The sequence below is a fragment of the Grus americana genome, chromosome 6 (assembly GCF_028858705.1).
Source record: "Grus americana isolate bGruAme1 chromosome 6, bGruAme1.mat, whole genome shotgun sequence".
Lineage (NCBI taxonomy): Eukaryota > Metazoa > Chordata > Aves > Gruiformes > Gruidae > Grus > Grus americana.
In genome coordinates, this window is record NC_072857.1 from 12,648,077 (window position 1) to 12,758,093 (window position 110,017).

General features: G+C 42.7%; 1 protein-coding gene across 1 annotated transcript; it reads right to left on the bottom strand.

The window, feature by feature from the left end:
- Nucleotides 1-566: 566 nt before the first annotated feature.
- PDIA5 (protein disulfide isomerase family A member 5) lies at nt 567-103,428 on the bottom strand. The gene is made up of 17 exons (XM_054829584.1): nt 103,292-103,428; nt 91,521-91,647; nt 88,253-88,340; nt 73,847-73,930; nt 73,065-73,110; nt 66,821-66,913; nt 65,477-65,537; nt 61,598-61,665; nt 56,909-57,000; nt 56,733-56,804; nt 52,121-52,257; nt 34,194-34,264; nt 32,975-33,138; nt 30,283-30,413; nt 14,146-14,216; nt 4,828-4,962; nt 567-1,801 (listed from the first exon to the last, which is right to left on the bottom strand). The coding sequence occupies exons 1-17, from the start codon at nt 103,364-103,366 to the stop codon at nt 1,721-1,723; spliced, it is 1,596 nt and encodes a 531-aa protein (XP_054685559.1). The 5' UTR covers nt 103,367-103,428; the 3' UTR covers nt 567-1,720.
- Nucleotides 103,429-110,017: the final 6,589 nt, after the last annotated feature.

Genomic DNA, 110,017 nt, shown 5'->3' on the forward strand with positions numbered 1-110,017 from the left:
AGAGAAGATACTCGGCACAGCTCCATCGCCGTTCAAATTGATGTCATGGTTAACAAGCTGGCTACCATACAAGGCCAATCAGGCTACCGGTATTCCAGATTACTCACTAATGGGTTCAGCAGCTTAACGAGTGCCAAACATACAGTGCCATTAATTGGGCGAGAGAGAGGAGGAAAAAATACCCAGGGAGGAGGGAAGATGCCACCGGCCTCCCGAGCAGCACAGCACCAAGTTGTCCATTGGCACGGCCTTCACCAAGGAACCGAACTAGCAAAAGAAAATGAGGTGGGCAGGCTGAGGAGCCAGAGGAAAATCTCAGACCCAAGACACCGTTCTTCACTGTAAAAAGCTGTTTTGTCCACCTGCTGAGTGCCGAGGCAGATGGAGGCTGACCCTTGCACCGCCGAACACCCCACTGTACCGCCAGCACAGCTGGACACCTGGCTGAGCCCAGCAAAGGGGTGGTGGGCACCCGTTCTGTGTGCGCTGGCTCTTCCTAAAGCACCGACGGCTTTGGGCGCATGCCCAGCGGGGAAGAAGCTGAACATGATTAATAATAAAAATTCTTGTCTTTTTTAAAATTTATTTTTAGTTCAAAGTGAATCACAACTTCCTGCCCCTCCCTCTCCCCTCCTGTGAAGACATAAGTACCTCCAGATCAACGTCTTGTCTTTTTTTTTTTTTTAAGCATCAAGAGTGTAACATGTTTCAACTGCTGCTAATACAGGTTTTACAGTGATGATTTTGTCAGAGATTGTTTACGCAGCTCCTTAAAGAGCAAAAAGGAAAACTCCCACATACAAATGCAGATAAACTTTTGGAATGTGAACACGTAATATACATAATTACTGCATTATCAAAAGTATCACGCATTTATCAAAACAGTTGAACATGACACTTTCCAAGACATATCTGATAAGGCCCAATCATAATTTGAAGGGAGACTGTACACCCCATAAGGGTAACTGTATACCCCTATTAAGATAATCACTCCTGCCATAACTTACAGATGCGTTTGACAATATTGATGCCAAAAAAAAGGGGTTTGTTTAATTTTACCCATGCTCTGCTGATTTTTGATACTTGGCTTAATTCACTCAATACATTCTATAAAGGTATGTAAACAGTCCTGATTTAAATGAAATCAACAGATCCGGACTGGTCAATGTTAATGTCTTCATTAACTCAGATACCGTATTTATCCCTGAGCACCTTAAAATCGTTCCCCCAAATCTCACTGAAGAACATGTAACTATTTCACAAGAACGTAAAACTGCATTTGGATAAGTCTGTGTCTTACAAGTCCCATTTTCCTTCACTGGTTTAAAATAAAAAAACACCAAACGAAAAAATATGTCCCCTCCCCTTTGTTTTTTACATGTACTGCAATACCTTAAAAAAAAAAAAAATCACCCTATCAAACAACATCACCTACAGATACACTACAGACTACAAAAATATTGCATAGGAGTGTCAGTGAGCATAGTCTCACAACATGAGAGAAAATGCTAAGTTTTTTTTTTAAAACATTATGGCAACATTCTAATTTATTTTCCTTTTAAAAATCAAGTGGTTTCACTTTATTTCAAAATTGTACAAAATGGCCATGGCTGTTTATAAAAAAAAGTCTCTGTCTTGAGAATATGTGAAGTCTCAGGTGCATTAACAAAAGACCTGGAACCATTCACAGTGCAGCGGAAAGCTTCTTTTGAGGCAGAAACTACAATTCATCCTTCTTCTTTCCTACTCTTTCATGGTCTCTTTCTCTCAGGGTTCGCATGAAAGTGGTGAATCCAGACTCCTGGTTTTGAAGAAAGAAAAAATATGGGTCATATCTTTGTAAACAAACTAAAACAATGCTCAAGAACACTTTTAGCTTCTGTATCCTATGGTAGAATATAAACTAAGGAACAGTTACTGCTTCTGCATTGCCCTGTCATGCAGTGCTCTGGTCCAGTGCTGCTCCACTGCCATGCAAGGGGAAAATACCCACACAGATGCCACGTGTCAAACTTTGAGGAGATGGGACATAGAGAAAAAGGCCCTAAAACTCACAGGACAAAGTAAAATCTGTTCCAAGAATTTTTTTGTCAAAAAAGCTCAAGGACATTTTCATGCCACATTTGTACGCTACGTGTGTCATTCTGAAAGGAGTTAGTGGATCATTTGTTGGCTATGCACACATTTGCCACCGTTCCTCATCCCTTAACAGTTTTTCTCATCATCTTCCTCCTTTTCCACATATTCAGATGATAGGAATTACATTTTTTTCAAGTTACTATCAAAATTATTGTCAATTTAAAACCTGGATGCCTAGATGCCAACCTCTGTATTTCAGCAACTTAGGATTTCTGATTATCTAAGGCTGTTGGATGCCAGCGCTTTCCTTTTCCAAGGAAAACTCTGAACACAACTCGCAGGCATTTCAGAAGGCTCAGAGAGGTGGAGGTGTGAGCACCCTGCCTACTGGTACACCAACACTACAGTTGTCTGAGCAAGTAACACTGATCCCACGCAATGTGACCGTTTTTACTTTTAAGCAACCCTGAAACATACCAGTCAAAACTGGTGATAAAGAGGGCAAATACAAAGAGGTAGAGAACAACAAATAGAAGTCAAAGTTTGACTTAAAAAAACCAAACCGAAACAAAGAAAATAAAATAAAACAAAACCAAACCCCAAAGCTGGGAAGCTTTTGAAAAGGCTGAACAACAAAACTCTTCTAAAACTATTCCCTATTCTTCCACTGAAAAAAAAATAAAGTGAAAAGTTTTGGCCATACGTCATCTGGAGACATCTGGCAATCAATAGTCCCCATGAAAAAAAGCCCCCAGTTACCAATGCTGTCTACCTGATTTAAAGTACAGTTGGGTCAGAGGGTGTCCCGACTCTTCCTTGTTCAAGTTGCTTGGGGTGAAATGCCCTAAAATCTCTACTCTGGAACTGCAACTGCCTTGGAGGTATGGAGGACCCCTGACAGGCTACTGCTGAGGGACATGCTCTTCCCCACAGCCAGTGCGCCAGTGTGGCGTGGCAAGGGGCTCAGAGCTCCTGCTCTACTGGCCACGGCTCCTGCTGCAGCATGCCATGTTGCTCCCAGGGCAGCTGACATTGCCTCTCTTCTTCCCTGCCCACATGAAATGATGATATACCAGCTGGACCACACTGAACTAAATGCTCAGGGACATCTACTGATTTAGTGCCAGAATTGGGAACAGAAAACAGGTCTCCTGGCTCCCACTGCTCTCTCATGAGATTTCTTTTGCAAAGTAGGAGGTGGCTGGCCAAGATGGTTCAAAAAGATGTTGTCATGCTGATGAGAAGTCCTTTAACAATGCAATCCCTTGTTACAGATTTGTGAACAGACCTGGAAGGCACTGTGCTAAGCACTGCCTCCAGCACTACCATGATAGGAGATAACAAAACCTACTTTGATGCTGCACAAGCAGAAGACCATTCTTGGTCCCAGAAGAGGTGGAGGGGGAACACAGTTGCCAGCAACAGAGAGATTGCAATGTTCCTGTTGAGTAATTTAATTCTACCCAAGAAAGGGTTGACTGCACATAGGGAATTATTCAGTCCACTTTCCAGCACAGGGATAATCATCTCCCAACTGCTGTGGCCTCAGAGCACTCCTGTCTTGCTAAATTCTTTTTATCAGCCACCACAGATACTTCCTTTCATATATCATTTCTGTAAGTATGGGTTAGAAACACAAAAATTGCGGCTGAAATTTTACTTAATTGTTGGCTACTGTACCCATCTTTACTTTTAAGAAAAAATCCACAATCAGAACTAAACACAGTATCCATAACAACGCCTGGATCAGCACCATAAAACAGTAATTACTGGGGTCCTAATGCTGGAGAAAACTGGGAGGTGAAGCTCCATGAAGACTCCCCTAAGATCCTGACTGACAAAGAACCTCAGAATTTGGGTTTATTTCTTCATGCTTCTCTATAATTTGGTGAGCTGTAATAGCAGCAATAACGTCCAGGCAAGGCTCTTTTTTCAAAATCACTGGATGGTTTGAAGACCCCAAGTTTTTCTTGCAGACCCTAGCTTCTCCAGGCAATCAATCACTGCTGAGGAGTAACCTCCATCTAGGAGGTTATGACAAAGACCACACACAAATAATTGGATTGCTCTCTTACTTTCAGGCACTTTACAACCACGGAAGGCATTATGCCATTTCTGCCCCTTGTACTCATAGCATAGAATTAGCTGTCCACAGCAGGACAAAAGCATGAAACTTTAGCCCATGGGCTAGATGGCACAATCGGTCTTTCTATCCGGAGCTCCAGGAGAGAATCTGATTGAGAATGAGATATTTAGTTTCCCCCAGTCTCCAAAGGACAGCTTTGTCCCTGCTATAAAACCAATGGTCTATCACCATTTGGCAGCCTGGTGGACCCGTAACATGTTTGCAGTATATGTGTGATCCAGATCCAGAACTGACAGGAGTAAGATCTGTATTTTCTGGCATTTCTGCACCTAGCGGCAGCCCATGCAATAAACCCTTCACTTTCACCCAGTCCAAATTCACTCGCAGGCTTCAGCTTAAAGAATAAAATATACAACAAAGCATTACCAAATCTACCCATTTTTTCCTCTTCTCACATTCCTAAAATAGACCAAGTATGTTCCTAAAGCAGAGATGTACAGGGGTGTGGTACACAATGATTCACCCATGTAAGACAGTAACTGCAGCAGCTAAATGTCCTATCAGCACGGTAAAAATTTACTCCGCAGTTTTCATTTGCCAGGCAGTACAGGCAGAGGAGACATTCCTCCCTCTATCAGGTGATGACTCTTGCTTTCACTTACCCCTCTTTCTCCAGTATATTTCTCCACAAATTTCCCGTAGTTGTAATAGTTGAAGGTGGGGTAACCATCAACCCCCTCCTGCTTACACAGGTCATGATTCTGTTCTTTGGCACAGTCCACTGCAGCATAGGCGATCTGAAACGCAAGAGATCAGCATGAGACAGGAGAAGACAAAGCAAGGCTCCACTTCATGGTTATGCTGCTGCAGCTTAGACTTAACACTAGGAGAGACCCAAGTCTTCTGCCAAAACTGCAACGGCTTTTGTAACAGCTCAGCTGCGGAGGAAGACGAGAGGGTGGTCATCAGGTCAAGCCACGCGAATGGAAGAGCAGAAGCCTGCTCCCTCCCGATGAAACGCTGCACTGCTCGCACAGCACCTGGCCTGTGCAGCTGCAATGCGTGTTCAGCTCACGGAGCAGAAAATCACCTCCCTAGCCTCCCTGTTGAGCACTGCGTTAGACTCCAAATGGGAGATCCAGAGGCTGTATTAGTAAAACCAAATCCAAGCACGGCAGTCACAGCACTTTCCTGTACTTTGGTTTTAAGTGATGAACAGTGTCAGGGTGAATTTGGTAATGGTAACGACCCACCCAACCCAACCTCCTTCCTGTGGCATGGCTAATGCTTGGAAAAGTTACCTTTTCTGTTCTTGGACAAATGTGGCTGGTAACTTATGCAGGCTATTAACAGATTAATGATTTCTACCCCAAGGAGCTTTTGTAAACTCCATTCAGTTCTCCCAAGGTCAAACAGGGAGGGGTGAGAGGACAAAGCACTATCTACCAAGTAACGCACATAGAGAAAAAAGTTGCTTGCTTGCAATCTCAGCCTAGGTTTATGTTTCCTTTCCTGTCTTTTTTCAGTCTATCCTTTAAGGTAGGGACTGTATGTTATGTGCAGCCATTAGCAAAGTGGACTTTAATTCCTTTCAAAACCTCTAGATGCTACTGTCACACAAACAAACCCAGAGTAGGAAACAGCCCGCCATGCTCTCAGCCTGTTGGCAGCACAGCAACACCCTCCGTCCCTGCCTGTTCAGCACAGGCAGAGCGAGGAAGCGCAACCTCGCAGCCTCAGAGCATCAGCTCAGGCTAACCCCAGTTTAGAGCATTTGACATTTGAAACCTGAATCTGTAAAGTACTGAGGAGGGGCTGCACTTAACATTTCTGATATTGCAACAAAATGCATTTCATAGGCTTCTACTTAAAGCAGCTGAGCCCTCTGCTGTGATTTCACACTGAGCATTCCCGCGAGCGGCAGTGCTGGCTCTGGGCGCACACTGCTGCTCACGCAGGCTTGCCTTCGCAGCCCCGTTACATGCTCTGCTGAAGAGCAAGCAGGGTGAAGTACAAGCTACATAAAAAATCCAAACAAATTAGAGGAACGATTTTTGCAATTGTGGGTTACAGTGTATCAAGTGCTAATTTCACAGCAGACACATTGTAACTTGAAATTTCCGTTCCAGGAGGCTCCTTTAAACAATCTGATCAAAATACCTCTTGCTTGCGTGACTTTAGGGTTGCAGTTGAACTGTTCTTCCATAATTAAAAGATCACTTAATATTCCACAATGCCCTCCAGTTTCATGGTGACACTGTCAAAACGAGAAAACCCGATCTCATTATCCTAGCAGTAATCAAAGGGATTGGCAAAGCCAACTTCAGTTAATTTGCTTGTTTTGTTTTGGCTTTGAAAGCCTGACAAGACAATACTCAGTGAGATCTCACTTGGGTCTATCTTCAGATGGAAAGCACAGTATGAAGTGAGCAGTGTTCTTACCTTAAATATTTGGTTTCTGTTTTCCCATTTTAAACATTAATAAGGCTATTACAGAAACAGGACTCTTGGGAGCTGTTAAAAACATGTATGATTACACTTTTTTTTTTTCCCTTTTCATAAACAGAAAGACTCCTACTCATTCAGGGCCAGTTAAAACGAAAAGTTAGGAATAATACACTGCAGAAGAATTTCATCTAAGTATTTATGCCTTCCTGACCTTAGCAGTCAGCCAAAATTTAGAGCTTTGTTGGCTACCTCTGTGTAAAGGAAAGCTTACAATGGAGACAAACATTTATTTCATGTCACAGTATTAATGTAGAAAGAATACTGGAAGTCCTGGTTCTCTGAAAACAGGAAGAATAAATAAAACTCTTTTTTTCTCACTGCTCTAAATATCACAGAGGGAGAGATTACAGCCAGAAAAAAGGGGAAGGTATATGTGCACTCATCCAGATCTTAGTAGCTGGTCTGAGGCATGAAACTGTTGTGACTGATTACCCATCTGTTCTTAGATAGTGTCTTGGAGATTAAGAAAATTAGGTTTTAGTACACTGAAAGGGAGAGAAACCCTCTTTATCTGTACCTCTCTGGAAACATCTAGACTGGCTTTGGTTGGAGCAAAGAGCCCAATTTCCTTTACAAAAGGCTTTTGTGAGAATAGCGTGAGTGAGGAGAGGGTGCAGTGGAGAAATGCAATGCTGTAAGTCACTGTTAACCTTGTTCAGCACATCTTTACTTGTTGCCTCAAAATAGGTAACTGATGGACTATAAGAAGGTGGCTTCTGGAAGAAATGCTTAGTAGTCTGCTTGAGATACAGCTCTCCTCTACAGCACATGGAAATCTAAGCTGGTCCATCTGTCCATTTGTTGTGCACTGAAATAATGCACAAAGATCCCAGTCTAAGTCTGGCCACAACAGTCACATTAGCCTAATGCTATGCCTTATCTAACAGGTCTAATGGTGACGGACACGTACATCTGGAGTAGCGTTTGGAGGACATGTCCATGGTCTGTCATTCTCTGAAATACTTCTGATGCAAGCTCCCACACAGCCCCACGGACTCTCTGCTGCTCCTGCAAATGTCATTTTGAGCCCAGCTCTTCTGAACATACGTTCCCGTTCAGTTATTTTTACATCCAGTGAGAGAAGAGAATTTTCAAGGCAATTTTCAAAAGCCTTGTAACTCATACAGACCTGAGCAAAATTTCATAGACACACATCTAATTCCCAAGACTGTATCCGAGGCTGCATTTCAAATGCCTGCTGCCAACAGTAGCTGAGTAAGAGTACTTAGGAGAGCCTGAGTGATTACTTTAGAGTGGAAATGTTAAGGCAGCCTAAATATAGAGGTTGCTACCATCTCTATGCACTCATTACCATAGCATCACAGTCCTAATTGTCTTGCCTGTCTCACAGCAGAAAATCAAATACAGTGCACTGCAAGAAGAGAAAAGTAATGCTGAAAAACACTTGTAGCAAAACACACTTCTGGACTGAGGACCAATTCCAATCTCAATTCTATCAACTTCAGACAGCTGAACTCCGAGACATACCAGAATTTCAGCAAACAGCACCGATGCCCTTTGCTTCGTTCTGTTTGTGTTTTCATGGACCGTGAATATTAAACTGCATTTCTGGTAGAGGAGTCTCCTACAGCAGCTTTCAGTTAGGGTGAATTACTTCACGACTATACCGAAAGGCTGCACAGAAAAAGATGCAGCCCACAAAAGAAAGGCTTTGCTTGAGTCCTGCCTCAAGTGAGCAGTGATACATTGCAGGGAGGTTTTCCTCTCATTGTCAATCTTTTAGCAACTAGCAGTTTTTCTGCATCACTAAAGAAGGAAATTGATTCAGGAAAAATAACAACAACAACAACAACCCCTCTACTAAAATGTGGTTAAAGACTTCTGGAGAATATTACTCTCAGAAATGATCTCCACATTCAACTACCAGCAACAAGTTACATGGAAGTTCAAGTTAGCAAAGCCTGTATGCTTTGCCTTGTAAAAACATTAACTTTATTCAAGCAGAAAATTCAGACAGATTAAGCATAAGACATCCCTGCTATGTATCAAGGAGCCAAGACACTTGGCATCACCTCTCATGAATTCCCTCTCATCAAGAGGGAAAAAACCCTCTACAAATCTGTGAAAGCAAGAAACTCTCCTAACACTGGTGTAAGACTTAGGGGTATGTGTGTGTATATATATATGTCCATTATGGAAAAACCCAGCGTAACAGCTTTCAGAAGACAAGACTGATTTTATGGAGATTCTGATTGTTAGGGCTAAAATTTAGTTTCTTGAGCTTTACTAAGTTTTATTTAACCAGAGGGAAAAATCCACTGAAAAAAACCCTAAGTACCATATCTGCAACATGCACAAAACTCCATAGGGTTATGGATTCTCCAAAGCTGCGTTGCCTTAGATATTGACAATACATCATTATATACAAGTTCTCTCTCCAGAGGCAATGCTGTTCAGGTTTATCACCATCCTGTTCAGTAGCTGTAGCAGGAATAGAATAGTTATCAAATGAAAAGATAGTCAATCAGAGACTGCGGACCCAGAGGAAGTTCCTTGGAGTACATCCAGCTTTCTTAATGTTATTGGTAGTTCCTCACAACTGGTATGCAGCTTATAATAATTAATAATACCAGGTTAGCCTGCATAATACTGCATAATAATTATGCATAATAATAAAAATTTAAAAATAATACCAGATTAGTATGCATTTCTCCTTTATTCCATAGTCCATATAGTTTAACATGACTCTAGCAACATCTGGGACTGGAAATTATCTTTATCGGAAAAAGGAAGTCCCACAGCAACATTTCATGGTCTTACTAAAGAAGTGGGAGCTTAACTACAAAGTTGCAAACTTAACTCCACACAGTATTAGAATGTGAGCAATCTATGACCAGCTCTGAAGAGCTCTTAAAAAAGGAAATAGAGCATGGCATATTGTTCAGATGAAGTGGTCTGATCACAAACGCCGACCTATTGCAAAAATCGGAACTTTTCATTTAGGTGCTTAAACAGAAGTGGAGCTACGCTGAAAATGTGACCACTGATCTCCGTGTGCCTCAACTGTAACAGAAGGATGATGCCTTATTTTTTTTACTGCGTAAGTGTTAGAAGGAAAAAGAAGTCCTTGCAGTATCATCTAATCATACATCAGGAATCACAGTTCCCTTCCAACAGAATTACGAAACAACTTTTTGCTCTAGAGGGATCTTGCAGGTAAGGAAGACAATTACCTTCAGCAGTTCAAATAGATGTGTAGAAAATTGAAAGTGGGATCCCTTGACCTTCCAGGTAACTCCTCCTTTCTATTCTTAAACCTCTTTCATTTTAACAGTTTGTCTCCCAGTTACCATATGATGATATAGTAAAAATACCCCCTGCAATCCTAGTTGCTTTCCTGTTAAAATATGTACTGCCACACACTGATTTATTGATTCAAGGAAATAAATCTCTGCTGGAGCTAATATTGACTTTTGTTATGAAAATGGAAGTGAATAACTAACTGAATATTGATTTGAGAGAGGAATGATATATGATAAGCTTAAAAAAAATTAAAAGTAAAACTGCAGCATGGAAAAGAATGCTTCCAAGCAACATTTTCAAAGTATACTAAATTCCAGACAACAATTACCTGTTTATTAGAAAAAAAAGTCTCTTGTTGCCAAATGTCTTAAAAGCACCTATGAAGAAGACAGATGCGTATTCTTCTCTATGATTACTCCATAGGTTTCTATTTATATTACCTGTTCTGGATTCTAATGGCAGTTACAAGCTGGCCTGCTAAAGCTTCTTGCAATTCAGCTATTGTTCCCAGTGTGACAGGCCTTGCAAATGGAAGATTCATTATTAGCTGCCCTGATGTGCCATAGGGGCATTACCATAGCTGCAATTCATCAGCTCTTCTCAAAGCAGGCCTGTTTGCAAAGGGAAGATCCATTAGTAGGTACCATGATGTACAGTGCTAACGTCACCATATTTAATGAGTCTAATTAAAAAGAAATTCAACACGTGTTTTTTTAAGCAAACAGGGATCAAATTCTTGGCCAAACTAAAATATTAATTAATTTCGATAACTCTGTACAGTGATTTGTTTGGTACAATGATTTTAAACCATGGTTCACAATACACATTGGGGACTCACCAGTTTCACTGCTGTCTTGCAGCCCCCCGTCAGCACCCCAACTCACCCCATTAGCTGCACCCTTCCCAGCAGTCTCTGCCACAACTATTTCTGTACAAATTCACTAGAACCCAGCTGCAGTGCTCAATTTAGGTCAGTGCCTTTGTACAGGAACAGTCTTCAGTGAAAATGGAGAAGACTGGTCAAAGAGCAGCCCCTTTGGGGGAGTTCCAGACATTTGTTACTGAGAGGCCTTGAGGAGTCAAGAGCTTTCCTTCAGCAAATCCAAGCTGGAGCATCACAAATCAGTTCCTTCAAGCTGAACTTTAGGATCAGCCAAAAGGCAGAATGCAGATTTTTTTGAAGATTTAGCTGGTGCCCTTTCAAGAGTCTCAGGAGTAGTTAGTGAACATGCCTTCCTGCTCTTCAATCTGTTCAGCAAAGTGACAATCCTCGCATTTGCATTTTCTGACGTACACTGGTCATTGCCAAAACTTGAGCTGTGGAGCACAGGCCAAAGGCTTTCCCCTGGCAGCTGTATGCAAAGGCCACAGCGCCTCAAGGCACGAATGCTTCAGATGGCTTTTTTTTTTTCCTTTTTCTTTTTTTCCTTTAAAATAACTGAAAGCAATATGCTAACTGCTTCACTAGACTAACCTCTCCACTGATCTGGACTTACTGGCACTGAATTTCTCCAGGTACATGGAAAGATGCGGAGGCTCTGATTTAGGGGCTACACCCGGAGCCATGTTTTGCAATAGCCACAGCACTGCCTTAGGCAAGCACGCAGGCTCGGGATTTCTGCTAAAACCACCAGCAGTGATGTGGCCAACAAGAACTGACGTTTGGGGCCAATGTTCTGAGCATTGTGTTTTTAAACTCCAACTCTAGCAGTGCAAATGATGAAAAAGTACACGACATTACACACAGCCCCGGGAGGGGGGGATTCTGTGCCAAAACCACCCCGTTACAGCGAATCTGCAGAGCCAGCTTCAAGCTCTGCTCATCTTCAAAATTCCAATGTAAAGACTCAAAGTCTCCCAAAGGATGTCTTTTAAGATACCATTTATAACCAATTCAAGACTGAAATGTTTTTGATTGTTCTTTAGTTTCTGCAGAATTAAATGTTTAATTAAAGGACCACCCTTATTGAAAAGAACGTGCAGTTTAAATGCTACCATACTGTTGAAGTGAAAAAAACCTTTCTCCAGGGGGAAAAAAAAAAGACACTACTACAGATTAAAAATGAAAATTAGCAATCTTTCCCTGGTTTTGAAAGAAGAAATATTTCCTCCCTCTTAAGCAGTAATTTTACAGAAGTTTGAAACCCTACAGAACTACAAATTAACCAAGGTTTGAAGGCTCAGCCCAGTTTGAAACATGGGAATATGCCCAGTGCTGCTTGTGGGAACAGCCACCATGCCCTTCTGAAGTCTTAAACAGGTTTATTTTGTTTTCCACAAGGGCACAAACTGGCAGCAAGAAGCACCTTGGCAGGTTATGGCTGTACACAATTAAATAGGGGTCCCCAGATAATCCAGCCCTGGCACTTTCATAAGTCACTGGGGTGGAATAACGTCGTTTTCCCTAACTGCACGCACCTCTCTGAAACTGTACCAGCCTTAATATTCCCTATTGGCTCTCCTGTTCCAACTCATTACATTTTATACCTCCTCACTTCAGCCTTAAACTGAAGTCAAGAGATGCAATCGTCAATCACTGCTCTGCTCTTGGAGTCCTGCAAGATTCAACCTTCATAAGCTGCCGTCTGAACTGACAGCTTCACAAGCCTGCATTTACCACCACCACCACGTCCAATAAACACCGCCATGATTCAGATTCCTTGTTAACACATCCTCTAATAAGCAAGTTTCACATTGTTTGGCACATTTGCTTCATCTCCTCTGACTGAAATTTTAACGAGTTTAGGAACGAGAGGCTTCGTTGGGAACTACCAGAAAAGTGGGAAAACAAGGATACTTTCTCAGAGATCTTGGAAACAAGTAACCAAAAGGCATCTGAGCACACAAATTTACAGCAGTAAGCGAACTAAAAGCTGCATGCCTCTAAATCATCTGTGCACCAGAGGGCATAAGTGATGGACTTCTAATTTTATGCAGTCAGTGATACAAGAATGATTTGTTTCTTGTCAATCTGATGCATCTTCTGTGAGTTACAGAAAAGATGAGAGGAAAAGAAAAAAAACCCCACGACAAATTCCTCTGTTACAGTAGCAGGCAGATTAATAGGGGTACAACTGTTACAAAATTACCTCTTCGTTTAGAACAGAATAGAGACTAGACTAGAACAGAATATTTCAGTTGGAAGGGACCTACCACGATCATCTAGTCCCCCTGCCTGACCACTTCAGGGCTGACCAAAAGTTAAAGCGTGTTGTTAAGGGCATTGTCCAAATGTCTCTTAGACACTGACAGGCTTGGGGCATCGACCACCTCTGTAGGAAGCCTGTTGCAGTGTTTGACCACCCTCTCGGTAAAGAAATGCTTCCTAAGGTCCAGTCTGAACCTCCCTGGCGCAGCTTTGAACCATTCCCACATGTCCTGTCACTGGATCCCAGGGAGAAGAGCTCAGCACCTCCCTCTCCACGTCCCCTCCTCAGGAAGCCGCAGAGACCAATTTCCCTACTAAATTGCCAAATCTTTTCCATGCCACACCTAAACACAAAGCAATCATGAAGTTGGAACAAATTCGGAGATCAGAATGAAATACAGTTCGCTCAAATATAATAAGCAGGTTTCTAACTAGTTATCTGGTTAAATCCAGTGGCTCAGGTATTTGAGGGGTTTTTTTAATCCCAGATATGCACACATTCAGTTAAAATGGCTCAGCTGATGCAAAGGAATTAACTGGTGTGCTTCAGCCATTAGATGTATTTTCAAGGCAGAAGCACAAGGGTCCTAGAAGGGCCTGACATCCTGGATTCAAGTCAGCCAACTTACAGAAATATATTACATTTATGCTATGCAAGCAAAGATTAGTTATACGATTGAGGTCTTCAGGACTGTCACACAACTTGTGGTTTCTCCACATGCACTCCACTTACAGCTGACAAAAGCTGAAGGGGAATGGAGATGATGTAAATTATCTTCTATTAATCTTTCAATGAGAAAGAATGTGTTTCGCTTCATAGAAAAGAACTCTTACACAAAGAATTAAACAGAAAACACAACAAATTAAGGAAAACAGAATAGGTTAAAAGTGTAACTCAGTTTGACCAAAAAAGATACAACCCCTAAGACGCAATACATTTCTATTAGTGTAACAGCAATTTTATTTACAACCCTACAGCCTTATCAATAATCAAAGCCTATAAAATACAAATGGTGGAAAACCTTCTTAAAGATCTCAGAAATAATTAACAGCAAGTTACCTTTCGATCGTCTTTAAAGACTTCGGCAGCAGTTGTAAAATGCGGAATGGCATTTTTACAGTGGGGACACCCTGTTTGACACAGGAAGAAAAAAACAACATAAACATTAGTTGTAAATAAGATACTGGGACAAACTCAAGACACATGGTGAATCAGTGGAAAATTTGTATTAAAAATAATTCTAGACAAGAGTTCTCCAGTTCTGGGAAGAGCAGGACAAGGCCTCTGTAGACCATGCGTCAGCGATATGAACTTAAGCACGGGCTCAAAAATCCCTCTGCCTTCAAGCAGTTTAAGTGTATACTTACAGTTACATGACATCCCATATAGGGACCACGATGCCAGGGGGCTTTTCTCTATCACCAGTCCCTTAAGAGCATTTTAAGATCACTAGCCACAAACAGACGAACCATTTCCCTGCTGCTGTACCTTCTCTTGGGTATTACCACATAGGTTACTATGCTGTTGCCACAGACACCAGCTACGTTTGGACACGGGAATAAAGACAGCGCAGTTGTGAACAGGAGGTTGGAAGGTGGAAAGGAAGTCGTTGGGAGCATTTAGAAGTGTTTGGGAATTGCCTGTGTTGGACCCAAGCCATCGGGAACAGAAGGGAGGGGAAAAGAAGCAAGTCCAACAGGCCAGGCATCTTTCGCTTAGCAGAGGTTCAGTCCCAGGTTAGGATGACTGCTGCTGCCCTTCCTGGAGACTTTCCTCCCATTCACCACAAGTGAGCAAGCCCAGAAGAGTTTTACAGACACACAAGAACGCCACAGCTTTGTGTGGGAGATGGGCTGATACTTGTTTGTACCAATGCAAACATTTCAGAAGAAGCCACAGAAGGGGAACGAGAACTGCTCTCTTGATTGAAGATTCAGATGTGAGTGCTCTTAATTCAGAAGCAATGTTTATTGTTCTACGATTAATCCAAACTAGTCTCAAAATATCAATACTAAGTAAAGCTTTGCAAAGGAAAGTACCTGCATATGTGTAACAAATTACTTTGTTTCAAATACAGCATAAAGAAGTTGTTCCCAAGCAAAGACACTGAACACTATTTTTTGCTAAGATGCAAGGAAAAAAGGAATGGACACACTTCTGTCAAGCCTGCGTAACGACAGCAAAGGCAAAAGAATTCATCCTGCTATTTTTTCTGGATAGGAACAGAACACAGATGAGTTGCTCACAAGCTCCAATTACAGCTTATGCTACTGTTGTTTACCAGTATTTTGCAATGATGAACAAGTGGCTGTGTTACTTTCAAGTCACTACTAAGAAATGCCCTCTGAGGAGGCTTGCTGCCACCCTCTCATGAACTGCACTCGTTCCTTTAGCTGACAAGAAAAACAGTATCTGTGCATAAACACTGCACGCGCCTCTCCACAAAGGAAAGGCTGCACACCCCTTTCATCTCCACCAAAAGGCAATTTCACTGCTTACATGTGCTGCTTTGATTCTTAGAGCATTTTTTTCTTCAGAATAGGATTTTGAAAGCACTGCAATGACACACGTGTATTAATACACTGAAAGTCTATACAGTAACTAAGAATATGGAAAAGTCAAGGGGACATTTCCTGGGAAAATGAGGCACTTCTGCAAATCCATCTTAATGACTTCAAACTCTTTATGCAGCACAATGGCAGCTGTGTTTCAGTGGGAGATAGTGCAGGTCCTCTACAGCTTGCAAACTATTAACTTTGTTTAGAAGTTTGGCATTGCCTGGGAGAAAATGGCCAAGAAGAGGAGGAGGTGGTGGTGGAGCCTAAGGCTCTAGGCTGCTCCCGTGTCCATCAGCCCACCTTGGTGACCCATTTTCTCTCTTGCCACTTGCCTGTCCTGTCTGCCCGATACTGAAAGGCCTTCGGGTCAGGCCTGTCTCTTGACATATTCTGGATAATGTCCTGTACTGTGGGGTGACTGCCTCCTAAAACAAGAACACTTGTTCTAGTCTACATGCCTACATGCTGTAGTTTACTCGAAAGCACTTCCAACTGTTACACTAAAACATAAAGGCTCCTAAAAACTTAAACCTTTCAGGTTCCCTTTCCACTTATGATTCTTGAGCTTAAAATTTAGATTTCACCAAACAGCAACTTTCAAACCCTCAATAAAAAGATATTTCAAGAGAAATACATGACTTCATGTCGTCTTATTCCCCTCTAACACCTTTATGATACATCAGTCAATGTGTTTCCCACCTCACGGGCGCTGGATCTGCAGAGGACGGGGCATTTGGTAAAGCCTCTCCCTAAGCCCCCACTAAAGTTGCAGCACATAAGAGCTCTCCATGAGCTACACTCTTCAAGAAAAGCAGAACACGATTCAACAAATAACAAGCATATTCTTTCAGACACAGAAAAGTCCAATGGTTATTAATAATGCAAGCTACCATTTTACAGGGGCCAACAGATGGCTGGTAAGAAAACAGACCAAGTGGCTGTTTAGCTGGTGACTGCTCAGGGAAGCATCAGTAGCTGCTTGATGTCCCTTCCACCCTAGCAAGTCACCACTGTGCGTGCTGCTGCACAGTGTGCAATAGGTGGCATTGAGAAGAGCTTTGAGCCTGGTTCTCAGAAAAGATGCACATCTTGTAAGGCCAAAAGGGAGCATCCAATTATTGAGACTGGTGTGGCATTTTGGAAAAGGTAGGCAAAATCAAACGTGCTTTGAGGTTACGGTCAACACCGCCACACAGAGGAGAGGAGCACCATGTCATTCAAAACAACTGACAAAGGAACCTATGCTCACAGCTTTTATTTCCTTTTCTCTGTGACCTTCTCGTCTTCCCACCCTAATACCAAATGACAAAAAGTTACCTTCATTTACCAATCTGAAGTGCCATCTCTTCTCCTCTCACTTCTCTCTTGGCCCAATCTCCTTTCTTTACTGCACTGTGCTTGCAAAACTAAAACACAACCATATGGCTTTTGGCAGAGCTGACTCCAAGTCCAGTAGGCATTTTGGACATCCATCCATGGAACAGATGTTAACGCTGCGATGAATTCCCAAGGAGTTTCAGGAGTCACCGAAAAAGGGGGAAGGAGCACATCAGATGGAATAGCAGAACTTCATCTGTTACAACTTAGAAGGATTGCCAAATGCAGCAAACACTTGGAAGTCACCCAACCCAGTCATTCTATTTAAAGCACACATGCCAAAAAAAATAAAAGCAGAGGTTGATGTCTTCATTTTGACAGACGGAAAACTTGTTCTCCCCATTCCCTCTTCACACCCACTATCACACGTTTATTTTAAGTGTTAACACTATCTTCCAGATTTGAAAGTGCAAAGAAAGGAAGTGTACTGAGCACTGTACATGAGGATAGGAAGTGTGCAGGCTCCTTACAAAGGATTTTCCAGATGGGCTGCAATGGAAAGAGATTAAACTGGTGGCATCTGAAGGTGTGTGCAAGGTGTCAAGAATCAAAAGGTCCTGCCCCTTTCTCAGTAATATTTATAGGACAGTAAGTCACTATGGACTAAAGAAGTGGGAAGATTCATCCCATTTCATTTTAGTTGAATAATGTGGGTACTATAGTAGGCACACAGGCTTCCTACAAGGCAAGTGGACTTTCAATTGAGCAGTGTTGGAAGTAGCACTTCTAGGAGCAGAGCCTTCTAATGTAGGTGCACGGCTTTGCTTTACCGATTTTCCTTCTTTGTTTTTACATCATTGTCAAATTTGACCTTAACAGGGTTAACAGCAGATGTGAACTGAACAGTAATTTCCTGTGCCTGACTTGAGAAATCTGAAAGAAATCTGCTCTTGGAACATCCAGCCTTTCCACACAATCCCAGCACTGGCGCTCAAAACCTCTAATCACTTCTGCAAATCTCGAGCTAACTTCATTTCCTAATGCAGAAACACACTTGCATCACCTGGCAGGAAAGCAAGCAAGCTTGATGTTTAATGCACAGGCAGTAGCATGTGTTAAGGCCATTCTCCATTCCCAACCAGCAAGTGATACAGCTTTATTACAGCTCTGGCCGGATGTTCTCACCTCTCTGTGCTCAAAATTTTCCACTCTAGAGGCCCCCCCATGCAGCCTGTGGTGGTATCTGCTCCGCCTGGCAACTGAAGCCGGCAAGGACACAAGGGCTGCCTGCTCAAACCACAGGGTGGATCCATATGAGAACACACCTGTGATAGAGGGGTTCTAACTTCTCTTTGCCTTTGCACTACAAATTTTAAATTTTACACAAACCCTGTATTTTCTGCAGGGTTTTTTTCCCCACCATTCATGCTGCAAAGTTGGTAAGGGCTGGGAAGGCACGCAGCAGTACAGTCACAGTGGGCACCGTCACATTCCTCACCTTGAAAACCAAGTAGTTCTCAACTGATCCAGTACATGAAAAATATGGCTTCTGTGGGTAAAAATTCAAGAGGCATGGCTGACGAATGGCAGACGAGGGAAATCAAGCAAGCAGGCTTCATTTAGACCCGTTAGCACTGAGGGGCTGGAGAGGGAGTCAGATTAAATCTCGTCTAATTAGGAAGGCATTTAAAGGAAAGATAGTAGGCCTTTTGGGAGATGAAGTGATGGAAAATATATAGCCCAGCTTATTTTCCATGGACTGAATTTACTGATAGCAGAACAACTGCATGATACAGCATCTTCTCTGGGTGTCTTTGAGGAACGGACCAATAAGCTGGCTTTGGTCTGGGCACAGAAAGGGGTTGAAGAGGCCAGCACAGAAGCTGGATTCGTCCTCATGGAAACACAGGTTTGAGGACTCTGAAGAAATAAAGAAGAAATAAAAGTCAAGCAGGATGTGGTTTCCAATGGAATGCCACAAAAAGTTTGTATATATGATGTAAAATGAAGATATCACGTGGGGAAATAGAAAAACTTACTAGTGCTCACATCACCTTGCAAACTACTTTTTTTTTCCCAAACAAAAAACAGACCGAAGAAAAAACAATACAAACCCATTTTTCAGGTAAGGTATGAAAGACACAAACCTGTTGTTAAAAACCAAGTACACGTTGCCCCAAACGTAAGAGTAATCAAGCATATGCTGTGGTAGCAATTCAATAAATCCACATAAATAATATCCTGTATTCAGAATTCTAAACATTTCCCATAATTGTAGGGCCCCATGGGATATAGAAGGGATGTAAAGAGGATTTCAAAGCAATGGAACAATCAAGTGAAACCTATATGTCTTTATTACATTCAAATGGCAAATTTTTCATTGGATGGAGTTTCTTTTTTTAACTAAGTGGATTGTTTAGAGATGATAGCGAGTCAAAAGGAGAACTTAGAGATTCTTAAACTTCAATGTACAAAAGTATTAGGACCAGATGGATATTATAAAGATGTCTCTAGAGTAGTGCATTAAACAGATGCACCCTGTTGGGCAATAAAATTATTACATTTAAAATAAAATTGTGTGAAATTTTCAGAATTACCTGAAGGAATCAAGTTCTCTTTCCAAAAAAACCCCACAGGTTTCTACTTGCTTAAATATGAAAAAAGTCCTTTAAGTTACTTCATGCTTTGTTTAATTTGAAACTACAAAGCCCAGTGATATAATATAACCTCTCTACAGCTGAACAGTACAAGGTTAATTCAGTTTCCTTAGAAGAGTGGAAGCTGTATTAGCATAGCACATAGAAGAAAGGTGAAGCTGTTTTTAATGAATATAAATCAAAAGCTAACAATTTGTACAAAACAGATAAAGGAAGCAAACGGACATCAAAGCAGTATCTACAGTCAGCAGAGGTAATAAAGATGTTTTAAGTGTATAAGGGTTTTTAAATGTATTAGAAGCAAAAGAGGCCCAAACAATACTAGCAATATAGCTTTGAAAGAAAATGATGGACTTGTCAAAAGGAACTTCACTGAATATATAAATGACAATATTAAGTAGGTGCGGAGGGGGCCTCTATGCCTGGCACCTCCAAAATGCCATTTGCAGTTCTGGGTCCACAAATCAAGAATGAGTTCAAACTGGAAGGGGTTCAGAAGACCCATAAGAAAAATAACAGGACCGGAAGGTGCATTTCATGGCAGAGGAAGTCAGGAAGCTCAGTGTGTCAATAGCTTAAATCCAAAGATTAAGAAGTGATAGAAATCAAGAAAAGTCAGTGTAGTTTTCATTACAATGAGCTATTCAAGCTGGGTGCCAAAGGTTATGTAACCTCCAGAGCTGGTGTGTGCTGAAGCCAGTCAAATTCAGACAGGAAATTCACATTCCCCATCACTAGTGATTTTCAGTCTGAAAGGAAATGGTTTTCTAAAAAAGATGTTTTCATGCAGTGGTTCTCCACCTGATCAGACTGCAGGCTGTCCTTGACTCACATTGCTGAGCTGAAACTGCTACAGAGGTGATATGGTTTTGCTGTCCTTGTATCACCGCCTCCCGAGCGGCCGGGAGCCGCAGCGTGCCAGCACCACTCCACGGGTCAGGCGAGGACACAGCCCCTGCTGACCCTAACCTGAGCATCCCCACTAACGCGGCTCTACACCAGTGCAGATCAGGCATTGTCACTTCAGAAAGCTCTGCCTTAGACTTTTTGCCCACCATGAATACATAATGATGTATAACCCCACCCATGGTGTTTCTGTGTGTGCTTTTAGCATCTTGTACATAATAAATTCTGGTAAGTAAAGTAACAAAAGCAGCGTGCATGTATTTTACGTGAGATTTTTCAAAAAGATAGTTTAAACGTGCACACATTTTAATGTTGTGGACTGTTTCCATATCGAATATACTAACTTAAACTGTCAGTATTTTCATAGTGAAGTCCTGGCCAATGCCTTAGAGGAGATCTGAAAGCCCAGTGATTTGCAAGACCGTGGCATTTGTGCTGCCTGTGCTCTATCCTCAGCATGAAGAAGGGCTCTGCTCCCCCTTCAGCCTCCAGCTTCCTTTAGTACCTCTCAATGGGTGATCTCAAATGCTTTACTAATATCAATTAATTACGCTTCAAATTGCCCCTAAGAGAGACAGATGTGATTATCCCCCTCTGTCATTACACCCAAGGTTAAATGGAGTCAGGAAGAGGTTAAGTGACTCTCAGGGTTCACAGTCTTGCTTGAAGGGGAGCGGGGCTGCAAGGTGCTGACTCCATTCATTCAACTGCAAAGCCATCAGGGCCCGGAGGGCTCAGCACGTGGCAGGATGGAGCCCTCAGCATGCAAAGTGCAGAGCAGGGAATGACTTTCCGATTCCCCATCTCTGCTTGAAATCATCACCATCTAAATAACAGGGGTAGATGCTGCCCCCTGTTATTGGTTTTTAAATGACTGCAGTTCTAAGCAAGTGAAAGCAGCACACTGCACAGCTATCAAAGCAAACCCGGGAGCTTGTAGCCTGCAGAGTAAAGCAAAGCCTGTTTCCACTTCAAGAGTTCCAAGTGATTAACTAGAATTAAAACAAGAATATTACTTGGTCAATCAAGGAAAGACAGGCCACAGACAGTAATTGCACAGATAAGAGCTGAAAATGGGTATACTGCTTAAACCAGCACAATTCGTGTAGCTACAGAAGTTATTGAATCCACAGGCAGATTTGAGAAAGGCATTGGGAGATGTTACTGAAAGGTTAATTTGCTTTTGTTCTACCAGCAGAAAACCAGAGGGCCTTTTAATTGAATATCTGGAACCAAAGCTCATTTTATGACATGACCTGACACATAGCATAATCATATTTCCAAGACACGAGATATTGGTAATTGAAAGGAGGGGGATTTGTCCTTTGATTTGAAAAAGGTCATGAGGTTTTCAGTTAAGCATCAGGTCAACCAGGGCTTGCTTCGCTACTCTTAACAACAACAGGCAACCTACTACCAATTTCACAGCCTGCTGGTGGGTTTTGTTGTGGTTTTTTCCAAGCTATCTGAACCCATTTTGTAGCACTTTGGAGGTATACAGAGGAGACAGGGATATAAAACCCTAATCTTTGGAAACCACAGCCTTAGACATAAACAATCGCAATAGCAGCAACAAAGTCATCAGAACAGGCCAAACTGTAAACGTGAGAAGAGGAGAAAGACTCACACAAAACTCCTGGGCTGTTTTATCCACTACAAAAGGCAAGGATATGACCAACTGCAGTGAATTACAAATGACAGGACAGCACTTGGCATTTGGCAACAAGCGATCCTTTAAGATGGAAAGCTGTACAGCAAGCCGTCTCTGGATAGAAAGGGTTAAAGAGAAATACTTACATCCAGAACAAAACCAGACCTGGATTTTCCAGATAAACTCTGTCACTGGCCCACGTGGCACAAAGAAAGCTGGTAACAGCAGTTAACCAAGTCAGCATCAGCCTTGGTTAACTGCAAACATATTTAAAGATCAAACTAAATCATTTTGCCATTTAACATGCCAGTGGATAGAATTGGGAATCGGAAGATAAACTGCTCTGAGTTAGCAGCGGTCCAGCAGTGCACTGGGGGAGGCACCGTTGAATTACACCTGCACTAAGCGAGGTTCAAAAGCAGCCCGTTAGGATAACGGAGCATTACCTGAAAAAGTATGTCTTATTGGAAATGGGTTTGATGACAGTGCATAAGATGGGTGACACATTCATAGTTAAACGTCTCGATGTACCCCACACAGACTTTACATGACATTGCACCAACATAGCTGTGTGTCAGTGAGGAGAGAATTTCACAGGGCAAAGGCATGCACCTCCCTCCTCTTCCCCTTGTCACAAGCCTGAACTGTTTATATACAGGTAATATTCTTCACACCAATTCAAGCAGCTGTAACATTTTAGGGTTACAACAGATTTAAAGCATTAATGCTGTTTTACAAAACAAGAGGAGCTGGATCACCTCAACAAATTTTAGTTTAATGCCACAGCTCCACGACAGCCGCCTCCGAGCACTTCCATAACAGCTACACGCGGTCCCGTGAAATGCCGCAACTTCTGAGTTGAAAGCAGTTAAAACTGTTCTCTTGGTGCTAATTAATATCCTCGACACAAACACTGGGGCAAAGAGCAGTTCTGCCTGATTGCAGAGACCGCTCTATAAATTCATCCTTTATGAAAACCAGCCTGTGAACGTGCTCTGTGGCATCAGCACTATTTACACCGACAGGAATGTACCTCGGTAACGCAAGCCTGTAGCAAGAGCACCACTAATGCAAGAGAAAAACCAGTTAGTGGCAGAGCTAACATATCAAAATTCTGCAGTGCCAGCCCACGCAGGATTTAAAGCCTCATTATCAGAGGGTCCAGACCTCGCTTCTGCTTCAGTCAACAACCAGAAAATCCTTCCTGCAAGGGGTTTTGCCTTGAAACGGATTCTTTCTGTTCAGCACGTTTTTAATAATTTTTTGATAGCTTAAGCTTCATTTACAAACACGCATATTTTGTTTGGGCTCTTTGATACAGCCTCCTAATGAAAACTTAACAAGATGTGCTTGCAAGCAACGGGAATACCTCTTGGTGGGAGCCAATCTGAGGCTATCACGGGACACTGAATTCATCTGTGCTGCTGCTTTGCTCGGTGCATCTGGAACCATTAACTCAACGGTTGAGTATTTTAGCCCCCTCTGTGCATCCTTCATACAGAACTATGCCACCCAGATCTGCTCAGCACTGAGACCCCGATCAGGCATCTCAGGCCCAGCAGCCACTGGCTGAAGCCTCACGGTCAGTCAGAATTGCCATGTTTTGTCACAGCAGTCCAGCTTAGCCAGAACGCAGCATTATCTCACCAAACCTTCCTGTGCAAAGGCTGAGATAAAGGTGTGACCAGCTTTGTCCCAGCTTACTTCAAAAAATGGGAGGGATGAAAAGGAAACATTACCGCTTTCTTAAAAACAGCTTTTTGATGACAGCAAGCTAGGAGGCTGGAGGAGCACACTGGCCCTGGCTGTTAGCCAAAGCACGGTCTGCACCCACTGCACACCATGCAACCCACTCTGGCAAGGACTCTCAGCTAAATGCTTTTCTGTAATTGTATATTCCTCGATGCATAACTTGAACAGAAGCAATTGGGCAGTTTTTATTGTGAAAGGACAGAGATACGGAACGATCAATATCTTGAACAAAGCCTGTGAGTAAAATTAATGCAAGTTTGCTTTAGCTCTCAGTATTTTATGCACTGCTCATGAAACACTCAGGGATGGGCAGGACTGAATTAGTCAGTTCCCTTTCTGATTTCTTTCTTTCTTCTTACTGATGGCCAGGAGATGACCCATCAGACAGTGATGACTTCAAGATTCCTGCTTGACTTGGAAGCCAAAGAACTTTTTTTGTTTAAGATCACAACTATATCCAGGTACCCTCTCCTACAAACAGCTTAGAACAACACCCAGCCTTTTAATAGCTCAAATATCATCTCAAAGTCTTCTGTGATTTTATCAGGCACAACACAGATTAAGCACCCTCATTCGCTTCTTCCAGCCCTGAAAGAAAAACCCTACAAAAAAATTTAAGTGAAGAGCCAAGGAGACTGATGTCTCTTAATTGCACATCCTCTTGTCACAGCACAGCCACTTACTCAATACAAAAATACCTCATTAAAATCATCCTCAGTACGGTTTATTTCTGGGTGTTCTTTGGGTAACCCCTGTGGGTCAGGCTTCACCAGAAAATAACCTTTTCCAGCTGACAAAAATAATTTCCAATGAAGTGAAAGTTTTACTGCTGAACACAGAACCGGAAATCAGCTCCCAGCAAAGTATTTATTAAAAATACCCATTCTGTGAACCCTGTTGAGTCCCACAAATTGAGGCCATTTGGCAAGTTAATAACATTGGCAACTGCTGCCCTTACAAACCATTAAAAGGCAGCATTTTCCCCCTATTATTTCTCATTGCTGCTGAAAGTCTTTATTTTTTAAGAACGCGTATTACCATGTGTTTTCACAAAAGTAGGAACAGAATGATTTGCTCAGTGCCGAGCCCTTCCACTAAAAGTGACTGATCTAAAAAGTAAGCACCCCCCCATCACTTGGACCTGTTAATGACTGTCTATTATATATAATTCCTGTTTCTGACACATTTGATTCATTTGTAGTCTCTTTGGAGGCAGCAATCTTGACCCAAAAAATGATAGGACTGGGTTTTCATGTGTTGGTCTCTCATTCTTATGAGCAAGTGGACAACTTCTGTTTGTGCGCAAGAATTAGTAGGGGGTGTTATAAAGCCTTTTTTATTTAGAGAAAATCAGAACAAAAACAAACTCTAAAACCAAACCCAAAACCAACAAAACAAAAAAACCACTCTATATTTCAAACTCTAGTGTTACTATTCCTAGAAACACATCATTGCTGTGGTTGGAAGGCACTTCTGGAGATCATCTAAGTCCAAGTCCCCTGCTCAAAACAGGGTCAACTACACCAGGTTGCCCAGCAATGTGTCCAGTTGGGTTTTGAGTATCTCCAAGGATGGAGACTCCTCATGGTCTCTGGTCAACCTGTTTAACCACACCCACAGTAAAAAAAAAAACAACAAACCAACAAAACAACCAACAAAAAACCCAACAAAACACCTTCTCTTTCGTTTAAGCAAAATTTCCTGCATTTTAATTTCTGCCCATGGCCTCTTGTCCAATCCCTAAGCACTGCAGAGCAGAGTCTGGCTCTGTCTTCTTTACCCCCCACATTAGGCACTTCTGCATACTGGTAAGATCCTTCTGAGCCTCCTCTTCTCCAGGCTGAACATTCCCAGCTCTGACAGCCTCTCCTCAGATTTCAGATGACCCAGACCCTTCATCACCATCATGGCCCTTCACTCCAGTACATCAATGTCCTTTCTGTACTGGGGAGCCCAGAACTGGATGCAGCAACACAACTGTGTCTCACCAGCACTGAGTAGAGGGGAAGGATCAGCTCCCTGGACCTGCTGGTGATGTTCTGCCTAATGCAATCGAGGATGCCCATCTATGGAGTCTGTGTCCCCAGCTCTGAATTGTTTCTACAAGAGCAGAAAACACCTAGAATAAGTTTGAGGAATAGCTAAAACTTCACAGTCACATCACCAAATTATAACATCAAAAAGGCATATTAAATCCCAGGGATGAACAAGGCAGAAGAGGGAACAATGTGAGTTTTAGTGAGAGAATGTGATGGCCGTTAATTTGGTATGGGTCTTTGCATTGGCTTGACAAGAAATTCCATGGCTCCAAGGGCTTCTCTAGACAGAAGTTTGGGTTAAAACCACAGTACACTCCTGAAGAACTACTGGCATCTCCCTATTGAACTGAAAAATGCTCACCTAACTTCAATCACTTATTTTTTCCCTTAATTCAGTTTGAATAATGCAGCAAAAACATCTCCAATTGAGAAGACATGTTATTTACTGGAACTTTGTTGCCCTTTGTGATTCTGACAACTAATCACAACTAACTGCTGCTATCTTGCACAGTTTTCAGTGATATAGTAGGAGGAGGTTAAAATTTAATGCATTGGCAAAGTCAAATCTCAATTATCTGGGATAATGGAGTGGAGAGAGCACATAAAAGTAAAAATGCAGATAAAACACGTGCAGATAAGCTTTACGAACAAACTGTCAGGAAATAAGAGAAAGAAGACAGAAAAGTCAGTGCGTTGATCCCAGAAGAGGCACTGATGCAAACTGGTTAGTCCAGGATGCAGGCATTTAATGCTGTGAGTCTTGAAACAAGCTCTGGACGCAGACCACAGACATGCAGCTAGTGTACTTCTGGCCATAGCTGGTTGAGGGCTGCAGTCTAACTGGGCTAGGCTGGATCTATTCTTGTCCATTTGGCTCACTTCCTGATTTGGTCCACAGCCTCTCAAATCCTGATCATTCACATACCAAGCTATGTGTGTACACCAAACCATACACAGACTAGTTGTCTCCTCTCCCCATCTCTAGACAAAGCCAAGCAGTTACAAAAGGAAACCCAGCGTAGTTGATGGTATCCAGTACTCTATGGATATAATATAGATACAGATCCAATATACCCTGCCAAAACACCTCTCAAATGCCACTGCAATAGGCCTACTGCTTTCAAATGCACCTCAAACCCCTCATGGGAGTCCCCAGGACACAACACACACCTGTGGCATCATGCTTCACTTCAGCAGACTGCATTATCCTCCTCTTGCTTTAGGCATTTTGAACTCAGATAAGGGAGTGGGATGACAATTGCATCTTAGGGCCACAAGAGCCTCACAAGGGTCCAGAGAAGAGCCGGGCCAGGTGCTGTGCAGCACAGACACCAGCAAGCGCTAGCCCTGAGAAGCACCGACAAGTGGCAGCCTGCACCACAAGCCTGTGTGGCGTGGTGGCCAGAGAGGGTACAGACCTACCCGATGAACACCCAGATGAAGACCAGGTCCAAGGCAGTTATTGGCAGAAGGAGCATTAGCTTTTCTGCAGCTGGCATTTTTGCCCCAAGTCAGTACTGGGGACCTGCCCCTATGGCTGCCTCCTGCCCCAAATCAGTCATTACAGTGCACAGAGATGCCACCGGGGAGGAATGGGAATGTGAAATCAAGAACATCACTGTCTGTGGGTGTCAAGTCCACAGGAGTGAATGTTCTTGCCAGTAATTTCAAGAGTTTTGATTCTGATTCTCAGTCCTTAAAATATTCCACAGGCACTAGGAATAACCTTTACGCTTCACCCACATTCAGGGTGATGGAGTAATGACTTCCCCATCTTTTCCACATGGATGTAGCAGTCTTCTCTTCCGGAGCTAAATCACTGTGAAGCACTGTTCAGAACCATTAAAGCACCGCTCAGCTCAGTCCAGAGTTATTGGCACAGCAGCAGATTGATGGTTCTCCTATACATATTAGGTAATTTCAACTGGAAGCTGCCACAGAAAAGCCAGATCTCATTTTAATTTGCAAGTAAGATATATATCTGTAGCCTTTGCCTAAAGGTTTGTCACTCTAGCTGAAAGCTTTACAAAGGTCAGAACATTCAACTTTCTGCTTTAAATTCTAATGGCAGATGAGAGATACATTTCTTACCATAAATATTTATATATAAACATACTTTATATATGCATGTATACACACACCCCCAATCTTAAAATATCTCAGCATATGTGTAAGTGTAACAAATACTGTCACAGAGTCACAAGTGAATGGAGTAACATACTGTGAGTCTGCACTGACCTAAGATGTGGATCTGAATAGAAAAAGAAAATTACTTGAGATAATGGGGCCCGGCAATTTTAGCAGTGTTTCTTCTGCACTAAAATAAGCAAGTTAAGACTAATTGGCAATGTAAGCTCCAAGAGGTCTCAAGATTGAGAAAATGGTAAACAAAAGCTAATCTATCAAATTTAGCACGAAGCACATTATTACTGCAGAAAGGCAGAAAAATAGAATGATTTGTACCGTTCTATTGCATTAATGATTATTTCACAGAAACCAGAGATTTAAGGCACTCATCTGCTACTTTCCCCTGCACCCAACAAAGGGTAGGCTCGTTGCACTCCCTTTGTGCGCCTGCTTTCTGCTTTGCACACAGACACTTCCACATTTAGAGAGAACAAACCCGATAAATCCGAAACTCTGCGTGACCCACATACTGACAACACAACAGCAATGCTGACTGTCTTAGGAGTCACGGGAAGGCCAGAAGTGGTTCCAGTTAACACCTCTCTGTCCTGTACATAGGTGGTTTCATGCAGCACTGTATCCAAAACAGTGCAAGAAGAACACGTCTGAAGGGCAGCCTCAAAGGACCCAACAGTCTTACATCATGCAAGCCTTGCTTTTACAGCCTGTTCGTACAGACAGGGCCAGTTTGATCATTATTCACCCCTCCTGATGTAAGGGTAGAAGTCAACCTGCAAACAGCAGTATCATAATTAGCCCATCAGGCAAGTTGCCTCATGCTTTCAACCCTGAGAGCTACATCCTCATTGCATGTAGTATCTTTGCTTTAAACAGGGCCTTAAAAAAAGATCAAGAATTTAAGCGCCTTAAAAGATGCAGCTAAAAACCAAAAGGGAAATAAATCTCTCTCTCCCACAGAAAGTCACTCATCGGGTAAACAGAACTCAAGAGACAACGAACTCCTAAATCTTACCATTTCATGTGCAATCATTCGATTTTAAAGTTACAGCTTGCTCTTAACCAGTTGAGATCCATGAATCAGAAATTCCTGGCACATGGGCAATTTTTAGTCAATAGGTGGTGGGAACTGGAGTTGAGAAGGGATTAAGTCCCCTTCCCTTTTCTTTTACAACCTTCCAGAAATCTCCCTTCTGAATTGCACCCCTCCCTCCTCCTACATCCCACATCCAGCAGGGCTTCATGGGAGCCCAAAAGCATTCATGTTTAATTCTCTAACAGAAAAGCAAAATAAGGGGCCGCCTGATTAAACATTAAGGACTGGAGCTTTTTTTCCCTTTCTGGAAAATACCTTCAGGTTAATGGGAACAAGTTAGTAACTGCTTATCTGAAGGTTATCCATTAATTGCAGGGCTGGCCATGTGACAGGGAAGAATTTTTCTTGCATCTGGGGGGGCTGAGTCATGGTGCTATAAAAGAGAGTTAATACTACCTAATATTAAGTGCCAGGATTATCTTCTCCCTTTCACAGATCCCTCAAAAGTTAAGAACCTGTACCGAGTCTGCCTGTCTCTGGGACAACACAGGAAAACAGAAGAGGCCCCTCCCATTCACCTAATTTATAACGGACCTGATTCAAAACTTCTCTAGCAATATACTCAGGAGCCTCAAAAAGAAAGTGTGCGTGTGATGCACGCAAAACAATCTGGAAAGAGGAAGCTATGCCCATATTCCCAGTGGAGATTTAAATGTAGATTTATTACAGACAAAATTTATTCCATCGAAATTTGTTCTCAGCCTCTGGGGACTGATTCCTCCTACACCACTATATCGATTTCACTACTGAAGTGCTGCACTAATGAGTCAGGCTCTCCATGTCCATTGTGCTACTATAAAGGATCACATTTTGTTATACGGACCATGAAATGCAGCAGAGGAAAATAAATCTGTTTTGGTTTTGTACCCCTGCCTGCTTTGGTGTCTGCATTAACACAATAACTCTTTAAATACACACTGTATACTGATTTGTTTCTATTTATAAAGATACAAATGACCGTGCCAATGATGGTCCCATGCAGTTCTACTCAGAATCAGCTCTTTACCTTTAAAAGTCTGGGGACGTAAACTGTAGGGTTTATAAAACCCATGCACATACAGAGGTATTTACTCACATGGCGCATAGAACATGACAAGAGTGTGCTTCTTCTTCTTCAAGGATTCCCTGAAGTCTTCTCCAGCAAGGTGGATAACACTAGTCTGTTTTTCTTCCCATGCAGGCTCAGGTGGTGGTGGTGCTTCAGGACTAGAAAAGAAAGGAAACGAGACTGGTTTGAAAATGTTTCTGGAAGCAGGCAAAAGGGCATCATGTCCTGGTCATAACTACCATGAGGGAACTGAGGTCAAACAATCCATCAGGGTGTCTGTGCAATAGAAAAACATGCTCAATATTTCCAAAGAAAGATGCAAGTTGATTTCTGGAACTCAATATAATTTAAGTGGTAATACTCAGGTATATGAGTAGGAATGCGGAATACAGATCTCCTGTGTTGCATCCAACACCTAGGCAGAAAAAACATTGCTCTTGTATCACTGTGTCATCCATAGGCATGAATTGAGAAGAAGAGCAAGCAAGTGGAATCAAAAGGCAACCGATACAGAACAGCAGCTTCCATTCAAACACCTTTTTTGTACTCTTTATCACTATCATGCAAACTTCTATAAAGAATTTCATGACCTTCTCTTGAATTCAGATATTAAAGCCAGGATGCAATAATCAGCATCGTTCCACTTGGAAGACTGGGGGTGACTGAACTGGAATATTTTACCTTGATAAAGAGAACGTCAGGTTTCAATTATGACTGCACATACTGACTAGATCAGAGCAATCCTGTACATCTACAGCGCCTCTAACAAAACTTCTGCTATTCACCAGCTCAGAGACTTCTCTCAGACTCATTAAATTCATTCCTGCTGTATCTTAAATAGTGATTACTTATATAAAATCATCAGAATGGTGCCACGGTATGAAGACCTTCATATGTCGCCTTGGTAATAAATTAGCTTTTCAGACTTTCCTGTCACTTCAAATGACACCATTTTAAGTTGTATCAGGTACATAAAAACCAAGTGGAGAAAAACTTGATTTTTAAAGTTCTACTCAAGGTCACTTGGTGGACATCCATCATATTTCTATCAATACCGATTTGCCAGTTGTTAACGAAAGAATTAGGGCAGCTGGTCTGAATTTTCACACAAGCACAGTTGGTGTGAGTTATCATCGATTACAGTTACAGTCAGAGGTGTGACTTTATCTCACACAGACCTCCTCATGCTGACCTGAAATAAGCTACCCAGACACTGGTAACAACCTACTGTGGCAGCACAGACTGCAGTCAGCACGGAGGGATGGAGCCAAAACCCACATGGCTGCAACGTGACCCCTCACTGGGATAGGTTTACACAAGCTGTGCATTTATCTCCAGCCTGCAGCCTAGATACATCCTTATTTCCACCAACTTCAGTGCAGCTGTGACAATTTTAGCCCAGGTCAGCAAACAAGGATCTTGCTCTATTACATCTCTAGTTGGGAGAGCATCTAGCAGTCAGAGCAGGAAAGTAGCCTTGGTTCCCCCTGTGTTGCTGACTACCTGAGGCTGCAGACAAAAGTATTCCAGAGACACATCGGGATCCGGAAGAGATTAACACTCCTTCCTTCCTCCTCATTGCTTATTCATCTGCCAATAGGTACAGGCAGCATCAACCTGAGTGTTAAACTCAATACAAATTACACAGCGTTCAAAATATTCAAGCAAACTGGTGAAACCAGGACAGTGACTTAACATCCAGTATTGACACAGCAGCCTGCAGCCTGGAGCCTGAGTATGCAGGGTAGGCCAAGGGAGTACTGTGTCTAAATGTAAAATGTAGATACAACTTCCCAACATGCTACAAAGACCTGCCAGGCCATATCTATTACCTGATTTGAAGTACTCAGAGATGTAATTTAAAATGAAAAAAAGAACCAAAAAAACCCCAAACCAAAACAAAAAACCCAAAATCCCAACCAAAAAACCCCTACACAACCCTCGTCCTCTCTCCCAAATAAGAGGGAAAAAATTAAGATTACATTCCTCATGCCAACTGTACTTAACAGTTAAATGATTTAAAAACTTCACAAAACACTGGCAGTTTTTTCCCATTGAATAATGCAGAAAATACATTAGTTTTACAGTACCTAAAGGAAATGCATATTTTATTCCAGAATACTTAAGAGAGAATTGTACCAGCAATTTACTTCTTTGAAATGAAATTATTTTCATCATACATCAAACCTAATTCTGCATATTGTAGCACACCACCCAAGAAAAGTTGGGAAGTGCAGTCCGAGGTGCTTTTTTTGTTGGTCTCCCTGGCTTTCCTTCAGCCCCACGTAGCTGGTGTTCCAGTCATTGGGTCTGAAATGCTGGAAACAGAGAAGTACAACTGCAGAAATTCAGTTACTAACAGTAAAATCTGCTGCTTAGTGTAAGGAGGGAACAACAAATGTTCTGTTTATTTTTCAGAGCCATTGCTATTCCTTCTCTGCTGAGAGGCTTACGGTATATTTGAAAAATACTTATTTTGGGAAAGAATTACTGGGACAACTATGAAAAACCCTGCAGCAAATAAAGGATTTGGTGTATTAGAGACCATAATTAACATACATGTTTGTATGGCTCTGAATACTGGAATTCAATTTGGTTTTGTTAGCAAGGGATTTAGGCAGTCAATGAAGCTAGGTTTAAGATTTACTTCCTCACCAGAGCAGTCTTCAGCAGCCAGTAACCAGGAACCTGAATACTATCTCGAACCCTCAAAACTTACTTTTGCAGCCAGTCGATGATCTTCTTCTTTGTTCTGAGGTGTGGTAGAGTGTACTTCTCCTCTCCATCCTTAAAATACTTCAAAGTAGGAAACCCCGAGATGTGATATCTTTCTGCCAGCGCTTTGTTGACGGTAGCATCGACTGCTGCAAGGACACCTGGACTCTAAAAGAGAGACCACTAACTGTAAAGCCCAGCAACATACACACATCCCTTTGGCAGGAAGCAGTGGGCTCGGGGGCAATCACTCATGATCTAGGTGCCTTCGCTTTCTCACGTACTCAGCACACACACACACATAGAAAGACACAGAGGACTGATGCAAAACCAGGAAGGGACATCTTATGGACTACATGTAACCAGAGCGTTACCTGTTCTCCCATTTCTGACAGGATTCCCTGTACATAATTCACTTTATAATGCTTAAGAGCTGTTCCCAGGAATGGCATTTCCTCCCACAAATCCAATTTCTCCCAGAACAAATGAGTATTGTTAAAGACAAGTTTACTTCAAGGCAAATTCATCTTTCCCTAATTAGCGGACATCTTTACATGGACCACCCTTAGAGTCACAGGAAGACAGACGCTTGTAGGATGTGATTAATCTGATCTTTGTTTTTCTCATCTCCTCCTTCTTCTCCAACAAAGGGACTCTAGATGTCTCCACTGAAGATGCTTAAAGTATGGCGGAGACTAATCCTACTTCTCTTCTTGCATGGTGTACACAGTGTGAGACTGAATCAATAACACTAATACTTATATTGCTGGATCTCTCTTTTCCAGCCATGCTGATGGAGCACTTAAGATGAAGCTAATGGAGTGATGCAACCATAAAACCAGGGTATTTGAAAGAGGGATCAACCCCTTTTTGTTTTTTTTCCAAATCTAATTCATAAATAAAAGCCTATGTTTCTTCATATTCGATGCTTTTAAGTAAGGGAAAAAAAAATCCACTTTGGATTTGATCATATTATGTATAAGGCCTACAGCAGAATACATAAACATTTTTCGAGTTTGTTTTCGTTCAAGACAGAATGTTCTTTCTAAGACTTTGGCAGGGCTCATGCATTAGCGATGAGACTGTACTTTGGAAGCACATTTTGAAGGGTCCTGTGGGAGGATGAGAACAGCTGAATTTGTTGTAGGGAGAAAAGTCACTTTTATTACTCCAGTTATTTATTACTGATTATTTGAAGGATATAATAAAGGAAATTAGCTTACATCACTGGCTACATGGAGAAACTCTGCAGCCTTCTCATATTCTGGCTTCATTTTCTTACAGTGCCCGCACCCTGCCAAAAAAAAAAAAAAATCCAATTAAGTTGTACATGCCATGGTTATTCACTGACCCATCTAGCCATTATCAAAATCCAAAACCATGTGGTAGAGATTTACTAGAATTTAGTATGCATTTTACTTAATTGATTTGTAAAGCCTTAGTATGATTTAGGATCTTTTCCAAAGTGGTCACTATGGTTTAAACAAAGAATTTAATCTATTAAAAAATAATAATAAACCCCTTGAATTCACATCCACACCTCTTCTCTCCCAGAAAGTACTATAAACACGGTACTTGTCAAGCCCATCGTTTCTAGCATGCTCTTGGGCGAGGCAAATCTCACCCATTTTAGTTTCCAAATCTTTATCTGCTTTAAAAACAAACAACACAGGTCCTCATGTGACTCCCCGACTTTAAACCCAGGCTTATACTAGCACAGCTTAATTGAGTAATGTAATTTGAATTAAACTGCACTGATAATAAGCCCCACTTTACAGTGGTGCAGCATGTCCCTCTAGCAAGGATTTGCACTGATTCAATCACATCAGTGTAATTACACCACCACATATGTTCTCAACATAAGCAGGGCCTGTAAAACCGAGATAATGGTGCTTTCCTGCTTGCGCGAAGTTCTCCAGAGATCTGCCATTACTTCACTGCTAAGTGCTGACATTACAATGAAGTAAAATGAATGCATGAGTGAGAAAAGCAGATTTAAAACAAATTATTTGGGTGTAAATTAAACTGCTTCCAGTGGGTACAATTGCTTCCAGGCAAGCTGAACTTTCAGGACCAGGTGAGGCTCCTGCCACAGCATGGTTACGCTTCAGCACCTGCACGACGCTGGGCCTCGGGGACAGCCTCTTCCTTGCCCCCCGCCCTTGCCCCCCAGGGACCAGCACAACCGCAGCCCCCACAGGGCAAAGGGACGAAGTGGCCGAGATCAACACGCAGGCAGGGCGAGGGCTGGCTCCTGCACGCAGACCGGAGACGCAGAGAGCTGTAGTAAGGCCCGTTGCACGACCCAGACCCACTGCAGTCGCCTGCCCCAGTGCAATGTAATCTCAATGCAATCCCTCGCCACCCTTTCGCCTTGTGTTTGCAGCAGCAGCCGGCTTTTCTTTCTTCAGCTGTTGCTGTTGGAACAGGCACTTGGACGCCCAGATTTTGCTGAGCTTTTGAAAGTTGTATCAGAAAATATGGCTAGAAATCTGTTTCACTGCAGCTTCAGCAAAAGCTGTTTCTGAGGTGTATGGGTAACAGGGTCAGGGCTATTTTTACCACCACTGTCGAAAAGAAAATAAACCCAGGGCTCTGAACCTCAGCGCTGCTTTGATTCCCGCTAACGGGATGACCGCCGAAGCCAGCAGACGCAAACCTAGGCCTGAACTCAACCAGACAACCAGGTTCTGTACAGCACAAGTCAAAGCGTGTTCGCAGCCAAGAAGCGATAGGACATCCAGGTGTAACTTCACCACAGCACGCAGGGACTTCAGCAGAGCTCCAACCACCACAGCACACCAATGAAACACTTTCAGGGCATGTTTCTAGAACAGGGTGGATACATTTGAATAAAGACTGCAAATCCCACCTGAGAATTACAGCAAATACCCAAATGGTTGATCCCAGAACAAACTCCAGTTCAAACACCAGCTAAGGTGCATACCGCTTAGTCATTTGCATAGCGACCACAGCTTTAAGAAGCCCCACATCCTTCTTTTGAGCAAACCCCAATGCTTTAATGTGGTAGGAACAGCAGAACGAGGGGATCTCAGCTGGAGGAGGAAGTTTTGCTTTGGTTTTACCCCATGAAGGGAGCACGTGCCACCAAGCTGGGAACTGGATGCGACAGCTTCAGAGGTGAATTCAGGAAGAAGCTGGAAAAGGCTGAGGAAGAGTTACTGTCTCAGCACTGCTTGTCTTGGTTAAGAGCACGAAAGAGGCTGGCAAAATGATTTATTTGCCACCCACAGAAAACTTGCAGGCATATGGCTTTGCGGAAGGGGCTGACAGTTCCCTTTGACACCTGCCCAAGTTGATTTATTTCTCCTTTTAGGAGCAGGGAACTTTATTCATTTTCTGCTCTTCCTCACTTCTAAATAAAGGGCGTCTTGAGTCCCAGCTGAGATATCTGGGAACCTCTCTGAATTAGCTAGCTCAAATTTGTACAAAAAAATACTTTTTTGCAGGGGTAACTACATGCTTTACACAGCATGTCCTCCAGCCAGAGCAAGCTTCATACTGTGCTCTAGATACGGCATCCACACAATCTACACTATGTTCCACAATCATTAATATTAGATCCAACCAACCAAATGCATCAAACAACCTGAGCTTTCACAAACCTATGCAGAATTAAAAAAAATTAAAAAAAAAAATCAAACCACCCCCCCAAACAAACCAGCTAGGCATACTTTGCCCAGGAAATAAAAAACAATCCAAAGCATCTGAAATTCATGTAAGTAATATTTTGGGGAAAGATATCCAGACTATGAAATGCCACTGTTCAGGCTCTTTCATGAACATCACACAGACACAGCATTACTGACTGCCACAAAGCTAACTCACTCATGCTTAAAATAAAGGGGAAGCAGGATCAGGTCTTTAAAGGCACTTAAATGCAAACTGAAGTTCTCAAATCTTTATCATGCAATGCTTGTTCTACCCCTGACAGAGGACAGCATGATATGCCAGCCTGGAAAAAAAGCCAGCATATTAAACTGAATCTGAAAGAGGGACAACGAATCTTAAGAGCTTCTCCCACGATAAACGATGCTTCTCAGGCCATCTTTATGAGAATTTTGCCATTGCGTGCTACAGACTGCTTCTACCTACCATTGCAGAAAAGGGGAGATATGAATTAGAAGTCAGACCTATGCACTGCAAATCAATTAATCTCTCCTATGATTATTTATCCTAACTTTCAATAATCCTGTAAGAATTGCCATTAAATTCTCAAGGCCAATGAAAAAGTCATTTAAATGAATTCCAAGGTCACTGCTTCTCCTTTGATTGCTACATTAGGTTGTTCAGCAGCAGCTGTATCCCTCTGCACTAAGCTCCTCTAGTTTTAGACGATTTCTGTTCATAAAATGAATGGGAAAATAGCCAGAACCCTACAGGACCTGAGCCCAGATGCTCCAATGTGCTGCGTAAGGTCTGCTGGGACAGTGGAAGGAAGCCCGCAGAGCTGTAGTGGGCATCTGTGATAGATGTGCTCTTAGAAGATGCGCTGTCATGTCAAGTGTATACTGACATTAAAACCAAAAGACTAAGTAAGGGAAGCGATTTGTTCCACCCCAGGTGAGAAGAGAAAGGTCACAGTCAACACAAGGATGCCCTGCAGCCTACTCCAAGCACTGACATCCTCTGAGCCTCTCTGGCTCACAGCTGCTGGAAACACCCAAGGGACTTGTAGGTGTCTACACAAGAGGACTCCTACAGCCTCGGTCTTTTCTTGCAGAAGACAAGTAGCTCCCGTGGAGGTGCAAGTCAGAGTTACAATCCATCTGGCAGCAGAAACCAGTAGGGATTCAGTGCCTGGCTCTGCTGAACAGTTCTGGACAACTACTTTGACCTCTCAACACCTCATCTTCTTCCTCTTGCAGAAAAGGAGCCCGAGGCTGCAAGGACCAAGGCTTGATGGAAAAGAGTACATGGAGTAAGTGTTGCAAGGAGGAGTGTTACAAGACAAGAAAAAGAAGTCAAAGCTTACAAAAATCTGTGCTAGAACATCTGGTACAAGACAGGCCCTTGCTAAAGCCTGTTTGGCACATGGCAAAGACTCACAATACAGAGCACAGTTGCTCCAAACGTCTTCAGAAATGAACAAACGCAAACACTTCTACTGTTAAAACCAAGTTTTGCCTGCAGAAGACAGGCAGAAAACCAGTCAAGCAGTTCCAGCTAAGCTCCTGCATATGCTGTCTTAGAGCTGTCCCCAGAACATAAATCTCTGATTCTCTCTGTCATTCACTGTTTGCTTCTTTCAGGTTATTACCAGCTATATAAATAAACACCATGCTTTTGGTCACGTCCTCTCATTTCAAGACAACGTTGTCTGAGGATCTGAAGCGTACATGACAAGCAAGAGATAAAAGCCAACACTCAGGCGGTTGTGGACGAGGAATTTCTGACATGAAGAACCCTAGAGATAAATTAAATTGCAAATAAAGATTTTAAAGAATCATTACATTTCTGCCATCGACAGACTGCTTGAGTACTGTTATGTGTACCAGCTATTTATTGTATCATTGCTCTACATCTATCTATAACTGCATACCAAAAATACCTCCATTAGCCTGATGAGAAAATGAATTTGAAGCACAAAGCATGTCTTGCTTTCAGCAAGTGTGTCACTGGCAGTTCAGGCTACACTCATGGAAGATTTACAGACAAATTCAAGAAAAGAAAAAAAAATAGTCTCAAAAAATTCAGATGCACCTTTGCTCTGTAAACATTTAACACCTGGGGATACACCTTTGGTTTCTCTAGTCCTATTCCCAGAGAAGCAGTGACCTCTCAACACAGCAGAATAGCCAGCCCTTATGCATGCCCTGCTGTTAACTTTGAACACATACCTGCATATATAAAAGCAATAGTACGTACATGTGGGGGAGACACAATCCTTGCAGCGAGGGCAGGGATACACACAAGTCCCAGCCTTCTTATCACCTATGTGAGAACACAAATGTATTCTCTTCTGCTGTGGAAATCTTTAACACACAAAGATTTCTTATGCATCATGTGAAAGAGTAGCTCTAAGGTTTGACACAAGGCAGCTTACAGTTCCTTCACCAGTGTAGGAGAGCACAAACTGCAACAGCTACAGATTCCTTTGTATAATTCAGCCCTCTGCATTGCAGACATCTGATAGGAAATCATCCACAAATTTGGCAGAGGGAGGATGACAAAAGCAGCTGTTTCTCCCTGTAATCACAGGTGCAAATTTGCAACCATGTTGGTTGCATGGTCGCTTAATAGTCATGATGGTCATAGCCATCAGGCCATGCCCAGATCTCCAGGTTTCTGCTTTAAAAAAAAAAAAAAAATCACTTCATGAAGGATCAGGAGCTCAAGAAACTTTATGCATCCTCTTCCCTCTGGGTACTTACTCCCACTGAACCATCCCTCTCCTCCTCACTAGCAGCACTGCCCACCCAGGTAAAACTCCAGATATTTAAAGATGTTTCAAGGCTTGATGCTTTCTTATAAGATCAGGAGGAACAGCTTCAACATCTTTAATATGACACTGAATTCTAATTTTCAACAGCTAGAAATGTGTGCATGCATACACAAATTCAGACCCCCCACCTCACTACTGTACTTTTAAAGGTAGGTTTGATTTGAGCAAGTATTACATTGCTTAGGGAGCAGTGACAAGCAAACAGTGTTATGGCTTTACAAAAGACAAAGCCTGCGGAAGGTCAGCCTGGAAAAGACTCCGAGGAACTAGAAATACAGAATTAGAAGGAAAATACTTCAGCAGTTTGGATTATTGCAGTCATACTACATTTCTGCAGTTGCAGCCTAACGCCTCAGCTGCGCGGGCTGCAGAGTTCATCCCAGTGACAGGAGAGCAGTAGGGCATCTTGTCCCCACCATTATCACCATCTCACTGGCATTACCGCAAACTCGCAGTGCAGTCAGTGTGTGCAATGATCTGTGCAAATCCCATCCCAGCATGTGCACACAGAAGAAAGTCCCTGCCTGCTTCCAGCAGCAATTCAGTGTGAAGTGGAGGCACCAAATGACTACAAATCGGTCACCCCTTCTCCTATCCATATGACTTGCTGAGGTGGTAGTGACCCCATCCCAGCCATCGTCTCTCGGGAGCACCTCATGCATGTGCTGCAGAGCGCACATGGCAGGCACAGGTGTCCCTGAGGGAAAGAAAAGCCTCAGGGCACCGAGAAGAACAGAGTAGCACAGCCTGGGTCACTACCAAATGATTCAGATGGACACCAACAAACTCCTGATCAGGCCACAGGAGCAGGCCACCACCACAAACTCCCTGACATCTGCCTGGTACGCAGGGATGCACGCTGACTGAGCCAAGCCTCACCTCCCTACTTGATCACCTTTGTTCTAGAGATGAAAGCATCTGAAATCCAGTTCTTGATTGTCTTTTCTATGCTGGCGTAACTCTTTCCCCTCTCCCTGCATCACTGAGTCTGCTCAGCAGAGACAACTCATAACAGCTTTAGACAGTTACAGTACAAGTTCAGATTATTTATTTATTTTTAAAAAAGACAGTCAGATCACTGCATACATAATATAAATCAGATCAAACTGAGAAGAGAGCTTAACCAAATGTATCCTTCGGGAACCCTTCCTGCGTCCATGCCATTCACAGCTCTGGCAGAAGGGTTACCTTCAGCCACCAACAGACCTGGGCAGGGGAAGGCTCAGCGCAGAGCAGGAGTAACACCAAGCAAGTCCTGCAGGCTGCCTCCACGGGATTTAAAAGACGACAGCTCTGATGACCCCCTGCATAACACATGCTTCTGGCTTCATTTCTGGTCACACCGGAGCATATGTTCTTTTGACGTAAAAGCTCAGAGGAAAGCGTGAATATTCTCCAAGGCTAACCTCAGCCACAGGCTGTTACCTCCCAGGGGTCCCTGAGTGTTAAGCATGGAGAGACATTTCTGCTTTATCTTGCCCTCAAGAGTGTGCTTTCTCTGTTTTTCACCCTACAGGCAGCCCTCGCCAAGCTGGGCTCCCAAAATTAGCCTTCGAAAAATATACCCCCATCTTCCACAGCACAGACTCCAACACGTGTCCAGGGAAGAGCTTTAAGCTAATCACCATTTTTATTTAAAATAAACTAACAATAAAAGTTACATGGTTCTTTATTTCCATTCCAAATCTGGCTTCAGCTTCCAGCTGTTGGAAATTACACTGCATGTATATACTCTCTTATTTGAAACTGTATGGTGCAACTGGTGGAAATCAGTGTTGGGAGACGATGGTGCCTCCTACCATCCCTCTTGGGTGGGAAAACAAGTGAAGAAAGGTGGATCAGCTGGCATCGGGAGATACGCATTACACTTCCTACACCAGCTTGGAGGAACATGGCCCTGAGTAGGTGTTGAAAATTAATCTTTCCCTATTGAAATGTGAAAGAGAGAGACAACAGAATGGCTGCCTTAAGGTGAAATTGTTGAAAGATTATGAAAAATACCACCAGAAGGTTTCCTTCTCAATTAAACCATAATTATTCCACATCCAAAAAAGATCCCCCCTTTCTCCACTGCCAGAAGATCAACAAAATTTTGCCTGGGGAAGGGAAGAGAAGTTGCACTGCTTTCCCTCACACTCTTACCCCACTAGGAAAGACTTTATACTTTGGATTTAGCAATGAAAATGCCAGAGAACAGAGACTAGACGAAATAGCTGTGAATGTCCAGCTCAGGAAAACAGTACAGCAAGCAAATGTTTGCCTAGGATGCAATTTGTATAAAACATCAGCAAAATGGATGCAATGACAAAAGATCTTCCTAAGAAAGGTATGTCCCAAAGTGCATCAGCTTAAGGGGCAGGGGTGTAAAAAGCAATGGTACCATTGGCTATTACTGTGAAGATACCAAAAAAAGTCAAGTATCAGGAAGGGATACTATACAGGATGTACACTTTTTGTCCAAAATCAGAGCAAAAGCGGTTACCAGCTGAGATGCATTCACCTACTTAGAACTGTGCTGGGATGCTCACTAATCACAAGTAGTTGGGACCCCAGAAGACACGCCTCCACCATCAGCATAATATCTCAGTATCAAAGCAATGGATTCATTTATTAATAACTCAGAAAGACAGCACCACTTGCCGACTCACCATCTCAAAGGGCACAAGGAGCAGACAGGCAGGCAAGCAATCTTTCACTGTAGGTTCCTCTGTTCGTTGTTTGCCCTTTAAAGTAAATTCTCTACCTTCCACAGGGTAATAAAAATTGAAGCCATAAAGTATTTAGGAAGATAAACTTGATAATGAAAACTCTACTGGTAACGATTGAAGTAGCAGAGATACTGTAAGGCACTTTCCAAATGAGAGCTCTGCACCGTATATTAAGCTTATCCAGGCAAGGAAATTAATTTATTTCAGAAGAAATAAACCCAGTGCTTAATTCCTAAAACTAATTCCTACTGTTAACCCATCATTAGAGGCAAGCGAAGTAAACCTGTAAAAATAAGTTATACTTCACTCCCATCAGAGCTTACGACGAGCGTTAAGGGCTTATACGTACACTGGGGTCAAACCTGTGGGAGGACAGTCAGCCAATTCGCATGCTCAAATGTGGACTTTCACAGCTAAAATTACAGAAGTCCTTTAAAAAAACCCAACTCTAAATAATTTACAACAGATACCCAGATAAGGGGAGAATGGGGCGAACCTCCCTTCAGCTGTCACCTCTCAGCTGCCCCTTGGACCTCTGGCAGCCACAGCTACGCCCTTACAGTAGTCTCAGCTAGTTGGTAAGGAGTTTGTAGGAGAGAGGGAAGGAAACAGTAATGCAAGAAATGAGGCAGCAAATCCCCAAAGAAACTAGTGTTCCCTCCACGCCGCCTGCCACACATTCACAAGAAGATTTTTTTTTTTAATTTGAATACCCTTTGCAAATGTCTTCTTTAATAGAGAAACTAATTGCTCCCTATTGGAGACGAGCATACAGGGATGCACTTTGAACAAATCCCCCAAATTTCACAAAACCCAAGTATCCACATTTCAGCTCCTTTCTTTCCTCCTTTACTACTGTCCTGCATACTGCTCTCAATACCCACAACTGCTAGCAAGTAAGTTATTCAAAGTACACGCCATGTCCCCAGAACAGCACCATGGTACAGAGCAAGTCGAGATCCAGCCCGAAGGCAAAGTACCCACAAACACCCCAAAAGTCTGGTTTTGCTACTCTTTCTGGTATGAAGCCGAAGCAGAACAAGCCAAAGCTCCTCCCTTCACGTCTCGGCGCAGGCTGTAACCAGGCTGCAAGTCATCAGCTCTAGCTGCAATAATCTTGTCTTGAGCTGTCTGCGTGCTTACCCGGTGGCAGAAGGGGTTTCCTAAACTTGGGGGCCAAAGCCTGATTGCCTGCCACAAACCAGGGAACGCCAAAGGCATCGTCCTACTTCCTTTGTGTTAATCAAGCCTTTGCAACGTTCAGTTACAATACGCCTTCCCTATCCCAATTCTTGCAGTACTGGAGCATCGCACAGTCTGGATGTGGCTCGCTGCATAAAACTCCCACGCAAGGTGACATGTTATCTCCACTTCCCAGATTGGAAACTGAGACAAATATTTAGTGACTTGGGTCACACAATTGTACAAATCAAAGCAAGGCAAGGAACAAAACTTTTACATCTCCAGGCCTAGGCTATCGCTTTTATTACGGGATCATCCTTTTTTATAACTTTACTCTGCTCAAAGAGCACAAACTGCTTCAAAAAGACAATCATCTTACACAAACTGTGTGCTCTAGTATCAAAAGACTGACACAAAAGAGGCAATGGACTCTGTCATTACTGTCCTCACCCTTTTCATTAGGTATCCTATCAAGTTTTACTGCACAAGCTAGTTAATAGGTTTTTTTATACTCTCCACACTCCTATTTATATTACGCACCACTAAAAACCCATATTGACTTTTATATTTCTTGAGGGTTTAAAAATAAGTGGGAGGGTCATTAAAGGAAAAATCCATGTCAGGTTCTTAATTTTCCTGGTTTGCTGCATTTTCAAGAACTCCTGTTTTAATGGGTGCCTAAAATCCTCCATTGAAAATCATTGCTGTAATTAGTTTAATGAGGCAGCTCATTGCACTGGCAGGTCATTGCACTGAACTGTTTACACTCCCTAAGATTTTTGGTGATAATCAAACATATGTAATATCAAGCAACATCCTGTTGTAGACTTATATGCTTTTAAATATTGATGAACCTAGTCTGAGTGTGCCAGTCCTCTGAAATCAACAGTCAGAACTTGCTCACTTCAGTGGAAGCAGATTCAGGAGCGAAGAATTTACCTGTTTCTAACTGGTTTATGCAAAGAATATATCTGTTCCAGGAGCCTGCCAGTAACATACAGCTAAAAAGTACATACGTACAATGAACAGAAAGTTGGCACAATTTACACTTGTCCAGGGAAGCATTTTGTTATACATTCCATTAAAAATGCATTAAGGCAACACTAAAGTTAGGCGCCTAAGGGATGCAAGAGTCAGGAAACGTGATGTTGAAACCGAAGCAGATCTCTTCACCTACCTATCCAGACTCTTAAACAGCAACATTGATCATCTGAGTGCCCTAGCACAACAATTCAATCTTTCAGTGATTAGGGCATTGCAACAGCCCATCCTGACATCTGCACTGCTCTACCACGAAACCCAACAGAACTAGGTACTGTCTATGACCTATATAATGGTCCAGAAAGTTTGCCCTGTTCAAAGCTTCTCTAATTACTCTAAAAGCAAGGAGAGCATTTTCACTGGCTCTAGTAGGAACGGGATTGAGCCCACAGCAAGCACCTCGACACGTGCATGTCTCTTTGTGTCTATCATGCCATGGACCAGTAAGCATAGTTATATCAAGCGGATATGGCATCTGCCAAGCTTCCAAACACATGACCTGCCTTACACACTACAAGCTCCCAGTAACCCTTTCAGGCTGCAGCCGATGCACCACAGAATTGCTTGCCTTCATTTTCTTCTCAGACTACAGCATCACTGAGTAACGGGCACAATTGTTTTTAAAGTACGACCCATATGGAAAGTCCAATTTAAAAAGTAGAGTTCATTTGCCAGGTTGGATTGTCAAAACTTATAAAGACCTTTCAGGAAACTCTAAAGCAAACCCTTGACCGAGGGCTACATCCTGCCAAGATTTCGGCTTCCAACTCCCTGCTGTTTCGCACAGCTAACGCGTGTTTTGAAAACATGGCTCTTCTCCGCAACTTCTTCCATTCAGTAAGCTCTTCTCATACAGAGTTATCTTCGACCAAGGACTGATCAACATTATACAACTGGAAACAACAGCACAGAGCGCAGACATGGAGGGACACTGGAGTAGATGCTATTATTGCTGCTATCGATGCTCCTCCTGGGGAGGTACCTGAGACCCCTCCGCGAGGATACCAGCCAGACACATGGCTTTTCTGAAACACTCAATTTGGCTGATGCAAAGGCTAAGGCCAGAAGGCAGAATTTTGGTGATGAAGGAGCATTTTCCACCCAAACTAAACTGATGTCATCAACAGACAGGCTGAAGTTTCTTATGAAGAACTACCACTACAAGATGTTAAATAAATTAAAGGGGCTCCTAGCACAGACCTAACAAGGACAGCTTCCCAGCTACCTACTGTTTGTCATCATCCTAGAGGCCGTACATCTGAAGGCAGATACCAAAAGCTCTCTATTTAGCCACTGAACGCAGCCAATATTTTATTTTAAAAATCACAAATGTCAGGTATGACAAGGACAAGTAAAAATTAAAGGATATTTCCATCCATTCCACATTCAGTGTTGCTTTTTGTTTGGATAACCCACACGCCTTTAACTTCTAGTTAACAGCATTGGTTTACATTTTAAAAAAAATCCTTGATTGAATTATGGAAAAACATAAAGGTTTATTTATTTATTTATCATCAGCTGCCAATGTTAGGCTGCTGCTGACCTGTGCTGGAAATGCTATTTTTTCAGGCTGCACAGTAAATTAATTCTTCAGCCTTTTCAACTCGTGGCCTTTCTGTTGAGGCTGCCAACAGACATAGCAATTAGCGCACACTGCAATGGTAGCTTGCTTTCATAAAGAGCTTTCATAAGGAATCAGTGGGGGTCTGAAAGGGAGACATTTATTTATAGTTGTAAAACCCAGCTTGAAAAAAAAACAGATTTGATTTTGTGCGCACATTTTGGGTTTGCTTTACTTTAACTATAAAGTGAGCAATGGATTCCTACATTCTAATCTCACCACATGCAGCAGTAAGAAACAAAACCAAGACCACCGAAACCAATGATGGCGCACTGGTAGGGAGAGATCCAAGTCCGCTGCTTGGTTAGAAGCTGAAGGCCTTCATCTGTATTGGGCTAATTGGTTGGCATTCTTCATAATGAGTCCATAAAGTGGCTTAAAACCTTGGGTTTTAATGCACTGGAGGAAGGAGGGAAGGGTGTGAAAAGCTGTTTTTCAAAGCTAAATTGATAAAACAGCTCCCTCTGCAATTAAAAACCTGCAAAGCTGAATAGTTGGCTTTGGAAAGCACCAACTGCGTAATTTATCAGGCTGGTTTATAAAGGGAGAGAAAATATCAAAGGACGGGAAAGGAATTTTGCAGACATTTCAACAATGCATCAAAACTATAGTACATTTTATCATCTCAAGATTTATTTTTGCCCTCTCTTCCATTGGGGAGGGGGGGATCAAGAAAAGGTTTATCAGGGCTGCATCTTCATAGCAGTTTCCAAAAACAAATTATGGAGAGAAAAGGGGGGGGAGGGGTGGGGGAGAGGAGAAAGGAAAAAAAAAAAAAAAAGCACACTGCATTTTCCCTGCCTTCCCTCCTTATCATGGGAGGAAAAACGACAGCTCCAATATCCCACTAAGGGTACTGACATTTTTTCTAACCTTAAGTCTAGCAACTACAGCTTATTTAAAGTCTCTGAAGAAGTCCTATGAAGAGGGCTGGGAAGAAGACAGGTTTAACATGAATTGAAGCTTATGGACAAGGACGAAACATTGCAGGAAACATTTTAATAGTTTAATCCCTTAAAAAGCAAATGCACATTCACACTAACAGTAGGGCCAAAGTGCTCTTTTCCCCCGTTACCTCTGGCATCAGCACTGGACCATGAACTTTATTATGGCTGACAGGGTATGGGGAACGCAGCCCCAATCTCTCAGTAGTGGCTGATGACCACCACTAATTAGCAATGGGGACTACTCAGATCTGTGCTTGCTGAATGTACCGGGGGAGGCTACAGCTCCTGGTGGCACCAGGACATTAGTCTGCACAAGGCTGCAGGAACAGGTACGCTTTGACGCAAATGACATTGCTAACATTTTAACAAAACATAATGGAAAGTAACTCCTGTGCATGAAATGCAGACACTTTTAGAATCCCCTTCTGAATTGACTTTCATTTCAATCCTAGACTTTAAATACCCTTCAGTAGCATTTGAATTGACTTATCAGCAACTTGGTTAGGTTTATTTTGTGCAAGACTTGGAGATAAATGCTGTGAAAAATGCAGACAGGAAAATTTGTGGGAGTTTTTTATTCTTTTGACAAAAAAAAAAGTCAGAAAGACAGCAACCTGCACTAATTTGGCAAATATCTTGCACAGAATTATTTTTAAAATTGCATTTGACTCAGGAAACAATTTGATGGGGAAACTGAGAACAAACACAAGGCTTTTTTGTGCCCAAGTGAGGCAGGAGCATTTTAAATCCCAGCAAGTTTCCGTGTTACTAAAGCATTTAACAACATGTGACTAGCAGCAAAACCCATATGTAGAGACATTCAGAACCCAGCTGTTATCTTGGGCATCTAAATACATTGATCAGCTGTAGGCACAGATATCAAGAAGCACATACGGACATGGCATCTTTATTCTCACTGCTACACAAGACTATCACAAGCTGCACAGGTGCCTTTATTTATGTTATGGTAGGGAAATAGCTTTGGTTGGTGCAATACATCTGCTGTTACAGACTCGGAAATAGGCCTGCTAACATAACTGTGCTATCTCGTGTTAGCAAATATGATCAATCCAAGTGAAAACTCCAAATCCTTTGGAGGAAAGGGCCATTTATTTGTTCTTTTGTATAGTGCAGGAGATCTCAGTTCATAACTGAAGTTTCTGGGTACAACAGCAACACATGGAAAAAACACTTTTGCTGTCTGCAAGACTCCAGTCTGGATATATCCGGGATAACACTATGCTTGCCACCAGCAATTACAAAATTTCAGCAAAGTGCTTGAATAAGGAGCACAACGCTCCACGCCCTTCGCAGATGGCTGGGGAGGGAGAGTGCCTTCAGACTCCTGGCTGGCTGAGTTGCTGTTTACCTATGCTAAATATTCAGATATATTGAACATCCTCTTAAGGGCTTTACAAAGGAGTTTCAGAAGGTTAAAAATCCTGCTTCGTGTCCCTACTGACCTGCAAAAGAAAAGCAGGATGAACTCATTCTGCCCACCCACACTCACCCACGTTTCTCAGGGCCGGCAGTAACGACTCGAAGCAGCACATCTTCTGATTAATAGTTGTGCTAAATTATTGCAGAAAAGGTATAAGGTCTCTGATAGCAAGAGGTGTAAGTTGCATGCTGCAGACCTTCCTGATGTGTTTAAATCACATGTAGCTGCTCTACTTGAACCCAGTTATGCTAGGCTGCACTTCACACAAAATGCTGTGATGCCTTTAATTGGGCTACTAAGTGCAACTGATTGTAGATAATTATAGTGTGGTCCTCAGAGATGATCATTAGTAGCCACAGGCATGGAGACACAACTGGCCACATTCATCACAGTGTCTAATTCTGCTGTTCACAGGTATTTAACAGGGATGCATTTGGTTCAGCTGTATCTTCAGCATTTGGGGGTAGGGTACCTAAGGGGCTTCCAATTCCCCACACATCTTTTAATACTACACTCTATTGATGTGTTGGCCATCTGACTATGCAATTAAAGCATCACTGAAAGAATTCTCCCTCTAGTAAAAGAATTTCTCATGAACGCAAGATTGACAATATGTTAGAAAAACTCCAAGTCACGTGTACGCTGCATGGTGACACAGGGTTTTAAGTACTTACTAATTCCAGGCCAGTGGTGAAATCCCCTTGCTTATTCTTAGTTACACAGAAGTATATCCTGAGTTCTGGGCCAATTTTGTACATCTGTTTCAGCGATTTTTTTTAATACATAATTTTTAGAAGTAACTTTCTCATCATAAGATACCGAGGTTAAAATAAGTAAGATGTCCTCCATTTTTACCGCTTCTTTTACTGGAGTAATTTATCTCCTGCTATTCATAAAATTACTCCATTAGCACATTTAAAAAGTGCAAGGAGAAGATCTTCTAATCATGGAAATAACTGTTTATGATAGTTGTCTGTCATTAATCAGTTTGCAAGTCTTACACACTCTGCTGAGGATGCCCAGAGAGGATTTTTACAAACACAGATCTTTTACACATGGACAAGCTGGATTTTGCACGTAGGCATACCACTACCACCTGAATGAAAATAAAATGCCCCAAATATTCAAGTTGCATTTAAAATGGAGTTCTGGTAAGTAACATTCTTTATCCCAATTCCAAGCAGCTGGAACACATTATCAGGAGATTGCAAAACCCAGTTCAGGCATTTGATTTACTTTCAAAACAGCATTTGCCAAAATACTATTGTACCTTAGCACAGAATGCTCCTTACTACAAAACATACCTAGCTGGAAGTGCCCCTCACCAAATGGGTCACGCAATATCATTACGCCAAAAACTGCATTTGTGTTTTAGATGATGTTAAAAAAAACTAAGAACTGAAGAGCCCTGTTCAGATTTATAACTAACTTGAATTTACTGTAAAAAATGGATTGTAGTTGAGTGTATTCATCTATTTTTCATCTGATTTCCTAAAGGAATAAGGTTTGCAGTGCCAGCCATCGATTTCTTCCCTCTCTTCCTCCCAAATACATGACTGGACTCCTTTGCCCATTTATGAACTCCAAGAACAAGAAAGCTTTTAAATACCACTAAAACTCTGTAAATATACAGAGATCCGGGGCTACAGAGAGAGGACACTTATCCCAAGCCATTGTGCATTGTTCAGCCAAACCAACAAGCGTACAGTTCCTGAGGAGCAGCAGCCCGTGCTGTCGCTTGCGCGCCGGGGTGCATGGAAATCTGGGGGAAGGAAGGATTTGAGTAACGAAGTATAACTCCTGAGCAAACCAGGCTTCATCAGTTCTGCTACTTGTGCTATGGTTTTCAGACCAGGCGTTAATATCCGGTCCCACTTTCATTAGTACAAATAATCCAGGGAACACAGTGACAAAACAGCAGCCAGTCACCTGCTTCAGTGGATCAAATCCCTAGACATTTCATTGGGCAAAGGAAATTCATTATGGTATGTTTTTTCAAATGAGTCTTACGAGCAGACCTTCAAAAAAGGCATTTTGGAGCTAACTCCTGCTGGCTTAAAGGGAAGCAGGATTTCAGCCTCTGTGCCAAGACCCTGTGAACACACAGCCTGCCTCCAGAGCCCTAACCTTCAAATCTATGCCCATGAAAATTAACATCTCACCCAAGTGCAACTGCCAGCACAGTAGCAAGAGGAGACAGAAGCTGTGTATCACCCAATCTGTAGGCAGATTTGAGCCTAAACCTTCCATCACAGACACAAAGAATTGTTAGACCCAGCTACATAGCTGAAAAAACTTGCATCCTAGGTGAACAAAGTGGTTAATGCACTCTTCCACCCAACAGCATACAGGAGGACAACGTGAAAGTGACATGGCTGGAACAGCTTTATGAAGGCAATACCCCGGGCAACCCACTGCATTTTATTGCTCAAGCTAAAATGTCAAGTCATGAAAAAAACCCCATCCTAATGCATTCTCAGTCAAACAGTAAGTAGTATTACTACCAGATCTGCATTAGTTTTCAAAAGTTCTGGAGACTTTCTGAACTTAGAGCAGCCATGAGGAGAAAAACTTGGAAGTGTTGCTGGACTAGAAGCTCAACATGATCCAGCAATGCACACTCACAGCTCAAGAAGGCCAACTGTGCCCTGGGGTGCACCAAAAGAAGCACGGCCAGCAGGTCAAGGGAGGGGATTCTCCCCCTCTACTCTGCTCTCATGAGACCCCACCTGAAGTACTGCATCCCACTCTGGGGTCCCCAACATAAAAAGGACATGGAGCTGTCAGAGCAAGTCCAGAGGAGGGCCACGAAGATGATCAGAGGGATGGAGCAGCTCTCCTGTGAAGACAGGCTAAAAGAGTTGGGGTTGTTCAGCCTGGAGAAGAAAAGGCTCCAGGGAGACCTTATAGCAGCTTTCCAGTACCTAAAGGGGGCCTACAGGAAAGATGGTGAGGGACTGTTTATCAGGGAGTGTAGTGACAGGACAAGGGGTAATGGGTTCAAGCTGAAGGAGGGGAGATTTAGATTAGATATTAGGAAGAAATTCCCACCGTGATGGCAGTGAGGCACTGGAACAGGTTGCCCAGAGAAGTTGTGGATGCCCCATCCCTGGAAGTGTTCAAGGCCAGGTTGGATGGGGCTTTGGGCAACCTAATCTAGTGGAGGGTGTCCCTGCCCATGGCAGGGGGGTTGGAACGAGATGGTCTTTAAGGTCCCTTCCAACACAAACCATTTTATGATTCTATGATAGATCAAGTTTTAGGATACTTCAGTACAATACGTAATGACCACCTCATATTGCCAGAGAACAATCTGCAGCAGAGGAGTGAAAATGCTCAGAATGACACATCAGCAGCCATGATCAAGGATTCAGGAGCTCACAGTTCTCAAGTTGAGTTGCTCAATCAACCAGAGCTCTGCTTTGAAAGCAAACAACACAGACAAGCTGGAAATGGAAAATCATGCTGTAAAATGATGAGTCCTCAGACTACTTAAGCATCATTACACTCTTCAGTTATGTTTTGACTCAGCTTACAAAATGTCTCTTCTAGCAGCACATCTCCGTCCTAAACTTGAAGTCAGCAACTTCAAATATTTCATGCCTTGTGTATTTAACAATCATCACAAACAAGGAAAGCCTGGACTTTTGAGTTCATGGCTCTATGAAACCTCCACAGAAAGTCATCACTGGTTTTGTTAGCAAGCATTTGGCTCAGGGTACAGAATAGAAAAAACAAACTCACATGGTGCATGGAACATCACTAGCACAGATGAATGATCTTTTATAAACTTGTCGAAGTCCTCATCAGTCAGGTGATAAACTACATTTTCTTCATCTGCCCAGGGGGTCTCTGGAGCCTGTGGCTGAGGTGCCTGTGGGCTACAAGACAAACAGACACAGCTAAAAAGCAGCTCTCTGGTGCTAAGACGGCATTTTTGGCAAGTGAGACTACAAGCAACCACTTTGTGCAGATGTCTGTATAGGTATGACACACTATCCATACTGAACAGCTTCCACAACTGTACCCACCCAGAACTCATAAGCACTGAAACTCAGATAAAACTGGAGGAGGAATAAAAAAAAATCCACAAGAAACTCATGCGGACAGATCAGTAATGGAAGGGGATGGAGCGAGGAGATAACCAGACTGCTTGGTTATTCCCTTATAGAAATCAGATGCATTTTTCTGTTACTCCTTTACCCTCCTCAGCAGGATGCTCCCTTTCTCACAGCATTCATACTCTGTAGTTCACAGGAGCCATTGCAAATGAAAGAAAAAAGTAGTGAGCAGAAACAATCAATCTAACCAGTCACCTTGAATACTGACACCACGATTAGGGCTGACAGAGAAAGGAGGTGGTGAAGTGTTGGGACCACAGACCATTTCCTCAGGAATATAGTTTTATCCCGAACAACACTGTGACCTGGGGAAGCATCGTTATGTCCTCACTCAGCAGTGGGTTTGTAGGCCTAATTCAGCAAAGCTACTCAACTGCATGCTTAACCTAAAAGGTAAGTGACATGTTCTGCTGACTTCACTATGATTGCACATGAGTTTAACCATCTTTGATGGATCAGAGCTAGAAAGACCACTCAGACATGGTGGCAAATTTGGAAACTGAACCCAAGCTCCTCTGGACCAGTTCAGTGCTCATCATCCTGCTAAACAATTGTTCTTGGCCTTCATTAACATACATTGAAAAGAGAATTTGGCAGCTGTGAACTAAACTATGCTAATTGACATTTTATTTATTAAAGCAATGTTCACATAAAGGACACCCAAACATACGAACATTTGGAGCCAGACTTTGAAGCTATTTTATCCTTGCCAGTTGTAGTAATGAGTTCCAAATACCCCCCAAATTCCCCAAATTCTTTGGCAAAGTAGAGGTCTGAATGTGACCCCATGTCTGGTGAAAGCAGATTTACTATTTTTGATTAAAATGTGTTATTGTGTTAGTTGCCTGGAACAAGGAATGGCAAACGGATGATAACTCATTTATCCTGTCTTGCTTGTTTCTAGGCTGAAAGCCTAGTTTGATAAAAAAAGCAGTAGAGAGATACACAGATTCAGATAGCAAATTCTATTGATGTAAGCAATGGGTATGATCCAAGAATATTAAGCAATCCATGCAAAACTGTGATGCACACCTCTGCTGCTGCTTATATGATAAATGAACCAAGAAACAAATATCAAAGCAAAGATCGGAGCTGCACTCGGCCAAGCAGCCAAGAGAGAAAAAGAGGCAGGTCCCCTTCCACAAGAGTTTACCCTCTAAAAGCTTAACAGATAATCAGTCTGCTTGTTGCCAAGCCTGTAAGAGAGCAATATTCTGCAGGTATCCTGGCAGGGTGAAGGCTTTCCAGAAAACACCGTGACAATGAATTTGGAAGGGGAGTTGGGTTGAGTAGGCAGAGCATGATGAACATGACACAGTGGCTACAAAGCACTGGGAGAACGCTGTGTTTAGCAGGGGCTGGCATGACCTATTTCAGTAAGGAATTAGTAAAGCAGGGCACAGGATGTTTATTCAAATGGCCCAATTTAAAATGCTGTGCATGCTAATAAGCCTGCACAGGAGTTGGTAAGAAGCACCTCAAGGCCTGGAAGAAGCAACAAGCAAAATCTAAAATGTCATTTAAAACTGAGACAAGGCACATCCAATGCCTGAAGACCAAAAATAGGATGACAGAAGTCTGGAAGAGTTATCAAGAGCTAATTCAATTAAGAACAGAGAACAAGTTCTTGATTTAACTGAGTAGCTGGTGCTAAGGAAGGGCCTGAGAGGAGTCTACAAAAACAGCAAGACAAACTAAGCAGCTATTGAAGGCAGCAAGAAGCTGCCTGAGTTGCCTACCATCCAAGCTGATACAGCTGTGTATCAGATTAAAAAAATAAAAAGGAAAAAGAATTGTGGTATGTACAAGATAGCATCTCTCATGCTAATAATGCTTGTGTGCTGGAGTAAAGCTGTATGATGGTTTCTCTGTATCACCTCATGAAAAACATCTGAAGCTCCCTAAGATAGTAGCTAGTGCCTATTAGGGAGATAAGAGAGGTTAAGTATCTGTAAGACTGATGCATTAGCACACTTCAGCATAAGAAAGAAGCACCTTCAATAAGTAGTAAAAGTGTTGGAGCACTCCAAACTAGCAGCTCTTGTTCTGAGAGAAAAGAACATGGAAAACATCCTTTCGATAATTTAAATAATTCTAACCTTTATTAAGTTATAGCACACCCTCCCCAAAAATTAGCACAGATCAACCACTCTCAGCACTTTACCAGTAACATTTAGATGGGAAAAAACAGAGAAGGGGGAGAGGGAAACCAGTTGCTTTACTGCACTGTGTACATAGTGTCCAGAAAAAATAGGTCATTTCATATGGCTCAATGTCTGCTGGATTCTCTTTCAAGAATCTACGATGACAGCACATGCATGCACAGTATAAAAACGCATTGAGTTTCCACGTACGCTCTGGCACTGCTGTGCCCCTGCTCCACAGAGTAATGTCTCGCATCAGAATGACTTCCTGACATGACTTTAATATTATACTATTCTGAAATACAGCCTATACACCCTGCAGCTATCTAATTACACTCTTTGGCTTTCCTAAAGCCCTTGCCATACCATTTGACTACTAGTACTGCAGACTCCTCAGCATAATATAATATTATGCATAGATCAGATTTACCCCGTATACGGTTTTAATTGCAACATCAATTACTGGCAAAATTCAAGTATGCATAATTTCTCAATATCCTTTCCTTAAAAGTTGTACTTATTATACAAAACAGGGGCAAGAAGGCTACTGCTTAGATCATCTTTTGGGAAACTAATCAGCATACACTAAGTGAGGACAAACAGCTGTCTAGCTCTGGACTGCCGGAATATCAGCCAAAGCCCACAGTGGCTTGTTAGCAGAGATTATCATTGGAAAGAGCTTGCAGCTGTTCTGCTTTGCCTCCAGTAGCTGCGTTCACTTGCTGTGACAGCACTGATATAAAGGCACTGCATATTACAGGGATTATCTGGATATTATGTGGGCAGACAGGGGAAAAAACCCAAACATCTAATGTTTCACATGTGGTAGCCATGAGATAACCACTTCCTTGCAAAACTGAAAAGCATAATAAAGTGCAGGTGATGAAGTCATATCCTTGGTCCAAGGGCTGATCATCTCGTCAGTATTGCTGGAATTGCCATCTCGATCATTCATATCTGAAGGTTTAATGGAATAAATGAGGCTTAAAGACTACAGCTAAATTCCTCCTCTTTGATCCACCGGGCAGTACTCGCCTGCAGTGTTTGTACCTCCTGATGCTAACAGGAACGCTGCTGTCACTTTGTTCGTGGGTTCCCAATCCTGAAGCACCTAGCCTACCACTGCTGAAGACCCTGGGCTGCCTGCAACCATATGCATGTCCCCAGCATAGCGCCACTAGTACAGTAAAACATATTTATTCTGAACTAATTTTGCTGAGCCATAGTATCACAATAGTTTGCAACTGTCTGTTCCTTCCCATGCGTTTGTTTCCTTTTATTAGCTTCATTTCAAGATTATTTCTGTGGCTGCAGCAAACAAGGGAGGGTACAGAGATGGCATAATGCCCAAGAGCCAGGGCTAACTGCTAATGGTATTTCTCCATCACCAGACTACCTCAGCACTCTCCAGCTGCTCTACCAGCTTCACTGACAATGTGCTGATTTGCAGCAGCTGAAGAGCAACTATACACACACTCACTTTTCTGTGTGTCTCTCAACTGCTAGTCCCATAGGCTCATTCAGGCCCCAAAACATTAATGACTGCAAATAGCTCTCTTTAGGTAGAACAAGATGCTTTCAACACCACTTCATGTCATGACAGGAAACACAGACTTTGTAAAAATGACTAGCAATCAGGGTGCCTTGATCTCCGATTTTGTCTCTGCAAGATACTCTAAGGGCTCCAGCTAAAGGCAGAAGAACCAATGAGAACTGTGCACTTGGTATATACATTTTTAATAAAACAACCAAAGTCAGACCTTTTGCAAGGTATTAAGTTCAGGCACCCAAGATCACTGGAAGTTTAAGCTGGCATTTTTAATGAAGCCGAGATCTGTGTATCTGCATTATTTTGGTCCACAGCCTCCTACTGCAGACGAAATGCAATTGTAAAATGCAAGGCATGCATGCTAAAAACCAAACATTAGGCAATCTCTCTGTACTCGTTTAGCCAATCTCAGCAGGACAGTTTTGTTTGCTCTTCTGAGCAGAGGGAAGGAAGGAAGGAGTGATGGCTGCTCCTAAACCATTACATTCTGTAAATAATGAAGAGTACATAAAAGGTGGAGTGCATGAAGTTCAATGCCTTACTTTTTCAGCCACTCTGCTATATCTGCCGCAGTAGCACCATAGTTCTCAAAGTGGAACAGGAACTTTCCTTTCCTGTTAAAGTAAGAAAACAAGGTTTAGTCCTTGCCCTGGAAGATAAGAACATGCAATGACAGTTGAGCGTATGATTTTTAAAGTAGTGGCAAAACATAACTGACTCAAAATAGCAGATTGTAGGATATCCCCGGACATTGTATTCTTCCTTTATCCTTTCAAATTCAGCAGAGTAAACATTCATCCCCGCAAGAACCTGAAAAAACAGAGCATAATCGTATTGATGCTTGCAATACAGCAGGAACATTACAAACTTTTTTAAAGAGTTAGGTAAAAAGAACTGAATTCTGGGCAGATTCTGATTTCATTCATATTGCAGCAATGTAAAGTAAGGGGATCTCTGTAAAAGGCGGTGAAGTTTTTCTGATTTTGTGCAAAGGGGAACAGAGCAATATTTGAGTCTAGTTCACAGAAAGCATGCATCAATCAGCTTGTCACCTCCTCCTTGCTCTAGAAGTGTCTCCATTTCTTTTTATTCCCCCACTAACAGAAATACCTGAAGGGAATTCTCTCCATCGTACTACTTGCGCTCTTTGCATATTTGGATTTTAAGCTACAAGCCTAACTAGGGTTTTTTTTTCCCATCTTCTGCAACTACATAGCTTAGTTCGCATCCAAACATTAGCTAGGACACAAGAATCTTCACCCTCATCCCTCTGGTTTCCACTCCAGCAATGGACTTACCATCTTGGCTAACGTCCAGAAGCTCTAACCAACCAAACACTGGCATTATCCCAGCTCAAAAATGCACTTACTGAATGGCAAGGGGAAATCAGCATTACTTTGATGTGAAAGTAAAACGTGCCCTATTTCCATGAGCCCAGGAAATTCCACGTGGCATTTATGCACTTTAAATATGTTTACCTTATTAGTCAGGTAAGTTTAATGAGAGTTAAGAATTAACCTTGTCATACAGATATCAAAAGAGGGGCACAGAAGCATAGTAGCTTTTCAGACTAGCAAGTGAAACCAAAAGCCTCTCCTTCCCTTTCCTTACCTCTATCCCAATCCATCCTCTACCTCCAGAGCCTGCACCTCGAGCTTCAGGCTCAGGGCTCCTGCGACTTACCCTATGCCCTGTCCAATTATCCTCCAAAAAATTCTGACCTGAAAATTTGAAGATGGGACTGATTCTGAGCTTCTGTGGGTGTGGGATTCACACAGAAGTCATTCTGCTGTCAGAATGTTCAACCAGTGAGTTGCTGAGATACCACTTCATAATTAACTTAGTTTAATTGCATTGATGGCTTAAATCATTTTAGCAGCAGATTCTTTATCCAAACCCCTCCTCCTTTCCCCTCCAAAACCAGTATTTTCTTCTTCCAGCTGAAATACCACATCAGAATTTAATACCAGGTTCCTGACTGCAGCGAACTGCACAGACCAACCAAATGTGCTCAGAGCCAGCATGAAATAAATCTTAAAGCAGAAAATCCTCGTTTGAAGGTCAACCTTTTCTAAGAATGTGCTGGAAAGCCACAAAAAGATACTTTGTCTTCTCTCCCCTATCCTGAGAAAGGATAAAGGAAAGCTAACCGATTAGAATACAGAAATAGGATTTATACTGGCTGGCCAAATCTCTTACTTTGAATTTTCCTTGTAGTTCCAACAACCAGGTTGACTTAGTTCATATGAGCTATCTAGACCCAATTCTCCCCTTCCCTTATCCTCTATGTCACCAACTTGAGGGTAGGTAAACGCAATAGGATCAACACACTGTAGTTGCTTTATACAGTGAGAAGCAGGTTCTTTAATTCCCTCATAAACACCAGTCTACCATATTTCACATTGACTGTGAACTTTCAGAGGATTTCCTGGGTTTTAAATGGGCATTCCTGGCCATTTCAGATATTCTACTACAATTTCACTGTGTCCACCCAGCCTGATACAAGATAGTAACTTGGACTCATTCTGGTGTTCATACATCATATGAAGCATAATTAGCGAAAAGCCTATGACAATGGGATTCATTTTTAATGACAAAACTAACAGCTTTAGCTGGCCTATAATCACAGAATTATGTAATATCAGGCTGTCTGGGACCATCAGAATACAGCTACTACCCAAAGCCAGGATCGTCCCTCTATACCTAAGCTGCTCCTGCCAGCTGTTTAGCTAATTTGCTTTTAGCAAATGACTGAATGACCCTGACTGCAATTTAAGACCATTACCTCTTGTAACAGCCAGAGCAGACACAAAGATCAGTTTATTCCTTTCACCTCTGCAGTGACATTTGACATATTTCAGCACTCACCTGCTCTCCACCATGCTACCTATAAACCTGAACTGACTCTGAACCTTTCCTAGCTGGCCACATCTTCTGGGCTTCTGACCATTCCTGTTCTCCTGCGATCCCTCCCTTGCTTCATAGTTTTCTTGACAGGATTTCTCCAAAATTGGTACCTCGCACCACCAGCTGAAGCCCTTCTAGAGCCACGTTTAATGAACAGATTAAACAATGGCTTCCTTTATCTGATATCTGAAATAAGAGTAGGAACTTCATGCTTTTGAAGTCTCGTGATTTTACCGAAAGACAAGCATCAAAGGAGAAAAGCGCTTGAGCATAAGATCAAGGCAGTCCTTACTAAAGCACTCTGGCACACTCATGGAGTCCACGGGCATTAAGGAGATGCTGAAGTGCTTTGCTGATCACCAGTTCCTCCCTCACTGGGGTCATAGTGTATCAGTGACAGTCACTTGCCAGAGCCCACCCTATTCACAAACCATAGGAATCTCTTATGCCAAGGATAAAATAAGCCATCCTCTTGCGTTTCGCAGCCTCTTTTTTCCTTCCGCACTGGGTGTAATGGAATTGCAAGATCTAAACCAAATGTAACACTGAAAAAGCCACCATGCCTTCCTCTCAGTAACAGTACTGGGCCAAGAAACAACCAGTCCCAAGAGAACACAGCAACCAACGACAGGTTCAATTCACCTTTTCATTTTTACGACCTATTAAATAGGCAATACTGTACTTCATTTTCCTGCTATATAATAGCAATAATAGCTTTTGAGCCTGGCACATCCTGACAGCTAATGACAGGTCAGATTAAAAGGCCAAACCTTCAGCTCATACAAACCAATCAAACTTTCCAGCAAAGTCTGATCTGGAGGTCAACATCACTCTAAGGTACCCCATGGATAATTTATGATGAGTACAGCACAGTTAACTTTAGAAATGGCAAACTGTGTACACATCCCACTCAGGAAGCTAACTAGGTCAAATTTAGACAAGCAGACTGATTTTTCTGAAAGACACGGGTGGCAGTGGCATAACTGGACTTTCCTCTGAACTGATCCTGCACTAAAAACACTCCAGTGCAAAAAGCATCCCTGACCTGAGCTGCCAGCCTCAGAGCTGTGCCACAGCCCTGTCACTCAGCTGTGCAGGATTAGCCTGGATCTACAGAAACCACTTCCTAGTGAGGAAGGAAATAATCAAACTAGAATAGATCTGGAGTTTCAATCCTCCGGTCTGAATTTAATAAAACGAGCTGCACATGGACAAGGAAGGGATAATTGGAGGAGAACACAGCGCTCTGCAGCATGCCTTCTCTCTGGCACTACCTCTGTAGGTGATTCTTTACATTCCTAATTCCCGTCCACCCCACGCCTTGCAACGTACCCGCCATGCAAGACAGGAGTGCCTTCCCAAAGGCTGCAACGCACGCTCCGCCAAGGAGAGATGGCATTAGAGCGCTGCCCAGCTAGACAAAAATGCTCTTGAAAATATCTTCAAGGGGTGTACCATGTCCTAAATAAATTTGAACAACTCCCACTCATTTCAGCCCTAAGCAAACAAGGATTTAGAGAAAACACTTCTGAAAAACAACTAGTGGCAAGAACGTGGGGGAGTCTGACAGTACTCGGTGCTACGAGCAGCAATGGCCAGAGCTGCCCGAGCAATGAACCACAGTGCTTCAATCTTTTCCTCATCACGTGCCGCCTCTCCCGAGGAAACCTGTAAACTTGACAGCAAATGATCCAACAGGTAGGATCAGACCAAATCCAGCTAAAGCTATGAGTCAACAATCCTATTTCTTTGTCACTCATGTATTATTGGTATCATATAAATTATACATTAAACACATTATAAAACCTTGACTTGAGAAGTGCCTTCAGCTTGCTTAGAGAGACCAATATGCCTTATTGGTACAAACAGGCAACTAAATTATTGTGACTGTTGTTGATGAGTTTTATTATGGTCAAAACTAATTTTCATTTCAATCTAGTATGAATGCTAACTTTGTTGACAGAGCTATATTAAAACTATAAGATTTTACTAAAGTTTATGGTTAGTGGCTAGGAGGATGATCAGTTGCAAATGTAAGGAAATGCCCCTCCCATGACACTGTGATTCTCCACTAAAAAAGTGGATTGCGTATTACTATAAGGGCATCCATCCTTAATCTCTCTGTGAAACATCAGGCCAAAAACCCAATCAAACCCATTATGGCAAACGTTTCTTTATCTTTACCAACATGATCTCAAACTCACAAATTAGAAGCTAAACATAAAACTACATAGTGTCAGAGACCATTTTTCCATGGCAAGAACTACACTGGATTTAAAGGGCAAGTGAGTTAATACCTCATTCTCCAAAAGTTTAAAAAGAATAAAAAACAAGAGAGAGAGTCCTGAAGGGATCTGGAACAGAGTCATTCATTTCTGTTTTATTTTGACTTGTTTAAAGATTCCCCACTTCATTAAGTATTGGTGATTTTAAATACTCAAAACAATAAAGTGTTAAAAGGATTTTTAAAATTTTATATAAGTCTTATCTTCTCACTTACATATTTACCCTTCAGTTCTGTGGCTGCCTGCTGGTAAGATGGCATCATTCTCTTACAAACACCACACCCTAATAAAAAAAGAAATTGTGTAAGTAATGCACCAACTCTATTCAGACTATTCTACAGGATCTATGTTCCAAAGCATATGAAACAACTTTTTTTTTTAATATAAAAAAATTTAAAATTCCTTACCTATTTCACTAAATAATTATTAGATTATTATTTTCTAAGGATGTAACTTCTTGTTAAATGCAGCTATTTTTGCATGTTTTTCATGCTATTCATTTTCATTATCATTTATCATCCCAGTTTTGTGGAGTAACACCATCTTATATTCCTCAGGCTCTGAGCTGAGTCCAGAGGGGAACTTAAGATGAAACTCACATTTCCAAAGTCAATGGAAGATGTCATGCTTGTGAACTCAAAAAAAAGCTTTGTGTGTTTCTGGTCTTTAAGGGAGAGAGGGAGGTACTTCAGATTCATCCCAGCTTAACAAGTCTTTGAACTTCATTTGAGACACATTTCCTAAACACATTAAACAGACATCAAAAGGTACACAGTGCTCTGTTAATTGAGAAGACATAACTCAAAAGGGGCAACAGCCCTTGTAAGATACAATAACTATGTGCTGAAGAAAAGACAAACGGCAAGTGAGGAAGACTACCAGTGTATAGCTGGAGTGTGCTAAGAGCTGTTGATGACGCTCTGGAGCGCTAAGCAGATTAGCACTAAATCACCTTGTAAGCAGCAGGTTTCACCCCTGCCAAGTAAAATACGTGCATGCACATGGGAAGGGGTGGGAGCGCAGACAGCATGAAAGAAAGCAAGCAAGCTGCAGCCAAGCACTTCAAACACTTTTTGTGGAAATGCTTGAATCCAGCATGGGACAGTAGTCAACATTTTTATTCTGGTGTAGAGACAAGAGTTTTGATAGTATCTTCCAGAAAGGAGGAACTGATTTTGCAGCTACTGGGTTAGGATCACATCAGCATGCCTGGGAAGAACATCCTTAATCAGAGGGAAGATAGCTCTTGTTTCTGTGGTCTTTCCACCTTTGATCTCTCTCCTCATATTGCCAGTGAGGTTGTTAAATTAGTGCTTGTCAAAATGACAATTTCTTGGTGGGCACAGACCACTCATTTGAGGCCCACTGAGGTCTTGCAGCTTCATCCAAACCACTGGACAGACATCAAAAGATACAAGTTGTTAACACCATCTTTTGGATCCTGTTTCTTCTCTCTTCAGTAGCCTCAAGCCTTGAACTCCTTCAGCTATCGATCTCTCTCTCTTCCCCTCTTCAACCTACTATGGGTCCCTGGACTTCCTTCTGGAGCACAGGCACGTACCAGCCACCTGCACCCAACCATCACCCCTACAGCCCTTTCATTCCCAGCTCTGCTGCTGCCTCCACTCACTGCTCCCAAACCCACTTCAGTACAACCTCTCCTGCCCACATGTTTCTGGTTTATACTGTTCAGGATGCTGTCAAGCCACATATACCCCCATACAGGCATAAAAGGGTAACCTCAAAAACCCCCTCATTTTCTTCTGTTCTTTCTTCTTGTATTTTGACTCAAAAGGACAGGCTTAATTAAACACATAACTAGTGGAAATACTAATAACACCTCAATTTTGAAAGCCCTTTTTTCAATGACATTATAAACAGCTCCTTTCTGTTGCCAAATCCAGACTGTCGGCTGCAGGAGTCTTTGACAGTTAAATAAATCTGAATGCCTGTAAGTATGCCTAATTTTTCATATTTAGTGCTGTCTAACTTTATAATATAGGTCCGAAAGTACAGCAAATGGTCTCCAAATGGCAGGTAATATCTTCTAAGGAAAGCATGCCTTTGCTCTCAGTCATTTTACCCAGACCAAGCATTCCTGAAATATTAAAGAAACTACATTTAAGTTTGCAGTCACTTTCATCTCCCTCTGCACTAGCACGTATTATTCATTTCCTATGAATCTACCACAATGAATCTAAAGCCCCTGCTTTCAACAAAGCAGAGAAATAATGCAGCTGTCTTCCCTGTAGCTTCCCAGACAAAGTCTCTGATGTCTTCTCGTGCCAAAGACCTCCCTAACTCACCCCTCGCAAGTAAAGAAAAGCAGAATTTCCTTTAGTGACCAGCCTTGATTTGCTGCTCCCAGTTTTGAAAGGTAACACCTGTATGTAAGAAACTGGTAACTTCAGCTGCCCAAAGCCAGTATTTTAATGCAACTGCTTGATGTATTCTGTCTCCAGTAACACAACTAAGAAAAATTGGACAAGATCCAAGTCAGAAAGTCTCGTGTGCTAAATAAAAGATGAGGCAGTTAAGAATTGTGAAATCAGAGGGGAGAAAAAAAAACTTACAAGTAGGCTTCCTTCACAGCAGTTTAGAAAGCAGCAAAAGTATTACAGCACTGAAGACTAGCAGGTGTTTTGCCACTTCAAAAGAAGAAAAACTGGAAGGAGGAGGGTTTCTGGGGGAATGGTTCAAAGAGAACGAAGGGTTAGATAAGACACATTTCAGGAAGAGACTCAGTTGTGGAAAACAATTATTCATGATACAGGTAAACTGTGAAAGCACTCTGCAGCTGAACTCTCCCTGAAGGGGTGATTTACAGGCAGAGCAGGCGTATCGTCTCCCACTGATGCTAAGGCAGCAGCACTGACTCAGAGCAACCACGTGCTATGCTGGGCCATGCAGGACCATCCTGCTGCAGAGTCTGAAGGCATGGAGCTGCAACTAATTTAATTAAAGGAAAAAACCACCCTCTTACTGATGCATCAAACTAAGTCTTGGGCAATTCCAGCCACTTTGGCAGTACTCAGGTGAGACTAAAAAGGTAGAACCGTGTTTCAGGCAGTAATTACAAGAGAAAATACACTGAGAAACACCAGATAATGCTGCCACGGGACACAGTTTTAAAGAGACTAGGCCAACAAATAGCTACTGGTACCTAACATCAATTTCCCTATCAGGGCAGCGCTGGGCAGCGTTTCTAGCTTAGATCACACATTCACTCCTTTCTCACGGCTCCCCTGCTTTCCAGCTGAGCAACAGCTCCAGTGCAACACTATCTTGTTTTGAAGAGCTACAAAGCCTCTCATATACCAGTCATCAGGAAACACTAAAAAAGCAGTTGTAAATCTGCAAAATTAAGGAACAATCAGCCAATGAATGACAAGATAGCAGCCATACAAAGTCAAAGTCACAAAAGAAATGCAATGACTGCAATGTGCTCTTCTCTTTCCTTCCTGCCATGAAATCCCACTTGCACTCAAGTTACTCCTGACCATGTGGGTAGGAACACCCAGTGTGCCTCCTGGATGGAGCAGGAAAGGTATTCCTGCTCCTGACCACTGCGCTGTTCCATCTGTCTGCAGTTAGAAAGAACAAATACGTTGGGTTTTTTCAACTCCATGGTCTCCTCTGGAGATCTTTTGCTTGTGTTGAACCAACTTGTCTTATGCTATGGCCCGAACTGCAAAGGTAAAAAGCGTGTGCAATACCCATCTGCACTTACAGCTCCGTACAGGCCAGAGGGCTAGGCACTCTCAGACAGATGTATTGACACTCACACACTCAGCACACAGTGTTTCTGTCTTGTACAACACAAATCTATACAAGACAATGGGTAAAGAAATTACAGAAAGCAGCTGCTTAAAAGAACAATAAGCAAGTCATCATCACAAGATAAAGAGGCAAGACTAGGATACAAGCAATGGACAACTAGGGGAAAATTGAGGACAAACAGGCAGAATGACAGGAGTTGTTGAATGATAAAGATGGGACAAGATGGCATTAGTGAAGCTCAGATGAGGCTTCTACTCGGACATGTCTCAGTGGAGAAGGGAGAAAGAGGTGACAGGACATGCTGGGTTACTTACATGGGGCATAGAACATCATCAGAAGGGGTTTGTCTTCCTTCTTCAGAAGCCTTCTCAATTCCTAGGGAATGAACCAAAAAAAAATAAAACCAGACCTATACCCAAGGACACCTCTTATTATCTGTGTTACAACTTTAAAGTGTAATATATGTATTCATAGAATACAGGCTCATTTATCTGAGGGAAGAGAGGTCACCTTTCCTAACAGACAACACTTGAGTTTCTTCTCCTTGCTCAATTTTAACTCAAAAGACGACAGCAAAATTTACTACAGATTTGAATACCTGCTAAATATCCTGGACCAGTGTCTTCACTGTCCAGACATGGAAGTTGCATGGCTTGGTTTATTCTCACTGCAGAATCTCTGACTGGAAACTTTTTCTTCCCTGACCCATACAAAAAGCCATACTCTTAATTCAAAAAGTCAGACTCAATAATAAACAAACCAAGTTCAGTTTCCACACTATGAAACCTTGTCAGAGCTATGAGAAGCCATGAAAATAGATTTTTCAGTACCAGTGTCGTAGAGAAACCAGATGAAGTTTTCAAATTGAATGCAACCATTGGAAGGCTTGCAATAGAGTACAGAGGGTGAACATTAAAAATTAATCTTCCTACAAAAACTGAATGTCAAAATAACTGTTTCTAATATTAAAAATGAAAGCTAGAAAATTGAAAAGGCCCTTTACGAAATACCAGCTAGAGCCCAATCAATTAAAGTTTTAAAAATCTATAGACTAGAAAACTAATACAAAAGACCAAGTTGATTATATTAGAGAGAAAATAATGGGTAGCTCTGTGGTGGCACTGGATTTTTAAGGAAGTTTCACTGTATTTGCTGCTCTCCCACTTAACACCGAGAGGACAGTTACTGTACAAGGTTAAATCACTTAAGATCTGCATCCTGTTCCTTCCTGCTCCAGGCTTCCTGAGACAACCTCGGGCACATGAAGGAACCCAAGGTTCAATGACAACCTGCAGTTGCAAGAGCAGCATTTGACCTCCTACTTGTATCCTGCAGTGACTGCATCTTGCAAGCTGCTGCACTTGCCCGAGACAAACAGAAATCTTCTGCCACACCATCCACAATGCTTTGATACTTGCTGTGTAGCTGGCAGACTAATATCATGGCCACATGTAGGGGAGAGGAAGGTGGAAAGCAGGAGACTTTATAGTTATGACAATTCACAAACTTTGTCAAGTCACTTAAAACAATTTGGGTGCTTTAAACTTCCCTTCCAAAGAAAGGAAATAGTGGTGCTTCATTAAGAATTAACACAAATATACACGCTCCCTTCATCTCATATTTATAAAACATATAGAACACCTATCCAGCTAACATACCTTTTCACTGTCAACATGCACAATATCTTTGGCTTCGGGATCCTCCTCCCACAGCGGAGCACCTTCTGGATCCTTGAGAAAGGCCACCATAGACTGTAACAAACAGGGAAAGAAGCTTTTAAAGCAAAATGAATGGAAACCATGAGACATCCAATCTCAACTCCATGCTGTCATGCAAACCCCATCCAATTAGTGCCTTTGCTTTTCTACTCATATAGTCATCTGCTCTAATGCAGATGAACACAATTCTCCTATTGCAGAACTGTGACACATGGGTGTGTACCTTCCTCATAACTGGTATCCCAACTTACTAGTTCCCATTTCCACTACAAAACTGGGGAAAGCAGCATGGAAGTAGACCAGCATACAGACAGTAGCTTCAAGGATCCTTCAGAGAACTCGTTTCAATCGTACCAGATCTGCAATACTTCCACAGCTACTCCCTGGCTTAGCAGGAAAGATTTCTCTTTACGTAGAGGTCAGGTTCCCATGCCCTTCACCATATCTGAGTAACTTTTGAATCCAATAGGAGCAGTTGGAAGGACACTCGCTGTGAGCAAAAGCAATGAAGCTAACACTTAAACATCAAACCTCTTATTTGGTCAAAAGAAGACTAATCCACCAATAGTTCCTTCTATGACCCATCTACCTAGAAACTGCACTCAATGGATTTTTTTTTTTTGTAGGACAGTAAGAATCAAAGGTGACAAGTGGGAAATACGAGACACTATGATTTTGCAGCTCCCATATTCAACAAGCTGAGTACACATGCATGAATACTTTATAACTGCTTTACCCAACTGACACACAAACAATGACTTCAGCAGACCACAGATATTCTCTTTATCATAAGGAAATACTCGCTGATAGTTCTGATTTCAGCCTAAGCCTGAGGGAAACTCCAGGCCTCCAAAGTTAATGAGACACTCTCCATGGATTCCAGCAGAGTAGCACTGCCCCCCATTTCCCGCTGTACATGGAAGCACAGGCTTGATCACTGTTATCCTCAGATGTCTGTGCTCTAGGAAACATAATACTTGGTTTTCTGTGTTCATTCATCACTCAGATTGACCCCATTTCTTTCTCTGTGGCACAGCTTGTAGGTACGTGTCCACTCCCAGGAAGGGTCTCTGCCACACCAAGTAACACAGTGAGGTCCCTGAAGAGCTTCCTTCAATGTAAGGGTGAGTGGATGATGTTGCCACAGCACTAAGTAAACTTACTTTGAGTTGGAGCAAAGAAAAGCTTCATTAAAGCCTCTTTCAGTCCATAGCATATTTTGCCAAAGCAGCTCATGACTGAAGAGCAGAGCTGAGTATATACGAAAACACGTCAAGAGCGTCCATCGAAAAGCCTAGGTTTGTACTCCACCTTCTCAAGAGCAGGTTAGCAGTACGCCTGGTGACACATGCCACTGAAACAGCCTCAGAGACACTTTTGCCACCTCTCTGCCTTTGGTAGGGGTGCTATGGCACAACATCCCAAGAGCTTATCAACAGATAGTGGAGTTCAGCTCATTTTCCTGCATCTCGGTACTGCAAGGCTCAGGAGGATTCAGAGCTTATGGGAGGATCCATTTATTGCATTTATGTTTCTGTCTACTCGCACAGCTAATATTGAAGAGATTTGTCTTATCACAAGAGGAAGCATATATTAGTCACTAGACAGCAAGCAAAGTACTTAATGTACACAGTAAGACGACCTAAGGGATGAGGTGGTAGCATTGAGACCACAAACACCTCAAGGAGAAGATTTGTTTTAATCAGAGAAAGCAGAGAAAGGAGCTAGCTAGGGGGAAAAAAAAAAAAGAAAATGAAGTCATAATGGCGTTACAGTTGTAAAAAGCTCTAAAACTAGAAGCATTAACATCCCAAATGATGCCCTAAGAAGACTTAATAATATATGGGGAAAGGAGAGAGAAGAGGACAAAACAGGGGAGATGTTCTACTTTTCGGAAAGCTACATCAAGTTCTGCTCACTCTCAGTCTGCACAGACTTCAACTGTACACTGGAGGGGAGAAGAGAGGGGCCAACTTTTTAAACAGCTAATGAGTGCTATTGACTCTGCTAGTTTCGAGAATTCCTGCGTGCCAAGTTCAGTCACGTAGAAACAGACGTGGTTAGAGTATGGGGGATTAGAGAGATTTAATTCATCCAGCCTCTCCCTCTCAGCCAAGAGAGAAAAAATTAGATGTGTAATGTCTTCTGGCAGGAGCAGGCAGTATGTTGCCTTGTACTCATTACTCCATGCGGTGAAGAGAATTTCCTGTGTGCCTTTAAATAGGAAGGACCCTCCCCAAAACAAACTGCAGCACTTTCTAATCACAGAAAAGCAGTGGTCCCCAAGCTGCTGGGTTAGAGACCAGAGCAAGGTCCAGGCCACCGCAACCCCCACGTTGAAAAAACCAGCTATGATCCTGTCCTGCCATGATGTGGTCAGGATCCACTTTGACCCCGAGGCACCAACAGAGCCATGCTGGGCTGTAACTCACCACCCAAACCCCAGTGACAGCTTTGAGCCTTAAACATCAACTCAGCAGAGTACAGGACGTGGCATCATCCAGCCTATGCTGCTCAAAGCAAGCAAGTTTTAACAGCACGATAGCTGGCTATCATATATGAACCTAGGTTTTAACCTGAAAAAAAAAAATACAGAAACGCATCCCTGTACTTTTCACTCCTTTGAAGTATAACGCAGTAGGGATGCTAATAAAAAGACTTCTCTTGATTTCACACACACACTCCTTACAACAGCAAACTTGAAAAGGATTCAGATTTTAGAGCAGGACCAATTTAGTAGGTTAGCGTATTCCCTTTGCTAGTACTGAGCAGATTTATACTTTAATGAGTTTTGTTCATTTTAGAAAGTAAAACTCTCCCTGTACTTTATCCTCCAGAAAAGGCTTCATCATGTAATAAACACAGCTTAGATACTGGCCTTATGGCACTACTGGGGATTAGGACATGGTGTGGCTAAAGCAACTTACAGACACATGTACCAAATAAGATCAAAGACTGATCTAAGCTTAGGTCTCCAACAGCAGCTGACTAGATGCTTGGGGAAAAACTATACTAGTACCATTCTTATATAGCGTACACTGGTATATGCTCTCAATTTCTGGCAAAAAGTAATCAAGTTTATGGACTCCGCACCAGCTGTTTTATTTGGACCTCTGTGCTTGCTAACTATCAATGGATCTGTCCTTTATGACTATCTAAAACTGTTTTTAAGACTCCTAAATTCTTGGCTTTCACGACATGTAGCTACAAGTTCCACAACTTTTTTCAAACACTGCAGTTACGTGTTTCAAATCAGCCATCCCAAAATGCCACTATTTGCACCCAAGTTTGGAGGAAAAAAAAGGTGATAATTCCTTTTTTCAAGCTACTCACAGTTATACAAATATCTATTGTGATCTCCTCCAGTTGTCCTTTTTTTCAAGCCCAAGAATCTTCACGTAAATATTCAAGCTATCCATGCCTCTGGTCATCCTCACTGCCCTTCTGCAGTACTTCTACATTTTTCACTTGATGGGGCAACCAGAATCACAAACGAGACACAAGATGAAGGAACTCAGGTGGTGAAATAACATTTCCTCCTCCATTCTCTGTTCCTTTCCTAATCATTTGACTTTTAAATGCTGTTAAGCACAGGGCCAATATTTTCAAGCCAACTGCTGTCTTGACTGGTAATTCAAAACCCATTACAAGAGCCTGCATTACTCCAGCATAATTGGAGCTGCGTCCTTTCCTTCCCTCTTGCGTTCATTACTCAGCAAGTTCCTAGTTTCGTATTGACAAGCCACTTGGTATTATTGCAAGAACCTAACCCCTTCTGCCAAGAGTCAGAAATATTTTTAAAAACTATTCCTAATAATTTTGCATCACTGAACTTCGTTATGTTGCAGTCTACCTCTGTTTACCAGATACCTCAAACAGCTCAGATCCTAACATAGGTCTCAGCAGCAGGCAGTTCTGACTGCCAACTAGCTTCCCCCAACTGTGAACGCTGAGCTATTCTTTATTCCTCTTTTTTCTAACAGTAAACCCACAAGGGCATCCCCGCTAATTACATAAGGATTTAGTTACTTCAAGAAATGAAAAGCTTTTCTTAGAAACCCAAGTACACTATCAGCTGGATCAGCCACATCTATGAAATTGCCGATTACTTCACAAGAATCCTTCTACAGTTCCTCAGAGCTGTGTCCATCATTCTCCAAAATGTCATACATATATTAATATGTCTACTGGATGCCTGGAAACAAGATCCAAGTTTTATTGCCACAAGCTTGCTGAATGATGTGAAACAAATCCTTTAATCTCCCTGTTCTTCAGTATGTCCACCTGTCCGTAAAATGGGTATGATACCCTACATAATTGTGTTGCTCTGCTGCTCGCTGTTCGTAATGTACTGGGAGACTCCTGACAAACACAGCTGAGCGAGAGAAAGGTCACTGCCTCAACAGAAGAAAACAGGGAGAAGTAGTGGTATAGAGGGAGAAATACAGAAAATATTCAGGCAGTTGCAAGCAGCAGAACAAGTAAACACTCAGCTGAGTTACGTGACCAGTACCCAGGTCTGATGCACTGTCCAACCTGTAAATCATTAGCAGCTGGTTTCACAGGGGCAGTCAAAATTAAGACTAGAGCTCCTAGAGAGAGGGAGCTTAAAAACCCCTCTTCCACTTGCTGTAGAATCACACATCCCTGTTGACAGGAGGCTGTTTCCCTCTCCCCAACAGGCAGGGCAAGAGGGAAGGGAAAAAACACTCATCATAAACCAGCAACTGAAGGAACAAATGGTATGGTTCCTGTTGTGCTATGATTGCCTCTCAGCCCAACCCTCACTGGGGCTCTGCAGGTGCTCTCCAGTTGACCTGATCTGTAAGGAAAAGTTACAGCACTAATTCCTGGTTGCAGCACTTTACAGAGGGCAGGAAAGACATTTCATGCAGTGTTCAAAACACCCAAATTTGGGCAATTAGCAAGTCTCCTGCACCCCACCACCCACCAAGAAGGAAAAAAAATTTACCAGGTACACTTCCTCACTAAGTACAGAAGGAGTCTCAGGCACTTGCTGACTAGGCTGGGCACCTAACACTGCCGTTCCCAGTGCCAGGCAAGATTTCTGCTGCAGGAGATGGGAAGATACACAGTCATCCTCTCCCCACCTCAGGCACATCCTGCATGATGACCCCAAGTGCAGACTGAACAGATGATTCAAGCCAGGGCGCGCTTCCAAGACAGTCCTCCCTACCAGCCACCCCACAACAAATCTGGCTGTAAAAGGAAGGTCCCGAGTGAGCGCACTTAGGAACGGCCACTCTGACAGACTCAGGCTCACGTAGCATCTCTCACAGGCTTCCCTCCATCCCAGGCCAAACCTCTGAATGAGCCAGAAAGGAGAAGTGAATGTAACGATGTCAGCCTGGGGTGGTGTCATCAAGCCCCCGCAAGACCAACAATGGTGCTCAGCGAGGTTTGCTAGAGGAAGAGAAATGGCAACTGGGCAGAGCTGGACAGAACTCATTTCTGGAAGCCAGGTCATCACAGGGCTGCGGCCTCATGTGAGGACAGTCCCAGCGCTTCACCAGGATTTTACAGAGGAAGGCTGCATGCTTTCAGCCTGCTTACTATGCTTTTAGTCCACCATCATCAAGATCTACACATTCATTTCACATTTCATGTCTTCCTCCTTCCATTGCCCTCACAGAATGTTGCTTTCTGTTGCTTTGCATCAAGGTTTGCAGAAGAAGGAAGGTCGTTTTATCCCTGCTGCACTCAGGGCGCATCCATAGGAATTGTGGTTCCATAATCCGATAAAAGATAAGGCCACTCAGCTCTCTTTAAAGTTTATAAACACATGACCTAAAAACCTCAGAGAACTCCTTATCAAAACGCAGTATCAGCTAATACTTTTAGTTATACTGCCATTAATAGCACCTTGTAATCAAAACAAGAAAATCCCTATTTGTTACCAGCCTGCAAGTTAACTTACAATTTACATTACAGTTCAACATGGGTTCAATCTTTATAATAATACACAATTTTCCTGGATCTGTGGTTGGCAGATACGTACACACACAAAAACCTTTAGGTCATTCTGACAGCTGTTTATGAAGATTAACCCTCTCCCTTTCATGCCTTCAGCATGAAAAAAGTGCCAACACCTGTTTTTAATCCACAAATGTCTCCCCCATATCTAGCAAAACCAAAAGAATAGTAATCAAATATTTAAATTTACCTTCAGTGTGACCGCTCTGTTATATTCAGTATGAAATGCACCGTCCCTGTTGAACAAGGAGTGGGGAATAGTGTTAACTTACAGTAACATTACTGGAAATCATACAGCTGCTCTCCCTCATTTCTCACTAACCAGAACAAAATTATCCTGCTGAATCCATAAAACTAAGTAGAATTTGCAGTACAGAAATTTAAAGGGGAAAAAAGAGTAAGGAAAAAGGGAGGGTGCAAAACAGAGTGTAAAGCAAACAGGTTTCTAGTAAATAATTTCCCCCGACACTTTAACAAGAATATTTACTAAGGCATGATCTTTGGAGATGGACATGCAGCTGCTTGGTGTCTCTTACACTCAACAGTACTCCCACTCCTATTATTTCCAGGAAGGAAACTTCTTGCTGTCTCACTATGCTTGCCTTTCTCCACTTACTTTAGAAAGTACTATCTCAAGTCAGGAAAAAAAGCAGAGAGGTGAAGTGACTTGTCCAAGGTACATGAGAATAAAAGAGAGCTGAAATGTCATCAGCCCTGTGCATCGGGTAGTTTTAGTCCACTGGACGTCTCTCCCAGGCCCCACTCATGCTTTTAGTGTACTCTAACAGCAGAATAAATTTATCTCAACTTTTGTCACAATACATGCTTGCAAACTGAAGAGCAATCAATGTCACATGTCAAAGGATAAAAAATAAGAAGTTTTCATGCTGCAGCAGTATGGAGCTGCAAGAATGAATGGTCCTAACAGGGGCATCAACAATTAGGAACTACAAATCCCAGCCCAACACTCACTTATAATGGAGTAATTCCACTCCTTTCTCCTTTGAATTAGGATCTACTTTCATCTTCTTGCATAATTTTCGGCTTTCAGTATCACTGCAAAAAACACATATTGGAAGACAAATGGTTACAAGAAAGGAAATTAAATGCATTCAGTTCTGAAAACTCATTGCTCTACTTCCTCATCAGCAATCAGTTGCAACTAACAGTAATTTGGAGGCTGTTCAGCTAAGTTTGTGGGACAAGCATTGTGGAAAGCTGCATTAGCCAATTTAATTTCTCCATTTGCTTGGTCAGGACACAGTGAACTGTGTTAAAACCACATTCCAAAGCCAGGCCCTAACCAGTGGAAAAGGAGACCATTCTAGCATGTCCAAGTACCTCGGCAGACCTTCTGACCACGGGATTAACATAAAATTTAGGAAGTCAAGTTTTCAAGAGGTCCATGCTATTGTTAGGGCAATGATCAAAAAGCACGGTTTGTGAAAAAATTCAAAGAGAAAGAGCAGGCCAGCTTTTACGTGTGGCAGAAGACAACTGAAAACCAGAAAGAAACATCTTCATGATATCTCCAAGTCCAGATCACAAGTGGCTAGCCTTAGAAAGGTCCTGCAGAAAACAAAACACAATTCACATTTTGGAGCCCCAAGCCCAGCAGCCCCATTCACTCTAGGTATGAGGGATGTGTCCTGGAGCCACATCTGGCAAGTGGAGGTAAGGACCATAGCTCCTGAAGGAGGTGGGATGTAACAGCACACAGACCTGCTGGAGGTGGTTTTCAAACTGAACGAGAGTGAATCGCTTCCAGCAACAGATTAGGCTGAGTTGCAGAAGAGAAGGGTCATGGGAGAAAACTGCATATACGTTTACTTAGGTGGGCAAGTAAAGGGTTTTCGTGGCCTAACTGCTGTCCTAAACAACGCAGGAGAGAAGCTATAAGGATACTTCAGGCTGAAGTGAATATGAAGTCAGTCAAAGACCTGGGGAGATGCGTGAAACAGCACAACTACAAAGAGGATGATTCACATTGACAAGACTATTCTTTGCATTGACAAAGAGCAAGATTAAAAAGCTTGGAAACTTGTTCCCAGCAGAGGACAACCTGTACCTTTTACGCAGATAAATCAATTTAGAAAATGAAAACACTGAAACCCTATCAAGTTTAAACTGATTAGAGACACATTAGAGACACTGAGATGCAAGGGTTGCAAGAGCCCCATGAAATTAAGTGCTTCTGCCAGCACTGGTGCTAATTCTCCCAATGTTCTCCAGCTGCCTTTCTGCAAATGTGAGGAACAACAAACAGTAAATTCACAGTGTGCAGATGAGAGCACGCCTTTGTGGAAATTTCTCAAATGCTTATTGTAGATGGAAATGAGGATGGGGGTGCTATGGACACATGCATCAAAATCAGAATATTTTTGCTGAAGACAGAAACGAGCATTTTAAGGAACTAACAAAGCATGCAGCTACCACACCAGAAAGGAGCACCTGTAATCCCAACAGTATATAAGCATATTCATCTGAAGAATCTTACTGAATTCATGTCGGATTCTGCATTTTCAGATCATAGCCAAAGCTAGTCAATGTAACCTGTAAACGCTTTCTTTGCTTCTCCAGGAGGCTGGAGATCCGAGCCTGAGAAGACAGTTATTTTCATGTTGCCTGCCACATCTTTGTTTTCCCCAGACTGCAGTGGAAGGTGGAGCTAAAACATGTCATCTGTTCATTGAATAATATGTACTCCTTGTAACAAAACTAGATTATGAAACAAATAACCTGGATTTGGATTTTTGCTGAGAACTGGAGTTTGTACAGAAAGCCTGCAGCAACATCAAACCCACGGGCCAAAAACATCCTGTCTTCTCTCACCTGCAGTCTTCCAACAGTCCCATGGGCTAAATCAAAGCGACTCAAAAGGTCAGGGAATCTCAGGAAGAGGGACCAGTTTCAGAGCATCCTCCTGTCCTACCCCGGACAGATCCAGAGGCCCGGAGAAGCCCTTCCATCCCTGCTGGAGCTGACTGCCAGACAGCTAAGCAAAGTCAGCCTGCATCACAGCCAACATTTGTAAACGCCCTTCTAGACACTCCCAAATGTTTCCAAGATACTCATGTATTTGCGGCCATCTCAGTCTTGCCAAGACAAATGTTAGGTGGTTGAGGTGAACAAGCGTAATGCTGAAACCTACCTCCAGCAACAGGGTCTGCCAAACCCCAATACGTGCAGACGATTGTTCTGGAATCAGTAGAGGACCAAAATGGGTATCAAGACAATTCTGTTGCCAGTTCTGCCATCAATTTGGTGCAACTTCAAACCATGTGGGGAAAAAAGTGTAATTGTTCCTTATGTGTCATTTAGCAATCCGGATACTCATCTTAGAAAAGTTCTGCAAGGTTTATAGTTGAAAAAAGCAACAAAACATTACTACTGAGATGTACCGGTGAGCAAGCAGCTAGCAACTCCTACCACTCCAACTCCTACCAATTCATTTTCTGTTTGCATGAGTTTCTATTAAAAAAAAGAAAGATAAGAACAGCTGTTTCATTGGAAAGAAACAGGATCTAAGCCTGCCCTGCTTTCAGGATTGCTCCATTTGTAAAGATTCACATAGCTGCTTGAATGCACATCCATTATCACAGCAAAGAAAGCAGCACTTTGCTCCAATATATCTCTTACCATTTAGTGGGCAGATTCTCTGCACCGCTGCATTGGGAGTTTAGTCTGTTTATGCAAGCTATCTGCACTGATGCAAGGGATGGAAGAGGAGCAAATTCCCAGAATAGGAAGTGTCTAAATATGTATCAGTAATTTTTTCATGCATCAGTGAAGATTTTTTGCACATGCCAGACCCACCAACTCAGATGCTATACTAATGATTCTTTGGAAAAAGCAGAAAATAAGACGTACAGAAACGGCAGAGATGGACCCGTTCTGCTTTTCCTTCTGCTTTCACTTACAGTCAGATGAAAATAACCTGCAAAGAGCAACCTGCTCTGATATCACTTGGTAATGACCATTATCCTTAATAACAGTAAATATCAACACAGATGCAGTCTCTGCACAGAGATTTGTCTCTGTTGGATGTCAGCCAACAGCCTCTCTCTGAAGATGAGCTCCTCAACTCTCACATGGGAGAGGGTAATTAGGACTCCAGTTCTTGCAATTTAATTATACCACTTGAAGAGGCAGTGTAAGAGTTTGTTATAAAGACTAGAAGAAAAAAAAAAAGAAAAAAGAAAAAAGGAAAAACACAACAAAAATAACCTAAAAAGCCAGAAACTACCCCCAAAATCAGCACTGTACCACCCAGGCCAAGATACTCCAGACAAGGAAATACTGGTTTGAGGATGAGGTCAGTCATGTGCCCCCAGCAGCCATCCTTGGCTGCCTCGTGGCATTTCTGTCCAGAGCAATTCAAACCCTTGCAGGTCCCTGTGCTACTGCTGAAGGGACCCCAGCTTTGCCAGCAGGCAGTCAGTCCTACAAATCACCAGCTTTATCTCCGTAGAAAGTCATCCAAGACATCAACCGGTTTGCAATACCAGAAGGGACCTAACCAACAGCTGTCTGTGCGGCAATAAGGTCAAGCCTTAAGTGGCACAATGGCACAGCTTCCTTCCACCCCCACAGGCACGTTCCCCACACACTCTTCTCCCATGAAACCAAACCGGGGCTCCAAAACACTCCTTTGCTGGAGAAGTGAAGATATATGGCAGCTTGTTAAAAAGAACAATAAAGTGAAAGATTCAAGTTGACCTAACTAAGAAGTCTAAATAACAACAAAAGACAGCGTGCATCGCAGGAATACTTCAGCCCTTTCCATTCACATCCCCTTCTCCTCTACCGGGAGACACTTCTGTCGTTTGGGGTTACAATGGAGCTGGCAGGAAGCCCGACTGGAGTGCTCCCTGTAAACCTCTGGGGTCCTTTGTCAGCATTAGCATGCATGAAGAATCACTTTGCACAGGAAGCCAGCTGTTACTGGGGCAGGAGGAGGGCGAGGGGCTTGCGAAGGAGATCTGACCTGCTTTGGCTCACCACCAAAGCGAGCACCTGAAGGGGATGCGCCCCAGGCACTCCTCAGGAGTGGCATGGGATGCTCTGCCTGTGCAAGGCTGCCCGCACGCCTGGGAGCTCATGGCCATAAGGACAGAGAAGCAGTGAGAGATATTGATGGCAGTCCCTGGTGGCAACAGCAACTCAGAAAAGCTTTTGCAGCGCTGTGGCAAGGTAATTTGGAAAGAGAAGGAACAAAGGACAAAGCTAGACGGGAGGAACACAAAATAAGATCCAGGAGTTTGGCTGCAGTAAGTCCACATTGGTTTCTAAAAACAAAACAAGTCTGAGACGGATGGATCCTGAGCAAGAGATGGTGCCCAGAGGTGGCAGTGCAAAACGCTCTCCTTGGGGGCAAATTCAAATATTGTCCTGGCAGGTCCTGAAGGCAGCAAGATAAGACCAAACATACTCAGCACCATCCTCTCTCGTGAGCACAAATAAGATCATCTGCAGCTCCCCAATTATTTCCCTTATCACATAATACTGCCCATTGGCTTCTCATCAAGAAGGAAAAACAGCCCTACAACCACATCAGCTTCTGGGGAGGAAGGATCTGGGACAACTGTCAAATCCCATCTTCGGAAACGACAAAACTGCCATCCAAAAAAAGTTCACGTCTCCAGTTGCCAGTGTAATAGCAGCGTGTGCACGTGCTGTGTGGCCACGTCACTTCGATGCCACAGTGCTGGCAATGCAGACTGGACCCAGGCTTCTTTTTTCATCAGTACCTACATCGTTTCCAGGCACAAGAGAAGTGATTAATAAAAACACTGACAGCACCAATTTAAATAACCAGGTCAGTAAATCTGCCTGCACAAAAACCATCTCACTCCTCTATCAGCATATCACATAACCACATGTGAACCACAGACCTCACAATCTGTAAGCAGATTTTATCTCTTCTATCTGTACGTCCCTGTCTGAAACAGGGCTCAACAACCCACATAAATTATGCTTCGGCAGTGCCTTATATCACAGTTGCACCTGTAGACCCCACCATGGTGGGGGCTCTGTCGTATCAGTGGCTGTACAGACAAACACTGTCACCATCCCAACAGCTGGAAGAGACAAGACTGAGCAGGTAAAGAGGACGAACAGGCTCTGAGAGCAGGGTGATATGGCAGAGCAGAAAAAGGGCTGCCTACAAAACAAGCCTCCTAACACTGGAAAAAACTTTGGAAGGTACCAGTCAAAGCTGTCATCTTGTTACCAGCATACCCTCTCATTATTGTCTCTGTTGTTTAATTGCTTTTGTTTTTTTATGTTATGGTGAAAAACACTGTACAGAGAACAACTCCAGTTATAACTTCAAGGAACTGCAACTGCAATTGCAGAACAGTCCTCAGAAGAGAATTATCAAACAGGGTTTCCCAGCCCAATGCGCAGCCTCTGCAATGCCCCCTGGCCACCTTCCAGAGAATACCCTCTCCAGACAACAGACTGACAAACTTCCTGAGAAAGCATGGAGTTGAGATCCTGCCAAACAACTAACTGAGCTTGTGACCCAAAAAAGCAGCAAAAGGGGTGTCAACGCCAGAAATTTCCTCAAGCCACCTAAAAATAAAAGCCACATTTGCACTTGCAAACCTAATCTGAAAGAGGAAGTCATTAACAGTCAGTTGTAGTTAGATGTGCTCCTACAGGTTTCAAAATCAAAAATGCAATTCATTAGCCATTGTTGGGGACAATACGGGATTTTGACCATGCTCCTTGCAGTCATCAGTCCCACCCTCCAACAAGGACTGTTGTACAGCAGCTTGTGTACTTTGCTGACCAAATGAAAACAGAGCGACCCCTGCAACTCTCCCCCCCTCTCAGACCACAGGCATTGCCTCCCCATCATCCTCACTCCTTCCTCCCAGCCCAGGGTGGCAGCTGCCACAACTACTGCTGCTGACTGGTATGTCACATTTCTAATGATCGCAGACCTTTCTGTTTCACTCTCTGGAGACAGATCTGAAATCAGAGAAGAAAATAAAAATTTAAAAAAAAAAAAATCACTTCTCAAACCATCAGCCTAGCTTGCAAGAGCACTCCTCCAAAGAGCTGTGCTAAGCAGACGCTGGATGGTAATGGCTTGCATCTACTTGAACAAAAAGCCCATACGCAACTCTCCGTGCAGACAGGCACTTTGATACTACGCTCCTGAGTGGGGTTTAAGAACGTGCAGACACCAAAATAGGAACAGGACCCAGGAGAGATGGATGCAGACGTAATCAGCACAGGAAGCTTAAAACACAAGATTTGTCTTTGAAAACAAAGCAATATTTTGCCACCATTCCAGGTTCCCACTGGAAATTATCTTAAAAAAGAAGTAACAATAGCAACAGGTTTCCATAGCACAGAGCAAGTGAGCTGCTCAAACAATGCGGCAGATGAAAAGCTTGAACCTTTTAAGGGATGGGGGAGTGTGAAAACCAAAACCAGGAAACATGGTGCTTGAAAGAATTAAAAATTAGGATTAGCAGACTGACAGGACAGAGTCTCATCTGAATTTAGGGCCTGATCTCCCCCCCTAGAACGCAGCAAAAAGCCTTCCTGTGGCCTATGAGGCAATCACAGCCTTATGCTCCAAATGCTCCCCTGGAACGTGCCAGGAATGCAAACAGAATAATCCATGTGCTGCGGAGATCCAGCACCACTCGTCACCCAATATAAACGACTCCTTGTGCCCATCAGTCAATTAGAGAGGCCAGGAATCTATAGGAATGAGATTAAAAAGAAGCGTTTTCCAAAAACTAAAACCCATGAGATTAATTCACACTGCAAGCAAAAGTGAGCCAAAGAGCAGAAAGAAACCCAAGACGAAAAGGTAGCAGGTATTGTCAAGCAAAAACAATTAAGGGAAAAAAATTATAAGCTCCAGCCCTGCAGGAAGTCAAGAAGTTATAATGAATTGGACTTTCCATGGAAATATAAATTAGTAAGAGGCACTCAGCAGCCCACATACCTGCATAGAAATAAGTTGAACACTTTCACAGGAGCTACCAAAGGCTACGCAGGAACTTCTAGGAACGCCGAACACTCCAACTCTTTTTGCAAAGCAGCAGCTTTCCTCATCAGACCCGTCCGGACCTCCTCTAACCCACACAACCTGGTACTGGGGGACACTGTCCTAACATGGGACACAAGACGGCTGCCACTCTGTTTTGAGTTCACACTAAGATCCTGCGAAGGCAGGTTTTGAACACATCACCCACAGGCGCACAGCCGCTGCAAGCACATTGCACTGTTCCCCTGGTGCCTGTTTTATGACCTCTAGCTGCACTATGGGCCTGGAGAGGATACTAGAGGATGTTTTAAATGTAATATTGAATGCAGGAAAATGGAGGTAACTTTACATTAAATCTTAGCTCACTTACTCTTCATTTTAGTCTGAAAAGCAGCAATGTTGAAGATTCACAGTTAATGAGCAATTCTAGGCAAAATCCATGGAACACACATGGTTAGGAGGAAACTGAGACATGAGCCCAGGCTCGTACTCTCAAGCACTACAGTGGATTTTAGTTAAATGCTCTGCATTTCTGAATTAATGCAATACACCAGATTAAATGGGTTTATCTTAGGAACTGAGAACTAACTTAAAGGAATTTTTTAAGACTGGAATAGCACTTCCTGCATGGTCACTCTTACAGGAAAATAAAATGCTTTTAATATGAATTAGCATTAACCACGCAGACAGGTTACAACAGAGATGGGAGGAAAGCATTGAAAAATCTATGCTGCAAATGCACAGTTTGCCCATATAAATTGCATCTACACAAGGACCATGTTGTTAGTATAATGACACTTGCAAAGTGTTCCTGATGGATATGTGGCCTCCTCTGGATCAGCTGCAAATAGAGCCACTGCCACCTGCCCCAGGCTGGCACCTAACATCACGCGCCACCCACTCCTAAGCTGCCGCTGCCCTTCACCTTCAAGGCAACTGGAGAAAAAGGCAGAAAACCCAGACACTGCAAATCTACTTGCATGGAATGGGTTGCATCAGTGCAAGAACAGTGCTCCTTTCTTCTTCCTTTTTTCTCTCCCCATTAGATCTGGTCATTTTTATTTGCAATTTCAAAGCTTTTCATCAGCTTTAAAATTCAGCTACAAGGAAGGAAGAGGAGTAGACATTCTCTTAAATAAATCCTGCTTCTGATCGGCTTCTGCCCTGGTTTCAGCTGAGATAGAGTTAATTTTCTTCGTAGTAGCTGGTATAGTGCTGTGGTTTGGATTTATGAGAATAACGTTGATAACACACTGATGTTTTTAGCTGTTGCTAAGCAGTCAAGGACTTTTCAGCTTCTTATACTGGCCTGCCAACAGGAAGGCAGGGAGTGCCCAAGAAGCTGGGAGGGGACATGGCCAGGACAGTCAACCCCAACTGGCCAAGGGGATATTCCATACCATATGATATTATGCTCTGTATTATAACTAGGGGGCGGACCAGGAGGCAGTTTAGCTCAAGAACTAGCTGAGTATCAGCTTCAGTTGGCAAGCAGTTGTGCTGAGCATCACTTCTTTTGTATATTCTTTTATCATTATTATTGTCTTCCTTTTCTGTCCTATTAAATTGCCTTTATTTCAACCCACAAGTTTTACCTTTTTTCTTTTTGACTCTCTCCCCCATCCCACTGGAGGGAAGTGATCCAACGGCTGTGTGGTTGTTTTAGCTGCCAGCCAGGTTAAACCAAGACATCTTCATAGGAGCAAAGCAAGAAACTAAAGAGCAAAATGACACTTAATGCCATCTGTGTCAGTAGCCTTATTTCTGAAATTCCTCCCTGCTATTTTAAGGCATTAAAGAAATTCATTCATGATTGTGTGTATGGGTACAGTCTTTCGGTATCAAAGCATTAGGAAATTACAAATTTGGGAAGAAAGATTTCACCTAAAAGGCAGATAAACATGGAAATTTGGGGAAAGCCCAGAAAAGACAGCTACTCATTAGATTTGGCTTTCTCCTGAACCAGCACACATTTAGATGCATAGCCTTGAAAGGGCTGCTGTACCAGCCAAATTATGGTTTTACCTTTACGCTAAGTGTAATGGGATGGCAACAATAACAAGTAATTTTGGGGGATGGGGACTACAAGAATGATGCACAAGAAACACAAAAGAGACTACAAGAATGACACACAAAAGTAGAAAAAGTGGGATTAAAGTCAACTGAAAATTAGTCAGACATTTTAACCAGATGGCATTTCCTCTTCTTAGCAGTCTGATGTGCTAAAGCCAAGCACATGCGCTATGACAGCAGATGGAAATCACACAGCTTTGTTTATGTTTGGGACCTACACTAAAGGGAACCATGCAAGTTTGAGCAGGGAATAATTACTCAGAGCCAAAGAAATGGGTGCTTTTTTGAAAATACCAGTCCACAATTGGGCAGGAGTTACAGTCAATAAAAAGCTCAAGACAATTCAGTAGAAAACCCAGGAGTGTTCACTAAATCGCATTCAGTATGGAAAGAGCTAGTTTCAACCTCTTTTGCCACCTCCTCAAAGCTGCACCTGACCACAATGCATTTTATAACCTGCCAAACACATTTTCTTCTGTTCAACAAAGCCATTTTACTTACTTTCCCCTTCCACTTCACCCAAACTAGTTACATTCCTCCAAGTAACATCAGTCCTTGGCTACCCTATGATCGATCACAAAAGCTACTCAGGAAGGCTACAGGATAACTTTATATTGATTACTCTTCAAAACCAGACCTTGGGGCATCACAAACCAGGACTGGAGGTTTGCTTTAAAGACAAGCAACAAAAATTTCATTTTCACTCAAGCAGTAATTTCATCTTATTGTGTTCCCAGGCACATCGCTTTGTACCTTCTACTTGCCACTGTAAGGATTTGCCAGGAGTTTCTACGAGGGACGGTGGGACGCAGAGGCCCTGCAGCACGCAGACAGACCGTCCTGTCCATCTATGCAGCACCCACCAGCTCCACTGCATCCCAACCTGCTGTTACAGCTAGCAACCTCTGATCTGAGACCATACAAAAGGACATTTTTTTTGCAGACATCTTAAGCTTTCAACTCCCTATGAAGCCCTTCCATTTTCAAAATTTCTACCAGCCTCCTACTACAAATACTTCAGTAATAGTCCTCTGCCTGCTTACATGCCCATCCCAATAGCATCTGAACACATTAAATGAAGAGCACTCACTTGTGCTGCTGTAGCATTTTCCCTTTCAAAGTTCTCCAAACATTGACTAATGAATCAGGCAATATTTACCCAGTTGCCTGGAAAACAGATACACCTTTTTTAACAGCACAAAGTAACAAGAAGTGAATCATTCACAGAGCCAGGAACAGAAGTGAGGACTCTCAGCTGCTCCTAACATGGCATCCCCCTACACACGAGTCTCAAAATGCTTGTAAGATGACTGATCCATCTCTCTGGGACACTTTGAAGATTTACCAACCTGCAACATTAGGCTCTACCTCTGCTACCAGTTAGCCTCAACTCAGAAATGAAGCACCAGGTATTACAGGAAGGAAAGAAATAAAAGGTAGCAGAGAGCACTCTGTTCACACCGAAAGCAACAAGAAATTGCCATCAGAGAGAGACTGAATTTTACCAGGCATTATTAATTCAATATTCTGTCATTTCTCACACCACTGTTCATTCAACATCAAACACCTCAGCAAGGACTTCCTAATGAAAACATGGAAAAGCTAGAATAAAACATATTTTTGTCACATCGTTTGTGGGTCTTTTATTCACAATTGAAATAGCATATGTGGCTCTGTACAAAATTAAACATAAAGCTATCTCAGCACACAGGAGCAAAGAGTGACCACTTCAATGCTGCAATCAATTCTCGTTTGCCCCTTCATCTCTAGCAGAACGCTTCTATCTGCCTGCACAAACCGACTGAAATCTCCTGGGAACGAGGACCTTATCTGCAATACCGCACGCAGAGGCATCCCTGGGTCTGTTGCACCCAGCATGGCCCTGCTCCAGCGCGGCACTTGGTGCAAGTAAGCCGAACTGCGCAGGGAAGGCAGGCACCTGGCACTTCCCAGCCTTGCATCTCCTAAGCCCAGGCACTCTGGGGACCTCTGCTATCCTGCTAAGTGGCACCCTCTTCTACTCTGCTAACAGTCTCAGTAGGAAACCAAGTATTTCCCCACATTATGCTGAAAAACTAACCTCCCTGGTCTCACTGACACCACTCAACCTGGAACTGAAAGCTCAAGTCCAACCTCTGTCTCACACCACAGACCCAACAAAAGCCGAGGCCAGGGAATGCAGTTCCCATGTAAGCCAGCAGTTCAGGCAGCCCACCTCCAGCCACAAACCTGCGTGCCCCACTCTGCTGTACGAAATACAGAACGTACTGCTGAGACTTAGCAATCTATAATGATTTCCACCAGTGGAGCAATACAGTCTAGCTTCCTCCTGAAAATGAGGAGAATAAGGGGAATGACAAGAAACAAAAAAAAGCATGGCCAATAAAGAAAAAGAAAAGAAAAAGATTGCCGTCATCACCACAGGGAAGCAGAGACACAAACCACAACTCTGCATGTATGCCAGCCTTGCCAATGCTTGGATCTGAAGGCAAAGACGTCCGCTACAGCGGGATGTGAAGAGTAAAGCCAAAATTCCCTGCTAAATATTGCTGCCAAACAAGCCATTTCTTGTCAATATTTGTAAAACAAATTGAGCCTGTGCTGTAAATATCCCTGCATCTGTGCACTGTTTGTTTCAGCATGAAGACTTCCAAATAAGCTTCACAGCATACTTGCAGTGGGAGAATAGCTTGAGCAATGCTGAAGGACTCAGCTGTTCAGGCCCTACAACTGGCCCTTTGTGACTGGTGACAGACAGCACTACTGCCGTTTCTCTCATCCATTCAATGAGGTGGGCAGCAGTTTGCAGCCACCTTTACATAAAAAAAAAAAACAAAACCAAAAACACCCAAACAAGAAGCAAAGGAAACAAATCTTTCAAGGAAAAAAAAATGTTTACAAGTTACCTCAACACTATGAGATTGATTTCAGAATACTTGAAAGGTTCAGCAAGCAAATCAACCACAAAACTGGGTTCAGGCTGAAAACTATTTGTTTGGGGTTGGGTTTTTTTTATGCATCAAGACCTCCTGTGCCACAAGCCTCACCTTGCCCCACGAGAAGTTTACAAACTCTGTTCTGACATCCGTCTGCAGGAGGGAGGAATAGAAGAGACATCTCTGACAAATACCCAGCTACAGTTGGACAGATCATCTATTTTTCTGAGGTTCTCCCCAAACAAGTGATCTGAAAGGAAGCACTGCTCGACCCTCAAAGAGAGAATTACAGCTATTGCCATGTTACAGCACCCTGTCCACTGCCTGTCACTCAGCAAGCGGCCATCTGATTGCGATATTACTGGCATCGAAACAAATTTTGGGAACCTACAAATCTATTCCCACGTCTCCCAACCTCTTATAGCATGACCTTCAGCAGGCTGCTTCACACTCTGGGAATGACTCACCTTTCATTACAGATGGGAGGCTTGGCTTAAATATTTCCCCACCACGGTCATAGAAAAGGCATGGCCAGTATCAAGCTTCCTAAGAAGTGTATTAAAGCACTACCTTGAGGAGACTTTAAAATACATCTCTTGCAAGTAACTTCCATAACAAAGTTTGGTTTAGATGACAACACTTGGAAAGGGAAAGCATATTAGAGTTTGATGAATTGAAGTTAATTTTACAGCAAAACCAAACGACACATTTCCCTCCCCACCACCATCATTTACAAACTCAGGAGCAGAGACTGATCCATTGAACTAGAGTGCCAAAACTTCCCCAGATTTCAAACTGAAGTCCTAAACACCGAATCTTTCCTTCTTCAACCCAGAACTAAAATAAATCTTGGAGATAGTTATTGCTTCGTTGTATTACAGCAGCATTTGAGGGCCAGACAACCAGCCCCATCGTTCCAGCAGCTGTACACATGCCACATGCACACACACGCAGTAGCCTAAAACAAAGGGGAAATAGAAGACACAAAAAGGTAGTGACCACTCCACAGTCACAAACAGGGCTGATTAGAGACAAAGCCAAGAAGCTGGCCCAGTATCCTATTCTCTAGCCATCATTACTGACAACCAGAAATTGTTTATCAGCACTTTTGTTAGAACAAGAGATTGTATTTCAGAGGTATGCCAGATCTCCACACAACCTTCTCCTCGTCAGGGTCAGTACAATTTATTTGCTGGCTTTTCAGCAGGTGGGAACTGGTATAGGCTTCACTGACCTCTGAGGAGCAGCCCTGCTTTCTGCCAGCAGATGACTTGCAATGCTGTCCTCATCAGTTGGGCAGAGATCAAAGTGTCTGTGCATTCAGACAAGCCCAGCAGAATGCAAACAGAAGGCAGAAGCAGAGGACTCCACGGCAGACATACCTGCCTAGTGGCAGGGGAGAGCAAGACAGGTTAACCAACAACAAAAGCATGTTACCTTTGATTTACCAATGACTTATTCTGGGTCACTGCTTGATGAATGGAGGTTGGTTTCAAAAGTATAATTTTAAGGGAGCCACATGATTTTCAGAGCTGACAGACCCGTGCACAGCGTACAATTTGTTCATGGCATGGCAATCCACCCAAACACATCGGTAGGCAGGAAGTTGTTCCTCTGTAGTGCAGGAAGGGGAATTGCCACCTGCAGGCAAAGCTCTCAAAGCTGCAGAGGCAGAGAAGCACTACAATACACAAGCTAAAACCACAGGCAATGTGTTATTGAGCAGAACCACAGCGAAGGCTTTCGCATCTGCAAATCAGAAAGTACACACCTGTTCATTCCTCCCCACACAAGCAACCACTTACAAAAACAAGTTTCCCTGCCTTCACATTAAAAATTGCCATGAAGTTATGCAACCACAGAGGAAGTATTTTTTTAAAAGAAGAAAGCTCATTTTATTGAGAAACACAAATGGGTGGATGCTTCAAAACCAAGCAAACAGCCCTACTGCTCATGCAACATTTGCTGTCGGAGCAGAACTGCATTGCCCTCCAGCTGAGGCACAACATGTGGGATTCCTCCTCCCCCGGCTTGTTGGAAAGCCGGAGCAGTCAGTTTCCATGCTACGTGCGCTCCACAAAAGGTGATGCTAGCTGGGGTCTCCAGCTTCAGGCAGAAAAACATGCTGTCAGAGAAGCGACAACAGCCAGAAGGAAAAAAATGATTCCCCACCACTGGTCCAAAGGAAGAGAGGATGGTGAGATGTAGACTCCCTACAGCTATGAAGGAATTGCACAGAACGATGGGGGTTCAGTTACAGGCAAAAGGTTTCAGAGCCATCAAAAAAGCTAAGTCAGCAATACAAGCCAAAGGGCGGGGGGGGATGGGAAAGGAGAAAACCAGCGTGACACGTACCCACAGTCTATCCAGCTTATAGTACCCCGTCCTTTCACCTCCTGGGCCACACTGGACAGTAACCTGAGTGAGCTTTCTGCAGCAGCAGCTGGAAAACAAAACAAAATAGTAATAAAAATAAATCAACAACAGCATTATTATTCCACATAGAAAAACACAATGGTGCATTCCTTTGTTCTGAAGCACTGGAAGAACATTTTGTCTAATTTGAAGAAACGAGTAAGAGAGAGATCAGTAAAATCTTCTGTAAACTAGAAGGAATGCTGGCTGCAGCTGAAGTTGGGTGGTTCCTTCCCTCCACCCCCCCTTAAACACCACACTGAAATTCATACCTCCAGGCACGCTCCCTGACCTACGTTTATGGAGCTCTGCTGCGTTCTCTCCTGCAAACCAGCCTCCATCCCAACACTGCCTTCTTCCTGTGGCTGGGCATTAACCAGTTTGTACCACTGCCTGCTAATTAAAGCAACTTCCTTCAGGACCTTCATCAACTGTAAGGGCAAGTCATTCAGCATCTCTGCCTGCCTCAATTCTATCCCTGTCATACACAGAATATAACACACTGTTATTCTCATAATAACCCTGGGAGATACCCAAACCAACAGGCATGAGGAGCTCAAAACAATTAGCGGAAAGCACCCAGAAAAGATCCTTCCAAGAACTGGCTGTATTATAAATACCCAACTGAGATTTTTATAATGCCATGCCACATATGTAGATTTTACAAAACACTTTCATTCCAAAACAGTCTTATAAATGGTATTAAAAATAAACACAGAAGAAAAATAGGGCAAGAGCTTGGGAGAGAAAAATATAGAGGTTCAAACAAGTATTAATTGCCTAAAAAAAAAAAATCTAATGGAAACTGTTTCTTGACTCAATAAACAGAAAATAAAAACCCAGAGCCTCTTCCAGATCTATTTGAACTGCTGCTGCTCCACAACTACTTCAACTAATTGAATATAAGAATGGCTATATTGGGTCAGACCGAATGCCTCTGTAGACCAATATCTTGTCTCCAACATTTGAGAAAGTGAAGGCCTATATAGGTCAGAGTAGACAAGTAAAGCCAGTGGGTAGTGACAGCCCCCTCAAATAATCTCTAAACCTCCACAGTTTTAATCTTAACAATCTCCTGAGCCAGAAACAGCTTCTTTGTATTCACCAGCCTTTGCTTGGGCCTGATGCCATCAGAGATGCCAGCCCACACACGTCAGCTCTCAAGAAACTCTCCTATCCCCAATACTGATAACACACAATTGCCACCTCTCTCCAACACAGGGACGCAGACACATGGGGGAATTCTTCACATGTACTTAAGAGTGGAACATTTGTCAAGCACCTTTTAAAAATTAAGCATTCAGGATAGGACAGGCTTGTCCCAGAAGACTCACTGGTTGAGCAGCCCTGGCAGGATACCCAGCCAGTAGGGTGAACTAAACATCTCCTATAAATAAGGACATCTCCTGAAAACAATGAATTTTCTGCATGAGATAGAAATACTCATCTAGTTTTGCTGAGCTGAGAAGCAAAGCCTTTGTTCCAGCAGTACAATCAGATGCTGGCTAACATCTCACCACTGTTGAGGAATGTATATCTGGGATTAGAATTGCACCTCCGAATTCCTATTTCCTTTTTCCCTCTCCCTTCTTTCTGGGGGACAGTTAGGCAAGAGATTTCTAATTGTGCAAGGATCACTGTTCTAGGAAGAAACATTAATCCCACAGGCAGCTCTGCATGCAAAGCTTTAGACTGCTAAAAACAACCAATTAAGTAACAAAAACAGAAAAAAAGAAATCTCCACTACACAGCTTTTGAACAATGCCCATAGGGCAACATTTATTTGATGAGTGTCAGAGCCAAAGTATTCTGGTTGTGCTTCTAAAAATGAAAGCAACCATCATTTAAAATATTAAGCGTAAAAAGAAAAATTTCCCTTTAAAAAACTGAATAATACAGATGTCTTTTTTATCTAAAGTATTCCTTTCAAAAATCAAACAGCGTTAGAAACTCTTTTATGATTTTCACTTTGAACTTGTTACTACAAAACCATTTGGCCAAGTTCAAGAGCTCAAAGTTCCCCACTATAGCAAAACACAAATATTTTAACAAAAATTAAATCACATATATCATTTTAACCATTTCAGAATAAGCATATATTTAGGAAACAAAAGTTAATTATCCCAGCACCTGCACATTTTTGTCCGCAAAATTCTCTGATATTGGGTCACTACATACTGCTCCAATTTGCCACACTATAAACCCAGAGCAACTCTACCAGCATCATTAATTGAGATAAGACCTTTGCAACAGGTCAGAAAGGGAGGGCCCAACCCCCAAACAAAGCATTATCTTGTATTGCTTGCCTGCAGGAAGGAAAAGGAAGCAACAACAAAAACAATACAGCACTAAGGAAAATCATCTTAATGACACATTTTACTTCTTGCTGTCCAATAACTTCCACATCAGCATTCTGCACTTGTGTATGGAGCTTAAAGACTGTTGCTTCATTTTGCATGGTGTCACACAACACACCAAAACAAACAAGGCAACAAAGGACGAAAGGTACAGCAGGAGCAGAACAGAGCAAAAGGCAGAGCACACAGACAGGTAAGAACATGATCGAACAGCCAGAAAGTAGAGCCTCAATGAGAGAGACACAGCAAAGAGATTAAAGGGAACAGGTGGCACGACGTGAAATGAGCCATTTCTCCCTCTTACACAAGCAGCTCATTTTTTATTTTTATATTTTGTTAATTAAAGTTGAAAGACAACCATGGGACACCCAAAGCTGTCAGAAGCAAAGATGGATTGATTTCAGTACTATAACTATTCATTAAGCCTTTCAGTGTCACCAGGAAATCGAAACTTGCAAACTACTGTGATAAACACACAAGAAAGCTCTGGCTGATAGCTATGATGAGCAGCCAGTTTTGGAGACAAAGCCAGAATAAAGCACATTTTTGACAATGTCACAGAGCAATTAGAAGACCAAATTAAGACAACTCCAATCTTGAAACATCAGGAGCCTCTGAGTTACACAAGGACAGCGGTCCTCAAGGAGCCCTTGCAGTGACGTAGAAACACCTCGCAGTCACATAAGGCAACACTGAACAGAGAGTAAGTAAGGGCGAAGAGCTTAGTCATCTGAGCACGTACACAAGTAACCAAACATGCACACAGATGTTTGAACGCACACACCTTGCTGGGCACAAAGAGTTGTGATGTCAAAAAAAAAAAAAAAACAACCTCCAAAAACTCAACTTACCAGATTTAGAATACAGCACCAGTACGTTATTCCGTGTCCTGAGAAGCTTCTTAAAATCCTTGTGGTCACTTATTTTTTCTATGAGTGGAGACACCTTCAATGAGTACACAAACACCGGCAAGAATGCCTACAGAAACACAAAGCCAGAAATATTAGTAACAGCTTCCATGCTGAGAAACAAAATACAAATTGCTTTTGAAATTGCCTTGACCTTTTTCCTAAATCTTGAGACACGCTGCCTTAAATAAACTATCATATTGATTTGATCAGCAAAAGCAAAAAAAAAAGCCATACACATGAGTTATTGAAACTGAACCAACACCACTCCCAGCAAGCATCCTTAAGTGGAAAGATAAATGCAACATCAAGAAATATGGTTTTAGTTAAGAATCCATCCCCTTTAAAAGTTTGTTCCCTAGTCAGATAATCAGATAAAAATTCTTATGTAAATTTAATATACTGTAACAAGAGAAGCAGCAAATTAGCACTTCGAGAGCACTCTTGTCCCTAGATCTCAGAATATGCTGCAAACTCAATCAAGTACTTTGATATCCCACAGAAGACAGTGAGAGCCATGAAGTTAAAACAACTAACCCACATTGATACAGAGCAGATGAAGGAAATGAAAACAGAATTTGCAAGTAATCCAGCATCCGCATTACGGCACTAACCACAACCCTCTCCCACCCGCCCTTCCCAAGTGGAACAGGGCTCACGTTTCCCAGTGGCCATACTGGATCTCACACAGTGCCTTTGCCGTAAGATCAAGTTTGGCTTCCAGTGGCCATGTGGAAGGCATAGCATTTAATCTCTCTGCATCTCAGTTCTGTATCTATGCAAAGAAATTACTTTTTTGTTGCATCTTTCGGTCTATTTAAGTCATAAAAGCTCCAAAGCAAAGTTGGTCCTTTATCCTATTATAAAGTAAAACTCCTATCAAAATATAACCATAACCTCAGCTGGGGCCTCTACTGCTGATTTGTACTGCAATAATCTTCAATAATAATAATCTTATCCATCAGGCTATGCTGCCTCCCTTCTGCACTGTACTGAATTCATACTAATGGAATGATTATGGGAAGCTTAGCTGGAGAAATTACCTAGTTTACATTCACCTTACAGTAAAACCTTAACACTTAATTGCTTGGCTAAAAGCTTTAGCTCATTTGCCTAACACACACAGGAGGTTCAACATTTTCTTAATTACAGAACTAATTTTGATCATGTCTTATTCCAACTGGGCTGGAAAACGTGTCCAGGATGGATGTGAAGTCGTAAGAGGCTGTTCTTCTCAAATCCTGTGTATTACAGATTGCAGCATTCAAAACAAGGCACCAAGCCAGTCAAAGTCGGAACGTGCAGCCCCAGGCACTACACTTCATTACAAATTCAGTTATTTGCACACGCCGCGTCACTGAGGCACAGAAACAAAACCAGCAACTATGAAACATATTTTATAAGTGCCAAAAGTTTTTACATGCAGAAAGGGGAGGGGGAGTTTTGGGATGCATGGGGTAGAGGCTGAGCTGAAATGGGGGTCATCCTCAAAACAACCTCAAGACATGTTTGGGAATTTAAAGTTACTACAAGATACACCTTTAACATAAAATATAAAAGCATGACAGGCCACACAGGGTTAGAGTGAACAAGTTGTCCTAGTCTGCAGGCAGGACTCCCACCACCGAACCCTGTTGACCAAATGGTCTAACTGTGAGAAGGGAAAAAGCACATTTGCAAGTCAGCCTCTACCTTCAACATAAATGCCCTTGACGCTTGAATTCAACTGACAAGACTTGCATTCTTCTAAATCCAGATGTCCAGAGCTTAGCCTTCCTACTTCAGGCTGATGCATGTGAATCATTTGTGTATTTTCTGAGATAAATACATGGTGTTGCCAATCAAAGTAGACAAATATAGTTGTGCTAAGTGGGGCGACAGAGACATGCAAATTCCTGCTCAGAACTCTTCGCAATCAGAGGCTGTACGGGAGGGATTAATCTAACATTGACTTATGAGCAGATCTCTTTAATACCAAGTATTTTTTTAAAAAAACCTTTTTCCTTCAGCTCTAGTTTTTTAACTATCCAAGTGTCTTAAAGTTTTACTTACGTCTTGAGTTATAGAAGACTAAACCTAAACTTCCTGAAACTAAGGCTGAACACAGCAGGAAAAACTAAAACTACAGGTTGCTTCTTTTAGCCTTCTCCATTTAGAAAACCGGACTCAAACAGGGATATTCTAGTCTATGAACTCACTGCCAAAAAGAAAGAATTAGACTAAAAAAGCCGCAAAGGCCACTTTCAACATGACACCAAATAGTATTATGAACTTTGTTTAAAACATCTGTACAGTTTTACTAATAGCTTGGAAGCACGTGTATTTCATGTCTTTTCCAGATGGAAAGGCTGTTTAGCCAACTTCAGTGAATTCCTTCCCCCCCGCCCCTTATGATGGCAGAGCTATAAACCTCTTGAAAAATTGGATCCTGGAAACAGTGACAGCTTTAACTACTGCCTTGTCGGTGTTGCCACTAACAGAAAACTCGCTGTGCTGGTGGAACAGCAGGCACTTGGAGGGAGAAGCGTGTCACGTTGCCTACATCCACGGCTACTTTGCCCAATTCCTCCCCAGGTATCAAATCAATACATGTTACTCATTTTACTGCAGTTTTACTACATCAGCTCTCTCCAATCCTATGGTTTACACCAAAACCCACTGGGAAAGGCACTATGCACACAAGTGCACCAGTCAGCCCTGGCGAATAAATCATCATCTCCCTTTAATTAAGATTAATGTTGCAGCCTTTCCAGGTTATAAAACCCAAAAAGTCCAAGCTGAAGGCATCAAGTTGGACAGAAACACCCTGCCTGCACATCTAAGGCAGCTGCAGCAATACTGGGAGGTTATCAGCTGAGCTGAAGAGTTCACCACCTCCCAATATGTATTTGCACTACATGGTGTTTGCAAACTGATAAGAATTAAGTAGTTCCACGTTCTCTAGCTTTCTCCCGCTGAAACTAATAAAGACCCTACCTGGGAATAAATAAGAAGCCAGTTTATCGTTAAACCTCCCGAAGAACCTCTGCCTTCGTTACCAGCTCCACTGAAGGCAAGTGATGCTGAGCTGTCGTTTTCACCCGATGCCAGTCTCTTCCACGGGGCTGCTTTGCCCTGCTCCAGAGCCAACGCTGTGATGCCTGTACCGACAGTTACAGCCTCACCAGGGCTACAGCCAGTAGTTCTGGCAACAGCATGAAATTAAGAGAATGGGAAAAGAGAATCCTGTGGAAGCAGTTACACACTCTTCTTCACAGAAAACCAGGCTCATATTCCTGCACAGCCGACAGGCAAAGCAGGAGCAAAGACAAGGCTCATTTACATGTACTGTGCTATACGACTTTAATTGTGAGATATGACTCAGGTAGATTTACTCCAGACATTTTGCTGAAGTCTTTGCAGGAGAGCTCATCAGCCAAGCTCTGCCCGATCAAGCACGCTTCTTGTTTAAATCCAGGGCACAACAGGAGATGAGCTCGTATTAAAAAAAGAAGAGGTCAAGAAAGGTAACAGTCCCTCCTGGGCAGGAAGCCTCTTTTCATATGCGTCAGGAAGTGCTACATTCACACATATGGAACTCTATAAATAAGAAACAAGCTAAACTTTCTTGTCAGTTGAGCATCCAAAAGCTTTAAAATCTATTCACAACCACCACTGAAAAGTTAAGAAACACTCCAAACATTTTTCTCAAGAAGCTGCCTACCCTGGTACCTATTAAAGTAGAAGGGTTATTAGGAGCAACGCATGCAACCTCTGCACCATGCCTGCCCTGTGACAGTTATGCTGACAAGAAATTGCAATAAAACTGAGGGAAGGTCTATTTTATTTTGTGCTGTGTTTGCACAGTGCCTAGCATAACGGGTCCTCGTCCATGGCTGGCTCGGTGAGCTGGAACCAACATCACAGTCACCTGATGTTCTCGGATGCAGGAAACTTTGGTGGAGACCTTCAGAAAAAGGCAGACTATGCGCAGCAGACTATGAAATGCAAATCTGGTAGCACTTCTAGCCTGCAGATTTTCCCCAGCTCAAGATTACAATCTGAATTTATTTTCACAGATTTTTTTTTTATGGCATAGGTCACACATCAGTTATGTGATTGTAATGTCTGATCTAAGATGCATGAAGGATTCTCAAGTGAAACATAAGTGAACCCAAACCCTCAAGAGAGTCAACTCAAAACTGCTGAGAGACACTGTTATTTGAGTACAAGGTAAAAAACCATGTGTGCTCTAGCTCTACCTCTGCTCTTCAAATCAAAGTATATATTCAAATATATAATCTTGCAAGCTAGATGGAAGAAGTCTAATCAGTCAAAAAGGTTTAATTTTCCTTTTTTTCCCCCCACTCTCCAGCAATTCCTTGCAGAGCTGCCAAACACATGCAAGTGTTAAAGGGCAGTGAAGCACTGCACAACCCCACTCCCTTAGAATCGGTACCCAAGAACCATCTGAGCTTTCAGAAACCCAGAGGCTCAGAGAGTTACAGGCAAATAACTATTTGCTAATTATACTTCCAGGACTGACACTATTGAAATATCTGGTCATCCCTCAGGCCGTGCTTTCTCAGAAATCATCAAGGATCTGAGAAAGCAGTTTATTTCTCAAGTTTTTACTCTCTTCTGAATCTCATTTCACAAAATGAAAAAAGGGAATATTTTTCAAGCAGCCACAAGAACGTATTTTCATATTTTACATTTATTATTCAAATTAAATGTGATAAATGCTTAACTGCTGTTCCCACAGAACCCAGTTCAATTTACGAGTTGCTCCCCACAAAAGCTTCATGACAACATGGTCTTTTCCTAAGGATAAGCAGCACGAATATTTATTTATTTTAAATCAAGGGCAATGAAAACACATGGTTTTATAAACAAGAAAATACAAATCAAAATTAAATAAGGAGGTGCTACCACAGGAGTAACATTGTACATTAGACAGAAAAACTATTTCCTATTTCTCCTATTTCCAGCTCAAGAGCATGAAAAAAAGTCCCTGGACACAAATTGTGCATAAAAAAAATATAAATGGATATGCTGCTGAAACAGTGCTTAGGTGCCTGAATCCATATGTCAACATACAATTTTTATGTGCACAGTAACACTTACATGTATAATTACGTAGACAATTCGCAGGCTATTCATCAAGAATAGCTGGGGCTATGACACAAACAACGCTGATTCCAGCACAACTGCTGCTTGGCAGGGACACAGTTTTACACTCGACCACAATTTCAAAAGCCCATTTTTCAGCAAGACACTGACTTTGATTTCTGTCTTAGCTTAACCGCCCACTGATGTCATTCTCATTTTGGGACAACAGCATTCAACCCACTGTAAATATGATCAATGAGCAACCCTGTACATATGAAACAGATTGTGTCTGACAAGGCATTTTATGGGAATCTAGCTGAAGAGCAAACCTGCCTCAAAATTCCAAGCAGTAATGCAGATGACTGAATTTAATTTCATAATTAATTTGTTGAGAAGGGGACTAGTTCACATGCTAAACAAGGGTCTCCCTTGCTACATTAAAATGGGGCGGGGGGGGGGGAGGATGGAGGGGAAAGGCATGACACAGGCAAGAAATTCCAAGAACAAGACCGGATCTCACCTTCCCTTTCCTACTCAGTTCCCAAAATAAACCCTGTGGTGGAATGCACACGTAACTTCAGAAGGTGGATTGAAGGAACATCTCTGTACTGCAGTGACGGAGGTTCAGATCAGCCGGTGGCACAGTCAGGTCCTGGGGTGCAGGCAGTGTGCATGTACTGAAAATACCAGGTCTAAGTCATCTCCAGGCAAGCACAAGAGAGAAAGAGATCTGTTGTTCCCTTCCCCTCCTTTTCATTCTCACTTAAAAATACAAGATGTTCAAATCCAAAGCGCCCTTGTTTACAAGAATCACAGTTTGACTGCAGATGTTTTATCTTCCTCGTTCATCATACAAACCGCTCTTGACCTTGTGCAATAATTGCTTTCTTTTCACTCACAAGCCCTCCCTCCGCTGCTATTTACATTCAGGGTTGTGCTGCTTTGATCACTGAGCCATTTGTAACAAATGCCTTCCAAGATGGATAGTGATAAGTAGGACAGTCCTCTGTTTTCATTCATGATTAATATCCAAAATAGCCGTAGAAACGTTTTAATCAAATCAGATGAGGGGAGACAGGTTATCTCTGTTACTCAAAGGTACCTCAAGGAAGCCTGCTAAGAATTTATTATTTCAATGAGGGAAGAGAAAGGGTAGCACTTGGGTCTCAGACTTCAGGGGTCATGACTGAAGCAACCCTGCAGGTCCCAGTTGGGACCGTAAAACCATCTTCTCCTAACCACATCTGCAGGGGGTCCCAAACTGCAACCTGCTGAGGACGCCAGCAGAGAGGCTGCAGCACGTTATCTGCAATGAATCAAAAAAGCCATCTACAGGTTCAGTGGGGAGAGGGACTCCAGCGCCCACAGCGTGGGATGCCCCAGTGAGCAGCACTCCAGCAGACACACCAGAAAATCAACGACTTCTGCATCAGAAGACTGATAGCATTAGAAAACCATGTTTTTGCCCAACAGGTTTACATTTACAGACACTCCCATTGGACACTTCTTGGGTTTTGTTAATTTCCCATGAGCTCCACAGAAGAACGCATTCTTACTCTGTATATAATCCAGAACAATTAACCTCAAGCCATTCAAGGAATAAAAAAACCCAAGCGCTGCTGACGTTTTATTGTGGTGGGTCATATCTGCAAGAGGCAAATGTCATATCTTCTTTTGTTCACGAAGGAAGGCAAATTAAAATCCTGACAGAGAGCATCTTAGTATTCTTTAACTTAGGCTGAAGAATGCTACAAATACAGCATTCCACTTAAAGTGGTGCTTGCTAGGTTCATTTTCCAAATATAGAAGATAGCAAAAAATACCATGGAGACGTCAAGATTTGACTAGACTCTACTGTTCATATTGTTCTTAAACACTGAGTTTTAAGGAACACAAGCTACAGGCATTAATAGTCTATACTAAAGGTTGTTCTTAAGGGTTCTGTGTAGCAAATTAATTGTATGGTTTATCACTAGTTTTCAAATGCTTAGTGAAGGAGAACCTGTGCAACTATTTACTAATTAACAACTGACTGTAATAGGGTCAATTACTAATGCCGACAAGAACTTTCTCCTTATGAATGCACAGCTCATTCTCTCTTCAAGCCAGACATTGGTGCAATATATATTAAACAATCTGTTGATGAAGTAATGTTTCAGATATCACTTCTGAACGAGTCCATTTGGATGACTTCAGAAGCTAAGGGCATGGGCAAAGCATATGCCACATAATCCCCCACTAAAAATTGGGTTTTGAAGAAGTTTAAAGTATCACCTACTCAAGAAGCACACAGGAGATGCTATAAAAAGACGACGAAAATACTATTAATGGGACTTACAAAGAAGAGAGGGCGAAAAATGACACCTGAAAGTCCTTAGCACTTTATATGGCACTTGTTATCGTCAAAGCATTGCACAAATATTAACTAATTAACCCTCACATTTTTCTGCCAGGTGATAGGAGCCAAAGCTTAATTTAAATAGTTGGAGTAAGATTCACACAGAAAGGAAGCGATCTGCAAGAGGCAAAAGGGAAACAGCATCAGAGGAAGCTGGCACGCAGCTTATCCTAGAGAAGCACACAACCACACGCTCATCGTGTGCCCTCTCCCGAAAAGTTAGGAGGGGGAGAGAAAGAGTATATTTGCAGTCACCCAGAAAATATGCTATATGACTATAAACCCAAAGAGAACAGACAGTATAAAGGCAGCCACAAATGAGATTACCTTTGTTATCTGTGCTCTGCAAGCGCACAAATCACTGTGCCCTCCACCAATGCTACCAGCTACTCTCAGCTAGCAAAGCCAAAACTTCAGACCTGCTTTGCTATCACAGTTTTTTGCCATTCACAAGCTTGAAATGGTGACAGGATCAAGGTAAACCATAACTGACTTCCAAAGCGACCCTGTCCCAATTAAGAAATTTAAGGCGATGCTAGTTTGTGATTCTGGTTGCAAATTGCATTGAGTTTTTCCATTCACAGACCTCAAAACACAACTCTGAAGAAAGGTGAGTCATTACGTCCGTTTTAGTGAAATGAAGAAACTCAAGGAACTGCATCACCAAAAAGCAAAAGAAACGGTCAACAACAGAACAAGCACCTCTTCCACCACCAATTGCACACAATGTTGTGAACACAACCCTGGGCAGAAATGCCACTTCTGAGGACCACACCACACTTGTGGCAACATCCCAGGCCCTCTGAAGTAAACGGGAGCTTCGGCACCAAAAACCAATGGATTCAAAACGTCACTCCATAAGGTATGGAGTGGAGTAACAAAACCAGTCCTGAAAGCCAAGGTTTGATTTGGGAAAGGCATGTGAGGAGATAGAGCACAGCCCACATCACAAGTTTTACAAATCCGTATTTTGAAGAGGGAACAGATGAAGTAGGAATGGGGCAGGGGAACAGCAAGTAAGGGATTTACCTCTGCAACACCCTCCCTCTGACTGCGGCAAAACACTTCCCAAAGCAGCTCCTGTAGTACAAACAGTAACTGGATGGGCAGAGGCACTTCCAAGTTCAAACCCACCATGGGAAACAGGACCTGAGCACTGCAGAGGAGAAGCAGTGCTCACACCCTGCCTGCAAACTCACCAGAGGCAAAGCCACTGCTGCCACACTGCAGGGCTACCTGCAACACAGAGTGATCCCCGTCCAAGCCTTCCCCACAGGCCTGGACTCACAAGTCCACGTCAGTGCTCACTGGTGCATTCCCATGACGTTACTGGGACTTGAAAAGCTGGAAGCCTGAAACGTTCAAGTCTTTCTTTGAAGGCACTGGGTTTGAATGGCACTGGGTTTGAACGGCACCATGTCAAGAAACCTTCTTCCCAATGGCTGTAAGTCGGTCAGACTCTCTTGACTCAGTTTCTCTGTCATTAAGCCAACACTCAGAAGACAAACTGACCTTTGCCACATTGGCCTGAGACAACATTCATCAGTGTTTGCAAAGCAAACGAATCCCAGATGTGTAATCCTGTTGGAAGCAGTGGCTGGCCTCTGCTAGGGAAAGGACAGGACCTGACAAATCAGAGGAAAATCCACCTCGGTGTGAAAATCCTTCCCAATGCCTTAAACAGTAAATTCAGTCCTTTGAGCATGAAATATAATCAACCACTTGACATACCAAATAGGGAAGTATCTCTAAAGTTAAACCACAACTTCCCTAAGAGTCTCCAACTCATTCAAGAAATAAAACTTTACAGCAGGAGGAGATCACTGCACTATTTTCCTCACATGCATGTCACATATTCAGAGTGATGCACAAGATAATAACATCTTCCATTAGAAGATACCGAAGTGTTTTCTTCATCCAGCTTTGTAGTTTTCCTTTTACAAATGCAGGAAGTCTTAGAGAGATAAGGATTTCAATTCTCGGAAGCCATCTCCAATTTTGGGTCCTACTTTAAAAATGAGCCCTATTTTTCAGGAGCGCTATGCATGCACGAGTCTAGCTGCTGTCCCAGGTGCATTGCAAGCACTCAGCATTTCCAGGAGAAAAAAAAACAAAACCAAACCGCATTTGGGTACCTAAAAAAGGACAGGCTGGAAGGAAAGACAATGTTCTCATTAACCTCTGTCCTACCAAGCAGCTGGCATTACCTTCACTTTAACTTTACACACCAAGAACATCCTGATTTAACAGCCTCACTGACTTAGCAGACATTGACTCAAGAAAAATTTAAAAGCAGGTTTTGCAACGTCACAGCTGTAGGCTAGTTTTTTTAATCCTGGCGTACAGCGAGTTACATATTTCAAGATGAAAAATCACACCTTCAAGTGCAAGATAATGCAAATTGGAAGAAATAATTTAAACTACTTGTACACAGCAAAGGGGAAAGAATTAGCTGAATCAACAGCTCAATGAAGACATCTGCTCAGCATGCAGCATCACAGAGCAAATAAAATGCTGGGGCAAATTAAGAAGGGGAAGAGAGAATAATGTGGATAAATTATAATGGCTTTGTATAATTTCACTGACAACAGCAGGCCCACTCAGCTCATCTCAAAGACACCAGCTCTGCAATACAAAAGGTCCAAAGAAGGGCAACTAGAATAGTTAGGAACAATATATTCACATGAAGAAAGCTAGAATAAAAAAAAAATCTTTTAATCTACAAAAAGAAATCACAGCATAATACTTACATTAACATAAAATGAGTGTTACAGTAAGATAAGGTCTGACAGTCACAGTGGATGTAGAAGGAAATACCACAAATAACTCCACATGTTTAGTTATTTTAAATCAAGGGAAAATTCAGTGCATTTGTAACGCTACTTGGTCCACGTTATATACTTAATCCGAGGAATACACTGCCACAAGTATCACCGAGAAAAATACTGTGTATATTAAAGATGAGCCACAGGAGGAAAAAAAAAAAAGCCGCACTATGACCTAGTCAACGTTTTAAGAAGAGTTCAGCCTGACTTCAGTTTTACTTGAAATCAATAAATAAACTGCAGATAGCAGAGGTCTGTGCTTCTAGATCAAGCTTGGAACAAAACAAAAATTGAGCAGGATGCACAGCATTTCTTTTCTCTCCTCCTGAATGAGCCGATAGCTAGGCCCCTGCCAGAGGCAAAAGGCTACATCAGTCAGGGCTGATACTCTCTGTCCCACAATGGCAATTCTAATATTAGCACAGAATAAGCATAGGGCAATTAGCAATTCCACACTTGATTTGTATGACTTAGATGAGCAGCACTCCTAGGTCATGCATTTCCAAATACATTTCAGATCATGAGTGCATGAAAAAATTAACGTAATTTTTCATTAATTATTAACTCTATTTGTCCAGGCAGAAGGAACAACTGCAGTTCATGCCAATAAAGTAAATAAAGGAGTGCTTTAAAGCATGCCTTCACCAATCTTTTGAGCTATTTATGCGAAATTCTGTGGATAAAAAAAGAAAAATCAGACTTCAAAATATTTCTGTAAGTGTAGGAGTATCCCTGAGGTAAGGAGTGTTCTACTTAGTGTAATTTCAATGAAACATACCCAGATCCTGCGGAACGCACTAACACGGAGAGCGCCACATTTGAGGGGCGCACAGGCAGGGCCGGCAGGACTGCCCACGGCCACCCGTGCCCGCGCACAGGTGCACAAAGCCGAGCGAGGCAGCTTTACTGCAGCAGAGCCACCGCCGAGGGAAACCCTCTACCGCCGCGGCACCGATTTCCACACGAAACTTAGGAAGCGCCCGCCGGTGGGAGCCGTCGGGGCCGGCCGGGGCAACCGGGGGGCTCCAACCCGCAGCCGCTCGGGGAAACGCCGGCGCACACCAGGGTGGGTTTTCTCTGGGTGGTTTTTTGAGAGAGAGAGATGAAGGGAGAGAGGGAAGCAGGAAAGCAGCACATGGGCTGAGGGCTGGGGAAACACCCGGGAGGAGAGCTGCCGGAGCCCAGCCATGCCGGGCTGTGCCGTGCCGAGCCCGCTCGGGGCGGCGGCGGGTGCGGGCGGCGGGGGCAGCCGCCGCGCCCAGCCCGAGGGGCCCGTCCCGCTCCCAACTTTCGCCCAACTCCGCCGGCCGCGCCGAGAGCCCCCGCCCCGGCCCGGGGAAGGGGGGACACCCCGCGCCCGACCCCCGCCGCCCCGGGGCGCCGCCGACGCCGCCACTCACCGCCAGTCCGAGCAGCAGCAGCGGGAGCCGCCCGCGGCGCCGCGCAGCCCCCGTGCCCTGCCCCGGCACAGCCATCGCCGCCGCCGAGCCGGACCCGCCGCCGCTGCGGGCTGCTGCCACGTCTGGCGGCGCAGGCGCGCTCCGCCGCTACCGCCCACCCGCGCGGCGGCATGACGGGGCTTGTAGTCCGGCCCGCGGCGGGGCTCGGCTCGGGGGGATGTGCTTCCACACCCGAGGGTGTGCGCGGCTCCCACGGCCATCCGGCGCATGGCAACAAACCCACCCAAAAGCCCCAAACTACTGCCAGCAATCACAGTTAAACAGTAATCTCCATCCAATTTGTTTCAACAGAGATTAAAAAGAAAAAAGTTCCAACTTCTCTTCTGTACTGTCCCACGGACCTCCCTTCTTTAGGGAGGTTTTGTGCCTCCACCTCTCTCCAAATGTGTCCCTTACTCTAGAGAGCCTTCTGGCAAATAACCTCCTTCATGATGCTTTTTGTCAGGGTCTTTAAAAGCTTCTGCTGGTCTTAGATCCGGAGTAAAAGGTGAATAAGGGAACAAAAAATAAGGAAAGGGGAGAGAGGATTAACTAGGACCTGTTCTCCTCGTAAGTTGTTCCCACTTGTTATCATTAAATCCTAAAGGAGAACCCCGCTTTATCCTCACACATCAGCAATGATGCCAAAGTGCAGGCAAATAAATAAACTGAGTCTGACCAGGATCGATTTGTGCAACCTCCATTATAATCACAGTATTTGAATGATTGCTGCATCCAGATGAGCAAATCGGTCCAAGCCCCTAGTTAGGCACATTCAGTGAGCCAGCTCTACCTCACAAGGACATCCCAGATGTCCTGCCAGTAATCTTAATGTCAAAGTGGGTCAGCCGCATTATAATTGGTTTCCCACAAACAGAAGGGATCTTCACCTACCGCCCAGTGGCCGTGTGAAATTCTTCCTTGCCTCAGAAACATCAAAGGAAAATCAAAGGCATCTTTTTGAGTCTGATCCTTACAGCTGACTGTCGCCTGAGCATTAGACTAAGAGGTTGGCTGCAAGGGAGCAATTTGTAGATCCATACAGCTGACTGATCATTTCAAGCAGTGATCATGAAAACTGAATGCCGTTGACATTAACAAGTCCCCTGGTGGAGATGTAATTTTGCAAAGCAGAAACACACATAGAGAAAGTTATTACTATTAACATTTACACTTTTGTGGCATCTTTTGCAGCAAAACCAGAGCACACTTTTCTCAGTCACAGCTGGATAACCTTTAGCAAATCATTTCACAGTGCTATGCCTCGCTTCCCATTTGCAGAAGGCCTCAGTTAGCCTGCCTTAAAATGGGGTTAGCAATCCTTAGCTCACTGGAAAATGCCAGTGAATGTATGCAAGGCACAGCCCAGGAGCTATCAGGAGTTTGGGATGAGGAAGGACGCATGGCTGGAGGGAGACTTAGGGAAGGGAAAGAAAAGGTAGGAATCTTTTCACTCTACAGTGGAGGGACCCAAAACAAAACATCCTTTGTGTCAAATATCTGTACTCCTAAAGTATATGCTATCTGCACTGCCGCTTCTCACCTCCAGCCCTTACTGACTGCACTGGGAGGGAGAGAGGGATGGGTGCGCTGTACTAGTCACCACCACTGCTGGTGCCAGCTTCCCAATCTGTATTAATCAGCCTGCTAGCAAAAGGCTCTGGATCCCCAGTTGAAGCCCATTTCAAATAAGCTATCAAAACCTCCAGGAATAGGTAACCTCTTCCAGATGCTGTTCACCTTCAGATCCCTAGCCTAGAGCTAGCTGAAAGGCTTCTGCACACAACTACCCTGACTCATCCAGACCTCGAATCTCAGTTGGATATCCAGGTCCTCAAAGACTGTTTGAATGCTCCTGTGACTCTTTTGTGTAGAAAACTGTTACATCTTCTGACACTTCACATCACAGTTACCAGTAGCAGGCAATGCAAAAATAACCTCAATGTGGTGGAATTTCTGTGCTGTGTCATGACCATACGGGATGTGCTGCCATTGTGGTAGGAACGGATAAAATCCTGGGACTTGGTTGTTTTGTCACAGAAGTACATTTTTATCATGATGGTAAGAGGAAACATTCTCAGGAAAGAAGAAAAAAAAAGAAGAAAGAAAAAAGAAGAAAAGCTATTTCAAACTGTGCTTCTGAAAGGTTATATAAAAAATCTGGTTTGGGAAACTGCATTTCTTATATACAGAATATAAAAAGGGTATCCATGTGGCAACTACAGCCTCTTTCTTTCAGTTCGGCTTGATAATTTGTATTGACATGACAGGCATTGCCAAAACTTAAGAGACAAGATCATTGAGCATCTGTCTTGGGTCAAAATAATATATCAAATATCAGCTCTAGACAAGGCTTTACACAGTGGCAACTACTTAATCAATCCAGTCGTGCATTACTAATGAACTCATTACAGTTGTTACTGAGTGCATCGCTGCTATTCAGCATCCCAAGATTTACCCTGTATCTGTTTGGCATTAAAATCATGTGCTGCTTGCTTCTCTGTAATTGTAATATTTGTATATGGCACTGGAACACACTGTGAACACATTCATTAATTCACTGGTGAGAAGCAAGAAAGGATTACTGCCCTTGGATTATAGATCAGAAAACAGTAGCAGAGATATTATATGATTTGCCCAAGGATATAAAGCCAGACACTTTCAGATCATGTTCATTTCGAAAGTCTGCACTGGGTCTGCTAATCCTTACCTGTCTATCTATATTCAAACACCTCTTTTACCAAGAATAAACTACAATACTGGACTGACAGTAAGTAGGTCTGTAAGGAATTACACCTTCCATTTTTCCTATATGTTGCTGCTTTATTTGACAAGCTTTATTCTTTGTTCTCTTTTTAACCTGGACAAGCCTCTGGTGGCCTCTCACAAAAGGTAAAATGAGTCACCTTTACCACAAAAAATGACAGCAGAGCAGACAGAAAAAGATACAAGCACTTTGCAAGCCAAACTGAATCCACAGGCAACATGGTCTACACCAGGACCTCATACTACAGAGCATTTGCCCAAATGAAAGCAGGATTCTCTCACTGCCTTAACTACATCAAGTTCTCCTCCTTCCTTCCAGCAACATCTCTTCCTTCTTCAGGTCAGCTTCAGCCAACTGATTTTGACCTGCAGGCTTATCTCCTGTAAGTTTTGTGACATCTGTGTCATGGCACTGATTGCATCAGCTGAAAAGAGACATATGAGCTGGTTGCCATCAACAGATTGATGGTATCGTAGCCCTCGGCTTCTCATGACCTTTCCTACAGCTCTTCAGCATATGACGAAAAGGAAAAGAGACAGGACCAGCCGCTGTAGGACTTTACATGGGAGTGGTCTCAGAGAAAAGGCACAGCTGTACAGCTTTTCTCCAGCTGACATCTGTCAGAGGGGAGAGCCTAAAGGCGGCTTTCCACTCCTGCTGCTTCCTCAGCACCTGGTAGCACGGCTGCAGCTGCAGCATATCCATACACATCAGCTAACAAGTTCCATGGAAAATCATTAGCACACCAAAATGTGGGATACAAAGGTGCAGCTGTTACATAAAGGATTGTTTTGTAGGTCAAACATTCTGGTTTCATACTTTTGCATGAACTCTTTTTAATACTATTTTGTTAATGATGGAAATACCTCATGAGTCTCAAGGGACTGCTCTCTGTTATTCAGCTGTGACATATCTGTGCTTTTCACCTGGTTCATTGCTGCAGTCAAGGGGAATGGCATGGAGGCAAGTTGGGATGGAGTTTAGTCTGAATGTTTTTATCTCAATGCTCTACAAGGTGGCTCTACATAGCCATATAACTCAGTGCCACCATTTTCTGCATCACACCCCTTTACATTTGTGAGGTCTAGAAGGACCATGGATTTTTTGTACAGACCTTGCACAGCACAAAGAAGAAATACACACATGCTGTGTGCTTTCATGGGAATTTTTCTTTTGTACTTTATTGTTGTTGTTTCCTTCATTCTAGAATCTAAGTACTTTTGGAGCACAGGTAGAGAGATGCTCTTTATATACGAGAGTAAAAAAAACAGTACGTACTGCAGGAGTCAGTTAAAAGTTGAGTACAGATATTTTCCAAATATTTCTTCCTAGAAATTTTCCATTACAGTTTTTATTGCTTTCTTTAAGTCTGAGGTCTGCATGCCCCTTTACATTTAAGTGGCCCTACTGTTAAGAACACTGTCGTTTCTTTCACTGAATCTCCAAAGCTGGATATAATGTGTTCCTGAGTAACATAAAAGCCTTATGCAGTACAGGCACCTTGCTGGCAGGTAGTAGATAATTTATGTCTCTCAGTTACCTGCTGAGAGAATAGTTTAAACAAGATTAAAACAACCATTGGTGTCTAGCTGTTGTGCACTGACTGCAGCACTACTGCATGTTTCCAAAGTACTGTGGTCAAGACAGTTTTCCAGCGATTTGCAGAAGCTTTATAAAATATTTGCAGGCTGTTTTACCTTTACTGCATCATCAGAGAAGTGTCGAACAATGAGCTTGTGAAGAGGGCTGAGGGCTGAATCTGAATTCAATGCATAGTCTAACCACAGGTTTCCTGCATAAGGATTTACATGTCATATGATCTAGCAGGGGCTGTCGTCTCCACCTATAAATCAGAAATAGGTGCATTAGTGGAGTTTAGCTAACACCCCTTGGGTTGTGATGGCGCCTACTTACCGTAGTAATAGGGACCCAGCTGGTTATTTTAGAACAATATAGGTCTCTATTCTGCTGGCAAAATGTTCAACTTTAATATGCAAGTTCACATATTGAGACTGATTCTGCCATGCTGTTCAGGGGTAGCCTCACACTAACAGCTGGCAACAGAGAAGTAGATGGGGCTTCTCTGCGTAGACTTATTATGCCTCTGGTCTGGGTACACAAAATATTCATCCATACGAAGGACTGAATATAAAGATAGGACTATAAACATACCATCAAAATACCGTTTGGTGTTAAATAGTGTTTGCACTACTGGCCTCAGTCTTCAACGGAGCTGTATCCATCCACAGTAGCTGAGCATCTGTAGCCATATTATATCAAAAAATGTATTAGCATTCAACCACCAGCATACATTTGCTGCAGACAGTGTTCTACTAAAATATTTTTCCTCCATCTATCCTATGAGAATATATCTGATACATCCAATATATAAATATTCAGTACATTTCCCTCTCCATATGTACATAAATAATTTTATATTTACTTTTTTTACACGTGTATATACACACATGTGTGCACACATATACATGGCATAAACAGATGCTTTGTGTGGATTTATATGATTTTGTTAATATTAGTAAATATCCAGTCAATATGGGTTTTTTCTCCATTTTTCAGTTTTCCCAGAATTAGTTTGTACGATTAAGTACTGCCTGTTTGAGCTCAAGATCAGCAGCCACAATTAAGTGTATGACTATGCAGTCACTAGCTACTGTGTGCAATATGGTGAAGTTTAATGAGAGGGATTTTCTTCCTGAAAGACCTTGTCTTTGCAAGGACCACTACTCACAGCCATATGAAAAAAGCTGCACTATGATGAAGCTAGCATTAAAAAACCTCAACCTTATGATCAAATCTCCTGGCTTTCTGCAGTTGTGCAGTCAGAGTAGCGATTTAGCAATTCAGTAAGGAATTTACTAGGTCCTTAGGATTTTCTCTCTCTAAACCTCCTTCCTTCCCTGCATATTGCAGTAACCCATCTTTTAGTAGGGAAACACCACAGAGAATGCTGCATGGGAAAAGAGATTGTAGAAGAAGCAGGGAAGCAAGTGGGAATAAGGCCTTGATCCTAAACTCTTTGAAGGTAATGGATTGACTTCAGCAGGCTTTGGCTCAATCCCCAGCTCTCAGGGAGAAGAGTCAGTAAAGGAAGGAGGAAAACCAGCTGAGAAACAACAGGGAAACAAAGGAGGTGGAAAGAAAAAATACTGACGACAAAAGGAAGAAATTAGAAAGGGTAAAAGGTAGAGTGCCAAGGGAAGAGAGGCAGAGGAGAACAGCAGTGGACAGTACTAAAACATCAATAGAGAAGAGTGAGAAAAAACAACAGTGAACTATCCGTGAAATGGATTGTGCAGGAAGCTGATTTGCTCTTGGATTTTGCACTGGTTGTTCACATAGCACAACCTCAACATTGCCAGTGACTGAGGCTGCAACTACTGCAACTATGTTTATCTTTGTGTGCTTTATGGTATGTCCTGTGTCCCAGCTCCTCTGGTCGGCCAGGCCAGCACTTCTTTAGAGAACACCATGGCTCCCAACCACTGTATGCATCTAGGTTTCCTCTACAGGGAGGAGGCTGGTGTGGATCTGGGTCTCATGCTGAGTATGGAGTTGAGCTCCTGTAGAAGTCAATGGGAATGAAGGGAGCTCAGAGTCAGAGAAATATGTAGCCTTGCCTCTTGCCTCCACTTCAGCAATGAATAGATCATTTAAAGTGGGTCTTACAAGCACAAGATTGTCTTGCAGGCCAAGAACAGAAGTTAGGAGACCTAATTTCTGTTTCAAAGCCTTGTCACAAGGCTCTGGCAACTGTTAATAACTCTATAAAAGTATTATTTTTCTCATTTTCTCCTCTTGAAATATGCATAAGCCTGGTGACAGGTGGTTACTCAGCTGCTGTTTGTGAAACAGAGCTTCCACTGTGAAATCCTCTAGTACAGCCTGTGTTGAGAATGGAC

What these genes read in the sequence shown, in the direction of transcription:
- PDIA5 (XM_054829584.1), bottom strand. Translation starts at nt 103,366, where the DNA reads ATGGCTGTGCCGGGGCAGGGCACGGGGGCTGCGCGGCGCCGCGGGCGG. An exon ending in GGTGCTGTATTCTAAATCTG is followed by an intron (nt 88,341 to 91,520) that starts GTAAGTTGAGTT and finishes TTTGTTTTCCAG; the next exon opens with CTGCTGCTGCAGAAAGCTCA. An exon ending in TGTCATGTTCTATGCGCCAT is followed by an intron (nt 14,217 to 30,282) that starts GTGAGTAAATAC and finishes TGTGTCAAACAG; the next exon opens with GGTGTCCCCACTGTAAAAAT.